Source organism: Lacerta agilis, chromosome 6 (assembly GCF_009819535.1).
Source record: "Lacerta agilis isolate rLacAgi1 chromosome 6, rLacAgi1.pri, whole genome shotgun sequence".
NCBI lineage: Eukaryota > Metazoa > Chordata > Lepidosauria > Squamata > Lacertidae > Lacerta > Lacerta agilis.
Genome location: NC_046317.1, coordinates 90,085,420 through 90,210,357, shown reverse-complemented (window position 1 = coordinate 90,210,357; position 124,938 = coordinate 90,085,420). Strand labels below are relative to the sequence as shown.

The window sequence follows — 124,938 nt, the reverse complement described above, 5'->3', positions numbered from 1 at the left end:
GAGGAGGCGTAGTTCAGGCTAAACATACCCAACTACCACAATGGTTTCCCATAAAGTTTGGTTTCCAAACCATTGATCATCTTGGTCACCCTCCTTTTCATACGCTCCAGCTTGCCAATATCCTTCTTAAATTGTGGACACAGTATTCCAGGTGTGGTCTAACCAAGGCAGAATAGAGCGGTACTATGATTCCCCTTGACAGAAATACTATATTTCTGTTGATGCATTCCAGGGGTTGGACTAGATGACCCTTAGGGCCCCTTCCAATTTTACAATTCTATGATGCTATGTTTTAAAGAGCATCCAATGCCCCTTTAAAGCACATTAAAGGTAAAGCACATTAAAGGTAAAGGTAGAGGTACCCCTAACCATTAGGTCCAGTTGCGGACGATTCTGGGGTTGCGGCATACATACTGTTAGCGGAGTATGCAGTATGTAACCTGAAGCGTATGTAACCCAAGGTACCACTGTAGTCATCTCCTTGCAGCAGCAAGGAAGCATAGGAGAATCAGATGCACCACAAGAGCATCTTGGATAGAATGGCTTTCAAAGAGGGCTAGACAATTGCATGGAGAGGCCTATCAAAAGCAACCAGCTGTAATGGCTATGCTCAGCCTCCCCAGTTGGAGGGAGCAATGCTTCTGAAAAGCACTTGCTGGAATCCACAGACTCCCCAAACGTGTTTCACAAGGACCCCTTCCTTCCCTCTGCCCCAGTACCTGAGGGTTGTCACGTTTCTCCAGGGATTTGGCCAGAACAAAGTATATGCTGGGGAAAGGCATATACCCTGCAAAGAATATGGAGGAATTAGTAGGTGCCTGGCTCCCAGCCATGCTAGCACCAGTCTGGCACATAAGGGTGAGGGACACAAGCAGGAAGCATTCCTAAGGTATAGGGCACTCAATTGGCATTTCCACCTACCTGAACTCTTTCCTCACTTGTTCTGGCCTGCCTCTCTCCTAAGGAAGATGCAAGCTCTGTCCGCTGGAAGCCACTGGTGGGGAGAGTGTTCCTATGATTCCCAAATGTTTCAGAAGCATCTTTTTGTTCCTTTAGCTGCTTGATATTGTTACGGAAATTACCGGGTCGAGGAGGCTCAGCTCCCGGTCCTACGGAGGAAGCCCGTGGTTCACTGCGGAGGTAATGGAGACCAGCCGGAGATTGGAGCAAAAGCAAAGGAGTTTATTGCGCAACAAGGTTCAGGAGGATCCGAACCCCGAACAAAGGGTGTCCTGGACTTTTAAAAGTTCCCGCGATAGCCCAGAATACACAGCGAAATACATCACAGAAACGTCAGAGATGGGGAGGGGAGAGAGGAGGTTACAGTAAAATTTACATAGGGGAAAAACAAGTTTTGCATATCAGGAAGGATGGCAGGAACCGGTGAATGGATCTAGGGTGGGTGTAATACACATTGAAGGTTTCCTCTGCGTCAGGACAATAGAACGCTCCTAGGAGGATGTCTGCTGCCATGGTAACTGATGGACGGGTGCTTGACTGGATTATCGGGAGGGGTGCATTTCCTCCTGCAGCTGGATGAGGACGTGACTCGCCGCCTAAGGGATTATGAAAGCTGCTGAGTTGAGAGTCCAAAAATAGTGCAATATCGAAATAATATACTTCCGATGATCGGAGGATGGCGGGAACCGAGGAGTTAGAAAGGTTATTTTATAAGGAGCAGATAGACACTTGAACCAGGCAAATCGGACACTGCGTTCAGGAGTTGTGGATTTTTACAATAATAAACATTTCGAGCTGTCAAAAACGGGCCACCCAGCGTCTAAATTGTCCATTTGATACATTGTTGCAAGTTATAATTAATAGTTTCCCCAACTGGTTACATTTTGGTTTCGATTCCATTGTTCTCCCAGCAGGGAGCCTGTCAAAACCCACTTAGCGTGCACTGAAGCGTGAAGGTGATGATTGAATCATAGTAGCTGAGCTGAACGTTCCATTTTGCAGGCTGAGCTGAATGCATGCTCCTGATTGGTGGGTTTGCCGTTCATTGAGAAAATGGAGCGTGTACGGAGAGCTGTTTGACAGGAGCGCTTTTCCGGAGGCTTTTCGGGGCGCAGATCGGGACATTTAGGGGAAACCCTTTATCGCGAGGGTTTTATGTGGTGCTTGTGTGACTTGTGTGGTGAAGGGGTACCCGCTCATCGTCGGGGGGGGGGGCAAAGAGAAGAAAGAGGCTTCCAGGTCCCGCATTTGGCAGCGCGGGAGTCCCGCGAGGAGGCTGCGCGGTGGGGGAAGGTGGCGGCTGGAATTTTCCTTATCAGTCCCGCATTTGGAGATAAGATTTGTATCTGGTTCGCAGAACCACAAATCCTTTTCTCCACACCTACACCTTCAAGACTTGGTACTCACCTTCCCCACGCGCCTCGGCTGATCGTATTCAGGGAGAGCGGGCCGGTCATGGTTGGATGCCAACATCGGGTGCAGGCACGGTGGGCTGTCAAAAGCCAGCTGATCGGAGAGTATGATGAGCTGTCACACGGCTGTCAAAGTGGCAGGTAGTCACACCGGCGAGCTGCCAAAGGTGGCCAACGGGGAGACAGGGTGCGCTGTCAAATAGCTGTCAAAGCGGTAAGTCCGAAAATGTGGAGAACTGTGAAACAGCTGTCAAACGGCAAGCAGTCAGAATAAGGCAAGCTGTCAAAGCAGTGAGTCCGAAAATGTGGAGAACTGTCAAACAGCTGTCAAACGGCAGGCAGTCAGAATAAGGCAAGCTGTCAAAGCGGTGAGTCCGAAAATGTGGAGAACTGTCAAACAGCTGTCAAACGGCAAGCAGTCAGAATAAGGCAAGCTGTCAAAGCGGTGAGTCCGAAAATGTGGAGAACTGTCAAACAGCTGTCAAGAGTTGTCAATAGCGGCAAGTCTGAAAATGGTCGGTGGGAACGATGTACGGAGACTCGGGAATGGTGAAGCAGGAACTGGGGTGCGATGGACAGGAGCTGGGGTGCGATGCTGGGGTACGATGCTGGGGTGCGACGAACTGGGGTGCGATGCTGGGGTGCGGTGCTGGGGTACGATGATCAGGAACTGGGGTACGATGCTGGGGTACGATGATCAGGAACTGGGGTACGATGCTGGGGTACGATGATCAGGAACTGGGGTGCGATGCTGGGGTGCGGTGCTGGGGTACGAGGAACAGGAACTGGGGTGCGGTGCTGGGGTGCGGTGCTGGGGTACGAGGAACAGGAACTGGGGCGCGATGCTGGTGTACCGTGGGCTGTACCCCCGGGTATACGAGGAATGGGAATTGAGCGCAGTCCAAAGGGGAAGGGCTGCAAGGTCCTGTTGGGGCTCTCCTTATGTTCTCGAGTCGGAAGGAGGGGCTTGAACGAATTGCGGGTCAGTTTGAGCTGGCAGAGGGGCACGGAAAGGATTTGGAGGGTGTGACTCTGCGGTTGGTTGGGCCACTGAGACCTGGGTGCCTTGGGGTGGCCAATTCCCTTGGGGATGAGGTGGCACCATTTGCGGGTTCTCATAACCCTGGGCCCAAGGAGGGTGCGAAGGAAAGGTCGTGTATGGTGGGTTTCCTCCGGGGAATGGGTAAGAGTTAGCTTCAACCCATGGGCTCCCCGGGTATAAATATGGGCAGTTTCGTCTTAGGTGCCCTGGTTGAAAACACAGGTGACAAAGGCCAGTGGATGGGCCCCAGGGTCGTGGCATGGATGGGCTTGCATTCAATCCTCCCCCTCTTCCTCGCCCCCTGCCTCCTCCCCTGGCCGGGAACCCTGGAGCTGGGAAGTAAGGGGTTTCCATACTGAGGGCAAGCACTGCCTCTTCCTCTGCCCTGGTGTCCGTCCTTTTCTTTTCGTCCCGGTTGTTAAAGACGGACTTGGCGATGGACAGAATTTCGCTAAAAGTTTTCCCATCGTAGCCAACTAGGAGATTTAAGGCTTTCCTTATATCTGGCGTTGCCTGGTCTTTAAAGAAGCCTTTTACTATTATATCATGGTGCGGATTCTCGGGGTCTATTCCGCCCCAGGTTTTAATAGCCGCCACCAACCTAGAATAATAGTCCGACGGGTGTTCATTGGGACCCTGGATTACAGTCTGAACCTTAGTCCAGTTTATGGAGCGCTGTCCTGAAGCTTTAATGCCATCTAGGATGGCCCTTTTAAACAAGTTCAGGCACCAGATGCCATTAGGGGTATTGTAGTCCCAGGCAGGGTTGGGTTCAATACGGAGATCTCTAGGTGTCAGGGCCCCCACCCCTTGAGGTCTTCCTTCCTGGTAGTTTTCTTGGTTTAAGGCTTCTTCAGCCTTACTGAGGATGTCAGCCTTCTCAGCCTCATTGAATAGGGCATTTAAGAGTACGTGGACATCCGTCCAAGAAGGGTGATGGGAAGAGAAGATTGTAGCAATTTGCCGGTGGCACTTGTCAGGGTCATCTCTCAAAGAGGGCATCACGTTTGCCCAGTTTACTAAATCTGCAGTCCGGAAGGGCTGGTGAGTGTAAATCATCCGTGGGGCCCCATCCGGAGTTGCAGGAGGGATGGGAAAGGCACGTAGGGGCATCTGGTAGGAGGCCGCCTGGTGATTGATTCCCCCACTCCCTTTAGCCTTTCCTTTTACTGGCTGCCGGGAAGCAGATGGCGAGAAAGCACCCTGGATGCGGATGGCAAAGTCCTTAGCAGTCTGCACCATAGAGCGGGTGGTCATGCCCTCCACGTTTTCAAGAAGATTGGAGTGGGGCGACAAAGTATAGGCAGCGTGGTCACTGACTGGCGTTAAGACCGGGTCAGGTTCCATTTGGTCGTTGGATACTGTGGCTATTTCTCCCTGGTCCATGGGTTGGACTATTAGCTGCCCGCCTTGAGCTCCTGCCTGATTGTTCGGGTCTGCATCATTTTCGGGTCCCGGGAGATTATTTTGCCCAGGGACATCATTCTGTGCAGGGGGAGCTGTAGGGGCTTGTCTGGGTCTATTATAGTATAGCGCCATGGCCTGATCCATAGAATCATCGTCCGATGGATCCTCATAAGGGGGCGGTGCAGGACCTCCCTTGGGTTTCCTAGAGGCTTTCTTAGGAGGCTTTATCATAGGCATCTGGAGAGCCGGGGAATCCTTCAGAGTAGTGAGGATTTGATATACGACCTCGAAAGCTTTTAGGTAGTCCAACTGGCGGGGTCTTTCTTCTAGTAAGTGCTTCTTTAGAGCATTTAAGCGATCCTGGTTGAAGGATCCCTCCGGTGGCCAGCGGAGTTCAGATGACATTTTATTAGTAAAAGATGGCCAGGTGTTTTCGCAGAGGTCTTGCAACTTCTGCCTGGATAACATTTCTGAACCCGGAATCTCTTTCCAGTGATCCAGTACAAACTCGAGGGGGGAGTCGGGTTCCGGCTGGGTAAAAGAAGGCTTGCGAGAAGCCTTCTTCCCAGCGGAAGTACGACTGGGCTTCGAAGCCTTGGCGCCCATTGTTCCTTGGGTTTTAAGAGGAACCTGGGTTTTTTTGGGAAAAGAGGAACGGGAAAGGTATCTTAGTAAGTCAGGGTTTCTCACTAAGGGAGTGGGACAGGGGGGTTTCTTAACATAAGCAAAGTACAGTACACAACGTTCCAATAATCTAGCCTGGTCCCTTGCGTTCACTAGTTCGGCTAGCGGGGCGGCTGACCAGGGGGATCTACTCTAAACTACCTCTTCCTTTCCTTTTTCTGGAGCTCCCTTTTCCTCTTCCTTTCTCTTCCGTTTCTTCTCATCTATTCCTATTTCTCAACCCCCATTTCCACCCATTACAGGGTACCCCCACCTGGCAACCTCCTGCCTATCGTTAACAGCTAAGGAAGGGAGCCCTACTGGACGCCTGCCACTGCAGTGCCAGATCGGGCAGCCCTTTAAATAGAGTTAAACGGTCCGGAAAAACCTCCCTTGCGTTCGGAAGCGGGCTCACGCACGACCAGCGTGTTTTACATGGCCCGACCGGGGCGGCTGAGGTTTGGGATAGTGCAGAGAAGTCCTTTGCCCCTTGGCAGCTGGCAAAGTAGAAAAAGAGCCCAGTCCCTTGCGTTCGTTAGACCAGCTAACGGGGCGGCTGACTGGGTATTGGAGAAAAGAGATAGAGCTCAGGACTCCCCTTTCGAGTTGAGCAGCAGTCCACGGGACAGACTGAGAGACAGGCAAGAAATGATACGCAAGAGAGCAGTAGATTGCGGTTGCCAGGCTTACCTCCCCCCTCCCCCCAATCACCAGTGCACTGGATTTATACTTACGCGTCTTCCACCGCGATCCGCTGGATCGTTGGAGACGAAGCCGGCTGAACTTTGCCTTTGCTCCCCGGTTGGCTCCCCTTGAGACCTGCAATTACCGCCCGGAGGATGGCCAGGGATCCGTCGAGTCTCCACGGGAGAAAAGGGTCCCGTTGCCGGCTGAAGGCTCGGTGGGGTTCCCCAGCCACCACGGGAGAACGCAGGTCCCGGGTTTCGGCGCCAAGACTGTTACGGAAATTACCGGGTCGAGGAGGCTCAGCTCCCGGTCCTACGGAGGAAGCCCGTGGTTCACTGCGGAGGTAATGGAGACCAGCCGGAGATTGGAGCAAAAGCAAAGGAGTTTATTGCGCAACAAGGTTCAGGAGGATCCGAACCCCGAACAAAGGGTGTCCTGGACTTTTAAAAGTTCCCGCGATAGCCCAGAATACACAGCGAAATACATCACAGAAACGTCAGAGATGGGGAGGGGAGAGAGGAGGTTACAGTAAAATTTACATAGGGGAAAAACAAGTTTTGCATATCAGGAAGGATGGCAGGAACCGGTGAATGGATCTAGGGTGGGTGTAATACACATTGAAGGTTTCCTCTGCGTCAGGACAATAGAACGCTCCTAGGAGGATGTCTGCTGCCATGGTAACTGATGGACGGGTGCTTGACTGGATTATCGGGAGGGGTGCATTTCCTCCTGCAGCTGGATGAGGACGTGACTCGCCGCCTAAGGGATTATGAAAGCTGCTGAGTTGAGAGTCCAAAAATAGTGCAATATCGAAATAATATACTTCCGATGATCGGAGGATGGCGGGAACCGAGGGGTTAGAAAGGTTATTTTATAAGGAGCAGATAGACACTTGAACCAGGCAAATCGGACACTGCGTTCAGGAGTTGTGGATTTTTACAATAATAAACATTTCGAGCTGTCAAAAACGGGCCACCCAGCGTCTAAATTGTCCATTTGATACATTGTTGCAAGTTATAATTAATAGTTTCCCCAACTGGTTACATTTTGGTTTCGATTCCATTGTTCTCCCAGCAGGGAGCCTGTCAAAACCCACTTAGCGTGCACTGAAGCGTGAAGGTGATGATTGAATCATAGTAGCTGAGCTGAACGTTCCATTTTGCAGGCTGAGCTGAATGCATGCTCCTGATTGGTGGGTTTGCCGTTCATTGAGAAAATGGAGCGTGTACGGAGAGCTGTTTGACAGGAGCGCTTTTCCGGAGGCTTTTCGGGGCGCAGATCGGGACATTTAGGGGAAACCCTTTATCGCGAGGGTTTTATGTGGTGCTTGTGTGACTTGTGTGGTGAAGGGGTACCCGCTCATCGTCGGGGGGGGGGGCAAAGAGAAGAAAGAGGCTTCCAGGTCCCGCATTTGGCAGCGCGGGAGTCCCGCGAGGAGGCTGCGCGGTGGGGGAAGGTGGCGGCTGGAATTTTCCTTATCAATATAATCATAGCATGGCAGAGGTGGAAGGGATCCCAAGGGTCATCTAGTCAAACCCCCAGCAATGCAAGGATCCTGCCGACAGCCAGCCCTGGCTGGGCTCCAAACTCCAGCCTTCTGGTTACCATTGCAATTCTGCATGGCGTGGAGAAAGGGGAGAGAGAAATGTGTTGCTTACAGTGATATGAGATCCACACCATGCAGCCCTTTCAATAACTTTCTGTTTTCTCCTGCTCCAGAGGCCCTTAGAGCCTGAAGCAGCACCTCTCCTTCCTTGAAGGTTTTTAAGCAGCACTTGGATGGCTATCAGCCATGGATCATCTAGCTGAGATTCCTGCATTGCAGGGGGTTGGACTAGATGACCCTCAGGGTCCCTTCCAATTTTACAATTCTATGATGCTATGTTTTAAAGAGCATCCAATGCCCCTTTAAAGCACATTAAAGGTAAATCACATTAAAGGTAAAGGTAGAGGTACCCCTGACCATTAGGTCCAGTCACGGACGATTCTGGGGTTGCGGCGCTCATCTTGCTTTACTGGCTGAGGGAGCCGGTGTACAGCTTCCAGGTCATGTGGCCAGCATGACTAGGCTGCTTCTGGCGAACCAGAGCAGCACACGGAAACACCGTTTACCTTCCCACCGGAGCAGTACCTATTTATCTACTTGCACTTTGATGTGCTTTCGAACTGCTAGGTTGGCAGAAGTAAAGCACATTACTTCCCCCAAAATGATTCGTGCCATTGTGGCTTCTCTCTCACAGACTTACAATCCCCAGAACCCCTAACAAGCTAAAATTCCCAGGATCATTTGAGGGAAGACATCTGGTTTTTAGAACAGGGATGGAGAACCTGTAGTTTCCACACCCCCATTTCCTAGGAACCAAGAATGGGAAGCTCAAGTGCTTCTAACAGTATGTTTATAGGGAGCAGTGTGTATAAAATATTGAATGTAATATGGTTATTAAGGTACAGTGGACGCTCGGGTTACGGACATAATACATGACGGAGGCACGTCCGCAACCCGCAGCATTTGTATCCCGCAGCGCTGCGTCTGCGCACGTGCGTGATGTAATTTGGCACTTCTGCGCATGCTCGAAGCGTGATTTAGTGCTTCTGCACATACGTGAGCGCCAAAACCCGGAAGTAACCCATTCCGGTACTTTTGGGTTCGGCGCAGAGTGCAACTCGAAAAACATAATCCGCAGTGTTTGCAACCTGTGGTATGACTGTAATTGCATCAGAATTATTATGGGAATGTTAAGGAGGGAGGGGGCAAGAGAGATTGTGGAATTCTGGTGGTGAGTGATGATTGGATGAGGATTTGAAAGGGAGTTTGAATGCGAGGCAGTTGAGAATCAGTTGAGAGCAGTGGGTTCTGGAGGGGGTGGTTGGGCAACTAACTATTCAGTTTAGGATCAGTAGTCTAGTCATTTTTATAGTAAAGCAGCATATCAGATAAATATAATTAGAGGCCATAAGCTCAGATACACACGTCATCATTTAGTGAATCATTCATAAAATCTCCTTTAGTGAGGGTATAGTACCTAGATTCTGGACCAAACATTGATATTTTTTGCTTTTTTATAGGAAGGATGTGGGTGGGGAGAATTCTGGGATTCATCTCCACAGAAGCATTCCCAACCAGGGTGAACATTGGGCTCTCAAATTTAAAGGGTGCCCTGTGCAATGCTAAAATTCAGCACCCCTCCCTCTTGTTCTTCAGCATTGTTTTGGCACCTTCTGCAGCGTGATGCCCAGTGTAAGCATACCAGTTGTGCCATCCTAAAACAGCCCGGGCCCAACCTTGGGATGTGGTGTTGGCATGGAAGAGAATCATGTTCCTTGTCCTGTCCAGGTGGACCACAGATAAACACTTCCCATCTTCTTTATGGTCCAGCTCTCACTTCCATACATTACTACTGGGGAAACCATAGCTTTAACTATACTGACCTTTGTTGGCAAGGTGATGTCTCTGCTTTTTAAGATGCTGTCTAGGTTTCTCATTGCTTTTCTCCCAAGAAGCAGGTGTCTTCTAATTTTGTGACTGCTGTCACCATCTGCAGTGATCATGGAACCCAAGAAAGTAAAATCTCTCCCATAAAACTATAGGAATATCTAAATCAGGCCTCCTCCAGCTGGCAAGATGACTGGGAAACACTTCCCCTGCCACAGAAGGTCACAGCATACCTGCAAATTCTGGGTTTCCCCATGGCACCGCTGGGCTGCTGCTGCTGATTGGCCGGAGCCTTTCCCAAATCATGGCCCTGTGAAGAAAAGACATTGTATTCTCTTGGCATAGGCATCAACTCTAGGGGTCAGGGGTCCTGTGGGCCCTTCCCAGTGGTTTTCTTCTGGGGCACAGCCCCCTTAATATTCCTCCCATCTGCCTTCCCAGCTCCCTCCCTTCCTTAGTCTGCTGCCTCCCCCCAGCCACATCCCTCCTTCTCCTGTGTGTCACAGAGCAGCACAGCAGCAGCACAGGGAAGGCGAGCCAGCAGAGGCACGGCCCTCCTGCAGTGGGGACATAGGCCCCTATACTGCAAGGACAGCCTGAGCACCGGCGAGGGTGCCTACCAGCGGACTCAGGGAAGGAGGGAGGCAGAACAAGCAGCCCTGCCATGCTGCCCATGCCCACGTCACCACTGGCTGCCAACGCTCCGCTGCTCCTGCCTGGGTACACAATGGCCCAACCCCTTGCTTTGAAGGAGTGGGGTGAGGGGCTGGGGTCGAGACGAGCCTGCTTCCCACCCCACCTCAGCTGTTTTGCTCAGGTTGATGCCACAAGCTCCTGGCACATGTGAGGAATGGATTCCCCATGGAATTAACATACCACGACTTCCAAGTTGCAGTTTTTATACATGGCAGCTTCCCCTTATTTCAATTGCTCACAAAGCCACAATAGCCTCCGAGGCCTATTCATTATCACTTTTCTCACAAGTATCTCACCATCATCTGACAGGCATCCCTCTTGCAGGGCACTATAAGGCTTGCTTGCAAAGCAGCACTTTGTGACATCAGCTGGCAAACAGGGGCCAGGCTGCTGGGTTGCCAGGCAGCTGAACTAATAGAAATAAAATGGGGGGGGGGGGATTTCCAAAGTGTGCTGGGATGAGGCCACCTTGGGACAGGCCAGAGTGTGCTGTTGGGGTGTGGCTGTGCCTCCTCTTGTTCTGCATCTTGCTCCCCCGCCCGTTCCTTTAGCTGCTCGATAGAATCATAGCATGGTAGAGCTGGAAGGGATCCCAACGGTCATCTAGTTCAACCCCTGACAATGCCAGGATCCTGCCCACCCACCATCTTCTTACCATCCAGATGCACTGACCCCTTGCAATTCTGCATGGGGTGGAGAAAGGGGAGCAAGAAATGTTTTGCACTCTTGTCTCAGGACATTGATATGAGTGTGCCTTTGGGGGGGGGGGGAGTGAAGCCAAACAGTTGGAGAGTTAGTCCCTATTGAAATTCGTGTTGTTACAGTTCTCCAGGCTGTTATGGTTAGAAGGTTAGGAAAGGCCTCATCCTGAAACCTTAGGGGAACGCCTGTCATCTGAATAAGACCAAGGCTTGGCAGAAGGCAGTCCACTGGTGCCTAACTTCCCCTGGTTGCCGGCCTTTTAACAATGAGCACAGGAGGTAGCAGTGCTTCTGAATACCAGTTGCTGGAAACCTTAAAGTGCTCCTCTGCTCAAATCCTGCTTACAAGTTCCCCGCATGCATCTGGTCAGCCACGTTGAGAACAGGATGCTGGACTAGATGGGCCACTGACCAGATCGAGCCGATGCTCTTCTTATGATCTTAACAAAGCGCATTCATTGTGTGGAAGCAAACCGAGTGACCCCGGGTGCCAACTTCAGCTGTCAGGCTAGCCTCCCTCGCGGGGCTGTTGTGCAAGGATGGAAAGGAGGAGCCTTCTGGGGAGGGATCCCCGAGCTCCGCTACATGTTGTTGTGGTTATCCGTCTGTCTGGGGAGACAATGGAAGAGGGCGCCTAATTCAAGGCAAACTTAGGCGTTACCCTTTTAGTTCCTCTGAAACGGGCGCGCGAATAATCCGTTGGGAAAACACCGTCCTGCCTTAAAGCGGAGAGGCGCTTTAAGCCCCCCTCAAAGCGCTATAATAGGGGAGGGCAATGCTTTTCTGTGGGGTGGGGAGCGCTGAGAGGGGGTCGAGTCCCCCCCCCCTCATATCCATTTCTGACTGGGGCGGCTGAGGGGCCAAAAGCAGACCGCCGACCGCGGAAAACCAGCAGCCCCTTCAACTTCTATGGCAACCAGGCCTTCCTCCTGCCGTTGCCGCGGCAACGCCTCGGGGAAGCCTCGCGAGATCTTGGGGAGCCGGCTGCTCACTCTCTCTCGCGAGCGGGAACAGGGGGAGAGCCGCTTGGCGAATGGGGTTGCGGAGGAGGCGTCACGTGGCCCGGCGCGCGCGGGCTACAAGGGCAAAGGGGAGGGGGCTGACTTCGAGGTGCGTGAGGGGCTTTTGTTACCGGCGGGTGGCGGGAGGGCTTTGAGGCCTACTCGCGTCCGCCTCGCCTCAGCGGGCCGCCTTCTCCGTACCCTCCGGTCCTTTGCCTGAGGAGCGGCGAAAGGGGCCCGGAGGTGGAGGTGGCGGAGGGAAATAGCCCCGTCCCATGATAATTAGGGTGAATGTATGGAGGAGGAAGGAGGTGGTTGTGTTGTAGGGCCAGAGGTGGCGGGGACCGGTGGCCCCCTCAGGATGTTAAATCCAGCCCAATTGGGGCGGTGTAAGTCGTTGGTTAGCAGAGTGTGAAGGACCGCGAGTTCTTGCATTGTAGGGGGTTGGACTAGATGACCCTTGGTGGTCCCTCGCAGCTCCATAGTTCTGAGATTCCCCCTGCCGCCGCCATCCGCAGTCCTGGCGGTGATGGCTGGGCTTTGCCATGCCTGGCCGGAGGCGGCGATGCTTCTGAATATTAAGAAGCAATTCACTCTAATTTGATTTACATGCCGCCCTTCGAGGTCCGCAGGGCTGTTTGCAGGACACCAGGAAGGGGAGAGTGCTGCCCCGAGAGTCAAACTCTGGCTCAAACTCTTCCTTTCTGCTGGGAGTTCCGAGCCCAAATACCTTGTATCCATCTAGCCTCATTGTCTCCTACTCTGACTCAGTAGATGCCTTTCCCAGCCTTACTAAGTGAGATGCCAAGGAAGGACACAGGAACCTTTTATATGATAAGCGTGTGTTCCCTCGCTGCAAGAAGCCAAGTTACAGGGAACCAGGCAGAGGGCCTTCTCGGCAGTGGCACCCGCCCTGTGTTGTAGGGACAGGGGTGGCAGGGACCGGTGGCCCCCTCAGGATGTTAAATCCACCCCAATTGGATGTCACCAGATGTCAAAGAGAAAAACAACTACCAGACTTTTAGAAGACATCTGAAAGCAGCCCTGTTTAGGGAAGCTTTTAATGTTTAATAGATTATGTTATTTTAACATTCTGTTGGAAACCGCCCAGAGTGGCTGGGGAAACCCAGTCAGATGGGCGGGGTATAAATAATAAGTTGTTGTTGTTGTTGTTATTATTATTATTATTATTATTATGCCACTGAGCTGTGCTTCCTGTTTAAATGTAAGCTCATGAAGCTTCATCATATTAGATCAAACCCATCAGTTCATCTAGCACAATGGCTCCAACTGTGAGTTCCTTTCCAAGGTCTTGCTGATTAAAATCCTGTTATCGGGAAATGTCAGGGATTACACGTGGGTGGTGCTCTACCACAGCACTGTGATCAGACTCTGCATTTATTGAACACATATAGAACAGCCTTGCCAAAGTTAAGCAAGGCTGGGACTGAAGATCCAGGGGGCAGCAACACAAGAATGGTCCCTTTTTGTAGTGGCTACCCGCTGGTGGGATGAGCTCCCGTTGTTCGGTCCAAGCTCCTGCCGACCTAGCAGTTCAAAAGCATATCAAAGTGAAAGTAGATAAATAGGTACTGCTCTGGTGGGAAGGTAAACGGCATTTCTGTGTGCTGCTCTGGTTCGCCAGAAGCAGCTTAGTCATGCTGACCGCATGACCTGGAAGCCGTACACCAGCTCCCTCGGCCAGTAAAGCGAGAGTCCTTCGCAGAGTCCTTCGCAGCTGGACTTAATGGTCAGGGGTCCCTTTACCTTTACCCGCTGGTGGAATGCTCTCCCCAGGGAGGCTTGCCTGGTACCTTCATTACAAATCTTCAGGCACCAGGCAAAAACATTCTCTTCTTGAAGGCCTTTGGCTAATTAAACAATTTATGGCAATTTAAACTTGTGGTTTTTATATTGTAAACTTCCCTGTGATCCTTGGATGAACTCCTATGGCTTGAGGTCTCTTCAGCTCACCCCCCCCCCCCTTAAAACATTTGAGGAGGCCTGGCATTGCCATTCAAATGGAGTGTGTGTGCTGTGTCTTGTGATTGTTAATATGAGGCGGGGCTAACCTCCCCCCCCCCCAGTATTTTATTCAAGTTGGCACCCCTGAAGGGCTATACAGAAATATAATAAACATGTCTGGGCAACTGCATTTCTTAAGCTCCATGGAGGAAAGATGAAATATAAATAAAATAAAATTGACCAGATTTACACACCTTCAGGCAATACTGTAGCATTAAGTGGGCCCAGACCATTCATTTGGCATAAGTCACAGTTTTTCAAAGTTAAATCTTGCCAGTTGTTTCTGGAATGCTCAAAATAACCAGCTGCTATGCATAAAGAGATAATCTGCTTTAAAGGTGAAGCGACAGGCTGAAATTCAAACCCCTTTTGCACTGGGTGGATTGGGCAATGAAGAACTTCATCATTCTGCCCATCAAACATATGGGTCGATAGAAGTATTGCCAGTGGAATCCCCACTGGAAAGCCTCAGAATCGGCAGTTCTTGGGAACTGGGAGGGGCTGGCCTGGGATCCACTGGATCCTGCGCCAGCCCCTCTACTATATTGTTGGATAGCATTGGCAACATGTCCAATGCAGGGCTTTCTGCCCTGGTTGGTGTGAGTGGCGGGGCAAAGATGGTAGCGGCCCGATTGGGATTGCAGTTATACACCCCAATTCTATGTTCTCTGCTTGTAAGCGTCTCATTGGGTTCTCTGGGGTTTGTTTCCAGGGAAACGTCCAGAAGGTTGCAGACTTTGGGCCATAATCTTATGCATGCTTATTTGGGAGTAAATCCCATTGGATTCAGTGGTACCTCTGAACAATTGTGCATAGAATTGGACTATGCCAAGACTAAATTGCACCTAGTCAGTTGACAACATTATTTGACCATGGTCAAATACACTTGTACCTTGGTTTTTGAACAGCTTAGTTCACGAACAACTTGGAACTTGAACACTGCAAACCTGGAAGTAGGTGTTCTGGTTTGTGAACTTTGCCTCGGAAGCTGAACATCCAGTGTGGCTTCCGCAGCTTCTGATTGGCTGCAGGACCTTCCTGCAGCCAATCGGAAGCCACGCCTTGGTTTCCGAATGTTTCTGAAGTTGGACAGATTCTGTTCATAAGCCAAGGTACGATTGTACTGCAAAGTGCTCCAGAAATGATATTTTGTAAATGGCAGATGATCTTTTTGTTTCATGATTTTGTTGTTTGTTAGCAAGTCTAACTTGTATTATTCCTGATTAAATGCGTAGACTGCAAAGCAAAATGTATGTTCTTTTATCATTTGGTGAAGGAAGGATCTAAAGTAAGCCTAAGAAACTAATCTTATCCCATTATGTTGCTGATTGGCTGGGGTTAGGATTGTGAAGGTATCCCAGTGCAAAGACCCTCCACCACACCTGCAGAGAGCTTGGTGGACAAAAAACTGCTGCCACCACCAATTAATAGCAAGCAAATGGTCACAAAATGGACTGTTGCAGGGGCAGGGGCAGGGGCAGGGGCAGAGGCAGAAGCAACTGTGGGTTTGCTGGATCCAAACTGGTTCTGTTCCTCGAGGGGCTTAGATTTACAGGATTGATCTGCCCGCCTCCAAAATAGGAATTGGGAAAGGGGGTTTGAAAACATTGTCCTTGTTAATACTGTATTTTAGCAAAATGACACCTTGTACTTAAGGAAGTATGCTGTTGATTTCAGACTCAGATCCTGACATGTCTGATGAAATATGCCCCAATTAAAATTAAATGGCATCACTGTGGACTTCCCATTTCAACCCTACAAATGTCAGGAAGAATACATGTCTAAAGTGCTGGAATGCCTTCAAAAGGTAAGTAATCTGAGAAATCACAGCTAGAGACCTCTGGAGGGCACTTCTTAAACAATGTTTAGTAATGTGTGTCAAGAGTAGGAAATTTAGAGATTTGTCATGCTAACATCTGTGAAATAACGTAAGGTCCAGCATTTGGGATGTTTTGTTGGGAAAGAATAGAATACTCCTGGTTACCATTAGTTTGCTCTCGGACGTGGCTGTAGTATTACACAATACATAATATATACAGGGTGTGTTTGTGCATATATTATGCATAACACCATGAGATGGCTGACCAAGCCATTGTTTTAAAAGTTTTGAATGTTTCAAATAGATGCAAAAGTACACTGGTTCAAAATGTCTTCTTGAAGTGAGTTTTATTCTATATATGTGTTCAGTTTTGGCTCCCATGGAATGAAATGCAGATTTGGCATGGTGAATGACACAGTTGTTTGTTTTATAAGTGTCTTTGGGAGGATTCAGAAACAGCACAACATATATACTTGTGGCCTGCTTGACCGTGAATATCATGGACAAAATTATTATTTTTAATTGGATAACCTATTTTGGGATTTTCATGTTATATTGCATTTTTGAACCAAATTTGAACCAAACGTATCTGCCTAATAATCACGGTTGTAAGTGGTAGTATAATGTTCTGATTAAGTAAATGAAGTATTATGAGCTTGGAAGTAACTGGGTCATTTCTCAACTCATTCATGAAAATGGACAATGCAGTATAATGCTAAAAAAAAAATAGCCATGTTGTAAAGATTACTGTTGTTATAAAATCTGAAGTGCTGAGAGCATTCAGGAAAAATGCTATTTAAATAATGAGTGTTAAATTTTTTAGACTGCAATCCTTTGCGTGCTTACTCCAGTGTAACCTGCTGAACTTAGTAGGACTTCGTTTCAAGTAAATGTGCATGACACTGTTGATTTAATTGATTTATTAAATTTTCACAAATCTGCAAGGGATAGAAACCAATAGTTCCTAAAGGAAAAAAATCATGCATTCTTGATTTTAGATGCACACATGTCACAGTAAGCATCTTAGAGGATGTTGCTTTCCATCTGCAATTGTAAAATTTCAGGAGGGTGTCAGTCACCATGCTTCTATTAATAATAAAAAAACTGCAATCCTAACCATTCTATTTAGAAGTAAGTCCTAAGGCAGCAAATCATATACTCATATACTGTTGTCAGTTTCCTGGGAGTAAGTGCCATGGAACTCAGTGGAACTGAATTTTGGATTAGGATTGTGTTTAGGATTGTATCTAAAGCTATGATCACGTGAAAGTGGAATGGACTTCTGCTTGTGCCACAGGGTCTTGCCTTCCCCCACCCCCATAAAGGTAAAGGTACCCCTGACCGTTAGGTCCAGTCGTGGACGACTCTGGGGTTGCGGCGCTCATCTCGCTTTATTGGCCGAGGGAGCCGCCATACAGCTTCCAGGTCATGTGGCCAGCATGACTAAGCTGCTTCTGGCAAACCAGACCAGCACACGGAAACGCCGTTTACCTTCCCGCCGGAGCGCTACCTATTTATCTACTTACACTTTGATGTGCTTTCGAACTGCTAGGTTGGTAGGTAGGAGCAGGGACCGTCACGAGGATTTGAACCACCGACCTTCTGATCGGCAAGCCCTAGCTCTCAAAATAATTTTCTGGAGGGTAGGTGAACCCTCTGGAGCACCTTCTGGGGAAATGTGAAAGTTTGTAGTGGGGAGGAGAGGAAATTGAAGTCCCAATGCATAAGGAGAAATGCACTTGTGCAATGTTCAGTTTCACTCCCAAATAAGTTTTCTTTGTAACTTAAAATCTTGCATAAATTCCCATTAGTTGAAATTGGCCAAATTCAAGATATTGACTTCCATTTCTTGTTTTTGAGATATATTTTTATACTGTTCAGAACAGATGCATTTTGAACATATGAAACCTGCTTAACACTTCCTGAAAAGAGGCTATTTTGTAAACCCTTCTCTTGTTAGTGCCAGACGTATCACATTAGATCTGTTTGTAGAGAAGTGGGTAGGTGGGATTTCTCTTACACTTGCAGATGAGGGGAAAGAAGCAAATAAGTAGACCTTATGTTCATACAATCTGTTCTTAAGGCTTGAGAACTGAGACCATGCATTCCATTATTTCCTTTGCACGTCTGCAAGAAAATCTCTTAAGGAACCATTGTGCTAAGACGCCATTTTGTAAATCTTTATTATTATCCGTGTCCTACACAAGTGCCCTAACATCTGTTGGAGAAGCAAGAGGATTTGTTTACAAAGTGACAAGCAGGCCTTGCCATTGCTGTAATGCTGTACATGGGTTTCAGGGACACTGCTCTGTAAAAAGTGTGCATAATTTCAAATGCAATTTATCGACAGAGGTTTTTTTCTATCCAAGAATTCCAAATCACAGAGTTCCTGTTGTCAGACTTGGAGCAATTGTTTAATTCTGCCTCAACACCAGTTTGAAGTGCCAGCTAATTTAAACAGATCTATTAAAACTTGTAATCATAATATTAGTGTGTAAGAACTTTGGCATATTTGCCCTAAAACTGAGTCTGTCAACTTTCCGACCCTCTCACTGTCACCAACAATGTACTGTCACATGCCTGCCTGCTCCTTTTTTAAGCATTTCAATCAGAGATGGCTCTAGAATAACCTTTGGAGCTCTATCTGTCTTGCTACATTTCCTTTTCCCAGTCTGGTAAAACAACAAGCCAGAAAGAGAGCTTTGGTTGAAGTTTCTAATGTCATAGAATCAGAGTTGGAAGATACTTCTAGAACAGGCTGCTCACAGCAGGGTATTAAATTACTCTGGGCCTATAAATTCTCCAGTAAATGCTGAGTCAAATGATTTATGCAGATTAAGTCATACAGTGACAGCTAGAGAGAACATTGTTCTTGGTCAATTTAACTCAGGGGTCCCCAAACTTACCTGGCCTTGGGCCGGTTCCGCCAATCATGCAGAGGGTGGGGGAGCGCACGCCCATACGCACGTGCACTCGCTTTTTCTGGTGCACTTCTGGTGCAGCGCCGGAAATAGCTTGTGCGGATGCTCAAGCGTCATTTATGGTGCACTTGCGGTGCGGTGCCGGAAATAGCTTGTGTGCACGGGCCTCCGCAGACCCGAAAGTGCGCCGGAGATGGGCAACCGCACTGCACCACGCCGGTAAGAGTGGGCGGCGGGGGTTGGCGGGGGCCGCACAATTGGCTCATACGGGCCGCATCCGGCTTGCGGGCCTTAGTTTGGAGATGTCTGATTTAACTAAACCATACAGTCCAGATGATATGTGTGCATCATCCTGTTTACAGGGTAACTTCCAGAGAAGACCATGTGGCCACCTGTGAGCCTCATTACTAGTTTGGTTCTCTCCTTAAGAGTTAGGTTCTAACTGAGCAGCTAGAGGAAGCTGCCCTAGCTTTCCCAGTTACAGCTCACCCTGCCTAATGTGCTACCTAGTCCTTCCTAGCAACCTATCTTCCATCCAGGTTGCCAGCATTTGTCAGCCCCTTTTTTGTTTTAATACAGACTCATGGGGAAAATGCTTGACAGTTAGCTGGCACTTAAAGTGAATGTCCAGTTTTCTAACTGTTTCTTTTCTCTACTTGTTACCATTATTCAAGCAAGTGAATGGGATTTTAGAGAGTCCCACAGGCACGGGGAAGACACTATGCCTCCTTTGTGCAGCTCTGGCTTGGCGGGACCACTTCAAAGATGCCATCTCTGCACAGAAGATCGCCCAGCGACTGAATGGAGCAGAACTCTTCACTGACCGGCCAATGTCATCCTGGGGCAATGCTACCACAGGTGCTGATATCCCAGGTAAGTCATGTGTCTTGTGGTTCTGTAAGTAATGTCGTGTTCATTTGGGAGCCACAAGGTGGAATTACCAGGGTTCTTAGACTGGAGTGTTTGACCTTATAGAAGAAGTAGAAAATGAGATGTGACAAGCTGACAAACATTGCATTTGCCCAGCATCAATAGAGTCTCACACTCTAGTTTTGGAAATTCAGGTGCATGGAAGGTGGGGAACATGTGAACTTATGCAAACATTGCTGAGTGTTATGATTTAGTTTCTTTTCTTTATCAGAAGCAAGAGAAAAACTTGGAGACTCTGTTAATTTGATTATTTCATCAGTGTTGGAATTTGCTCATTAGCAACCCAGTGGGACAAAGAATAAAGTATAATCAGTGATAAAAGACCACAGACTCAAGATCGTCTTTGAAACAAATCAGTTTATTGATGTACAGTGCTTCATTCAAATCGTATTATCTTCATATGGAAGTTAATGATATTCTAAACTTTGAATTATAACATAAAAATAAAGTAATGTAAGAGAGCGAGTTAACACTTAGAAAATAATATAGAGTAAGAGTAGACTAAGATTATCATTGTAATTGCATTGATAAAGGAGCCAATCAGGGTTTGCTTTTTCCCATTCTAACCAGGGTGGATTTGATTTAAATCACTAGTCAGTAAGGCTCAGGGTGGATATAAATAAATAAATAATCGGATTTTTAAAAATTTAAATCAGATTTTTTTTAAAAAATCCACCCTGAGCCTTACTGACTGATTAAATCAGTTTGATTTAAATCAAATCCACCCTGATTCTAATTGAAATTTTGGCGTTCTAACATCCTCCAGCTCATGTAGTTGCTAAAGTTTCATAGCATATCTAGATTTCTAGGTTTTCTACCATACTTAACATTTTGGAATAAAAGTCCTAGTTACTCAACCAGTGCAGGGAGGAAGCATATAAAAAAGAGGGGGAGGGGTGGCAGAAGCAAGGAAAGAAGGAAGGGAGTGAGAATCAATTCTCTGAACACTTTTTATAGGGATTAGAAACTGGGCCAGGAAGATTAGACTTCCCATCTTTTATGTCAGTTTGATTACTTGCGTAGGTGATCTCACATACTGTAAGATGTAGACCAGGGGTAGTCAACCTGGACCCTACCGCCCACTAGTGGGCGTTTCAGGATTCTAGGTGGGTGGTAGGGCTTCCAAGGCACAAGCTGAATCCTCCTTCCATCGAGCACTGGTGGGCGGTAAGGAAATTTTACCATCAAGAAAGATGCATTAGTGGGTGGTAGGTATAAAAAGGTTGACTACCCCTGATGTAGACTCTGGATATCCATAATCTATCGGTGAACATTTTTTCCCACCAAGGTCAGGTACACCCTGACACATTCTAGCAATTCCTTTGAAACATTCTAGCAGTATCTATAATTCCACTTCAGGAGCAATCCCATTCCTCCTCTCTTTAGGATCTTATTATGGTGGTGTGGTGTTGTATTTAACATTATCATTAGGTTTTCGTCACCCAAGATGCCATGATCTCACATGACTGTCTCTGAAATTCAGTAAAAAAAATTCAAGGAGCCTGCACAAAGTGGCACAGTGTTGAAATCCATTTCATCCATGTTGATCCATCATGGTTGCTCTACTGTAGTTGTTCATTCCTCAGGTCTGGCAGGGCCCAGATTTGCACTCTTGCTTACATTTTGATATCTTGGGGGCCTCTTTTGCTTACTAACTTCAATCTGTATAAATCATGGCATCAGTTTTCACTGTCATGTGCAGATGCTTATCCTACAGGTGCTTCATAGAACGACTCTTAGCTAAAGTGATTAAAAATATGCACTCTTGTTCCTTATAGGTGAGTGGTTGAGTTGCAAAATCCGCCACTGCCTCCGCAGGCTGAGTTGTTACCATAGCACCAGAAGGGGAAAAGCAGACTGATGATATATTTAGCACTAAACAAGAACTAATTTTTTCCCCTTTCTGCTTCCTCCCCCCAATCCCCTTCTCGCCTTCCCTACTTGACAGCTTATTACACTGACGTTCCTAAAATAATTTATGCCTCCAGAACTCATTCTCAGCTTACTCAGGCCATCAATGAATTAAAGAACACAGTTTACAGGTAAAGAAACTTAAGATATTGATGCTCACTCCAGGTGTGAAACAACTTGGGATATATGTGTCTGGCCATTTTAGTTTTAATTGTATTGTTGTTGATAGAAATGTTTTTGAAAACACTGGTTATATAAGCTGTTGCTGAGACATTTTGCAGCCATAGTAAAGGAGCTCTCCCTCAACACAGAGGGAATATAGCCTTTGCAAAATATACTGCCCTTTATTGCTGAAAAGCTTATGCATTATGCCCTGCTTCATTTCCATGTTTGAAATGCTTGCCACAACCCAGCCATGTATATCTTCAATGTCTTGCCTTGATTGGTATGTGCATATAAAATGTCAGTGCTTGTCTCCCCCCCCCCACACAATTTAATAGGCCAAAGGTATGTGTATTGGGTTCCAGAGAGCAGCTCTGCATCCACCCTGAAGTTAAAAGACAGGAAAGTAACCATACGCAGGTAAGAACATAAAAGTAAAACAGCACTGACCCTTGTTCATCCAGTGAGTGTTGTGGGCAGTGAGAATTTGAATCCAGGTCTCTGTCACTAATACTTTACCTATCCAGGCGATTTCTGGGCCCATTCCAAAGTTCTGGTCTTTGCATTTGAAGCCCTCCACTGCTTAGGTAGATGGCCTTTTTTGAGTGTCCACTCATGGCATCTCTGTGGTGGCACCCCAATTATTGAATGATCTCACCTGAAAGGTCCACCTGAAAGAGAGGTCCTCCTGAAACCTACTTTGTCCTTTTGGTGCCAGACAAAGACCTTTATATATTCTCAGGCCTTTCAGTCATAGGTTTAAGTCCTGCTGGTTGTTTTTGTTTCGCTACCTTTAAACTCTTTCTATTTTGGTGACTATTTGGACATTTTGGTTCGTTTAAAGTAAACCAAAAACATTTTTTCTTTGGGGGAGGGGGCAAAAGCAGGTTGTGATTGGAGAATCAGTAATGGATATGAAATTGATCGCTATGGAGCAGTCAAGTTACATGGCTCTTGTTATATAAATTACAGTATACTCCCTGCTGCTTAGTAAGGATGGATGTTTTTCCCTGTTCATTGTCCAGCAAAGCTTTTCTGGAAATTGCCAAGTAACGGCACTGTTTACTTGAACATTGTAGGAGAGCTTGCAGAACCATTTTTCTCAAATCCAGTTATCATATGTTGCCCTCTATTGAGAACTACTTGTGGTAGTGATTTACATTGTGCTAGTAATGTACATGGTATTTTAGAGAGTTGCATAAATTAAGTAGATGGGTCCCTGCTGCAAGGAACTTGCAATCTAAATTCCAAGGGAAATAAGGGGTGAATAGGAGCAAGTGCAATTATACACTTATTTGGGCTTCATTATGTTATGGACTGAACTGGAATTTATATTGTTTTGCAGATCCACATGTGCCGTATGAAGGTAACAACTCGCACATGTCATTTCTATAACAATGTGGAAGGTATGAATATACGTTTGTGAAAGTAATTCTCAGTTTGGGAGTCTGGTGATTGATGTTGGGCCGGTTTTATATCAGCCTTTCTGTTGAATACTTGCATGTAACTGTTTCTTCCAGGCAAAACTGCCAGCCCCTGCTGTTCATTTTTGTTAGGTTTGTAAGCATCATTAACTAGTTTAGATTATACAACCCATATTTGTCTGTGCGCTTGTGAATGAATGCTTTGCTTTCAGGTAGATATTGGCTAATTTAGCTCTCAAATTGCTGGCTGTGGAAACTGGATTCCCACCTAAGAAATTGACTTAAGAGTTTCAGATGTGGCAATTTCCTGTGTTCAGTAGGCTACATTCCAACTAGGAAAAATGTAAAGGTTTCTAAATATACCCCCATGCACACTTCTCCTTTACCCATTTAAGCAGGCAGTAGGTATAATTGTAGCCAGGTAAAAGCACACAAGGAGAGTGCAGACCAGCACTAATGAGTGAATTAACTTGGTGAGGACATGTGGGAAAAGTCCCAAGGGTGAATAGAATCACTTACAGAAGGCTGCATTTCAGCCCTGGGTCTGAGGTTCCCCATCCTTACATTGAGGAAGGAACACTACTGAAAAGCACTCACCATGCCACCATAGCGCTAGTCCACAAGAATTCAGTTATGCAGGTGCTGCAGTATCTAAAGCGAGTCTTCTCAAACATAGTACTGTTTTAATATAGGATGCAGAAGGGCTGAAGCTCAGTGGGAAAGTACATCATTTACATGCGGAAGGTCCAAAGTTTAATTCCTAGCAATTCCAAGGAGATGGGGCTGGGAAAGTCTCCTCTGAAACCCTGTGAGCCACTGCCAGTCAATGTGGATGATACTGAAATAGATGAACCAAAGATCTGACTCCGTATAAGGCAGCATGCTATATTACTAAAAAGTAGCTGTGCAATGAGGTACCATTATCCCAAAGGTTTTTGAAGTTCTGATCCTGTCAGAAAGTCTCACATTCAATTCTTATTCAGTATATAACCTTCACTTGAAAGATAGCTTCCAAGAAGTAAAGCTGGGGGAACCAGGCAAAGGGCCTTCTTGGTGATGGCGCCCATCTCCCATCAGATGTCAAGGAGATGAGTAACTATATTATGTTCATGAGACATCTGAAGGCAGCCCTGTATAGGGAAGCTTTTTAAGATTTAATGTTTTACTATGTTTTTATATATGCTGGAAGCTCTAGGTAGTCAACTGGTTTTAGAAAGCCACTGACTATTATACCACGCACATTCAGCTATATGTGAAGTGACCTGCTTGCACAGTCAGAGGCAATAAGGCCAAGAAAGGTAAAAGGCTGCCTCCCTGTATAAGGAATACTAAGAGTCCAGAATTTGGGGACCATAGAAAGTGGCAATAATTTCAGGTTAAAGTAAAACACTCTCCCCCCTCTCTCTTTCACACACACACACACACACACAATTGGGGGGAGAGGTATGGTGCCATCCATGAGCATAGCTTGCAAAGTGTGTCATCTGCATGTAATGTGGTGTCTTATGAGAAACATAATTAAGAACTAAATCAACAGATGTTCAGATGTTTTTGGAACCTTTCCTGGAATGTGGAAGCAGCAGGCTCTTATGTTCATATAATCATGTAAGTTAAAGATAGAAGGAGCAATCCATCAAGTGCTGTTGACTCGCAACCTGCATTGATTTTAAATGTGATCTGTGCGGAAAATGGGCAGAGGTTGCTTAGCAGCAGTGTTGGGTGGTTGCACCCAGAAAATGATAATTAAGGGTGCACATGAAAGTATATAATTTAAGCAGCAGGGTCATCGTGGAATCATACTCACTACATTTTGTTCACAAGTAGAGCTCAGGGGAAATGCTTCTGCTTTTTGCCAGGTTGCAGCAGAAGCCAGCTGTGCACTACACAAATTAGCTGGTGCCTCTGATGTCATGAATCCATGTTTTGTCCCATCACAGGCAGGTTTTTTTAAATTAAAAGGGGGGGAAGGACTTGCAGGTTTGCTTGTTTTAGGGCTGCAGTATTAATTGATTCATCAAATGAATAAATTAAAATGGTAGAACTCAATTAAAATTTTAGGCCTGATTAATTGGGCATTGCCGCTATGTCATCTAATCTTCTATTCAACCCCCAAGGGCACCACCCTTTCTCTTCTGCTCAGCTAGGCACTGCTTCTAGTGGAAAATAGGATATCATTCCAGAGCCCCCCTGCGATGATGAAGGGGCCTCCAGGATGACATAGCATTCCTCACTGAGAAGAGTGTTTGGTGTAGGAGGAGTCTTTCAGACTTTCTTAATAGGACCTGCTTTCCATAACCCTGACCACCTAAGGCTACAATCTGGGGGATTGGGCAGGGGTGTCTGGGAATTGGGAATTGGGCAGAGGTGTCCTTTGCCCAGCCCTTCTGGCCACCCAGCTGTGGAGTGATGCTAGTGTGGAACTCGGCATGCTACCTGCTGAATGGGTGGGCAGGCCCAAAATGGGATGTTCAAGGAGCCGGGAATAGATGAGCCAGCCTGGGATCTGCTGGAATATGCTAACTCCTCTTTTCTTTTCTATAGAGAAGAGCACTGAAAAAGACCTGATCAGCACCATCTTGGATATTGAAGACCTGGTTAAAAGTGGGAACAAGCACAGGTCACAATTCCTCTGCACTTTCTCTTACTTTATGCCTCTCCCCATATGAACCAACACGGACCCTATCTATGTTCATCATCTGAGGCCCGTGTTCATGTGCTTCCTTCATGAGAAATCCAGAGGGTGGCAACATGAGAAGGAGCCTTTTCTGCAGTGGCTCCCCTTTTGTTGAATTCTCTCCCCAGGAAAGTTGCCTGCAGCCTTCATTGCATATTTTAGGTGCCAGGCAAAACTGTTTCTCTATAACCCGGTCCTTGGCTGATTAACATTCTATGGCCTTTTAAATGAGTTTGTGGGAGGGGGGTTATTGGTTTATTTTTGTTTTATGAATTTTGTGTTCTTTTAATGTATCCTAATATCTGTTGGAAGCCGCCCAGAGTGGCTGGGGAAACCCAGCCAGATGGGTAGGGTACAAATAAATTATTATTATTATTATTATTATTATTATTTTGTATTTTTATGTTCTGAACCACCCTGAGACCTTCAGATGAAGGACAGTATAGAAATGTCATTAATAAGCAATTATTAATAATAGTAGTGGCATATTCTCAATAGATAATTGCATTAGTGCTGAACTGAAATGAGGAAAGGATTCAGTTTTGACAGTCTTTTTCAAAATTCAGTCGTTGTGCACAATAAATAGGTGCATGTATTTGTATATAGGAAATGTATATGTGCATGTATATAGGGAAATATAGGAATTTATTTCTAGTATATTAGGAAAATGCTCTTTAAATATGAAGTGCTCAGACAATTTCATATATTCTGTGTTGGTAATCCATACAACAAACCTGTGAACATGGGGATAGGCTTAGACTCAGATGTAGTGGTTTGATTTAATAACGCCCAATGAGTTCATGACTAGGCTGAGATTTGAATTGGGGACATTGTCATTTGTTGCTCACACCTTCCAGCACCATGCCATGCAAGTTGTTGTATGATATTTCTATTAATAGAAAGAGCTGGCTGCATTCACTTATATCTACATACTTGACTCTCTATTGCACAAAGAGTCAACCCAAATGTTTTATTTGTTGGTGAAATTTATATCTTGCCCTACCTCCCAAAGGAGCATTAATCAATCATAAATACAACCTGTATTTTGCAGAATTTAGAAATTTATTAAAGAATGGCATGGAAAAAGAAAAACCCACTGTTATATGAAATTACTGCTTCATTTAGTCATAGAAAGATTAGAGACTGAATTGCATTCCTTTGGCTAGGGAATTCAAAATCTCCAGTGCAAGTTTATGTAAATACCAAGACATCTATGACTAATTATCAAACGAGTGCTGTTGGATCTATACCACTGTAGCTGATGTTCATACAGTGATAAGCTCATCAGGTGGGAGATAATTCCAAATCCCCCTTTTCTATACTTTCTAAATCATGAACAATCCATCTTTTTAAACATAAGCCCCATGACACATCTAATTAAGTAAACAGATATTTGCTTAATGGGCTATAAAGCTGTGATTGAAAATGACTACATGATAAGCACCCCCCTTTGTGTAATGCTTTATCAAGGTTCCTTCTTTCTTTTACAGTTTATTTCCTTGGTTGAAGCCCTGGTTAATAATAATAATAATAATAATAATAATAATAATAATAATAATAATAATAAATTATTTATTATTTATACCCCAGCCACTCTGGGCAGCTCCCAACAGAATTAAAAGCACAATAAAACACCAAACATTAAAAACCTCCCTGAACATGGCTGCCTTCAGATGTCTTCTAAAAGCCAGATAGTTGTTTATTTCCTTGACATCTGATGGGAGGGTGTTCCACAGGGTGGGCGCCACTACCGAGAAGTTCCTCTGCCTGGTTCTCTGTAACCTCCCTTCTCGCAGGAAGGGAACCACCAGAAGGCCCATGGAGCTGGACTATGTCACTGAAAAAAGTTGAATGCCTTAAATCAGGCATAGGCAAACTTGGCCCTCCAGATGTTTTGGGACTGCAACTCCCATCATCCTTAGCTAACAGGACCAGTGGTCAGGGATGATGGGAATTGTAGTCCCAAAACATCTGGAGGGCCGAGTTTGCCTATGCCTGCCTTAAATGCTAAGCTTACTAGCAGCCTCTACACCACCACCTTCTTTTATCTCACTGCATTTGCAGGGTCAAGGATTTATTCCCAGCATTCACTTTTATCAAATGAGAGAGGAGATGGGCCCATGTACTGTATATTCTGGCGTATAAGACTACTTTTTAATCCAGGAAAATCTACTCAAAAGTCAGGGGTCGTCTTATACGCCGGGTGGAGAATCTGCGGTTGAGTATATCTCAAACTCTGTATTTTAACTGGAAATTTCAAGGTCGTCTTATATGCCCAGTTGTCTTATACGCCGGAAAATACGGTAAACCCACTAGACCATCTGCCTTTAAGACTAGCCCATTAAGACGCTGACAAGAAACCCCTGAGAATCACAATAAATGACTGCGGAAAGCATGTTGGTCGTCTTGTAGCACTGTGTACATTTCCCTCCCTCTCTCTTTAAACAGAGTTTGCCCTTACTATCTTTCTCGGAGTTTGAAGCAGCAGGCAGACATCATTTTTATGCCTTATAACTATTTACTGGACCCAAAGGTATGTGGGGTATTATTTTTAAATTGAAGTCAGTTTTACTGAATATTTTAAGAGGATTTTAGTGGATATGCCAGTAAATTGCTTAATGAACTCATAACAGATGCTAAATGCTTATCACATAAGGCAGAAATATATATCTATACATGATGATTAAATCCAAAACATTAATTTGCGTTTCTTTTATTTTAACATATTTCCTTCTTAGAAAGGGGGATAGTTTTGTTGGAGGTCATCATGTAGCATTTCTCACTTTCTTCCATCCTTCCAAATATGCTGAATATTGTTTGGTTTGTTGAGCTTCCCTGCTGGGCTAGGCATACAAGGGAGAACTTCAGTTGCTTTTCTTTATTTCCGTCATAGAAACTTTCCCGGCGAAATTTCTCCCTTCTGTATAACTAATTCAAGTCACAGGAGCCTTTTAAGATCGTCTTTGCATATCTCCCTGTACTGACTAACAAGGCTTGTTTCGTGGTGGTGCAACATGCAAGTTAGAGCCACATGGTCTTTGATCCACCTTGAATATGGTACCATCTACTGAGTATTAGAAGCCTCTCTGAGCTCTGCTTTTAGAAAAAAAAACTGCTTCTGTAGCTTTTATTCTCCCCTACCCCCTTCTTTTGAAAGCTAAAACCCTTTTCTTTAATCATTACTGCAGGTTACCAGGATTCGAGTGACCTGTGCTGGGATCTCATGGTGAAGTGTGGATAATAATGAAATCCCAGTACAGGTCACCATTTTGGGATTGTAGCAATGCAGATTTATGGATCATTTTCTAGTTATGAGGTTGATTGAATAATAGAGGTTTCTGATGTGCTGACAAAGCTGTTTTCTTCTTGAATTGTGCACTGAAGAAACAAAATGACATGTTGCTTTGGTTTATTGGCATTAACTGTTCCTCAAACACGTGTGTGCAACAGATACACCCACACACAACTTTCTGCTTGTTGTGGGGTTTTAAAGGATATTTATATGGATTGCCTTACTGTATTTTACTGGTTTTGATTGTACTTGCTGTAATGTTTTTTTGATGTTGTGCACCACCTTTAGATGCCTGCAAAACAGGCATCATATAAAATATTTAATAAATAATAGGTTCGCATGGAGCACCTGTGTGAGTGCCATTGAAATGGACTTTTACAGCAGGGGTAGTCAACCTTTTTATACCTACCGCCCACTAATGCATCTTTCTTCATAGTAAAATTTCCTTACTGCCCACCAGTGCTCAATGGAAGGAGGATTCAGCTTGTGCCTTGGAACCCCTACTGCCCACCTAGAATCCTGAAACGCCCACTAGTGGGTGGTAGGGAGCAGGTTGACAACCCCTGTTTTACAGGATCAGGTTGCACGGCTTTCATTGGGCCATGTGCAGCTGCCATGCCTTGATAGATTGCTTTGTGATGGCAGACGCTTAAGGGTGGTTGCAAATAGTTGTAAACAAGTTGTCCCTGCCATCCTGCCTCACATATTCCCCCCTCTCTTTTTAAAAAAAATAGAGTCGAAGAGCTCACAACTTGGACTTGAAGGGGGCTGTAGTGATACTTGATGAAGCTCACAATGTGGTAAGAAAAGATGCACCTGGCTTCTCTCCATTTTTAACAGGCAAAGAGCCTTGTAGGTATGTTTTCATATAAGAATTCAAGTAATCTGTGACTAAGGAGCGTCTCCACCCCCATCGTTCTGCCCGGACACTGAGGTCCAGCTCCCAAGGGCCTTCTGGCAGTTCCCTTGCTGCGAGAAGCCAAGTTACAGGGAACCAGGCAGAGGGCCTTCTTGGTAGTGGCACCTGCCCTGCGGAACGCCCTCCCATCAGATGTCAAAAGAGAAAAACAACTACCAGACTTTTAGAAGACATCTGAAGGCAGCCCTGTTTAGGGAAGCTTTTAATGTTTGACGGACTGTTGTATTTTAATATTTTGTTGGAAGCCACCCAGAGTGGCTGGGGAAACACAGCCAGATGGGCAGGGTATGTATAAATAAATAAATAAATAAATAAATAAATAAATAAATAAATATAATAATTTCCCTCAATAAGTATTGAGCAACTGAGATGGTAGGTCAATGGTGTTATTTTTAAAAGAACTACTCTCTTCATTTGGTCCTTCGATAATGTTGTCTTCCTAGAGCAGGAATTGTCCTGTCAGAAAGACAGAAAGTGTGTGCGTAGCTGATGTGGTTAATAGTTTACACTACAAGTGTAGTTTTTTTGTCTACACCTGTAGGAGAAGATATGTGAAGAGTTGGCATCGTTTGACTTGACACCCTATGACTTAGCTTCAGCTGTGGATGCCATTAACATAGTTCTGGAGGAACAAGTGAAAAATGTTCAGCAGAATGAAATCAACTCTGAATTCAATGTGGAGCCTGCCAGTTCAGGTAGATTGCCTGTATAGGGCAGTGATTTCTAAAATGCATCAAGAACTTCATTGGGCTGAATGCTTTCAGAAATTACTCTTGAGTTCTGCAAAATCAGTCTTCATAATGTGGACTTTGGTTGCTAGGCAGTTGATGTATTAGGATTATTGCTGGCAACTCTTCTGTGAAAACCCCACTGAAAGAAAGATACTTGTGCAAGAACATGAAAATCTTTTGTGCAGCTGTGTATTAATGCCAGTGAGGCTTCTGCAAGAGTTTTTTCAGTGCATTCATTGAGCTTGTTTAAACGGGTGTATGTTTTCCATGCCAAAGCAAATACAGTATAATTTGGGTTAAAAGCAAATTGTTTAAATGGCGCTTTTGATATTTGTGCTTTGGATTTCTGGATTTTGGTTTGGAGAATTGGTCAAGGAGGGAAATGGGAAGAGCACATAAAGCCTGCAGGATAGCCATCAGAATACTTTGCAGCCTTCCTGGCCTCCTCTCTTCCACTCATACACAATCACTGATCTGGTGCAAAGTCCAATAAGCATTTAACAGGCAATGCATGTACATTGCACTTGGAAAGGTACATTAGTGTACAATCTAAATATTGAGATTTATACAGGATGGACGGGGGGGAAGAGACATTGATATTGTTCTGGAAACTGCCTGAATAAGAATTCTTTCTGAAACAGGATTAAACATGGAGCTTGAAGACATCGCAAAGATAAAGCGTAAGTACAATTATTAGATTCGTATTTTGTCTATAGAGAAGTTTAAAAAAATATATATTTTGGCAATGGGTGGCTTTCAGTTTAGCCAAAAGGATCATGAAGCTGATTACTCTCTCTATTGCATAGATAATCCAAATTTTGTACTTTATGCACCACTTTGGTGCAATAAATGAAAGAGCTGTCAACGTATGTAGCATGTGAAAAACTGAATGCCTTGAGCAATATCCAAAGAGACCAAAGGAACATTTATTAAGGGTTGTGTGTGTGAGGGGAATGCACAATATCGTTTGTGGAAGCAAATTCCTAATCACTTTGGCTTGAGAGAAACATACATGGTGGATGAGAAATACTAGCTAATTTGCTGACAACTTGTTGAATATGGAAGGATTTTTCATGTTTATGCATTTGGCTGGCAAGCTACTGCTCATTTGCATATTTTAATTGCCTGTAAACAATGTAATTTGCCTGTCATTTTTATGATATTGGCATATGGCAGATCATTGGTTGACTGGATTCTACTTATCTTACTCAGAAAGTATTACCCCCAAATGTGAAAATCTTGCTTCAGCCCTAGAAAAAGTCCTTCGCTTTAGTTCTTTTTAAAAGTTGTGTCCTGCTTTTCAGCAACAAGCCCACTGAGGTGGCCTGTCGTGTAAATGTGGCATTGCAACCTCCCCACCCTAAGGGAGTGTGCCACTTAGAAGGAGCCCTTTTCTTGTTGGGAAGGCAGTGAGAGAGTGCCCGTGTTGCAGTCTCATCCTAGGAGGAAGAGCAGGATAATTTGGTTATATGCCAGCTGCATAACATTCCTCTTCCTCCTTTGTTTGCGTTCAAGAGATTCTTCTTCAGCTAGAAAACGTTATAGATGCTGTCGAGCTGCCACCAAGTGGAAGTGGACTCACTAAGGATGGAAGGTATGTTTCAGGAGATACAAAGCATGTGCCAAGTTGGCATTACTTATTTTCGTGTGCTTGCCCGTAAAGTCATAAAATTGCTGTCTTGCTTGTTTTATGGTGTAGGGTGTGTCCTTGAGAATCTTGGGCCTGAGTCACCCAGGTTTTCTGGAGCTCAGTTGTGGCTGCTGAAAATTCTAGCAGCAAAGAGGTTGCTTGATGAAGCAGGACGAAGGGTCAGACTGGGACACTCTGTTCAAACCCTTGCTTGACTGTGAAGCTCACTGGGTGACCCGTCAGGTCAAGTAGTACATATAATGGCTAGACAGTAAGCATTGAAGCTCATTTGGAGGCCTTGGGGTACCTCCTATCTCTCTGCTTAACGTATTCTACGAGGTTGTTAAAATTATAGGGAATGAACGAGCCATTTATGCCACCTTGAATGATAGGTGGGATATAAATATAATAAATTAATGAAATATTGCTTAGCCTGCTCTATCTCGCAGGTTGGTTTGGGAGGATAAAAGGTCCAGAGGATACACTGTTGGGGGAGGGGTTGATTACAAATACCAAATAAAACAAATCTCTCGACTTCCATCAAACCACTGCATTTCACATTTTCAAAAACAGACATTATTTTTTTAAAAAAGGTTTCTAGCCCTCATGTTTATGGAGGTTCCTGCTAGGTGGGCAGGAGGAGGGACCAAGCAATGGGAGCTCACCCCATTGCGGGGATTCGAACTACTGTTAAGTAAAACATATTTGATTACCACTCTCTGTTACGGAATAGGTTCTCCATACTTACTGGGAGGAATTCAACATGGCATTAAGCAGATTGTTCTTTCAGTGCAAGCTTTCCTGCTTGTCTGATGGAATGATCTGCCTTTTCCTTCCCCCACCTGCTGTCCTGGGGGTTCTCCCACTCTCCCCAGAGCTTGTACCGTCAGGGCTCATTAGCTGAATCTCATCCACATTATTTTTGCACATCCTTTGCAATAATTCTCCTTCTAGCTGTTCCTTTTTATTGATTCAGATCTAGGATTAAATATTCTTAAGGCTTGATCCTAGTTCCTTTAGAATTTATCTGAAATCTAGGGTTGATTCTGAGTAGTTCTAACTCTATATACATAATGTTTATATGTGCTGAGAACCCTAGAATACCTTAATGAGAAATGGAACGAGACTGTCTTGTATTTTGTACTTTGGTTAGCTACTAGAATAAGACTCAGTAATTTGTTTGTTTCTTCTTGAATTACAGCTATATATTTGACCTGTTTGAAAAGGTACAAATCACATCCCAAACCCAAGCATCTCTCCTTGAGTCACTGGAACAAATCTTGCAGTATTTAGCAGGCCGTAAGTGTACACATTATACTTTGGAAAAATAGGGGGTGGGGAGGAAGTTTGAAAGTAGAGTATAATATTGTGAGGGTGCACAGCATTGCATGAGCCCAGGAAGCAGACCTGAAAATAGTTACATCTAGAGAAAAGGAAACAAGGTGGGAGACAACTAGAATACAGGTGAGAGATTCTTGGTGAATATGATTGAACACAAGAACTTATGAAACCTATTCTGTATGGTCGGGGTGGTGAATATGCAACAGAGGTCCGTGGAGAGAGATCCCAGAATCTTCAGAGGCATCTTATGATAAGTTTGCTAAACATTTTGAGTGTACAATTTTTTTTGTCAATTGTTTTGAGTTTACTTTTGTGAAAAAGGAAAAAAGTGACTAATAAATGTAATAAATAAGAATAATAAAATTGGTTATATCCTCTCTGACCTTGATGCCTAATTTGTAACAGTGTTTGGGGCTATTACCAGAATACCATCATGTCCAAGTTCGTGGGATGAGTTTCAGTTGATGTGTCCTGAGGATGTAGGCAGGGTGCTCTGTGGCTGATCTTTTGTGTCATTCACCCTTGCCCATGATGGCTAATTATTTCTAGTAAAAGGAGATTGAGTCCATGAAGTAATTAATGCCTAATTTGTCCCTATTGGAATTCATTTTATTAGTTTTGGCCAGGGCACTGTAGCAGATGCCAGAATCTTTGCCCAGTGCCTCCATGCTTACAACGCAGTGTTCATGAATGGATTTTTGATGATTGTGAGAAAAGTCATGTAAAAATGTTAAAATATTCTGCCCTGCTTTTAGGTACTGGCATATTCATCAATACAGCTGGGTTGCATAAATTTACAGACATAATTCAGGTAAATATATGTTGCCTCCTCTTTTGTAGTTTCAAAGACTGAAAGGCACCATGGAGAGAGTTATAAATTCAGTAATAACATTCCAAGTGAGCTTTTCATGTCATTCTGTGAATATCTTCATAATGCACATTATGTAAACCTGGGGCAAGTTGGTAATTAGAGAACAGGATGGTTAAAATCACTTTACAGAATTCTGCTGCGCTCTCATGTTCAACCTGCTCAGGTCCGAAGCTGTGATAAGGTAGGGTGGTTGGTTGTGTCTGTGTAAGTTTATTATGATAAAGGAGAAAGAAATTCTGCTTGATGGTGGCAGCAATCAAGGCTGTGGTCATTTCCACTTGGTATTCTTTGTCTTTGAAGAGAGGCTTTGAATGCCAATTTGTTGTGCACAATGGAATGAGAGTTCCAAGGGATGTGGTCTGAAACTGTAGCATATTTGTGATTCACTAGAATATAATTGGGAGAGATTTAAGGAGACCAGATTGAGCTGGTGCAGTGTAAATCAGGCATAGGCAAACTCGGCCCCCCAGATGTTTTGGGACTACAACTCCCATCATCCCTGACCACTGGTCCTATTAGCTAGGGATGATGGGAGTTGTAGTCCCAAAACATCTGGAGGGCCGAGTTTGCCTATGCCTGGTGTAAACCTTTCCTGCAGATCAAGAACAAATCCTATGGGAATCCTATCCTTTAGACACAGTAACCTCTATGTTTGCTTTGAGCACTGGATGGGTTCTTGACAGAAAATGCTGGTGAGGGTGACCAGGATGATGAGAGTCTGGAGAAAAAAAGCAGTAGAAAAATCTGGGTATATTTAGGCTGGAGAAGAGGAGGAGGATGACCAGGAAACCAAGAGGTTGGGTATGTTTAGTCTGCAGAAGAAAAGATTAAAGGGAGATGCATTCGCGTGTGGTATTTCCACATAAGTTTTCAATTCAAATCTTGCAGATTCCAGACAAGTGATTATCCATTGCAATTATAGGAAATGAACTAAGACTTTTTAAACCTGTTCATAAACTTAATGCAAAGGAGTTAATTTTTTTGTACATGGATTAAGTTTTGATAGCTTTAATTTTGCTCTATCCACAGTGCCATGAAGTATATTTAAGAGTACTGAGAAACCTTTTGCTCCTCAGGGTACCATCCTTTCAGATTGCTTAAACTTGTTTTAATACCTTATGATATAGAAGATGTAAATCTATCCAAACTTTTATCCAAAATATTAGCAGTGATTCTTGGCCATTTCCCCTACCACAGAACATTCAACAGTATCTCCTGCCCAGCTACCAGTAATCATGAAATTAGATGGGGTTTTTTAGAAACAGAATTGTAGTAGGCCATTCATTTTTATTAACTTCTTGAGCTGTCTAATGTAGTTGTTTTAATTTCCACTAGGGGGTGATCACTCTCCAAGCTATAATATATATATCATACTTTTCCATGTATAAGACTAGGTTTTTTAATTTTAAAATAAGTTTAAAAATCTGGGGGCGTCTTATACATGAATAGTGCATATGCCCATTTTCTAAATTTGGGGTCCCCAAAAGTTGTTGTTGTTGTTCAGCCGTTCAGTCATGTCCGACTCTTCGTGACCCCATGGACCAGAGCACGCCAGGCACGCCTATCCTTCACTGCCTCTCGCAGTTTGGCCAAACTCATGTTAGTAGCTTCGAGAACACTGTCCAACCATCTCATCCTCTGAAAAATCTTCAATACAGTACTTTTTAAAGATATTTGGATAGTAGGGCAGCAATAGTTATTCTAATAAAACACATCACATTATCATTGAATCTCTTTATATGTTTATTGGTGTTTACACAGCTTAGGGCTTGCCGATCGGAAGGTCGGTGGTTCGAATCCCCGTGATGGGGTGAGCTCCCATTGTTCGGTCCCTGCTCCTGCCCACCTAGCATTTCGAAAGCACGTCAAAGTGCAAGTAGATAAATAGGTACCGCTCCAGCGGAAGGTAAACGGCATTTCCATGCGCTGCTCTGGTTCGCCAGAAGCGGCTTAGTCATGCTGGCCACATGACCGAGAAGCTGTACGCCGGCTCCCTCAGCCAGTAATGCGAGATGAGCGCCGCAACCCCAGAGTCGTCCGCGACTGGACCTAATAGTCAGGGGTACCTTTACCTTTAAAGTGCATTTTTTGATGAATTAGGCATGATTATATGCCAGTTAAATTATATACGAGTGAGGCGGTTTGGCAAGGTTGGGCAGGGCAGAGTGAGTGGGGGGGCATGCCCCCCTAGTAATACTATAAGAAGGCAAAAAGAGCCTGGCTGCTGGATCAGGCCTACGGCGCATCTAATCCAGCATAATGTTTTCACAGTGGCCAACCAGATGCCTCAATGGGAAACCAGCAAGCAGGACCCAGGCACAAGAGCCCTCTTGTCTCCTGTGGTTTCCAGGAACTGATATTCAGAAGCATTAAGCCTCCAGCCGTGGAGACAGAGCATAGCCACCGTGGCTAGAAGCCATTGATAGCCCTCTCCATGAATTTGTCTAATTCTCTCTTAAAGCCAACTAAGTTGATGACCAACAACACTGCTTCCCGCGAGAGCAAGTTACATGGTTTTACTCCCCCCCCCCCCGAGTGCTGTATAAGATACACAATTCATCTCTTATACACCAATATCATGTTCCCCCTTAGCCGCCTTTTTTCCTAAACTGAAAATTGGCTATTTATGTCTACTCAGAAGTAACCCTGTGGAACCCTAGGAGTAATCGTTGGCAAAATGAGAACTAAAATGCCCACAGATCTGCACGCTGTTACCCTTTCCTGTGCTTTCAGCCTGGTGATAAGAGTTGGAAGCCTTGCAAAGGTGTTGGGGATAACCAGCAAAAATCCTTTTTTATTTTGAAATTATTTTGTTATGATGAAGCCATTCAGAAGCATGCTGAATCTTATTTACCTTGTTTGAAAGGCATGGTGGGTTTTCCCTCCCCATCTTACATTTTCTCCCGTCTTGTTTCCTAGACTGTTTTTAACTTCCGTCCATCAGAAGGCACATCTAGTTGGGTTCCAGTTTCAAAGTATTATAAGGTAAGTTGTGCTGTTTTGAGGCTGATTTCCTACTTAAGCTTGCCTGTGGTGCTGAAAAGTCAAAAGATTTTAGTTTTTTATAGGCTTAGCAATAAAGGGTTGAATTAAGTTTGAGGAAAAAGAGGGCTGCATGAGCTGACCATACTATAATTCATGGGTAGGCAAACTAAGGCCTGGGGGCCGGATGCGGCCCAATCGCCTTCTAAAATGATCACACTTCAAAATGACCTTAACAGATTAGAGAACTGGGCCAGAGCAAACAAGATTAATTTTAACAGGGAGAAATGCAAAGTACTACACTTGGGCAAAAAAAATATGAAAGGCATAAATACAGGATGGGTGACACCCATAGCTGTCAAGTTTCGGATTTGAAAATAAGGGATCAGCAGTCTCACCTATCCCGGGGACAGTCACATGTCAGTGGTGGGCGGAGCCAGAAGCAAAAGTGGGCGGAGCAGCAATGTAAACTCCAAGCGGGCTCAGGCTCGGAGCGGAGCAAAGAGGAGGGCAGCCATGTGCTCCGCGCGATGGAGCCCCATCGTCTTCTTGTCTGATCCCATCAAAACAGGACAGGAAGCAGCAGCTGCTCAAAGGCAGCCAGGCTCCGCCTGCCAGCTAACCCTATTGGCCGGCTGAGGGGCTCGGTGGCAACAGATAGGGGCTGATGCAGGGGGAGGAATACCCCCCCCCCGTAAGCACGGGAAACGGCTCCCACTTGCTTTGAGGGCTGAGGCTTTTCTCTCCAAGTAGGCAAGGTCTTCCTGGCCAGCAGGGGAGGAGCTGCTTCCATTAAAAACGGGAAATTTAAGGGAAATAAAAAATAAGGGAGAGCAGCTGGAAACTGCTTGAAATAAGGGAGAATCCCGGGGGAAACGGGATACTTGACAGCACTGGTGGCACCTGGCTTGAGAGCAGTACATGTGAAAAGGATCTAGGAGTCTTGGTAGATCACAAACTTGACATGAGTCAACAGTGTAATGCAGCAGCTTAAAAAGCCAATGCAACTCTGGGCTGCATCCATAGGAGTATAGCATCTAGATCAAGGGAAGTAATAGTACCTGTCAGAAAACCCCCCTCCCCGAGGCTGGAAGGGTCACGGGAGCATCTACGGTACAGAGAAACCCCCAAGCTGCTTTCCAGCTCCTCCTCCCCAGTCAGCACAGGAAGTGATCATTCCTCTAGCGAGGAGGGAGGAGCAGAGGCAGGAAGGCGGTGCAGGGGCTCTTGAGAGGATAACAGAGCCTCAACACCGTGGGGAGAGCTGGGAACGGGGTCAGGTTCCCACGCTCCGAGATAGGAGGCAGGAAGGACTTGGAAGAGGGAGGCGTGGGTTTAGAATTGTGCGCCTGTTTTGCTGGACGAAGAGTCGGAAGTCCTCATTCCAGGGCTCTGCAGATGATTGAGATGGACATTTGATTTTAGCTCCACTGTATATAGCTGTGCACAATAAAGAACTTAGTTTAGAAGTTCTGCGTTTGGCTTTTACTCATGAGCAACCACTGAACGTCCTTACAGCACCACTGTATTCAGACCTCACCTGGAATACTGTGTCCAGTTCTGGGCACCACAGTTCAAGAAGGATACTGACAAGCTGGAACATGTCCAGAGGAGGGCAACCAAAATGGTCAAAGGCCTGGAAACGATGCCTTATGAGGAACGGCTTAGGGAGCTGGGTATGTTTAGCCTGGAGAAGAGAAGGTTAAGGGGTGATATGATAGCCATGTTCAAATATATAAAAGAATGCATCTCTGGGTTATTTGTGAGGCATAGCAATTTGTGCATCCCCCTCCCAAAAAAATACTCCAGCCCCCTACAAGGTCTGAGGGACAGTAGACCGGCCCCCTGCTGAAAAAGTTTGCTGACCCCTGTATAATTAGTGACTTTATACCTTTTCAGTTGTAAGATACTGTAAAAGAGTAAGTTAACACCTCCTCAGAATTTACTCAGTACCTTGTTCAAACTGCATAGGCCCACTTACAACATGTTGCCTGCTAGTAAAAGCTGGTTCTGTTCCTTGCTCCATTACAAACACAATTGTGGTGATGCAAGTAGCATAGACGTCCTGTTCTTTTACTTCATATTTATTGATTCTGCTTCTTAGGTCCACATCCATCTAGATGCAAGTAATCATAAAAAGAAGCAGAGGACAGACCTGTGGAACTCGTCAGCAACTAAAAAACAAGGTGACAATGCTGTTACGTTGCTTAGATCATGTAAATCCTTCAGCCCACTTAAATTAGAACTGGAGGCAGCTGTGTGTGCCATGACAGCAATCTATAATCTCATTTGGTCTGGACATTTTCTAGTCCGCTTTTGTGAAACCATTGCGTAGTTTTGTCATTGCACTGTGAAATTGCGCTTCCAAAATTTAATGTTGTGTTGTAAGGAATTGATGCTTTGCTGTTGATTTTGGGAAGAACTGAGGGGGCATGCACATGAAAGCTCTTACCAAGAACAAACTTAGTTGGTCTCTATGGTGCTAATGGAAGGAATTTTTTGTTTTGTTTTGACTATGGCAGACCAACACAGCTACCTACCTGTAACATGACCAAGTGGGTTAGGTAGTCAAGGACTGGGAGTTTTAGACATAGGAATTGTTATAAAAATTAGGTTCAACCCCAGAAGGGAGTCCACGAACCCGGGGGAGAGCCTTAGTAGGGCTCCCCTCCTCTCAGGAGCACTTATGAATAAATAGAGATGATACGGAATCTCCCAAAGCAAGGCGATAGCCCTTTATTAGAAACTGCTGCAGCAGGGTGTCTTGCAAGCAAAAGACCCCAACAAATTTGCGCAAGCTCCTATATAGACTTTTGAAATTGCCCCCCTCCAGCTCAAGACCACCCCTCCATACATTAGAATTACATCACAAATTGGGAGGGTCTGGTAGCAGTGATCTGAACATCTTGGACCCTGCCCCCCATGTCTCCTCTTGCCCTCCACCAAAAACCCATTAAGTGAAACAAAAGATATTTACATTTCCCTATTTCCCAGCCAAGTTAATCACACCCTTTTGTCTGGCACTCAGGTATCAGGATGCCAGAGATTATCACTCAGGCAGAGGGCTGCTGAGTAGCTGGAGGGACAACCCCCCTTTTGTTTCCTGAGACAAAGAAATACTTGGTCAGTTGGGAGTCAAAAATGGAGTGAGGCCTTTCTTCCTGTGCTGTTTTCCAGACATGTGGCCTTATTTGTTTTGGTACATTAATAACAATTATATATAAATAAAATACCTTAAAATTCTTACAACAGAATGAAGCTAGGAGGACCAGTATCTTCCATTTTCATTCCCCAGATGATATGTATCAGCCTTTTGACTGCACACACGGACTCCTTACCTCCCTCTTTGCCACAAGTTGTCATTAAATCAGGAAACCTCAGAGTAAACATATTTTCCCGTTTTGCTGCTATCTTTGGAATGAACTGACTTCAAACTGTGGCTTAATATTCTGGCTTGTTCTGAAGTTTGCAACCATGGTTCCCCTGCTTTGGACAAAATGGGAATCAATGCTTAAATGAGAGCAGGGGTGGGGAACCTGTGGCCCTCCAGATGTTGCTGGACTACAACTCCCATCATCCTTGTTCACTGGCCATATCAGCAAGGGATGGTGGGGGTTGGAGTCTAATAGCATCTGAAAGGCTACATATTTCCCATCCCTAAATTAGAATTAAGTACTGATTTGTTTGCAGCTTGAATGAAAGGAGGTGTACAGGAGCAAAGGGTGTGTGCATATCTCACATTACAATAGCCAAACTTGGTGTGTTCTAAAGAGCAAAAATGAATTCATTTGACCTTTCGCCTCTAATGATGCTGATGCCATTATAAAGGTATGTTCCCATATAAATATTTTTTCCCCACAGTTGTTGTCGTAAGTAATTTGGTAAATTGTATTTATATTACACATACCAATTCTGAGTGGGGAAAACTATTGTTTACTGTAGGTTTACTTCAAGTACTTCTTACTGTTCATAGCATGTCCTTGTTCTTTAGTGCCAGAAACTCTTGCAAACAGTCTAGGACCAGTACACATTTTCCTTGTTTAGAAATGTGGTGAATAGTACAGAAAACAAAGAAAAAATCTGAAGCGTTTATAAGACAAATTTGAGAATTGAAGGTGACAATGGCATTGCCTACAGATACAAATCTTGCAATTCCTTTGCTTGTTCCATGCTCTGTCTCTACTTTCTTTTGTGTCAGAAATGTGATACCGAGTGAAGTGCCAACCTAAATGGTCACCTTCCCAAACTTGATATCCTCTCCTCCCTTCCATGTAAAAATCATACAGAGCAAAGTGAAAGAGGTTCTCTGATTACAGGTAGGTAGCCGTGTTGGTCTGCCATAGTCAAAATTTTTTTTAAAAAAATCCTTCCAGTAGCACCTTAGAGACCAATTAAGTTTGTTCTTGGTATGAGCTTTCGTGTGCATGCACACTTCTTCATGATTTTCACCCCTGACAGCCAACTGTGTCATGCATAAAATCTGTAGGTTTGTTGAATTCATTTCTTAGAGCCCATTGTTCAACCATCTCAGCATTTCTCTATCTTCTCATGCCCTACAGCTTAGCACTTTTTGAAAGTGCTACCTGCCAGTGATAGAATACATAGCTGCATGGATTTTTTTTATTTTGTCCCAAGTCAGCCAATGGCTACTTCTAGTCAATGTGTTCATCCTTCAGAACAGTTTTTCTGGAGGCGATATGGTGAGCTGTCTGCACTCAGATCTGACTCTCCTTGTATCTATGCAGTTCTGCAATGATAAAATATTGAGGTACACTCAGATACTGCTTTCCTTCCTAAGATAGACGTGTTTTATATCAGTCAATAACTTGCTCTACCTAACTTCTCTTCTCCATTAGAAGGGAAACCAGTTCTGCACAAGACACTAGAATAAAGTTGCCTTTCTACTTGAAAACATCTTCCAAGGCTCTAGGGGCGTTTATCAGATACAGTACTGCTCTTTACAAATGACCACTCAAAGGATCTTGATTACAAGTCCTTTTAATAGTGTTTACATGTTTTAGGGAATTTTTTAAAAATTAATAACTTCTGTAAAAGTGTTTTTGAACTCACAATTTCTTAATGTTGTTCATTAAGGTTGTCTGAGAAGATGGTAATTAGTTCAAGGCCCGTGGTTGCTTACAAGTGGGCCGCTTTATCTGCTTGCAGTAACTTACGCGTCTTTGCTCAAGCCACAGTGAATACCTCTTTAACGTTTTGCCTTGGTGTTTTGTTTGATACAGGAAAGGTCTTGAGCTATTGGTGTTTCAGTCCTGGATACAGCATGCATGAGTTAGTTCGTCAGGATGTTCGAACAATCATTCTCACTAGCGGGACACTCGCTCCACTGTCATCTTTTACTATGGAAATGCAGATGTGAGTCTCTTTCTGTTGTTCCTATGACAAAAGGCAGCTTGAGTTGAGGAACAAGTACGGGATTTTCGGGTTCAAGGGCGGTGCCTTTATTTCTTATGTGTGGGATGCTTTTGACAAGGTATTTGAAGAAACATCACTGCACATTTCCTGTGATGCAAATGAGCCCTGAGCACACCAGCGATTAGCTGTTCTTGGAGGTCAGTTTCAGCACATGTGGAAATGCCATGGGAAAAGTCCTCCCTCTAAATAATTTGGAAATTGGCGCCAGTTTAAACCTGCCTCTTGAATTTATTAATTTGCCATTTAATTGTGATCTGAGGATGATGATGATGATGATAATTGATTGCTCACTCTCCACCCTATTATCCCAGGGCAGGTTACAGCAAGTAAAACACAATGTTAATCTTAAAACAACCTACAATCACAGAAATAAGGTGGGTCCTAAAAGTATGGCAGAGAGATGCCCAAAAAATTTACTGAAGAAATAAAAGTTTTTTTCTCTTTTTAGTTTACTTACTTTGAGGCAATTATTAATTATATACTGGACCGCTATTTATGTTCATATTAACAGATGTTCAGTTTTAGATGCTGTTGTGCGATAGATTAGCCCACAGTGACCAACCAGATCATAAGAGCTGGAAGGGACCCTGACTTTCTCAGTTTTTTGCTTCTTGCGTATTCTCCTGCCCACAGCTCAAACCACCAACCTTCTGGTTAACAGCCAGGCACACTGGCCCATTGCGCCACCTGAGGTGCTCAGGTGCCTGAGGCTAGAGGACTCGTTCTTTAAATTTCTGCCTGTTTGCTAAATGCACCTTTTTCCTTAGGCTTGCCTCTTCAGTGTTGTGTATTTTATGTGCACATACTCTACCTCATTATTTTGTGGCATCCCTGTTTCTACCAGTAACTTGTTTTAGCTGACTGGACTACTTTTTTCAAAGGACCTATACCAGTGGTCAGCAAACTTTTTCAGCAGGGGGCCGGTCCACTGTCCCTCAGACGTTGTGGGGGGCTGGACTATATTTTGAAGCAAATATATGAACGAATTCCTATGCCTCACAAATAACCCAGAGATGCATTTTAAATAAAAGCACACATTCTACTCATGTAAAAACACCAGGCAGGCCCCACAAATAACCCAGAGATGCATTTTAAATAAAAGGGCACATTTTACTCATGTAAAAACACGCTGATTCCCGGCCCGTCCGCGGGCCGCATTTAGAAGGTGATTGGGCCGCATCTGGCCCCCAGGCCTTAGTTTGGGGGCCCCTGACCTTTGCAGTTAGGGAGACTTTAAAATATCCTCTGGCTTGCTGACATGTGACACATCCGCAGGAAGGGTTCATTTGCCCAGGCCACACAGCGACCATGTGACTTTGATGATCAACATAACAACCTCTCTCCAGTTTTTTGTCCCTGCCTCTAACCTGTGTATGACCTCCTCTCTCTATTTCTGGATTGTGCTTCCATTTTTGACTCCACCTCTTACTCAGTTACTTGCTCCTTGAGTGTTCTCTACATATTTTTGTGTGTGTGAAAAAAATCCTTACCTTTCCCCACTTAGTTATATCCCCTCTCCTTTGCTGCTATGGTGCCTGCAGGCAAAGATACGCGTAGTTCTCAGTCTGAAAAGTGGGACGATGAAGACAAGTGCCTTCCAGATTGTCCCATAGCCAGACCGGCAAAAGCAGGACCCAGTGAGGCCCCTACTCGGTGAAAGGTTGCTATTCGGTCACCCGGTCAAAACACCTCAACCATGGGGCCTGTGTCAGAGCTGGGGTTGCAGCAGGCAGTGTTGGTAGACCCAAGTGCTTTCAGCCATGAATTCTCCCCATGTAGAATCTCTCTTGGCCACCAGGCTTGGGGTTAGAAGAGCATAGGAGGCTGCATGAGGATTTGGCAGCCAGCAGGCCCCTCACTTCACAGGCCTCCCCTGAAGTCCACTGCTCCAACCCCAGCACCCTTTCCCCCACCTCCACAGTTGGAGCAGCAGCCATATTCACTAGAGCACCAGTTTTCAACTGCTGGATCAGGACCCTCTATCAAGCCCCAGCCTGATCTAAGGCAGGTCACAACAGCAGCATTGCTGCCATAAAGTACACGGTAAAGAAATGGGTCCCCAAATGCATAGTTGGGTCCTGTCTCTGAAAAAGTCTGGCAACTACGTTTCTCAAAGAGTTAGGCTGCAGTGTTTCCTCTGACCACCAGAGGCCATCAAAGGACACGATAAGTTTAGCGCCTCCTTTTCTATTTCAGCTAACAGGGAAACTTTCCTTTCTAAACAGCAGCAGAGCCAGGTAGGCTTATCACAGCTTTACATTTCCTCTTCACGTGGCATTGCTGAGTTTTCTTCATTCTTTTGTCTTTCCTGTTATCATCTTTCAGATTTTAGAGCTTTATCACAGACCAAAAACAAAGAAAAGGAGGGAAACTGGAGGGAGGTTGTTATACTAATAATCAAAGTCGCATGATCCCTGGGGAAACCAGAACATAAAACTCCTCATAAAAGGTCATTATATCAGCCTGGAAGGTCTATGCATGGTAAGTGACCTAATGTGCAAACTGTGGATGGGAGCCTGGTTCTTCTTCCAACCGAAGAGGAATGCAGATAATGGAATTCCCCCATCATTATATGATTAACTCTGTCTGTCTGTCTCCCACCGTGTTGGGAGAGACTCTGTTCCTGGAGGCAAGAAGCCCAGAGTATCATTCTCTGAATAGGAAAATTGATTGTCAAGTGTGAAGCCTGTGTGCTTGGAGATAGGATTAAGTTGGTGTCCTCCTACCATGGATAGAATTCGTTGAACAACCAAGATGGTTCCTGACTGCTGGAAGGAATAGGAGTTAATGTGCATCTATTTAATGTAGCACAAATTGCTCCAATGTAAGTTACCAATTGCCTACAAATGGTTGACATCCTAACTGGCATCATACAATGGTCCTGTTGCTCAGGATTAAGCTAAGCTATAAAGTCTGTAGCTGACAGGTTGGTGAAGTCTGACTGTCTTTCTGTTTTCCTTTAGTCCCTTCCCAGTTTGTTTGGAAAACCCACACGTTATCGATAAACACCAGATTTGGGTGGGGGTAATCCCTAAAGGACCTGATGGTGGTTTGCTGAGCTCCACCTATGAGAAAAGGTAATCGGGTTCCTTCCTTCCAGTTTAATAATCTTGTTGTTTTGACTTGGGTACTGCATCAATTTACTGCACAAGCGCTCGGCACAAATTCTCTGCAGAAAAATTGTATTTGTGATTTTTGGGAATACAGAGCCCAAAATTCATACATAACCGAAAATGTTTTACGCATGAGAATGTTACAGGTAGGTAGCTGTGTTGGTCTGCCATAGTCAAAAAAATAAATAAATAAATAAAATAAATCCTTCCAGTAGCACCTTAGAGACCAACTAAGTTTGTTCAACTAAGTTGGTCTCTAAGGTGCTACTGGAAGGAATTTTTTTATTTCTTTTTGTTTTGAGTATGAGAATGTGTTATAGTGAGACTTGAATTTGAATCCCTCTCTTCACTCCTTCACATGCAAAGGGAAAACAGTTAATATTTTCATTTTCTGTTGTGGAACAAAGCACAGTTTTCTTTTACTCTAAAATACAATTTTTTAGATCCAGCAACTAGACCTGTGCCAGGTATTCCAAGTGTGATTGCACCAGATTTGTACAATGGCATAATGATATTGGGAGTTTTTGTTTCATTCCCTTTCCTAATAACCCCTAATATGGGGTTCACATTTTTCACAGCTGTGACACGCTGGGTCAATATTTTCATCAAGATATCCACAATGAGCCCAAGATCTCTCTTTCTGGATCAGTCACCTCTAATTCAGAGAGGAAGGTGTGGGAGGCAAAAACAAAAGAGCCAGACAGTAGAGGAAACTTGTGAGAAGTTTCTGTTTCAGAGTTAGAACTTCATCATATGACTCTCTGTGGCCAGAGATAAGAGTCCACTCCATGTAGGACAATAAGCATGATTTCTGAGGAAGGCTAAACTGGGCACTGCACTCATTTCAACCACACCCACCCCTTTTTGTTAGTTTAATGACCATGGGAAGCATGGGGGGGCGGAGCAGGGAAGGCAAGCACCCTTCTGCAAACAAAGAGATTCCCTCCCCACATTTGCTGGACTTCCATTAACATATCCTCTTAATTTTTTTCAGTGATCTTAACATGAGTGGCACAACATGCTCACCTAGAAATATACTTTGCCTCTTCTGTCCCCCCCCCCCCACTATTATTTTCTAGTGCCGACACTGTTAATGCCTCAGCTATTTAAACTTTTATAACTTCTGTAGATGATTCTTTGGCTAATATGACTAGATACATTCCAATAAATTACAGGGACCTGTTTTTTCAGTGAATCAGTCAATAAGGGAAAGGAGAGAGTGATAGTCATGTCTTAAGGGTGACAAATGGTTCGTTGTATTCCTTTGGTGATGACTGTGGGGGCACCAGGCAGTCTTTACTTTCCAACATGTAGAGGCTGGGTGTTGACAGGTAGTTGTTGTATTTGCAGATTTTCATCAGAGTGTCTGTCATCTCTTGGGAGAACAATAGGTAAGACCCAGAAGACCTTCTGCTCCAATCCACACAGCAGCCGATCCAGGTTTTAAATCAACGCTCTGCACTTAGCCAAGCAATGTAGCTGCTACACCCATCGTGTCTCCCACCATCTGAGGCGTTAAATACTTTTGGGGGGTGGAAATGTGTCCCTGACTCCACCCTTGAAGAGCTGCTGCCAATCAAATAAAATGCAAATAAAAAATTACCATATTTTTCCATCTATAAGACACCCCCATGTAGAAGACAACCCCCTTTTTTTGAGCCCAAAATTAAGAAATAAATATTTTTAAACATTCCGTGTATAAAACGACCCCCAATTTTAAAATTAAAAAAATTGGGGGGAAATATAGTCGGTAAAAAAGTACGGTAATTAAAAAAATGATACTGAAGTCAGGGTGAACTTGGTCTTAATATTTGTTTGTTTTGTTTTGGCAGGTAATCTCGTTCGAATCACACCACATGGGCTGCTTGTTTTCTTCCCTTCATATCCTGTCATGGATAAAAGCCTGGAATATTGGAGAGTAGGTTTCCATGGCCTTTTCAGTCCTATAAAGCGACATTAAGCAATATGCATTGCTCACGCTGCTAGTCATTAACGAGAACCTATACAAACAATATTAGTGTTTGAGTTGAGTGGATTTGTGCACAGTTTTGACAGATGGTAAGGAAATAATAAGGTTCCTCCGCACAGTCTTCAGCTCAGTCTTCATTAACTGCTGTCACCGCATTGTTGCCAAAAAGGAGTTGAGTGGTGACATGGCTTAACAGCTGTAACTATTGGCAGCCTGAGCATCTTCTCCATCTGATCTGAAGCTGTACGATCAGATTCTATACAGTGAGGAGTTAGGCAAAGTAACTTGTTCACCAGAGGACATTAAACACAATTGAGATGGCATTAACCTTACAAGTTCCAACAGCTATCGCTTCTCCTTCATGTTCTGGCTTGATTCAAATTAGTGCAATGATTTGCAATAATTTTAATTTAAAACTTTCTGGCTTGTGGCATTGGAATAAAGCAAGAGACTATTATTTCTTGTTTACTTTAGGAAACCTTGAGTTTCAAAAATACCCACATGTTGGAAACATGCCCCAGGGTTCTTGCTTGCTTATCCAAAGAATCAGAGCTTGTTGTCTGGTGCTAACAGTCATGAAACCTTTGTCCGGTTTTGGTGTGGAGGCGGGTGTGTGTGTGTGTGTCTTAGGTGATTGCACACCTGCTTTTATTCCCTCTATCAAGCAGGCAGGAAAATCCCACACCTTGTCTAAAGTAGTTGATTCACTTGCTTGACTCACTTGTACTCGTCCCTCTCTTTCTCTCTGTTTTCTCACAGGAGCATGATTTTGCTGGAAGAATTGAAGCAGTTAAACCAATGTTTGTGGAACCAAGAAACAAAGGAACCTTCACAGAGGTTGGCAAGACTTTACACTTGGTTCCTGACTGCTTAGTCAGACTGCTACTGAGCAACCTTGAGCCTGGTCCCTGGGAAAAGAGAATCTGGTTGTTAGTGATGCCCGATATACAGCTTGAGATTATCCTGACTTAAGTTGGGTGGGCTAACAGGAATAGTGACAGTTTCCTCCTAGCAGGATTGGTTTTATCCTGCTCATATAGCACCCCATGCACCAGAGGGAGGTTGGCTCCCGGGGCTGGATATACGCTGTCCCTCTACAGGGGCTTTTATATTGGTGTTTTCCTGAAGCTTGAGCCTTAATTGAAATCCTGACATTTGGGTTATACGCAGTAGTGGTTGGTGGAGCAGAGTTGCTCACCTGGCTTCCCAGTGCCAAGTATCACTGCCAGTTACCGAAAGGGAGATGGGGAGAGGCAAGGTGGCAGGAAGCTTGTCGCAGGGTGCCGCAGCAGTGTAACCAATCAGATGCTTCACCCGTGATGCCAAGTTCCACCCCTCACCTTCCTCTTCCCCTTTTCAGCAATTGATAGTGATACTCAGGGTTTGGAAACCAGGTGAGCAGTGCCACTCTGCCAGATGTATGACATATCACAAGTATACATTCATCACTTTGGCCTTGAAACACCATATAACTCATAATAAAAATGTACAATGAACAGCAAGTTAACATAAAAAAAATCATTCAGAAAGCTCAAGTGAGTTAAAAGCAAGTTGAACATGGGACATAATTTTGACTCCTGGCAATTTTTGATTTCCCTTGCTTCCTTTAGATTTTTATAGACTTTTATTTATTTATTTACTTTTTCAAATCGTTTTTTTGTATTTTAAATAGCTGTAAACTCCCCCCCCCCCATGCTGGGCTATGACTGTAATAAAGACTTGGTTTGATTTGATTTGACCCCTGGCAGAAGCACTTTGGAACAGTGCAATGTTTTGAATAATCTGCTAAAAATCTCTAGAACTTCATTGCATAGAACAGCCCTCCCCCTTCCTTCATCGGTGCTTTTTCTTCTTGGTGGGACTGCACATTCAACTCTTATCAAACAATCATGTTTGAATTCCACTGAAAACAAAGTGCAGTGGTGGGTTTTTTTAATAACTTTGTTTATGAACTTACATATTAAAAGCTCAGCTCAATCCATAAGTACAGTAAACCCACCGTTCTCCTAACCTTGAAATTTATCTGCCAGGTTATTCTAATTTTCTGAACATTTATGTGCATATAAAATGCTATATATTTCCTGTTTGTCTTGTCTTGAGCATAATTTGCAGGAAGATAAGGAACGGGAGTTCTGGAGGTTCTTTGTGTTGTGTTCCATAGAAGCTGCTGCCTGACACGGCCTGATAGGAGATTTGCAGGTTTCTCGTACTGAAGGGTGGCTCATTCATGGAACTAAACATCTGCTCAATTGAGCACAGTTAGCAAGATACTGTCAGTGGAAGTTGGAAAGCTGTTACGCTCCAGGGGACGGGGCCACAATCACAGAAGCTGTAAGCCTATGTAATGACAGGACTGCAGATGCATACTTTCCAAGGAAACCAATAACCAGTGGAAGGCCAAACATGATTCAGAGACAAAGTCAGGCAACAGTCTAAGCTCACAAGGTGTTCAGGCAAAGCACAGTGCAGCATGGCAGAGTGACTAGATCTGGGACCCAGAAGTTTCCAGCAAGTGGAAGGCTCGAGGGAGGCTGTAAGGTTTCTGCAGTGGCTTCTCACGAGTAAAGAGTCCTGACTCCGGATCCTCTTATTTACAGGATTTATTGTACAACTATATACATTGCAGAGCTCAAAAGTCCGTGACCGTCTTAGTCACTCTCAGATTCCGGAAGTTGCGCTTTTCGAGAGCGCCCCCAACAAAAGAACTTGGGCACCCCAAGTCTGTTCCTCTCATCCCTGCGTTTCACCCCTCTACGCAATTGGGGCGAGAGAACTGCCGTTGCCCCCTCCTCCACTGAGCCGCTTGGTCGGTGTTGGGGATCTGGAGCATCCCACAGCCCCTTCCCCACGGAGCTCTCTTCCTGCCTGTCGCTCCCACAGGATGTCTCCCTGCTGCTCCAGTGGTGTTGGGAACCTTCAGCCTCGCAGAGCCCTTCCACCACCCCACTGGGCTCTGACGGTTCCCTGACAGAGGCCTCCTAAACCAGATGGTAGCTACAGCTGCTGGCTGTGATGGAGTAGCATGGATTCCTTACTCACGAGAAGCCCCCTTACGAGTAGAGTGACAACTTTGGGTCCATAGATGCATAATGTGCCATTTCTCTTCAGCCCAGAACTGAAAGCTTTTGGTGCCAGCACTCTTGAAAACGGAGCGGCAAGGAACCTGCTCCACCTCCTCCTCTGGCAGTTTTATTTGTTTTATTTATTTCACAACATTTATATACCACTTGACTGTAATTAAACCTCAGAGCAGTTTACAAACAGAATAAAGCAATAAAACTACCTGTTAAAAACCCAGTTAAAAACACTCAGTTTAAAACCCAGTTTAGAACGTTCAAAAGATAATTAAAACCAGCAATAAACCAACAGCAGATTAAAACACGTGATAGCTTCTACATGTCTTGTTAGGTTTGCTTAAACAAGAAGGTTTTTTAGCAGGTGCCAAAAAGAGTATTTATTTATTTACCTACCTACCTACCACCCTATACCCGGAGGTCTCAGGGCGAGACAGTGAAGGCACCTGGCCGGTGTCAGTAGGCAGGGAGTTCCAAGGTGTAGGTACTATATAGGGTAATGCAATCACAAAAGTTTATGGGTCCCCAGCTCTTAAAGGTGTTATATACCGATAGCAGCACGTTTAACTTGGCCCAGTAGCAGATTTGCAGTAAGTGCAGGTCTCTGAGCAGAGGTGTCATATGCTGACAGGGTTTTAGTCCTGTCAGCATATGACACCATCAGAAGGGCCCCTCAAAGGGATCCTAAGCATTGGATTCAGGGGACCATGCCTGCTCTCAAGGTCCTGCGGAGTGTCTTGAGAATTCTGTGTCTGGTACTAAGCCAGAGCTAGGCGCGACACAAGTTTGTCCTTAAATTTTCTTTTACATTTCTCTCCCCGCCCCCCCCCCCCCAGGTCATAAATGCCTATTATGAGAAGATTGTCTGCCCCAAGTCTAATGGTGCTGTTTTCTTGGCTGTGTGCCGTGGGAAGGTATGTGTAACAGATTGCAGGTGTCTGAAAGTTAGACTCTCTGCAGAAGCCAACTTGTGCAGAGCAATAGTGGGAATTTATTTATTTAAGAATCATAAGAACTGGGGAAGAGTCGGATTCAGATCCCCACTCAGCTATGAAGCTCACTGGGAACTTTATGCTTGAAATCTCTTGGCCTAACCTATTTTACAGGGTTGTTGTAAGGATAATAGAAATCAGTTAACAGAATCTGAGCAGTTGTGTTAAGTAGTGGAAATATACTGCAACATTTTGTTGCAGTCCTACTTCTGTGAGTTGTTATTATTACTTACATTTTTATACCAACTGTCTTCCAGTTCGCTCAGGGTGGTGTATATGGTTCTCACCTGGTCATTTTTTATCTCTGCAACAGCCCCATGAGACAGTTTAGGCTGAGAGAGAGTGACCGAGAGGGTCACCGTTGAGCTGCATCACTAAGTGAGGATTTGAATCCCTGTATTTCCTGTGCTAGTTGGATGCTCTAACCACTGCACCGCGCTGCTTCTGAAGTTCATTACACAAATGGAAATAATATAAGATTTGTTGGCTGTTGGTGGCGCTGTGGTCTAAACCACAGAGCCTAGGGCTTGCCGATCAGAAGGTCGGCAGTTCGAGTCCCTGTGACGGTGTGAGCTCCCATTGTTTGGTCCCAGCTCCTGCCCACCTAGCAGTTCGGAAGTACGTCAAAGTGCAAGTAGATAAATAGGTACCGGTCTGGTGGGAAGGTAAACGGCGTTTCTGTGCACTGCTCTGCTTCGCCAGAAGCGGCTTAATCATGCTGGCCACATGACCTGGAAGCTGTCTGCGGACAAACGGCGGCTCCCTCGGCCTATAGAGCGAGATAAGCGCCATAACCCCAGAGTCATCCACGACTGGACGTAACGGTCAGGGGTACCTTTGCCTTTATCTTTACTATACCATTTCCTCACTAGTTTTCATCAGTAAGATGGAGAAACTCAAACTCATGTATTGCTATCTGTTTTTGTCTTTCACAACCCTACCTCCAGCAAAGTTTCTACTTTCAGAGGAACTTTTAACACACCAGCTTGTGTGTCAAATACCCCTTGCATGGGTGCCATGAAACTTGTTTGTGTTGTGTTGCCATACTGTTGCAACTTCTAGTCTGCATTTCCTCTGGACCATTAGCTTGTTCAGCTGTCTTGTGTGAACTAAGCACTTCCCAGCTGATGTGTCTTCTAAGGAAAGATTGGTAGGAGTGGGCCTTTCAAGGAAGCTAGTCTATCATTCCTTATCTTTCTGCTGAGAAACTCATAAGCTTCCAAGAAACCTCAGGGATATCCTGGAACCATTTGAAAACCACGTAACTAGCACAACCTAAACTTTCGAAACAACAGCATTGAAACAAAAATAAAAATAAACGAAACATGTTATCAGGATGCTTTGAGACACATGATAAAGCTGGCTTCCTGTGTTTAGGGTTGGGGTTTTTGTTTTTGTTTTTTGCTTCTTATGGAAAGGGAAAGTGAAAATGTTGGATGTGTTTCCTGACCACTGTAATACTCAGGTTACATAACAGACCTTATTTGGCACTCCCTGGGAACTTCCCTGTGACTAGGCTCTACACAGAAGAACAGTAACTTTTGTTACCTTTTCTTTTTTTATTTGTGTATCTATTCATTCATTCCTTCATTTACCATATATGATCTCTCTCTCTCTCTCTCTCTATATATATATATATATATAATTTTCCCCCAACAGTGGATCTAAGCTACAAGATGATAAAACATAAACATACGATATACTCAAGCTACAACATATGCAGTGGCAAGTTTAAAAGGTCTAGATAAATAAAATGCTGTTGGTGAAAATGAAAACAAAAGATGTTGTGAGGGAAACCTCTCTGGAAAGGGTGTTCCATAAGTAGGGTGCTATAGCTGCAAAATGCAAGTTTTTTATTGCCGCCCTCCTTACTTTACCTGGAACTCTTAGTGTGTCTCCTGGTCCAGCCTTGGAGGGCTCTCTCCACATCCCAGGACGCCACTGACTTGCTCATGTGACGCCTTCATGGAGTGCTGCTTGCAGAATTTTTGAACCTCTTGATGTGGAGATTGAATGGTCTGCTAAGAGCCAGCTAGTGTGTTCAAAGCATAAATGAGATTCTAACTCAATGCTTCCTAACCAGCAGCTTACTTTCATTGCTCCTACATTGCACTAGTATACAGTGGTGCCCCGCTAGACAATTGCCTCGCTAGATGAAAAACTCGCTAGACGAAGGCATTCGTCTAGCAGAAGGCTGCCCCGCAAGACGAAAAGGTCTATGGGGCTGCCTCGCAAGACGAAAAAAAAATTCGTTTTTTTTTCGTCTAGCGAAAACCGCGGTTTGCATTGCCGCTTCGCTAGACGAAAAAACCACTAGATGAAAAGATTCGCAGAACGAATTATTTTCGTCTAGCGGGGCACCACTGTAGTCACAAAGTGGCCTTTAGACCGGGGCATCCAGAGAATTATATCATAGGCCTTGGCACCATCAAGCGGAGAGACACAGCTCAGATCTTAAGCACCCCCTGTTTGCAACCTTAAATTCCAGCAAGTAGGCACAGCAGCCTTGCAGTGCTGTGCTTGAGGTCATGCCCCTGCCAAGTGGCTCCTCTTCCAGAGATGATCTGGAGCCCCCAGAAACTCAGGAACCAACCCAGAACAACAGCTGAAGTGGGTTCGGGACCCTCAGGGAAGACTGGAGAAGCTGGAAGCGGAGCAGGAATTTGTCTTTGCCTGTTTTAGTGACAGACATCATCTGTTTTCAGGCCAGCGAAGGTTTGGACTTCACTGATAGGAATGGTCGAGGTGTCATCATTACAGGCCTTCCTTTCCCCCCTCGCATGGACCCAAAGGTCATTTTAAAGATGCAGTTCTTGGATGAAATGAGGTCAAAAGGTGCCGCTGGTGGACAGGTAAGAAGGGAGCCCTCCCATTGATATTATGGATATTTGTCATCAAAGCGAGCCCTGCCATTAGGCAGAGTGAGGCAGCCACCTCAGGCTGAAGGTTCTAGGGGGCAGGTAGCTGTGATTAGGTGTAGGGGAGCTGAACTGTGTGCTACATAGCATGCCCTGCTGCACCCCTTAACCTAGCTTGCTGCTCTTGGGTCTGATCCATCACCAATGCTGAAATAAAGACAAACTAACAAAGATGCGGGTGGCGCTGTGGGTTAAACCACAGAGCCTAGGACTTGCTGATCAGAAGGTCGGCGGTTCGAATCCCCGCGACGGGGTGAGCTCCTGTTGCTCAGTCCCAGCTCCTGCCCACCTAGCAGATTGAACACGTCAAAGTGTAAGTAGATAAATAGGTACCACTCCAGTGGGAAGGTAAACAGCGTTTCCGTGCGCTGCTCTGGTTCGCCAGAAGCGGTTTAGTCATGCTGGCCACATGACCCAGAAGCTGTACGCCGGCTCCCTCGGCCAGTAACGCGAGATGAGCACCGCAACCCCAGAGTTGGACACGACTGGACCTAATGGTCAGGGGTCCCTTTACCTTAACAGTCCAGTTGACATGGAAAGTGAGTGGGGCATCAAGTCCTTTGCCTCAGACAGCAAAAATTCTTGGTCTGGCCCTGTTTGTCTCTGTTCTCTCATTGCAACTTTTCTCTATGGATATCAGTCCCAATTCCTTGGGCCACAGGAATATTTGTTGAAGCCTTCTAAAACTGGCTTGGTTATTTATGAGAGAATTCTCCATTGGCTGCTGTTTCTTAAGAATTTGTAGACAGTTTGCAAGTGGCCGAATTAACCTTGTATTAGTGCATATCTTTCATCCAACTAAAAGGAATGTTGCAAACGTCTGAAGCACAATGCACAGTGTGATTAATCCAGATAAATCTTCGTGGCAGGGAGGGGCCAGCTGGCTGGGCCAGTGCGGTGACCAGTTCCTCTTTCAGAAAGGAGGTGGTCCTAAGCTACAGAAACAGTGAGGAAGGGGAGAACCAAGGGACAGGGAGAAGGGCATTCTTTGCAGATGTGTTTTCAGGGCATCTCCTTAAAGGATAGTATTAATTTTGGTCTGGTGTTTGATACATTTTCTTTGACATTTAGTATTTATCCGGGAACAACTGGTACAAACAACAGGCTTCTCGTGCAGTGAACCAGGCCATTGGTAGAGTCATCCGGCATCGACAGGATTACGGCGCCATCTTCCTCTGTGACCACAGGTGACCTTCCTTCTTGCTTGGGTAGAGTTCTTGTCATGTAATATCTCCCCCTCATCTCTGTCTACTTGAATTCTGTACCACCGGTGCCATCTCATTGCTTTGCTACTGTGGAAAGTAGGAGAAAATGGACAGTTTTCCAAATGGAGGAATGTAGAATCACCCAAAGTTTCATATTGGGCCCTGTGTTTTTAAATTAGTTCATAAACAAGCTAGAGCTAGGGGGGAGTGGTTATAGTGGGGGGGGAGTATTTGATCCCCTGCTAAATTTGCCTGTTTGCCCTCTGACGAAGAAATGACCAGTCCATAATTTTAATGGTAGGTTTATTGTAGCTGTGAGAGACAGAATAACAACAGGAAAGCCCCTAGAAACCCAGAAGACAAAAGTCAGAGACTGGTGTGCATTATAATGAGTGAAATAGGTATTTGATCCCCTATCAACCAGCCAGCTGAGATTAGAAGCACCTGCTGTAAGGAAGAGGTTTTACCTGTAATCCCAGCTCGTTACAGTGCAATAATTCACAAATGGAAGAAACAAAATAACTGTCAACCTCCCTCTGTCTGGGGCTCCATGCAAGATCTCATCTCATGCAGTTGACATGAACATGACAACGGTGATGAAGCAGCCCAGAACTACCGGGGGCGGGGGGGGGGATGACTTGTCAATGATCTCAGGGCAGCTGGGACCATAGTCACCATGAAAACAGTTGATAACACACTACGCCGTGAAGGACTGAGATCTTGCAGAGCCCACAAGGTCCTCTTGCTCAAGACAGCACATGCGCAGGCCTGTCTGCAGTCTGCCAATGCACATTTGAATGACCTAGAGGAGAAGTGGGTGAAAGTGTTGTGGTCAGATGAGACCCAAATTGAGCTTGTGGTCAGATGAGACCCAAATTGAGCACCCCTATCCTCCACTGCCTCCCACAGTTTGGCCAAACTCATACCAGTCGCTTCGAGAACACTGTCCAACCACCTCATCCTCTGTCGTCCCCTTCTCCTTGTGCCCTCCATCTTTCCCAACATCAGCGTCTTTTCCAGGGAGTCTTCTCTTTTCATGAGGTGGCCAAAGTACTGGAGCCTCAACTTCAGGATCTGCCCTTCCAGTGAGCACTCAGGGCCGATTTCTTTAAGGATGGATAAGTTTGATCTTCTTGCAGTCCTTGGGACTCTCAAGAGTCTCCGCCAGCACCATAATTCAAAAGCATCAATTCTTCAGCGATCAGTCTTCTTTATGGTCCAGCTCTCACTTCCATACGTTACTACTGGGGAAACCATAGCTTTAACTATACGGAGCTTTGTCGGCAAGGTGATGTCTCTGCTTTTTAAGATGCTGTCTAGGTTTGTCATCCCAAGAAGCAGGCATCTTTTAATTTCGTGACTGCTGTCACCATCATCAAATTGAGCTATTTGGCATCAACTCAACTTACCGTGTTTGGAGGAAGAGGAATGCTGCCTACGACCCCAAGAATACCATCCCCACCGTTAAACACGGAGGGGGACATATTATACTTTGGAGGTGTTTTTCTACTAAGGGGACAGGACACCTTCACCACTTCAAAGGGACGATGGACGGGACCAGGTATCATCAAATCTTGGGTGAGCACCTCCTTCCCTCAGCCAGGGCATTGAAAATGGGTTGAGGATAGGGGATTCTGGCATGACAATGACCCAAAACAAACGGCCAAGGCAACAAAGGAGTGGCTCAGGAAGAAGCACATTAAGGTCCTGGAGTGGCCTAGCCAGTCTCTAGTCCTTAATCCCATTGAAAATCTGTGGAGGGAGCTGAAGGTTCGAGTAGCTACTACACATCAGCCTCGAAATACTACTGACTTGGAGAAGATCTGCAAAGAGGAGTGGGACAAAATACCTCCTGAGATGTGTGCAAACCTGGTGGCCACCTACCAGAAATGTCTGACCTGTAATTGCCAACAAGGGTTTTGCAACCAAGTACTAAGTCATCTTTTGCAAAGGGATCAAATACTTATTTCACTCATTATAATGCAATCTCTGACTTTTGTCTTCTGGGTTTCTAGGGGTTTTCCTGTTGTTATTCTGTCTCTCACAACTACAATAAACCTACCATTAAAATTATGGACTGGTCATTTCTTCATCAGAGGGCAAACAGGCATATTTAGCAGGGGATACTTTTTCCCCTCGCTGTAGGTGGCCATGTTTGCTGATGATACTAAATTGCTCAGGGTAGTTAAGAACAAAAAGATTGTGAAGAGCTACAAAAGGACTCTCCAAACTGAGTGAATGGGCAGCAAATTGGCTCAATTGGTGCACCTCTCTGATTTCCTTGCTTGCCTTGTTGTTGTTCAGTCGTGTCCGACTCTTTGTGACCCCATAGACCAGAGCACGCCAGGCACTCCTGTCTTCCACTGCCTCCCACAGTTAGGTCAGACTCACGTTGGTAGCTTTGAGAACACTGTCCAACCATCTTGGCCTTGTTACCGTGTAATTCCAATGTAATGGGCCACCATTGTGACCACCCTTGTGACTTCTTCTGAGCATGCTTGGTTCCCATTTTCAATCTGAGCATGGATGGAAGAATGCAAGATGGCTGTGCTGTTCAGATTTATTTGTTTCTAAGGTGTCTGTTCTTGGGGAAGGGTTGGATGTGTTGAGTTCTTTTGTTAATGTTCCCCCCCCCCTCTATTCTAGGTTTTGTGTGGATTTTTGTGTTCATATATTAAAAAAATTAATAAATTTTATATTTAAAAAATAGATGTTTAAATTACTTTAATAAAACAAAACAGCAGAATCAAAATACATACTTTACAAAAATTGTTACAGCAATAAATAATCTCGAGGCACCTCAATTACTTAAAAACATGGCAGAAGCCTTTTCTTTATTTTCGAACCAGTGTGGTGTAGTGGTGAAGAGCGGTAGACTCGTAATCTGGTGAACCAGGTTCGCGTCCCCGCTCCTCCACATGCAGCTGCTGGGTGACCTTGGGCTAGTCACACTTCTGCGAAGTCTCTCAGCCCCACTCACCTCACAGAGTGTTTGTTGTGAGGGAGGAAGGGAAAGGAGATTGTGAGCCGCTTTGAGACTCCTTCGGGTAGTGATAAAGTGGGATATCAAATCCAAACTCTTCTCTTCTTCTTCAAGAAAGACAAGTCAGAGGTGACATGATACTGTAGAAGTGTATAAAATTATGCATTGCATGCAAAAAGTGGATAGAAAAATGTTTTCCTCCTCCTTTCATGTTACTGGAACTTGTGAACATTCAACAAAGCTGAATGTTGGACGATTCAGGAGGGACAAATGGAAGTACTACTTCTTCATGCAGTGCATAGTTCAACTATGGAATTTGTTCCAACAGGAGGCAGAGATGGCCACCAACTTGGATGGCTTTGAAAGACAAACATGTGGAGGTAAAGGCTACCTGGGGCTACCAACCACAATGGCTATGCTCTGCCTCCATAGTCAGAGGCAGTATGCTCCTGAATACCAGTTGCTGAAAACTGCAGGAGGGGGAAATGGTCTTATGCTCTGGTCCTGCTTTTGGACTTGCCTCAAGGCATCTGGTTGGCCACTGTGAGAACAGGATGCTGGACTAGATGAGCCGTAGGCCTGATCCAGCAGGCTCTTGTTTTCTTAAGTGATATTTAAAAATAATAATGTGCAGCCACAAGCCTGCAGGATAGAGCTGCGCCTGTGACTAGAACTAGGCAAATTAATGGAAGCTGCTATTCAGAGAAAACTCTGAGTTGTTATTCAGGCCAGTGGAAAGGAAAACTGTTTACCCGTGTATCCCTTGGCTCAAAACCAAAAGAAAGAAAGAAATATGATCTAACCAAAATATTTCTCACAGCGGTAGTCTTAGAACAATAATCCAAGTTAAACATATGCTTTAGGGAGAAATTGCATCATCTTTTCGTGGCTTTCTTCGAAAACAGGAATGCTCTGAGAACTGGGGGATTCTATCTCACCGCTTGACCCCATATTTGCAAAATGTGGGTTTTATCCCACTGCAGTGACATCAGATGTGAAGAATGTCACTAAACTGGAGTATGTGGTCCTTATAATTGCATTCCTACCATAAACAGACAAATAAATTTATCTCTGTAGTGCACCATCTAAAATGGGGTATTAGGTTATCGGCATGGGATGCAAATAGATGGAGAATGGTTTATTCCAAACTTACCGGGTAACTTATACTGCATATTAATATCTATTCCTATATGGTGTCTAAGGGACACCTCCCAAGTTTAAAGGGGATACCCACAAGCCTGGGGTTTATGCTTGAGGGCCTAGGGAACGGTTTCAACACTAAACCCCTTAAAAGTCAGGTTGTAGTATTCTCTGCTGTGGGAGAGAGGAATCTGTTTCAGGCCAGTCCCATGTCTGCAGGGTGGTGCTAAATAATCCTCTGATAATGCACTATTTTTCTAAATGGAACTTGTAACTGGAAACTGAACGATTCCAGATGAGCTATTATCTGCCCCACCTTATTCTGTTCGTGAGAATGCAACATGCAATTGATGCTCTCTTCCTAAGAAACGAATGGTTTATGAGACCTTCTTTGGAGGTCTTTAAGCGGAGGCTTGACAGCCATCTGTCAGGAATGCTTTGATGGTGTTTCCTGCTTGGCAGGGGGTTGGACTGGATGACCCTTGTGGTCTCTTCCAACTCTATGATTCTATGATTCTATGAGACCAATCTATTCATAACATCAGCAGTAGTGAATTAAAAAGCAGATCTCATAAGCTGTATAGTTCAGTCAATCAATACTTTAGACTCTCTGTAGGAGTTGCAAAGGAGGCTGGCCTGTTCTAGACATTGTGGAGGGGAGCCTAGCAATGACTACTTTATCTCCCATAGGTGGCAACCCCCCATAATGGGTTTGGGAGCTCTTAGCTAATTCATGTGTGATTTCTGGCCAGCACTTCAACTGACTCCCTTATCCAGCACTTGTAGTCCCACAGTGTTTTGCACCTTACCGTTAAACCGTTTTGCTGTATGGAAGAGTGAGGCAAATGTAAATGTAAGGATATTGTTTATCCTATTCTGTTATTTTTGTGATGGGGATAAAATTATTACAGGGTGCTATATCCAAAGGTGTTTTCTTTTACCAATGGTTATCAGATGTTGCAGAGCACTTAGACATCCAATTCCATCTTTCTTCTGGGCTGTTTTGGTGGGAAAGTGTTACAAACATTTCTAGGCATGTCCCGAAACTGTTTTTGACAGAGCTTTGCTAGTGTTCTTTCCCACTTTCCAACAGGTTCATGAATACAGATGCGATAGCCCAATTGCCTTCCTGGGTCCGTCCTTACATCAAGATTTATGAAAAATTTGGGCATGCCGTCAGAGACGTGTCTCAGTTCTTCCGTTTTGCCCAGGAAACTGTAAGTTTTAAGCAACCACTCAATTGATGAGTTTTCCATCAAAGTACATTTATATCCCCTGAGCTAAACTTTTGAAATCTTTGCATCTCAAAGACTGCCTACTTCCCCACATCTTTCTATTAAGGCTAATCAACATAAGAGTGATCCACTTCTGACAAACTCTCAGTCCCCTGTGCCCTTTGCATTGCTCCCAAGAGTTTCAGAGCTTTCTAGAGCATGACAAAAGTCAAGCAGTGCCTGTTTGGAAGCCCCTGAGGGCAGGCCCTTGATGGACTCTTTGGACTTAGAATTGTTAAGAGGCGTGTTCTCAGCTGATCTGCTTCTGTGTCCCATTTCAAACCCAAACCCAAAACTTAAAATGATGGAGAGCTTTTAAGTTTACCCAGTGTTGGAGGTGGCATCCCAAAGTGCTATACCTTAAGATCCAAAAGCATATTTTTGAACCTGTAGAAAATAAATGCATGTTTAAATGACAAATCTAAGATACTATGGTAAAATAAAAGGACATTATTTTATTTAGATTTAGAAGCAACAGAAACAGAAGACAGCAATATTTCTGGTGAATAAAAACACAGAACTTAACATCCAAATACAGTAATGCAACTAACATAGATTATGAAGCAAAATGTTTCTCATCTTTCTCATTTTTGTATATAGTTTGATCTCTTCAAGCCATAGATTTCCCACTCCTCCAAGAAGTTGGTTTTTGCCTTACTAAGAGACAAGATGGTGCTCTTGTGAGAGTTTGAGTTGATGGTTTGAATAAAACTATGTGTGTTCAAAAAAACAAAAAAACCCAAAAGAACACACACACTGACCTGTTCAGGTAACATGAATCAGCCAGACTGTTGATTCATCTAGCTCTGCACTCCTCTGTCTACCAGAGGTTCTCTAAGGTCTCGTGCGGGGGGTTTCTCAGTCATGGTGCCTTTTGGTAGAGGTATCTTGATTTGAACCAGGGATTTTTTGTTTGCAAAACTTGTCCTCTTCTCTAAGCCACGGGCTAGGAAGTTGGTTCACAATGTGGATCCATTATAACTGTAGTGTACGTATTGAGCAACCTTTGGCACTCTTTTGTTAGGTAAAAGTAAAGGACCCCTGGATGGGTAAGTCCAGTCAAAGGCAACTATGGGGTGTGGAGCTCATCTCACTTTTTAGGCCAAGGGAACTGGCATTTGTCCGCTGATAGCTTTTCCCAGGCCATGTGGCCAGCATGACTTAAACCGCTTCTGGCGCAATGGGACTCCGTGACGAATGCCAGAGTGCATGGAAACGCCATTTACCTTCCCGCCACAGCAGTACCTATTTTTCTACTTGCACTGGTGTGCTTTCGAACTGCTAGGTTGGCAGGAGCTGGGACAGCAATGGGAGCTCGCCCTGTCACGGGGATTCGAATTATGGACCCTCCGATCGGCAAGCCCAAGAGACTCAGTTGTTTAGACCACAGTGCCACCTGCGTTCCACTGTTTCGTTACAGTGGTCTCATGCAGCTGCCATTTCCCCACACATTTTGTCCCACACGTTTTTCACCTGATATGTGGTGAAATCCTCATAACTACGTTTCAAAGGGCATTCTGCGGTATCTTCTCCTGCTCCAGCTGCCTCACGCTGAAAGAGAGCTTGCCCCCATTTTTATATGGCCACCTGCACAAATCATGGGTTGCCAAGTGAGGGGAGAAATATTTTCAGCTTACAGGTATGCAAACATGCAGCATTTCAACAGCAAAATCAAACTCAGCCAATTGTCTTTTTGCCTTTACTACTCGTGGTTCTCTATAATGTTTGTACTACAAGTCGTAAGAGGTGTAACACCCTAATGTACAAAGTAACAAAAGGCTTCCCAATGCTGGCCAAACTTTTTACAAAGGAATCTTTATACTGCAGCTTTTTTTCCTCCACATGTAGAATTGTACAGTTCCAAATATAGTGTGAACCTTGGACTGAATAAATATTGCATGTGTCTGCAGAAATCTCTTGCTTCTTGAATTTTACATATGTATGTAAAGTGGCTTAAGATCCTAATCTCTCACCAATTTCTCACCATGTGAGAGAGATCACAATTATTTCTATTTTACAGATGAAAATACGGCACAAAGGGAGTTTCCAACAGAATCCCTTTGCTGCTCAGCTGTTTTGATTTGGGGGGGGGGGGGAAGAGACCTAGTAGCAAGTACAGCTATAGCAGGCACATCCAACAAGTAGATCGTGATCTACCGGTAGATCACTGGACGTCTGTGGTAGATCACTGGCTCCCCCCAAAGAAGCCCAACAAGTTTGGCTCCCCTAAAAAAAGCTCAAAACCTTTGCCCTGAATCCCCCCAAAACAGGGCCTTCCTCCTCCTTAAAAAGAGCTCAGCAACTTTGACCTGAACCCCAAAGAAACGGGCCTTTCTCCTTCCTCAAAAAAGCTCAACAACTTTGATCTGAACCCCCAAAAAGGGGGTAGATCACTGCCAGTATTTAACTCTGTGAGTAGATCGCAGTCTCTTGGAAGTTGGCCACCCTTGAGCTATAGGATACATCACATAGTTTTCTCTTTATCAGTTATTCTCTAGTTGTTGGTTGTTTCTTTCATTTAGTTATTCTGGCATAGCAGCTCTATTATCAAATGAATCATACACTTTGATTTTAGTGCACTCCAAAAGGCATACCCCCAAATAAAGTTTTTAACTGTTCTATGGTGTTCACGCCTATCATGGCATATTATTTCCAGCCATCTAGCTTCTCATTTCACCAATGCAGAAATGTAGAAATGTTTTCTTTATTTCGTTTATACCCTCACCTTTTCCTGAAAAAAAAACTCAAGTTGACATTTGTGGTTATCTTCTTCACCTCACCCTGAGAAACAACTTCTTCGCAACAGACCTGTGAGATAGGTTAGGCGGAGAGAGAGAGTGTCAGTGAATTCCATGGCTGAGCAGGGATTTGAAATTGGGTTTTGCCAGTCCTAGCCTAGAACCATTACAGCACAATGAGGTTCAGCACCAGCAGCACTTCCTATGAGCAGTCCTAATCTGGCTGCTCAGGGCCAAGCTAGACACAATGGCATGCGCGAACGAGCAATTTGCTATTATTGTACCCTTCTCTAAAGTCCCCACAGTGCTTCTCCCTGACTCCTTTCTTCAGCATATTGGGAAGAAACAAATCAGAAGCTAACTTGTTGTTAACGTGCAAACCAGCTCTCATAGTTTGTTCATTTGCTCACGGGCCCATGATGGTTAGTCAACATCCTTGGCTTACCTCCATGGTTTGTAAAGAGGCAGACAGACACTGGTTCACACATAATGGCAAGCCAACCTCTCGTTATTTTACTCTTTGGCGAAGTGATGAAGTGTTGCTCATTCATATTAAACCATAGTTTAATTTAAACGAAGGCTTTTAAGCAGGGCTTGTGAGCACAGTGCCCATGGGTGGGATGATGCTCTAGAGATCTTCTCCTGGTGCCCACAAAGCCTCTGAGCGCCACTCACCCCACTCATTGTTCCCCTGGTCATGAGGTGTGAGGGCTGTTGCCTTTTTCTCCCTTGAAAAGTACATAGAGCTGGAGGAGGAAGATGGAAGAGTGGTGGTCTTTCTCACTTCCTCTTCCAGGTCTATGGCTCAGATTAATTCCACTGGGTATGATTTTTACCCAGATCCCATTGAAAAACAAAGGTTTTTTGTGTGCACTTCCTTTCTGTCTCCTACGGGTGAAGGGCTGGACCAAAGGAGGGAGAGGAGAAGGGAACAAGGTGGGTGGTTCCTACAGCACTTGCTGAGAAATGCAAAGGCCTAAAAAGGTTGGTGACTCCAGTTTTAAAGTGACGTGTGACTGTACAGTTCAAGTCATAATATTTTTGTTTAGGCATGTTCTTAAGATGTTGGAAGTTGAGCGTTTTCTTGCGTAATGCTTCCAGTTTCTGTGCAGGTACCCCCTCCCCCACTTCGAGACCCCTCTTGCACCACCACTGGAGAAGAAGGCACCTCTACAACTTCAGCTTCATGTGAGAAGTACCTTTCTGTGACCAAAGCCAGCAACACAGACGACCATGTTCCTAGTTTGAAAAGGAAGAGGATTGGTAAGCGGTTGCCTTTTCTTGTTGTGCAAAATAGGCACTGGAATAATTTCACCTCAGAATCTAAAAAGGCAAGGTGTGCTGAGGTCCTAAAATGTCAGCAAAATGAGCTAGGGAAAGTTGAAACACTGAATATTTGTCTGAAGGCAGTTCTGGCATGGGGGAGGGCAAACAAGCCAAGGCTTGAGAAGTGCTGCTGTTAGATAAGGCTTCTCATGTAGATAGAAGCTTGTAGCATGTATGGGTGTTTTCCAGGACTTGGTACTATCTATGGAACTGCAGTGGCTAGGAGTGCTTTTTACCATCTTCATTTTGTTCAGCAGCAGACCTGGCCTGAATTACACATGCCTTGGTTAAATCTTAGGTAGATTACAGCAACACTCTTTTCTTGGGCTGCCTCTGAAGACAGTATTTATATCTCACCTTTTAGACCAAAACCCTCACAAGGCAGCTTACAGCAGCCTCAGCAATTAATAATAGTATGACAGACAATAAAACACAGAAAACAAAATCAGTGCATCAAAAATTAAAGCAGCAACAACTAAAACATAAGGCCAGATAAAGGCATCAGTGAAAAGCAAAGTGGAATTAGAAAGTTAACTTAGGAACCTTCTTTAATGCCACCAATGAAGGACCCATAAACAACTCCTAGCAGAGGGAATTCCACAAAAGTAGGGCTACCACTGAAAAGACCCTAACCCTTGTACATGCTCAGTTGATGCTATTTAGTGATAGGCTAGAAAGAAGGCCCTTTGAGGCCAATCTCAGGACCCAGCCAGGTATAATATGGGCACAGATTTTCCTTCAGGTAGTCTATGCCAAATTAAAACAAAGTAATTTAAAACAAATGAGATATCTGGAGCCAAACATATAGGAACAGACCATACCAAAATAAAACATAATAAATTAATGTCACAAAGTATTAATATCCAAGTAACACAAATGGGTTTACATACTTCTGTATTTTATTAGCATTTGAGATCAGTTCCAGCTTAATTATTACTTCCCCCACAGCTGTGGTTTCCTTAAAGGAAGTCAGTATGAACCCACAAAAAATGTTAATCACTTGTGTTCTTACAAAAGGTGGTTTCCATTTTATTTAAGACCAGCGTCAGCATTTAGTCAAATATACTAAATGCACCAGAATGATTTGAATGGGGACAGCCTCTAGATTTACCATATTTAACAATGCTCGAAAGTCCTCTATGCAATCTATGTCATATATTATTCAGCTGTCTCTTTCGAAAACTTCTGCAGGAACATAATCTTTACCATAATAACAAAACTTTCCCTAAAACTTAATACATACATGCTTTGCTTTTAGTCCCAGATTTTTGTTTCATTTCCTTGTCCATGGGCATCCTTCTTTGTGGACTGAATCCTGCTGCCAAGTCCCTCAAACTTCTGCTTTATTGTTTGTTTGTTTGTTTGTTTGTTTAACTTTCAGAGTGCCCTTCATCCTGAAGGATCCCAGGGTGGTGCACAAATAAATACACATTAAAAATAATGACATTATAATGATGATAAACACTTTTAAATACCGCTTATCTGCCCAGTTGATCACTGCACCCTGAAAGTAAGGACTTACCATCTTATCAGGAAATCCCTTCTGCACAATTTGGGAATCTGCTCATTAGTGTTATGACATCTGCACTTTGGAATTCCCTCCCCTTGAATATTATTATTATTATTATTATTATTATTATTATTATTATTATTATTATTAATTATTTCAACTTATACACTGCCCTATACCCAAAGGTCCCAGGGCGGTTCACAACAAGACCACAACTTACAAAATCAAACCAAAAGCAGTAACCCAATAACTCCCCCCCCCCAAAAAGATCCATATTTTAAAAGGTTGTTGGATGAACATAAGCACCCTCTCTGTTGTTGTTTTCAGTGTCTACTGAAAACCTTCCTCTTTCAACAAGCTTTTTAAGTGGGGATATTTCTTAATCTGCAGCTGTATTGGAATTGTAAGATCTTTTCATTGTTCGCTTGTGGCCCACATGCTCAGAACATTTTGGCTCCAGCTGAATTTGAAAATAGACTTCTTGCTGGTCATGCTTTTAAAGTGGAGGATGCTTACCTTCCAAGGGCAGAAGTTGGTATAAATTTTAGGATTCTTCTCATTTTATTCTGAACATCTAAACTGGATATACTCTCCTCCTCCTCCTCCTCCTGTCTCAAACTGATCTAACCCTGAGCAGAGAAAAATGAGTAGGGACATTCAGAATCTAGGTACTTACAGGCTGTGTATCTTGTCTCAGATAATGGAGTGGCCAGCCTGTGTGTAGAGTATGAGCAAAGGCCGTCCACCTCACAAAGACAACCTGGTAGCCTCTTGGCTGCGCTGGAGTGCAATGAAAAGAACTGTGGAGAGGCAAGCGAGGAAGACAGCATGCCAGGAGAGGAACAGGTACGAGAGCACAGTTTGAGTTTCTAGTCCCTGATTTCTCCCCACCCTCTCCCAAAACAGGTAATAGACTAGTGTGCTTCTGTTAGGCAGAGATCTCGGGCTACAGAGGTGTCACTCAAGCGCCACTTCACACCTTTGAAGTTTTTACATGCTACAGTGAAGACTACGAGTACACCTGGGTGTACAGGTGTGTGCCTAAGATCCCCATAAGTGAGGGCTTCTCGGTTTTCTTCAAAGCCTGCATGTTTCTTGTTTATTATATCTGTTGACAAACAGTATCTGTTTTGTTTTACTGCTTTAGGCAGAGTCATATAACAGCACTATATTGCTGGAATGAGGTGTGTCAATTCAGTTTTCTCAGATTCTTGGATTCTCAGGTCAAAGCCAGCTCTTCTAGACAAGGCACTTGAAGCCCATGTATTGGCTGTCCTGTCCCTTTAATTTGTAAAGGTAAAAAAGCAGACGGGGAGATAATACACAGCAAAGTGCTGGAGGAAGGGCAGGGGTTAATCCTTTCCCCGTTTGCTGTTTTCCAGATAAAAATTGACTGTGTGATTTGACACACTGGTGAGAACTTAAGCATATCCATGTGTTTTCCCTAAAAGGGTGTTTTTTCGCTCAAGGAGTGGGGGGAGCAGGGTGTAAAAAACCAAAACACTTCCAGTATTATGGTTACAATCTGAATCTTCCTCACCACACATTCACTTATCCCTTAGTTACTTAGGACCTTCGTACCTATGGGACCACCTCTCCTGGTATGCCCCGCAGAAGACCTTAAGGTCCATAAATAACAACACTTTGTAAGTCCCAAGCCTCAAGGAGGTTAGATTGGTTTCAACTAGGGCCAGGGCCTTTTCAGCACTGGCCCCCAACGTGGTGGAACGCTCTGTCACAAGAGACTAGGGCCCTACAGGATTTGACATCTTTCCGCAGGGCCTGCAAGATGGAGCTGTTCCTCCTGGCCTTTGGCGTAGACTCACTCTGACCCCTTATATGGGATTTGGTATATAAAATTTTCCTTGGCTTTTTTGCTGGCCCATGTAGGACCAGCATGGATAGCTGGCTCGGATGAATATCTGAAGTTTCCTCCCTTTACGGTCTTGATTTATGGGCTACTACTAAAATGAGGTTGCATTTTAAGCTGTATTTTAATTAACTTTTGGTTTGTTTGTTTGTTGTTTCCATTACATTTTATTGTAATTCATATTTGGTGTTAGCTGCCCTGAGCCCGGCCCTGGCCGGGGAGGGCAGGGTATAAATAAAAATTTATTATTATTATTATTAAATCCCACTACTTGATAATATTGGCTCTGAGTTTACCTGATTTTTTTCAAATGTTAGCAGCCTATTTTTTATTTCTGTCTCTGTTGAATCCCCCCCCCGACTCACGTTGAATGTGAGGTTACTAGGAGATGCAGAAGAGATTGACCATAGCTTTGAAGTGCTAGCATTATTTTCCAGTCAGGGAAACCCCACATTTCTAAACGTTGGCTTGCTTTTCTGCCACATCTCCAGGACAATGACTTCTCTTTGTTCTCTCTCCATTAAGTGAGCGTCTTCCCAGAAATGTGTACATCCTTTCATGCACTGCAGGTCAAAGATTGCTTTTGTGTTCTTGAGCATTGCTGGGAGGGCAAGCCAGCCTTCAGTGCGGAATTCTTCTGAAAGAGAGGGAGGAGATTGCATTAACACTGTTAACATTTACAGGCAAAACGTTTGTCAACTCTCTCCCTTCGATATGAGAAGAAGCTCATGGATGAGCAGAAAGGAGGCAGGAAGAAAATCAAGATAGTCAGCAATCCGGTATGTTTCAAGGAGTCACGAGCTTTACGAGAAATCAGATAATAGGAGAAAGATGAGAGAAAGATGAAGCCAAATGCAGGTGATCTCTTTCAGTCTTCAAATGCTTCATTGTTCGAAAAGCACAGGTGCCCTCTTGAAAATGGTGGTCTCTAAAAGCCAAAATGAGTTTCTTGGGGAAACCTTCAGCATAAAGGTTTAGGTTAGTAGTAGGAAACTATTTCCATCCCATTCCTCGGCAACCTTTCAGGGGGGCCCAAGTACTAAACCAGGCACAGTGATGCATGGAGCTGTTACCTTTGCACAGTAGGTTCCTTTCCAGCCATGCAGAAGTCAGAGGTTTCCATATATATATACATACACAAACACACATCCCTCTCCATCCTCCTTCCAGGCAAACGAGTCATTCCAGGCAGGCAGGTGGGCGAAGGCACTCAAGGGGGGCATGGCATGTGGGACCAGTGGCATTAGATTTCCCTTTGTAGGACAAAGAAGAAAACTGCTTGGAGGTTTTCTATCAATTAAGTGGTATATACACTTTGTTAAATAAAACAAAAGAATTCCATCTCCCCTTGGTTGCTTCAGAGAAGGAAGACCAGTGTTTCGACTGTAGTCATCATCACCATCAGCAGCAGCAGCAGCATCACCATCCAAGATAGCAAACCTTACTCTCAAGGGAAGTTCCTGTTTCCTTCTCTTAACTTGCCTTTCCAGCCCATGTGCTAAGAAAACCTAGGAATTTCCACAACCAGACAGGCATTCTTGCAGTAAATTCCAAACAATGCCACATGGAAATCACCATTCTACTTTTGTAAACCGCTTGGCTCAATAGGCTACTTTCGTCGGTCACATTTAATCCAGAAACGACGACTGAGGCTCTGCAGTGGAGCAGAGCAGAAAAGCAAGAATCGCACCACATGAGGGATGGGATAAAAATGCCCACAACTTTTATTGGTTACAGCTAACAGATTGGTGTGACACAAGGCAAGCATTCAGATCCGAGAGCCAGGCTGGACCCAGAAGCACCAACCCAAGACCCTTTAAGGGGATCCTTACTTCCACGATCCATTCATGCATTCATCACCTTTATATACCGAGGAGCTCAAGGTGGCATACATGGTTCTCGCCTTCCCATCTTATCTTTGCAACAACCCTGTGAAGTAGGTTAGGCGGAGAGGCAGGGACTGGCCAAAGGTCACTCAGTGAGAGCCAGTGTGGTATAGTGGTTAAGAGCTGTAGACTTGTAATCTGGTGAACCGGGTTCGCGTCTCCCCTCCTCCACATGCAGCTGCTGGGTGACCTTGGGCTAGTCACACTTCTTTGAAGTCTCTCAGCCACACTCACCTCACAGAGTGTTTGTTGTGGGGGAGGAAGGGAAAGGAGAATGTTAGCCGCTTTGAGACTCCTTAGGGTAGTGATAAAGCGGGATATGAAATCCAAACTCTTCTTCTTCTTCCCTAATCATTTGTTACAAGGAAGAAATTGGGGCTGGAGAATTGTGTGCAAAAAGCGCTTGCTTGTGGATCATGCTTCCTTAAATCTCTTTTTTTTTTCCCCAGCAGGCTGGCAAAGCCCAAGACCTCTCAGAGACTAAAACTGCCAGGGCTGCAGCTTTCATTGCAACAGTGAAGCAATCTTTGAGCCAGCTGAATTTTAACACGTTCTCAAGGGCTCTGCAGCAGTACAAAACCACGAATGACTTCAGTACTATGTTGTGCCAGATGAGCGCACTTTTCATGGAAGACCAGAAAAAACATGTCCTGTTGCGAGGTATTGTGGTCCCTGGACATCTCTTCTGGGCACCTGCTGGTTTTCATGCATAAATGATTATGGTTAATGAAATGTCTTCTGCAAAGTGCAAAGCAGGAGACATCACCCATGTGCTGGTTGCACTTTTTAATTATCCTTTTATTGTTATTCCTTCTGCTGTGCAAACAGGTAATGTCGGCTGTTTTTCTTGCTGAATAAATCCATTTGGATTTGCGATTGTGTATCTCTGATACAAGAAAAACAAGCAGTTTCCTCGCTTAACCCTAACTCTTTTAGGATGCAGATGCACGTTCTTTCTGCTTGGTTATGTGGGGGAGGGGGAAATAATCCCAAGAAGTTTTATGATCTAAAGCAGACAAGGAGACATCAGAAGGGGGGAAATGGAGGTATTGGGACAACGCGGGATAGACACCTTGGAATAATAATAAATAAAAATAAAATAATCAGGCCAATGGCCTAACCCTTTTGTCCATGTGTTATTAGAAGATGTGGTTGTGGCCACTGGCTTAGATGCTTTTAAAAGGCGCTTGGACAAATTCATGGTTGGAGGAGGCTGGTCTTTCAAAAGCTAATAGTTGTGATAACTAGATGGAAGCTCCAGGTTCAGAAGCAGCATGCCTCCAGATACCAAAGCAGGGAGAGGAGGAACGATGAGGGAGCGCTTGCCTTTATGCCCTGTTTATGGGCTTCCCAGAAGCATCTGTCTGGCCACAGCTGGAAATGAAATGCTGGACAAGACAGAGTGACCTTTGGATCTAATCCAGCAGGGCTTTCCTTTTGAAGATGGTTTTGAAAGAAATTTGGTATTAGCGGTAGTTTCCATCACTTGTCAGAACATGAATAGACTGTAACATGAGCTATGGAACATTAATTGCAAGGTGGCAAGCCTTCTTTTGTCAATGTGCTACTGTTGTTCCCTGAAAATACTTTGGAACAGGCAGGCGGGGGTGACAAATTTCTAGGAACGTACTGATGCCTTCCTGAACAAAGCACCTTTTCGGAGTGTGATTCCGTGAACTTACCCTTTCTTCTTTTCTGTGCAAGAATTTTACCAGTTTGTTCGGCCGCAGCACAAAAAGCAGTTTGATGAAGCTTGCTGTTCCCTGACGGGAGTGGGCTGTGGCTACAAACCTGAGCACAGCCTGAAGCTAGAGGAGAGGCTGCGGCTGGCCAAGAACCCAGGTGAGAACAGCCTTACTTTTGAGGAGTTGGCAGCCCTCTGAGAGTTCCTGCCTCTCTGTGTGTTCTCATTCAGCATCAGGGAGGGATTCTTGTCTTTAGAATGCTTGCATCATTGCTCTGTCATCCCAAGTTGCTGCCCATCTGATCATTAAGCCCCTTAAAGATCCCAGTGACTGAAGGGAAGAGCTGGGGTCAAGGAATAACTTTTAAGCCACAGCCTCTGAGCCTTGGCCGTTACTTCCTTTGCTGCTAGAGTAGCCCAATGGCTGAAGGGGCAAATCTCTTCTTATTTAATGACCCAGAGCCAGGTCTTCATAAGTTCACTCTCATGCATACTGGAGTTGCCAGTTGGAATGCTGTTCAGTTAGGATTGCAGGAATCTGCCTTATGCCTAGTTCACCTAGCTCGGTGTTCCCTGCACTGACTGCCAGCAGTTCTCTGGGGTTTCGGGAATTGAACCCGGGACCTTTTGCAAGCAAAGCATGTGCTTTGCCAACGAGCTATGGCAGCTTCTTTGGAAGAAGTGCTAAAGACCCTCAGTGCCAGTGCCGTTGCTAGAAGAAGCTTATGCCTGCATGGTTAGTGGATGGTTAACGTAGGAACAACCTGCAGCATCGTCCTCCTTGAGTCCTAAGCATTTTGTGGAAGCTGTCAATCAGGGACAGGTAACCTGTGATCCTCCCGATCTTGTTGGATTTCCAGCTCCTAGCCAGCACAGCCAGTAGTTTACCTCCTTCCTATAAGTCCTAGCCAAGGATAAAAGCCTTCTTAGTAATAACCCTGGGCGGCACCCTACATATTCCATGTAGGGGCTGTATTCAGTTATTCCCAACCTGGTAGGACCCGACATTGCATCATGGGTTTCTTAACTCTGTGACAGTTTCTTCATTAACAAAGGATAGGTTTCTAGAGTTGCAAACACGGAAATCATCTCTCTTCACTTTCTCGGTGCCATGCATAACTTTAAAAACCTTGATTATATCCTCCTTTGCTCACTTTTTTTCAAAACTGAAAAACCCCAGATGTTGTAACCTGGCCTTTTAAGGGAGTTGCTCCAGCTTGCAAGAGGAAGAAAATCACCCCATGTCAATTTGACTTCAAATGTTTCCGTAAAAGTAATTAAAATATTGTATAAACCCATTGTCCCACTGGTTTCCTACCTGGACCCTGAACCGAGCTTTCCAGTCTCTTACTAAAGCTCCATTTGGCCCATTAGACCAAATTTCCATTGAATTTCCCTCCTAGAATATCATTCTCCACCTAGAACTACCCTCTACTGGGTGGATAGCACAGTTGGTTAGACTAGAGCAGGGGTCAGCAACCTTTTTCAGCCTTGGGCCGGTTCACCATCCCTCAGACCCTGTGATGGGCCGGACTATATTTTTTTTTGGGGGGGGGGGGGAAATAATGAACGAATTCCTATGCCCCACAAATAACCCAGAGATGCATTTTAAATAAAAGTACACATTCTACTCATGTAAAAACATGCTGATTCCCGGACATCCGTGGGCCGGATTGAGAAGGCGATTGGGTCGCATCCGGCCCACAGGCCTTAGGTTGCCTACCCCTGGACTAGAGCGTGGTGCTGATAATACCAAGGTTGCAGGTTCAATCCCCATCAGGGACAGCTGCATATTCCTGCATTGCAGGGGGTTGGACAAGATGATCCTCAGGGTCCCTTCCAACTTCATGATTTATGGTATTTTGGATATGTTTTCAGTGACTAAAATGCTCTTGTGTTTCATTCCCTAATCTAGCTTTTCTGTGGTGAATTCAGTCTTTCATAGACCTCAAGACCTCTCCTTTGCACTGATAGGAAATACTCCCACAAAAAATCTGTTGCATACTCAGTATTATATTGATAGCATATTGACTCTGCCAGACTATTTCAGCATACTAGTTATGTTTTTTGTTCTCTAAATAAGTATGTCTTGCTCAGACCTAATTGAGGAGGCTTACTGCAACCATGGCCAAGTGCCATTTGGGGGCACTGCTACCTCAGCAGCCTTGTGGCGCTGAAAAGTACCTCAAGGGTCATCTAGTCCAGCCCCCTGCAATGCAGGAATCTCAACTGAAGCATCCATGACAGATGACCACCCAACTTCGCCTGAAAGCATTCAGTGAAGAAAAGTCCACCACCTTCTAAGGGAATCCATTCCACTGTTGAACAGCTCTTACCATCAGAAAGTTCTTCCTGATGTTTCATTGAAATCTTTCTTGTAACTTGAAGCCACGGGTTCAGTTCCTACCCTCTGGAGCAAGCAAGAACAATTGAAGATGGCTGTCATGTCTCCTCTTTCCCAGGCCAAACATACACAGCTCCCTCAACCCAGTCCGATAGCCTTGCCATGCCACTGGAAAACTACCCTTCAGATAGGCACCAATTGTACTTCTTATTGTACACCACTTTGGTGTTGCTTTAACGAGATACGGTATATATGGCAAACAAATATGTGGTATATTTTAAATAAAAATGGTCAGAATTGGCCTCCCTTAGGAAGAAGTTGTTATTCTGTTCATTCTTCCTATTGTTTGGGAAAGGGATTTTCCTGTCATTTTAGGATTAAGAAATAAGGATACATTGCAATGATTTCCTTGGACTTCCTTCCTTTTGTTTTTAACGTACTCTCTCAAGACTTCCCACCTTCATTCAAGCAATTTTTTTTAAATCTTGTTCTCTTTGATATTAGAGAAGAAATGTGACGAGAAAACCACCTTTTCGGGTGGTTCAACTGGGCAGCTGAACACTGAGCAGCATTTGAATAAAGGAGGTTCCCACCTAACCTTGGGGTTGGGCATTGCAGGTATGCTTCCTGTAAAGAAGAAATGCATAAAGTATGTTAATGCCAGGAGCAATAAAACTTGATTTTAGTTCCTATATGTCAATGAAAGTATGTGCAGCTTGTGACCATTTAACAAAGTAATGAAAGAAAAGTCCCTTGAATCACACCTTCACACGTTCATTGGGCTGATGTTAAAATCACGAGATGCCCCCCCCCCCATTGAAAAACCCTGTTTTAATTTTATAATTGCAATGAGATTTTTTAATTTTATTTTTAGTTGTATTTTAATGGCTTCTAACGCAATTGTGAGCCGCTTTGGGTTTGCTGTGAAAGGCAGCAAATAAATCAGGGATGGGGAAATTGCGGTCCTCCACATGTTGTAATTCAGCAACTCCCAACGTCCCTGACCACTCGCCATGTTGGCAGGATGGATGAGAATTTGAGTCCCACAACTTCTAGAGAACCAGAGGCTCACTAACCCCAATATCTGGGTCAAGATTAAATAAATCTGAGTCACTATTGACTCATTGCGTTAATTTTGACTCACACATGATTTGCTTACCTTGTACATGTTAAATTTCATTTTTGTTATCATTTTGAAGCATTGCACATCCATCACTAAGGAGGAAACTTTTCCTGCAGCTTAACATCAGTGTGTATTAAGAGATGTTGGGGCAGTATGCAAATAAATTGCTGTGCTAGCAAAACAGGATCCCACCTCCTCCAAAAAGGGGAAAACCCCCAAAAACCCTAACAAGGAACATTCTTAATTTTGCTTCATCTGTTTCAGACGGCTACATATAGGATCCTGTCCTTATGTGCCTTGCCTTGTGCTTTTTAACAGGAGGAAACAGTGCCTGTGTGACTGCTGACCCCTCCAAAAAAATGCCCAGCTCCCTAAAGGAGAGCCGTAACCAAATAATCCGATCAGCCTACCTGAGTGACCTCAAGGTGGCTCTGGACCAAAGCAGCTTCAGCAGTTTCTTTTCAGCACTGTCAGCATACAAGAAGACTGATGACTACGATGCCATGGTGTCTGTGGTTGCAGCCCTCACCACAGAGAAGCCAGAACATTTCCATCTACTACAAAGCAAGTATCTGCCTGATTGTTTCTCAGGGTGTCTTGCTGCCTGCATAACTCTGCTCTTTCCACCCACACGTTACTAAGCCTGTTCCTCAGTGTGGTGGGGCAGTGAGTTCAGTTCCCATCCCTGACAAGCTGCACAGCAGCCATGGCTGAACTTCTTTATGGCACATCAGTATCACATACGGATGGGGGAGAAGTTTAGCCCGGTTTGCATTTTGATCCGAATTTATTTCATTTGCACTTCCTGAAACGGTTCGCGGATTGAAACACCTCTAGCCTTTGAAATTCACCTTTCCAACCAAAAGCATGCTGGAAAATGCGTATGTTAAGGGCAATAGTTCATATACAGTGAAGGCTCTTGCTTTGAATGAGAACCAGTGTGGTGTAGTGGTTAAGAGCGGTAGACTCGTAATCTGGTGAACCGGGTTCGCGTCTCCGCTCCTCCACATGCAGCTGCTGGGTGACCTTGGGCTAGTCACACTTCTCTGAAGTCTCTCAGCCCCACTCACCTCACAGAGTGCTTGTTGTGGGGGAGGAAGGGAAAGGAGAATGTTAGCCGCTTTGAGATTCCTTCGGGTAGTGAAAAGCGGGATATCAAATCCAAACTCTTCTTCTTCTTCTTCTTTGATACCAACAGGCAGGGAGTTCCAAAGTGTGGGTGCTGCCACACTAAATAATCGAGTTCTTACAAATGCAGGTATTGATTTGGATATAGACAACAGTTCCGCTAATAAGCTCATCAACCTCCAAGGAGGTAAAAGATTAAGTACCATGCGGAAAAGGCACTCTTGTCTTTTCATCTCACTAGATTACTTTAGAAGCACCTTTACACTCAGACAAGTTGACTGAACAGGCCAGCTCTGGATCTTGTACAGTCATCCTTGGCACTACACATATTTAACCAGAAAATTGCAAGGCTTCAGACTTGTCCTGGTTCCCAAGAGGATTTCCCCAGCATGTGTTTTTCGGGGGGCAGACAAGTATGCAATTATTTTTGCTGCTCTTTGTGTGAATGTGACAATGAGTCTTCCTGACTAGTAAAATGATTCAGCCACAGTAGCTGGAAACCAGAACAGGCTGGATTTAGTGACCAGGTTTTTGTTGTTGTTGTTGTTGTTGGTCTTTATCATTTTGAAGTAAAATGTTTTCCCCATTCCCCTGGAATTCCCTGGCTTATAACAAGCTGGCTCCAACTGTGTGTACACTTCATTATTTGTTTATGTTCACAGGGTTCTCCATGTTTGTGCACCCCCATCACAAAAAACAGTTCAGACAGATGTGTAAAGAGCTGACTGGAATGAGTTGCCCTGAGGAGAGTGAGGAGGCTCTGTTACCAGCACAGGAGGAGGGCTCCCTTGGCTTGAGGGACTCAAACTGCATGGTGGAAGAGAGTAAATTTCAGGATAAAGCTGTCAGCCCGACCCCAGGTTTGAGTTAATTGTTTCAGTACAGTTTCCCCTCCTCCTCAAAGAAGTCTGTTCCAGGTTTTCTTCTTTCCATCCACCAATAAGGGAACAAAAAAGAAGCTGCAGCCTTCTCCCGTTCAATGAATCAGCAGAATGTATCGGTGCACAAGTTTAAGGATAAGATACAGCAGCCCGTTTTTTTTGCAGTGAAATTTGCTGCTTAATAGGAAAAACGTGGCAGCCCCCACCCTGCTACATCAAGCAAAAAGGGGCAGCAAATGTGGACTCTTTGTTTGCTCACCAGATAAAATTAAATTATTGCTCATTTTGTGTTTACTCTTTTGTGTTTACTCAGACAACTAAGGAAGAATGAGTTAAGGATTAGCTGTAGCCACAAATCTCACCCAGATTTTTAGATTGTGAGTATACTATTATAAAACAGCCAGAGCAGGCTGACGAAAGCTGAAAGTGTCTAAAGCTGGCAGTTCACACTGCATCTGATGTGTTACATATTTTTGTTGACTCTAATGGTGCAGTGCCATAACGGATAACTTATTTTCAATGACACATCTAGGCTGAAGTGTTCTTATCCACTGCCCCCCCCCAAAGATAGTTTCCTGATTACTCATCCAGAGAATACAGATGCTTTGGTGTTGCCCCACCTACCAGAAGGAGGCAGAGCAGTTTGCAAGTTTGACTCCTCCGTAAAGATGTTTTCATCTTCCCAGACCAGTCCTATCACACTCTTCTTTCACACTACAATATAACAGCTACAACAGCTACCTAAAAGCAATTCACAGCCCCAGATCAATCCTGTCTCATGGTACAAAACAGGTTCTGTGGTGGAACCTTTTCCTTTTCTTGGAAGTGTACGGTGGGCATTCTATCCAACACTGCTTCTTCAGGTAGTATCAGTGTAAATTATATCATTTTGCTTATACAGTGATACCTTGGTTTAAGAACAGCTTAGTTTATGAACATCTTGGATTAAGAACGCTGCAAACCCGGAAGTAGGTGTTTTGGTTTGTGAACTTTGCCTTGGAATAAGAACCTGTTTCGCTTCCTGTTGAGTGTGTTCCATTTGTAAATTGAGTCCCCCGCTGCTATGGGAAAGCACGACTTGGTTTAAGAATGCTTTGGTTTAAGAGCAGACTTCCAGAACGGAATAAGTCCGTAAACCAAGGTACCACTATAGTTGCTAATAACACTGGTTTTAGTTTGTTCTTTGAACTGTGCCTTGGGTTTAGTCGTGTTGGCTTTTGTGTTCAAGGAGAAAAATGTTCCTGCTCTTCGTATTAGCATTTGTGTCCCCCTGTCTCTCTCCCAGCAGTGGTTATCCCATTGGGCAGCCAAGATACTTTCCATCCCAAATCCAAAACTGAAGCCCAGTTAAACTGGACCTAAATAAACCCAGCCAGTTGGGCAGGGTAAAAATAATAAATTATTATCATAAATTATTATTATCTGAGTTAAACTGGAGTCGATTGGCCATCCCTCTCTTGAGTGTCCAGGAAAGGAATGTTGGCCATCAGCCCTGTAGTTATTTAAATTGTGGAGCAAGTACCATGTGTCCTAATCCTGGAGGATGGGTGGTGTAAATAAGCAATAAATAAATAGAAGAAAAGAACTGCTCATACATAGTTGCGTGTGCTTTTTGAGATGTAAGATCTCCTCTGCAGGTTCCTCCAAGAGTGAGATGCTAGAGAAGATCCTAACTAATGCCACCCCTATAAGTAACTTGGAATCACAGAACTCCAAGGGAGGTCCAAGCAGTGTCCGCACACCCATGGATTCTGACAGCGTGCCCATCTCACCATTAAGGGGTATGTAAAATTGGATCAGGTAGAAGCCCTTCTTCCTTCAAAAGAAAGGATACCTCAACTGCATCAGAAATACACTATGAATGCAGTAGCTCAATGGCAGGACATATGCTTTACATGCACCAGATCCCAGTTTCAGTGTGCTGCACCATCAGCTAAAGGACCTCAAATTTGAAGGCTGGGAAATATTTGGTTACCTAAAGCCTTGAGAATGTAGAGTCAAGAGCAGACAGTATCAAATTGGATGGGTTAATGGCCTCATTAAGTAAATAGGAGCTTCATATATTCAGTTGTCTAGCTAAAGGCTTTCCAACCTTGCCACTAGCTGCTGTTGCCAAAATTTGAGAAGAAGACAATTCCATTAGTTAGTTCCTACCTGTGTTCATTCTGGCTTCTTCCCAGAAGAAGCTAGAGATCAGAGTGTGTTTTCTCTGCTGTCCTCGGGGAACTATAATATCAAACAGCAATAAATCTGACAGCTTCTGTTGTACGCATTTTATCTGTGCAAAAAATGCCATTACTATGTAGGGGGCAGTATTTCAGCTGCCAAAAGGAGTCCGTCTCTTAACAGTCACACACTTTCTCAATTTTCCAGAAGGGTTCCAGTGTGGAAAATGCAAATCTGAGCATGGTGTGCCTTTTAAATGCCAGCTGTGCGACTTCACTTGTTGCAAATTGTGCTGGGAGAGTCTCCTAAAGGTCGGTTTTGCTTGTCCAAGTTTTGCTTTCTCCTTTCCTCAAAACAAAATTGTCTGATTGGTTTCTCTGTTCACTGGTAGAGCAGCTACTTCTTAATATTATAATGGAGCCATTTTCCCAGTCATAGCTGGCAGGGTTAGTGTCAGATTGGCAGTGTGTCACAGCATCACAGCCTTGTCCCTCCTGGTAAGCCGTAGTAACAGTGTGATCCTGCTGCATCCTGCCTGCTGACCACTACTGGCCATTACTTACTTTCCCTGCCTCCAAAGATGTGTGACTTGCACATTTTAAAATCTGTTTTCAACTCTGGAGTTAGATTCAGGTAGGTAGCTGTGTTGGTCTGACACAGTAGAAATATATTTAAAAAATAAAAAAAATTGTCCAGTAGCAGCTTAGAGACCAACTAAGTTTGTTCTTACTCAGGGGTAGACAACCTAAGGCCCGTGGGCTGGATGTGGCCCAATCACCTTCTCAATCTGGCCCACGGACAGTCCAGGAATCAGCATGTTTTACATTAGTAGAATGTGTGCTTTTATTTAAAATGCATTTCTGGGTTATTTGTGGGGCATAGGAATTTGTTCATCCCCCCCCCCCAAAAAAAATAGTCCGGCCCACCATAATGGTCTGAGGGACGGTGGACCGGCCCACGGCTGAAAAAGGTTGGTGACCCCTGTTCTTACTGGAATTTTTATATATATATATATATATATATATATATATATATATATATTATATATATATATATATATTTCAACTGTGGAGTTGTTACAGTTTTCCTCTGCCAGAAAAAAATGGGTTGTTCTTGTGGTCCATTGCAGCCACAGGCGTCCTCTCTCTCGTGAGGCAGTGGCACAAACAGGAATGCACAGAGCTTGTCAGAAGGTACCAATAGCACCTGGTCATTCAGCTTTATTCAGGGGGTACATGGCAGAGAAGGACTGTGTGGTTTTCCATGTTCCTGCTTTGGAGCACATGAGTCAGTCATCTGGTTACGCATTGAAATGGTATGGGTTGCAAGCTTTAATCTCTTGATCGGTTTAAATTGTATGAAATTACAGTTGAAAAATGTTCCCCTTTCGTGGGATTTAAAGCAAATTAAGTATATGCAAATGCAATTTGAGCTATCATTGTTCCGGTGAAGCTGATTAACGAGAAAAGGATAGGATGACTGAGGGAGCAGCAAGTACAGGGAGTTAGCCGCATTTAATCATGGAATTGCAACAGTTCCAGAGAAAGAAAACCACCAGAGTTGGCAGTGATCAATTATGCTGATTTGAAACAGTGCTTGTTGAGTAGGGGCTCCTGCCAACCTCCCACCTCCCCCTTCCTGTTACATCTCACCCCAAACCCTCATCTCCTTACAGCGCTTTTATATCCAATCCCCACCCCCTCTACCTGCCACCTCCACCCTATTGCCAATCCCCATCCCTGCACAGCTCGTTCCACGCTCCCTGAAAGTTCACCCCCAAACTCCTCCATGTGCCACAGCTCACCCAGAACTTCCCCGTCCCTCAGAGTGTGAAGCCAACCCCCTTCTTACAGGAGTAATGCGTCAGGCATGATTGCAGTGTACCCTGGGTCTTGAACCAGGCAGCCCTGGCAGCCAAACTTAGCTCTTCTTGTCTCACCAAGGCATGTAGGTCATCGGGAGGTATCAAGCCAGCTCTCTGCCCTTTTGGGCACCAACAGGGTAGTAAGAGAAAGCATCTAATCATCAAAGTGAATTGAGGCCTATGTAGGTTACCAAATACATGAGCAGCATGTGGAATTATGCCTTCGAAAGTTCTCCCTGACAAGTTAAATACCTGTGAGTTGGGTCCTTGAGGCATTCATTGTCTTCCATGAAGTGCCAACAAATAACACACGTGGTCAAGCAGCATGGCCATTTGCAAAAATCGGCTAATGTTTCCCCTGATGGGAAAGAACCTGACTCAGACATCATCAGGGGGTGTGGGAGGCAATGCCAATGAAAGCAGTAAGGTCAGCAACTGTTACCCAGAACCGCAGTGAGTTTGCTTCTTTAACACCTTTGGAACGTTTTTGCTTCCTCCTCTCCTAGACCTGGGATTGCATCATTGAAGCAGGAATTTAGGAATTGAGCTCTAAAATCCAGAGTTGGGCAATGCCTTCTATTAGAACTAACCAAAATGTCACAAACGTGTGGCAGTCTTTTTGAGTTCGACCAAAACAAAGTGAAGGGGAAATGTGTGTCAGCCTTATAATTTTTTTATTAGAATAATCAATAAATAACCTGTCGGATAAATAAATGATTCAGTATAAATCCATAAGGCACCCAATCAAAGTCTAGTGTGTAAACCCCTATCTGTCCCAAACTTTAAATAAAAATTGCAGGTTCATGAGATAAACGAAGAGCAGAAGATACTTAGAAATCAAACTCTTAACTTAAAGTTAGATTATCCCCCTCAGTTGGGCCAAGCATTTCTATTCTGCAAGCTTTGCATTGCTTCTCTATTGTGGCTTATCGCTCTATGAAGTTCATTAAAAGAGTTTTTTCACCCTGTGGTAACCTTCAAGTGGAGAAGCCATTCTGCAATTCTTGCTTTAAGGAAGCGGGTTCTTAGATTTGGCTTTTAAGTACATGACTGACCCATGTGTGCTTTGCTTTTATTTACTAAACTAGGTGCTGCTGGCTCCTGCCTCTCCCGCTCACCAACCCTGCTTCCCCCCCCCCCACCTGACCAACCACCCCTCCCTTTACCCCTGACCTATCCTCTATCGCCAAACCCCTTTAAATGAGGGGGGTGCTTTAGAGAGTCATTTCCAAAACTGCTCTCTGAGTGCCTCCCTCACCCGTTTAAACCTCTCTGGGGGCGACATGTAATGGGGTGGGGTGTGAGGTGCTTCAGAGCAAACTGTTCTCTGAAGCATCTCTCCCCCTTCCGCATTAATCTTCCTTCCCAGATCCTTACCAGATCTTGGAAGCAGAATGAGTGGTGTAATTCGGGTTAATCATGTGTGAGTCAGATGTATAAGTTCTTGCAGATGGCAGAAGTCAACATCTTTATTGTTCTTAGTGGAGTGCTCATGTCAAATATAAGTGTTGGGCGCGTCCAATTTTTTTCTGTTTTCTGCTTCACCCCCACCCCACCCCTCAGGTTGCCAAGAGTGCCCGGGAATGCAAAGTGATACCAAGAAGATACATTATCTATGAATTATTGGCCAGATCCCCATGAGAGAGGTATACATTGAGGCAAAAAATAGCCCAGGGACCATGGAAAGGAAGCAAAGTGTACATTTGTTTTAAGCAAGCTGGTCTTGTTCTCTGGGCTGATGTTGCCACCTTCATGTCGCCACCCTGAAGTTCCTCCATCAGAAGAGATTTTCAATGCGGAGCAGAAGATTGGAGAAGCAGCATGGTCTTCACGATGACAAATGGCAGCAGAAGGTGAAAGGACAGAGTAATCTTAGGATTACACTTAACCCTGATTCTCTCAACATTCTAACACTTTTGGCAGTTGTTGGGCTCTCAGAATGACATTTTTACACAAAAGCATAAAATCATTTTTCTTATAACAGTCTCTTCAGTGAGGCATGATAATTATGGCTTGTCTCCCTATGGGATGGTTGTGGTTTCCATGCCTGGCTTTGTAAAAGCAATCAGTTGCAGGGGCTAAAAAAACTCTTTGATGTGTTACCAGGCCTTGTGGTATTTGCCAGCTGCCTACCAAAAGAGTTCAGAGAAACTGACCAAACGAAAACCTGAAATTGAGGTGGATTGTCTGCTCATTAGAAGGCTGTGCATATTGATAGTCAGCTGTCAATTTTGATAGTCATTGTAATTTTGGTGAGTCCTGAGCTGGTGCTCAGGCTACTTAAATAGAAAGCCTCTGAATTTCGCTACTTGTGCATCGTGTCAGAAACTTCTGCTGATAAGAAGGGATTCTGCTCTGCTTTCTGATGCTTCAGAAGGATTTCTGCAACAACCTATTGGTTCTGTTGCAGTAAATGGAATAAATTTTAAGTACATTAAGTGCTTTTATATTTTTATAAACTGCAAGTATTTTTGTGAATTGAAAAATTGCCTGTTTTCAAAAGTGGGAAATAGTATGTGTTAAACTATGTCAATAAATAAAAAAACGCATTTGCCATGTGGCTTCAATATCAGCATTCCAAAAATCGTGGACAGCGTCCAGTGATGGCCACCCACTTGCACAATGGATATATGCTTGTACAACCGGACTCCTGGTTCTCTTTTCCCCACTCCAGCCCTCCACATAACAAAATTAACAGTTTTTTGCTTATGGTGTGTCACTTGGCAAAAAGCATGTGGGTTAGTAATCATGGCTTCAGAGGTAAAGCTAAACAAATGGGGTTGCATTCACTTACTGAAAATAATGCAGGGTTTTGTGGGAGATCACTACATACGGAGGAGAAAAATGTTTATGGAGCAACTGATGAAAGGAAGCACGGAATATTTTAAGACTACTGAATTCTAGGGAAACAATTATTTGAGGAGGGTGAGCACAGCCTTCCAAGATCTTAGGCATCTCTTACACTAAAATTTAGGACTCCAGGGCATCTGTTTGGTGGGCAGGGGATCAGTGCTGGAGTTAAGGCTACAGTGAATGATAGTAGATGGGGAGCCAGTCTGTGCACCACCTCTGATTCAAAGAAGTCTCTGTGCAAATAGCTTAACCATGAGAAAGGCTAGAGCAATTAAGAGTCCTGTGCTTTCTGGCTACAGACCATCTCCACCTCTCCTGACCGAGAGCAGTGGGGTCAATTATGCAAGGGTGTCAGGCTAGAGCACGCCAGTGAACTCTTGCAGCTATCTGACTTGGACGCCAGCCCAGATCTGCAAGGGAGGACTGATAAGAGAGCTGCAGAAGAAAGCGAAGGAGGGGGTGCGCAGCTCAGAGAGACAGAAGACACATTGGAATATAGTTCTTCAGAGACTGATACCCCAACCCTCAGCCTGCAGGAGCGTCGAAGGAGTGGGTTACAAGATAGGGGGAAGTTGACGTTACTTAAGCGATGTCAGAGGGTTGGGTCCTCACGTGTTAAAGGAAGAAGAATAGTTTGGATTTGATATCCCGCTTTTCACTACCCGAAGGAGTATCAAAGCGGCTCACATTCTCCTTTCCCCCCTCCCCCACAACAAACACTCTGTGAGGTGAGTGGGGCTGAGAGACTTCAAAGAAGTGTGACTAGCCCAAGGTCACCCAGCAGCTGCATGTGGAGGAGCGCAGACACGAACCCGGTTCACCAGATTACAAGCCTACCGCTCTTAACCACTACACCACACTGGCTCTGCTGAATGACAATGCCTTCAAACCCCATAACCAACTGCAGAGATCAGAAGGACCATTCTGCTGCAAAACAATAATGAAGTTGTTGCGGGTTTAAAGCTGCTTGTGATGCATGCATTAAGAATGGGGTGTGTGTCATTTTGTTCATATTTAAAGGCCAAACTGCCTAATTCTCACAAACTGAAAGACATCCACTGCACTATTCAAACTTACAGTATTTGAATTTTGTGATGCAGTTCGGCAACCAAGTAATTGTGCAAGGATCCATATGGTGGGATATAAAGTGTGCATAAACATTTGTATGTTAGTGAAAATAATGTTGCATTAGGGGGAACTGCTTTGCAAAAATGTGCATATTGGGCAAAATTGTATATATTGGGAGAAATGTACACTACAGTGCTGGCGAATTTTCAAACTGATGTGGAGAACTGAACTTTAGATTGGAAAAATGAACAATTCCGAAACCAAAACTGGCCTATTCAGGCACACACACAACCCTCCACATAAACATAGTCTAGTCTACTGACTGACTGACCAAAAGCAACTCTTCTATGAGGAAATATTTTGGCGCTGGAGAATTAGTAGTTTCTAGTAGTGTTTGCTTTCCATATTCATGGGAGATAGCGCCAATTTACTCAACAATAACTCACTTGCTATCAGCTGCCCATTCCATTGTGCTCAAGGCTGGAAAGATGCTTCTATGAACTCTATTACAAACTGATTTTCCAAAGCCTTATTTATTGCCACATCATAGAAGTTGACCCACCAACTCAGGACTCGCTGTCCAGTGGTTTTCATGTAGCTTATTTAACAAGATGGCCACGTGGGTTGCAAGACCCAAGGCATTCTACAGTATGTATGTGTTTGCCTGGTACATTTATTTTATCTTAGACCTTATAATTCTCATAACAGAGATGAAATAAAATATTTCACAGGACCGGGCCAATGATACTAAAGGCTCAGGTTGATAGCTAATTTCCCAGCTAATGCAGAACAGCTGGGTTTGTAAAAAGTCCCTTGGTATCGGCACTCCCAGCCACTTGACTTCCTCGTCATCACCGCCAGAGTTATATATCAACTGTCTCTCTTAGGATGACAAAGCAGTATTTTAAAGGAAGTTGCTTATAAGGGCCTCCAAATCATAATGTCTCAGTCACGTATTCTAAACGGAATGCCTATGAAACCAGATAGAATCATTCTGACACGTGTGGCCCCTTTCCAGACAGACAGTGTCTCTTTATTTTTAGACCTCTGACAGGATTGTCACGATGGCCTAGTTCTCACATGATTTAATGCTCCCATTCTGATAATCTGAAAATGATCTTTAAAAATAAAACATGCTTGCCTGTAGAAAACCAGTGTGTCAGTGGGAGAAGACAAGCTAGAACCCTCCTCCTAGACATGCTAGTTTTCTATGCAAAAGGACAGGGGCAATTATGGAAGAGCATTCCACCACACGCACCATCACTACAATCTGACGTTGGAGAGCCCTGCCAAAACAGGTTGATAGGAAGAACTAGGTTCCATTCAGTCTGTCTCAACAGAAATCAGTAGAAGTCATGGACTTCTATGAGGAAGGAAGCAATAAGGCTGCAATCCAGATGATGGTGGTAGCAAACCTGCAGCTGGGAATGGTACCTCGGGTTAAGAACTTTGTTTCAGGATGAGAACAGAAATCGCATGGTGGCAGCAGCAGTGAGAGGCCCCATTAGCTAAAGTGGTACCTTAGGTTAAGAATGATTTCAGGTTAAGAACGGACCTCCGGAAAAAGGCACTTCTGCCGTGATCCAATTTGAGTCACCCCACATTTAACTAACAGTAGAAACCATCAGGAGACAGATCAATGTCACAGAGCTACGGCATCTTACCATACTTTGCCCTTCCTAATGGTTACTATATGGAAACAAAAAAGGTAATGGGACCCCTGACTGTTAGGTCCAGTCGCGGACGACTCTAGGGTTGTGGCGCTCATCTCGTGTTACTAGCCGAGGAAGCTGGCGTACAGCTTCCGGGTCATGTTGCCAGCATGACTAAGCTGCTTCTGGCGAACCAGAGCAGTGCACGGAAACGCCATTTACCTTCTCACTGGAGCGGTACCTATTTATCTACTTGCACTTTGAGGTGCTTTCGAACTGCTAGGTGGGCAGGAGCTGAGAGTGAACAGGAGCTCACCCCGTTATGGGGATTCAAACCCGCCGACTTTCCGATGGGCAAGCCCTAGGTTCAGTGGTTTAGACCACAGTGCCACCTGCAACCCCTCTATGGAAATACACGGCTTAATTGTCACGCTATTTCTATGCAATTGTTACGCTGTGGAAATGCAAAGGTTTCAGGGTGAAACAGTCTCTGCTCTCTAAAGAACTGCCTTCCAGTAGACTGAAGGGGCTTCTAGTGACAACGGTCCCAATGGAAGGGCTTCCCTTCAGCCCTGCCTAGCTAGGAGGCAGAAGGCTGCTGGCCAACTTCTGGAATCCCAGCTGTTGTGACACTGCTTGACTAACTTCAGCGGTTGGTTTCTTTTTCAAGAGAGGCGCTCTCTTGGGCAAGGACTTCATTCTGCCCCACCTCAGGCAGGGTTGTGGAGGATGACAGAGCATTCCTGCAGATACAGGTGGGTAGCCGTGCTCGTCTGCCATAGTCGAAACAAAATAGAAAATTCTTTCCAGTAGCACCTTAGAGACCAGCTGAGTTTGTTCTTGTTCAGATACGTGCATGCACACGAAAGCTCATACCAAGAACAAACTCAGCTGGTCTCTAAGGTGCTACTGGAAAGAATTTTCTATTTCATTCCTGCAGAGCCACTGCTCCCTTGCAAGATGGGAAAGCAGCCATCAAAACAAGAAGCATGTGGGCACTGGGCATGAATCTTCTAGCTGTGGGTAGGGAACTTTGTGGCAGGGCAGAGTTGGTCGGGTCAGAGGGTGGCAGGACCCAATGGTAGCATTAGGGAGAAATAACAAAATGGAGAGTTGTGGTAGCTCCTGGGCTAACCTCTCCTAAGCAGTCGCCTATGATCCCTGTTCCATGGGAAATCTGCAGCCCTGTTGCCCAGAAGCTAAGGCAAATATTGGAAATGGATCTGCACTTAAATAAATTCAAGCATGTGGGCTGTAAAGGTAAAGGACCCCTGACAGTTAAGTCCAGTCGCGAATGATTCTGGGGTTGCGGCGCTCATCTTGCTTTACTTGCCAAGGGAGCCGGTGTTTGTCCGCAGACAGTTTTTCCGGGCCATGTGGCCAGCATGACTAAGCCGCTTCTGGCAAAACCAGAGCAGCACACAGAAACGCCATTTACCTTCCCGCCGGAGCGGTACCTATTTATCTATTTGCACTTTGAGGTGCTTTCAAACTGCTAGGTTGGCATGAGCTGGGACCGAGCAATGGGAGCTCACCTTTCGCAGGGATTCGAACTGCCAACCTTCTGATCAGCAAACCCTAGGCTTGGTGCTTTAGACCACAGCTTCATGCAAAAAGGTTTCTCTGCCTTCTCAGGTTTCCAAAAGAACTGTTTGTAGGGTTTTGGTTTTTTTTGCATGCAATTAAAGAGTGAAGAGTGGGCAGTTAATCCTTCTTCCCTGACATGTTGTTGTTGTTCAATCATTCATTCGTGTCCGACTCTTCGTGACCCCATGGACCAGAGCATGCCAGGCACCCCTATCCTCCACTGCCTCCCGCAGTTTGGCCAAACTCATGCCAGTCGCTTTGAGAACACTGTCCAACCATCTCATCCTCTGTCGTCCCCTTCTCCTTGTGCCCTCCATCTTTCCCAACATCAGGGTCTTTTCCAGGGAGTCTTCTCTTCTCATGAGGTGGCCAAAGTACTGGAGCCTCAACTTCAGGGTCTGCCCTTCCAGTTAGTAGTCAGGGCTGATTTCTTTAAGGATGGATAAGTTTGATATAGGCCTTCAATAATTTACTGTACTGCGAAACGGAGGACCAGTCAGAAGCCTGGAGAATTCATGAATTTTTAGACCAAATATCGGACTGGCAAGAAAGGAAAGCTGTCATGTAATATCAAAACATTTGGCCTATTTGCCCTCAGAGAACTAGAGAATGGCAAGCTCTCCAAATCCAGAAGTTGTTCCAGATGAAACAAATTCGACGGTGCAGAGCCCTACTTGCTTTTGAATCTACCCCAGGTGAGGGTTGAAAGTTGTCTCACCACTGAATTCTCTGTGACAATACTGAATAAAGTTCTTCCCTCTCCTCCTCCTGCCTGAATATGCCTGTTCTTGGAAGGAGTTTACTTTCCTGGTTGTCAATGGGTTTTAAGCCAGAAAGAGTTCCCTCTTGCTTCCTGCTGCTTCTCCCACATTGAGGAAATACTTCACTTTCTCTACTTTTCACACCTATCCTGCTACTGCAGCTACTCTCTCTTCACAAACTTACCCTCTTCTTTGTAATTTGCAGAGGAGGTACTGGTAAATGCATCCAACACAACTGTGAGGCTCAGCCAAAAACAACAACAACAAAAATCTTCTGAAAACCACCAGGGGTCAGCTAAGGATACATACCCAGATTTCTCCAGTAAAAAACCTGAGCACACCAGCAGCACATTTTCCCTCTGCAGCATGAGGGTAGATTTGTCACAGAAATGTACATTTTGGCCACTCAGCCGAAATCAGTTCCTCAGAACAACCAGAAAACCCTTTTCGCATTTGTGGTGGATTTCCAGAAAACCAGGAACATTGTCTGGTTCCAGCAATTCCAGCCCTAAGGTTCTATTCACTTAACTCTAAATACTGTGTCAGAGGCTGTCTGCAGCTGGGAATGGTCAGAGGCTTGGCATAGCTAACCTTGTTTTTCTCAGCCTGATTACTGGTAAATGCCGAGTTGCAAGGGCACAAGTACTAAAACAAAAACCAAAAAACCATAATCCCGAAAAATAATTTCCCATGAATTTCCATTCTCAGGGTATCCAGCGTAGGTGGGAGTCTTTCTGCTCATATTTTAAAAGTGAAAACCTGATATTCAGGAGCGCATGCCTGTGGCCTGTGGTTTGTACTTTACCTGAAGATCGTAGAATCGTATAATTGTAGAGCTGGAAGGGACCCCAAGGGTCATCCAGTCCAACCCCCTTCAATGCAGGAATCTCAGCTAAAGCAGCCATGACAGATGGCCAAACAACCTCTACTTAAAAACCTCCAAGGAAGGGAGGTCCACAACCTCCCAAAGGAGACCGTTCCACTGCCAAACAGCTCTTACTGTTAGAAAGTTTTGGTGATGGGTGATATTCCCCATGAGGATGACATGAGGAAGGAAGAGGCAGAGGTCCACTAAAGTCTTTGGCCACGTCTCCAGGAGGAGAACTGATCCCTCTCGCTAGATCAACCCTGCCTGTGGTTGGGGATGGTTTGGTCCTTGTGTTCCTCTCATGCTAGTTTTCCTCAGTCCCAAATTTCCTTGGATTCCTTTGTCTTCTTGGTCCATCTATGTATCCTGCGTGTTTGGGATAGAAACACGCAGAAGAGCCCTGGTGGATCAGACCAATGGCCGATCTAACCCAGCACCCTGTTCTTACAGAGACCAACCAATACCTGCAGACCCTCCAAGTGTCCCTATTTTCCAGGGACAGTCCTGGATATACAGAGGCCGTCCTGGTTTCTGATTTGATCCCGGAATGTCCCAGTTTTCCTTTTTCCTCCCCTCCATGTCTCTGAGAACAAGGAGATTAGTAACTATACAACCTCTTCTGTTTCAGTGTATCTGAAGAAGTGTGCATGCACACGAAAGCTCATACCAGGAACAAACTCAGTTGGTCTCTAAGGTGCTACTAGAAAGAATTTTCGATTTTTTTGACTATGGCAGACCAACACGGCTACCCACCTGTAACTATACAACCTTTAGAAGACATCTGAAGGCAGCCTTGTAGGGGGAATTTTCTTAATGTTTTATTCTGTTTATATATATGTTGGAAGCCACCCAGAGTGCCTGGAGCAACCCAGTAAGATGGGTGAGGTATAAATAATATAATAATAATGGAATAGGACACCCCTGTTTTCATAGGATAAATGTTGGAGGGTATCTGCTTGTGGGAAACCCGAAGCACAAGAGCACTCTCATCTTCTTTTGTCTTCCAGCAACTGGTATTCAGAAGCGTAGCTACCTCTGACCATGAAGGCAGAACAGAACCATCACGGCTGGTAGCCATCGACAGCAACATCCTCCATAAATTTATCTAATCTTCTTTTAAGGCCATCCAAGTTCCATGGGAGGGAGTTCCATAATTTAACTATGTGCCACATGAAGAAGTGCTTTCTTTTCTCTGTCCTGAACCTTCCAACGCTCTGCTTCATTGGATGCTGCCCATGTGTCCAGGAGCGCTGTTTTATATATTGCCCATCCTCAAATGGCGCCAGCCTTTCGTTTCACGCAGAAACTGGCGCTTGAGCGCTTACCTCCCTAGGCCCTTATTCCCCCTTCCCTTCCCAATTCAGAGGAGGTTTCAGTTGGTGCTCAGTGCTTCTTATGTTACCTAACCCACTGAGAATGCAAGCATGTGGCGGTTGAGAGAAGTCCTGACAGAAGGGAGGGCACTTGGTGAGTTCCCGCTGTTTCCCGCTCTTTTTCACTGTTCAGGGGAGAGCTCCATTTTTAATTCATGGCTTCTTCGTCCATCACCATTGCCTCTCACCAAGATGGTAGCCTTGAAGGGAAACTTGCTAGGTTCCTTGCCTATGGTTAGGAGCAGGATGAGTTCATCTAGCTCAGGAATCCGCAACCTTTTTCAGCTGTGGGCCCGTCCACCGTCCCTCAGACCATGTGGGGTGGGGCGGACTATTTTTTTTGGGGGGGGAGGGATGAACAAATTCCTATGCCCCACAAATAACCCAGAGATGCATTTTAAATAAAAGGACACATTCTACTCATGTAAAAACATGCTGATTCCCGGACCTTCTGCGGGCCGAATTGAGAAGGCGATTGGGCTGCATCTGGCCCCCGGGCCTTAGGTTGCCCATAGTGTAGCTCTCTTTATAGGCTTGTCTTCTGTGATCCCTCACATCCTCTTATTCTGACCATTCTGATTCTGCGTTTTGAATTTTCCCACACATTATATGCCGCCATGTTTTTCTGCCTGTGTCTGCCTGCCTGTCTCTCTGTGTGTATTTGTCCTTTTTCTAGGAAGCTGTTTGAATGCTTGCGGCATCTCTTTCTTCAGGGTGGCTTTGAAAGTCACAGTTTAGGTGTGGAGCTGTGTCAGGTCCAGTCAATACACTTGCTAATCAGGAATGCCATGGGCATAGCCAAGGGAAGTAGCAGGGGGGTGGTTGCCCCCCTAAATCAATACAAATCAACAAAAATCTGAGGTTCTGCCCCCTAACGAAAACCTGTCCCCCTTTCCAACAAAAATCCTGGCTACGCCCATGAGAAATGCCGTTTTGGCTTGGCCAGTGAGGCGCATGACTCATGGTGTTTTCCTTCTGCCCCTGAGCTCCATTTTGCACTGGTGGGTCCAGCATGCCTGATCTCCCCTGCTCTGCGGCAAGAGCTGCAAGGAGGGGCTGTTTGAGCAATGGAGGGTTTGTGCTGCATCTTACCAATAAACTGGCTCAGCAGGAGCATCATGTAACATGCACTGCTGGTGTCTAGAGTTTTGCTCAGGTCAAGAGTGATCTTGCCTTCTCTGCTCCATTTATTTTGGCAGTTCCACGCGAATAACCCTGTGGGATCACCTATTTCCCCTCTCACTGTTGTGTGAGAGACACTTCCTAATGTGCCAGTCTCCTTCCTGGGAGAAGGTGGTTTTCCTAAGTTTCTATTCTGGCTTGGAAGCTTTATTTCCCAGAAGGTTATTTCCTCCTCATTCATTTAAGTCTGTGACTGAGGCGTGCATTAGATTCGCGTAAATACAGTAACTCCTGGAGGAAATTAAAAGAAGAGAATCCACATAACTTGAAGGCGATCTGTGCCTTTTGGATCTAAGTTTCCTTTTGCCTTGTGCATAGAAAATCTCCCCTGTTTTCAAAACTTTGAAAACCAAAAAGTATTTGCTATGTCAGCGGTGTTTTTCAACAATCGAAACTAACACGCTATCAAATCTAATGCACACCCTAATTTCCATGACATAATTCGGCCAAAACAGGTGTGCATTACATTCAAGTAAATAAGGTATCTTCCAATTTATGGGGAACCAACTAATAAGGCTGTTTGGGCTGCTTCTGCTTTGAGCTTACAGAGAAGCAGTTGGAATCTGCTCTTTCTCAAGGCAGACTTTCACCTTAATTTTTTTCCTGGCTCTCTGGCAAAGGCCAGATGGATTCTGCAGCCTGTGGTGCCTGAGCTCACATCATAATCCCTGGCTACACATCTAAAAGTTTTCCCCTTCTGCTCCCACCTAGCCACCTACAGTGTTTTCCCCACAAAACATCAGTAATGTTTTGGAAGGCTGAGTGGACTCTTTCCAACACATCTAAGTGGTCTTGTTTTGCTTTGTTCTTGCCTTGATGACCGTTGTTAGGGGGTTTTTGCTCAGAGTTTCTCTGCCAGGGCAAAGGGAGATTATGCATGAAGGATATTCATGAAGGGATTAATATAAAGTCAGAATGTACTGACAAAGTATCCCCTTGCTCTTTGTTTTTAGGGTTGCCAGGTCTGCTTCCAAAGAATAGCGGACAAGCGGGGGGTGGGTGGGTTTAAAATTAAATTAAATTATATTTTTCTTACAAACATTTTAACACATATTAAAATACCATTTCATCATAAAGCTTTTGAATAAAAAAGTCCACTATTTTGTGAAAAAAAATAGTGAACATAATGTGAAAAATGTGGACTGTCCACTCAAATAGTGGACACCTGGCAACCCTATTGTTTTCCACCAGGGGGACAGGTTCAAGGAGGGGGACTATGGCATAGCTGTCAACTTTTCCCTTTTTGCAAAGAATCCTATTCGGAATAAGGGAATTTCCCTTAAAAAGGGGGGAAAGTTGACAGCTATGGACTATGGATTTATGTGGAATAATCACATAATGAGGAAAGGCCACATGGTATGTGTTATATTGCTGCTATATGGATTTCCAGTGTGTTCTCTCAGTGTCAAGGGGTTACAAGGAGATGCCCTCAAAACTTGTCGGCCTTTAAGTCAGGGGTGCCCAAACTTTTTCAAAGAGGGCCAGATTTGATGAAGTGAACATGCGTGAGGGCTGACCAAAGTTGTGCTTTTTTTAGGATTGAAGTTGTTGAGCTTTTTTTTAGGATTTGACCTCAATAAATAAACTGCCACAGGGGCCAGATAAAACCTGCCCCCTGAACGGACTTTGGACATGCCTGCTTTAAGTGATCTGTGTCACTTATCGCCCACCTCAGAAAAGCATGAGACGTTTGGTGAGGAATCTCCTTGAAGTGGCAGTTCTGTGGGATCTCCTCTGGAGTTCCATGTTTATTTCTGCAGAGAAAACTGAGACACTTTTCTCCTCAGAACAGAAAAGGATGTGAGCAATCATGTGGGCAGAGACATGGGAGTTGCCCTCCAGCTGAGGAGTTTCCCGCTCTTTTTCTCCCTGAAGGTGCCAGTATATAAGGATTAAATTGCCTCCCTTTCAAGATCCGACTCTCTTTCTTTCTCCCCACAAGTCCTGAAAGGGTCAGAAGAGAATTTCCAAGGGCAGTACTCCTCAGAGGGCCACAGTCCAACAAACAAACAAACAGACAAATATTCCCTCAGGATTTCCCCCTGAGGATTCAAAAGGGCTTTGTTCCAAGGGAAGACCCCGTAATATATCAATGTGGAAGCATTTACAAAAGCAGTTAACTCTTCTACATAGCTAAAGTTTAAAATATATAGAATTATGTCATGAGTCTGTGAGGAGTTTGAAGAGTTACTGGGTGGATGAAACTGAAATATGGGCTTATCCCCTTTCAATTTTCACGAGGCTTTGACCTTAGCCTCTTAAGAAGACATATCTGCCTGTGTTTTATCAGGTTTTCAATTAATTGGCATTAGGAACTCCTGAATTATGCAGCTTCAGCAGAGTTAAGTTTTCTGTAGAAAAGTGTAACTTGGCTAAGGCTTGCAGAAGACATTAGATAAACGTTTAGGTGCTAACCTGTTTTTCTGCCTACATCTCACCAGTCCAGAATTACATGACATGTTTACAGATGTTTACTTCTTGTAAGCGGCCCTGTGGTCTTTTGATGAAGGGTGGTATATAAATTTAACTAATAATAATAATTTCTACATTGCCTGATTAAGAGGAACAGACACTCCCAAACCTTCTAGTAGTGCATTCTGTCCCCTTTTAAACATTAGTTTAAGTGTGATGATGGCTGGAATATATCTTACAATAAATTTCTGTTTACTGGGGATTATGGATGGCATTCTGCCTAGCTCTCCTTCTAGCTTTGGGTTATAAAACTTATAAAGGATTTGCATACATTTTTTTGTGAAGATAGAATCCAATGTGTTGACTTAGCATGATTCTGTGGGTCAAATACCAGAATTCAGTTAAGTTCCTGGTAGACCTGGCCATAGCACTCCCTATACGTGACTTCTGATCAGGTGGACGTGTCTTGGTGCAATATAATGTTTTACTCGGAAGGGGTATTCGGGCAGAGAAATGTTGGAGCGGTTCTGCTTTGTGGCAGGAATGACAGCTGAATTTCCCCAGCCAAGTCCCTCAGGGAGGACTTTCACACACAACTTTTGGTCTTTTGAGGTTTGTGCATGGACAGAAACAAAGGATTCTGGCATGGAAACTCCCAAGCTTAATGACTGCGATGGAGAACTAGAAGTCTTTGTCTTCCTCTTCTGCATCCCTGTTGACCCAAGTGGAACAAGAACAGGCAAAATAATAAATCCATCGAGTCTTGCTGGGAAATATGCAAATGAACCAAACTGCCGGGAACTGACTAATTTCAAAAGCTGCACCCTTGATTTCTGCAGTGACCTCGTTATGCAGCAAAGGCCTCATACCTCAGTGGCAAATCGAATGTTTTGCATACAGTGCACGTCCCAGGTTCAACTCCACCATCTCCAATCAAATGGCTCTGAAGTAGCAAGGGTCAAAGAGACTCTTCTGCCCAAGAGCTGTAAGAAATAAAGCCAGTCGGAGGACACATTGCAGGGCTAGGTGAGCTAATGGTTTGACTCAGGGACGTCTTAGTCATTGAGGCTACTGGCGCAAGGTGCCACAGTGCCATGGCCTGAGAAGGGCGCCTACGCCTTCCAGCCCCGCCGGCAGCACCGCTCTCGCCCACCTCTTCTCGGGCTGCGGACACGGGAGGCCGTTGGTGAGCCTCCCATGGGCGCTGCAGCCAGGGCTCCTTGGACACCAGCGCCACGCTCCCGCTTCGGCCAAGCAGGTGGAGGCAGAGGTGGAGCACACCTGGCAGCATCCCCACCTGCCCCTCTGCACCCCTGGCTGCCTGCTGCACCTGGCCCTGCCAGGCGGAGCACGAGGGGCGCCGGAGGGATCTTCGCGCCAGGGCGCCAGATTTACTTAAGACTGCCCTGAGCGTGCTAAACAGCTTTCTACTGTGTGTCATTCCCATTTTGCAATACCCATCTTACAAAGGGATTAGAGTTCTTTACAATTCTGTGAGGGAGGGATAATTTGAGAGTGACTCACAAGGAAAAGGAAGAATGTAGCAGAGGTTTAAATCAAAAAGAGTTTGGGTGAATCCCAAAACTTGCTATTGTGCCTCTTTCATTTTTCAAGAACTTCCTACACCTGACAAGTTCCTGTTGCAATGTGCAGCTCTTCATCAGAAGAGATGGCAGGCCATATGTAAAAGAATGTTATTATAGTGCTATTTTTCTAGGAAAAGAGGTGCCAGAACTCACCATGAATGCATCACTTGTTCTCTTATAATGGCAATGGTGCCCACCTGAGAGGTGCTGGAACTGAGTTCTGGTTGAAAAAAACCAAAACCACTGGTTATTATTATGAAAACAATAACCATAAGATAACTGCGGAGCCTGGAGGCAATCAGTTAGGTCACATATCCATAGCAGTGACCAGAGAAGGAATGACCGCTGGGAGGAGCGCAGAGAGAAGAAAGGCCATGTTGCAGGCGTCTTCAGCTGCCCAGCTGCAACAAAACATGTCTCTCTGCATTTCTCTCTACAGCCCCAGCAGGCACTGTAACTTTCCGACAGTTTGACTTCACCCCAAAGGCGCACTCTTCCATTGTCTCCTGAGACAGATGAATGCCAACCAAACCTAAGATTAAGCTGTTGGGAGATCCATTTCCCCGTGTGCAGTCATGGGTTTATTGTTTATCACATGACTGGGTATGTGGTTTGATTCCACAAAGTGGGAAGTGACGGAAGACAGGATGTTTTGTCTTACTGCGTTCCCTTAAGTGGAACTATTGTCCTTTGTTCTTTCTCTTTGCTGTGTGATGCTAGAGAGAGAGGGACCCATGTTGAAGTGCTCTGACTGTGTACCGTGTTTCTCCTAAAATAAGACACCGTCTTATATATTTTTTTCGCTCAACAAAACACAGTATGGCTTATTTTCAGGGGATGTCTTATTTTAACCGCGTCGCATCGGTACGCTGCATAGCCACACCTCTCCAGGCTGTTTTAATGGGAGGTACCACATCACTATGGCTTATTTTCGGGGTATGGCTTATTTTTGGGGAACGGCTTATATTTCGCAAATGCATAGAAATCTTGCTATGGCTTATTTTATGGCTATGTTTATTTTAGGAGAAACAGGGTATATGTAATAAAGTAGGTTAGCCAACATGCTGAGTTGCTGTGGTCCATTACACAACTGGGCAAACCTCTGCGCATGCCTAAGAGTGTGTTGATGTACTCTCACATCAATCACTATGCTGTCTGGGGGCTGAAGAATCTGAGAAGCTCCCGAATGATCGCCCAGGAAGGAGGGAACATGCCAGTCAGGCATGTGTCTCTGCCAGGGTCCTACGTGTGTGTAGGCTGTTTCCTGACATAAGCCCCCTGGAGATCATCGTATGCCACCCAGCTCTCAAGCAGCTTCGGAGGCAAGTCCTAGAAGTATCCCTTCTAAAGTCACCTGGCAACTGCCATTCCGCTCCTCCTTTCCATGACTATCCAAGTGGCACAGCTTTCTTCTGGAGAGCCGAACCTCCAGCAGGCAAGAAGAACCGCAGCAGTGAGACCAGTCATAGTCTGATTCAGTCTTGGAAACTGGGACAAGTTATCCCTTCCAAAACAAAAGACAGGTCGTAGTATGCATTTGGAGGCTCAAGTCAAGGGGCTGTTCCTCATTTTAAAAGCTCTGAAGCAAGGGTTGTGAACCTTTCTTGGACTCATGGGCATATTTACAAACCAGAGAAACAGGGCAGGATCTTTTCACTTGTGGCACCAACCTTGTAGAACGTTCCCCTGCCTCCCGTGGCCCCATCCTTCACTGTATTCTTTTCAGCCCCGCTGAAGACATTCTTATTTAGACAAGCCTACCCAGATGTTCAGGAAGCTTGTAGGAGTTTTAATTGGTTTTGGTCTGTTCTACTGTGGTTTTAACTGCAGCTCTAATTTTTTTTTAGTGGTAATTTTATTGTTTTATCTTTTTTGTAAACTGCCTTGAGGTTCCCCCCCCCTACAACCAAGCAGTGTATTAATTTTATGGAACGAATATAAATCAATAAATAAAAGTCACTTGAGCTTGATACTTCTCTATTGCCACCAGTTTACATGAGAGCAAATGTAAATTCCTTGCCCAGAGAATCGTACAACCTAAACTGGAAACATGTGAATGAAAGCTCAGAGTAAAGTAGGGGAGGGGGGAATCAATGATATAAATGAATGGATAAATTATCAACAGTGCTATGAGCTGAAAAGGTACGGGAGATGCAAGGATTTCAAATGGAGAGAGGAAGGATGAGCTGTAAGGGATAAATGTGAACAAAACTTGGGTACTTGTCACAGGGGTTGGACTAGCTAAGAACACAAACTGAGGATTTTTGATAAAGGGTTTATCCAAAACTGAAACACCAGAACAAGACTGCAAACTAACAATATATTTAGCCTGATGTGTTCTTAATTTGCAACCTCTGGGTGCAATTCTACGCCACGATCTTCCAATTCTTCGTCTTCCTGTGCAAGCATTTCAGCTTGCCAGATGGAAGGAGCCCCACTCCCTGCCTGGGACTGGCTAAATACTGAGGAGTGGTGGCCGGATACAGACGGGTAGGCACCTGGAGAAAGGAGGGTTGGAGACTTGGAAGAAGAAGCCAGTAATCTGGGGAAGCCTGTAACAGCCGGAGAAGAGACTCAGAGGCAAGAGAAGCTGCAGGATTGGAGAGTGAAGAACAGGTGCAGGAGGAAGGAGAGATAGGTCAGGCTGGTGTCGAGTCAAGGGCTTCTACACCTCCTCCTTCAGCCCCCAAATATCCTCTTCCTCTGTATCCCAGGACCAAGAGAGGATGGAAGGAGGAGGAGCAGAAACAGGTTTCACGCAGGCATAGTCTTCAGCTGCTTGCACACAGTTCAGGTGGGGGAGATACATAGCTGTCTCATCAGGTGCTCACCTGGGAGTAACTAAGAGATGTGTGACTGATGGGCATGCCTTTCCCTAAGTATAAAGGTAAAGGTAAAGGGACCCCTGACAATTAAGTCCAGTCGCAAACGACTATGGGGTTGTGGTGCTCATCTCGCTTTACAGGCTGAGGGAGCCGGCATTTGTCTGCTTCCGCAGAGTTTTTTCCAGGTCATGTGGCCAGCATAACTAAGCCGCTTCTGGCGAAACCAGAGCAGCGCACGGAAACGCCGTTTACCTTCCTGTTGGAGCGGTACCTATTTATCTACTTGCACTGCGTGCTTTCGAACTGCTAGAAGAAGAAGAAGAAGAGTTTGGATTTGATATCCCGCTTTTCACTACCCGAAGGAGTCTCAAAGCGGCTCACATTCTCCTTTCCCTTCCTCCCCCACAACAATCACTCTGTGAGGTGAGTGGGGCTGAGAGACTTCAAAGAAGTGTGACTAGCCCAAGGTCACCCAGCAGCTGCATGTGGAGGAGTGGAGACGCGAACCCGGTTCCCCAGATTACGAGTCTACCACTCTTAACCACTACACCACACTGGCTCTCTAGGTTGGCAGGAGCTGGGACCGAGCAACGGGAGCTCACCCCTTCGAGGGGATTTGAACCGCCGACCTTCTGATCGGCAAGCCCAAGAGGCTCAGTGGTTTAGACCACAGCGCCACCCACGTCCCTTCCCTAAGTATACTTTCGGCAGTTAATAGCTAATTCCTCACTCTGGACACTTTTTTGTATGACAGTGACATGCACTATTCTGAGAGTTCTGGCAGAGCCACTCATAATGGGGCACAGGGGAAGGAAGGGGGGAAGCACCACTGTGTAAGCAGCAGTCCTTGTGCAGGGGGGCATAAGAACATAAGAGGGCCCTGCTGGATCAGGCCAATGGTGCATGTAGCCCAGCATCCTGTTCTCACAGTGGAGTGGCCAGCCAGATAGAATCATAGAATCATAGAGTTGGAAGAGACCACAAGGGCCATCCAGTCCAACCCCCTGCCAAGCAGGAAACACCATCAAAGCATTCCTGACAGATGGCTGTCAAGCCTCCGCTTAAAGACCTCCAAAGAAGGAGACTCCACCACACTCCTTGGCAGCAAATTCCACGGTCGGACAGCTCTTACTGTCAGGAAGTTCTTCCTAATGTTTAGGTGGAATCTTCTTTCTTGTAGTTTGAATCCATTGCCCCGTGTCCGCTTCTCTGGAGCAGCAGAAAACAACCTTTCTCCCTCCTCTATATGACATCCTTTGATATATTTGAACATGGCTATCATATCACCCCCTAACCTTCTCTTCTCCAGGCTAAACATACCCAGCTCCCTAAGCCGTTCCTCATAAGGCATCGTTTCCAGGTCTTTGACCATTTTGGTTGCCCTCGTCTGGACACGTTCCAGCTTGTCAGTATCCTTCTTGAACTGTGGGATACCTGTGGGAAACCCACAAGCAGGATTCGAGCACAAGATCACTCTTGCTTCCTGCGATTTCTAGCAACTGGTATTCCAAAGCATTAATGCCTCCAAACTGTGGTGGCATAGCACAGCAGTCGTGATTAATAGCCATCTCATCCATGAATTTGTCTAATCCTCTTTACAAGTCGTCCAAGTTGATGATCGTCATTGAGTCCTGGGAGAGCGAGCTCCCTAGATAAACGATGCACTCTGTGAATAAGTATCTGCCCTGAATCTTCCATCAAGCAGTTTCACTGGATGTCCAGGAGTTCCAGTATTCCGAAGGAAAATACTCTCCCCCCCCATCCACTTTCTTCATGCTATGCATAATTTTATAAACTTCTATCGTGTCGCCTCTTACTCCCCTTTCCTCCAAAGCATCTCAAACGCTGCAACCATTCTTCATAGGGGAATTGCTCCATTATAATTTTTTGAGGTCTGGCTGCCAGAACTGTACACAGTATTAGAAACACAGTCACAACATGATAGGTTTTTGCAACAGCATTGGTGGTTTTATTTGCAATTCTTTAATGCTGGTGGGGCTTCTTAGGTGAATCCCAGCCTCTGAAGTTACAATTTGGCCAGGCCAGTAAAAAACGAGTTAGCTAACTAAAGCTGTAAACCAACTGAAAGTTTTCAGGTGAGGTTAATTTGCATATTTTGCTTTTATATTACCAAATAAGACAGAGGATGTTTTAAGGGGAAACCACCACTCTTTAAAATGATTATTATTTTTTGCGGGGGTGGGGTGGGGAACTGCTGAAATTCTCTAGCACCACAAAATAAAGAGGGAGTGGGAAATAAATTCCACCCCAGGAAGAAAGCACCCCTACAGATTCCTGAATATATTTACACCCTTTCCCAACCCGCCTGCACCCAAAGCTGACTCAGTTTTATTTACATGCTGTGACTGTGTCTCAAATACACTGCTGAGGGCAAGTAATTTGAACACTTTTACAACCAAAGAAAGTTCCCCCAAGTTCCCCTAATCCATCCCTAGCAATAAACAGAACATCTGCCAGCATTTGCAACAACAAAAAGCACAGGATGATGTTCCATTGGATCTCCTCCAGGTGAGCAGCCAATGTTTCGAGATAGGTATGCCAACTTAATGCTGATCTAGTAAGTTACCTGCTTTTGTATTTCTCAACGGCACATTCTGGAGGTCATGCAGTAAGGCTCGGTGACCATGGAATGCCCCCTTATAAAAGTACAGTGTGGTGTTATCTCTGGAGCAGCAGTGGCCGTTCAGACATGGGGAAGTGAGCATTTCCCATCATTGTCCTCTGAACAGTCACAACCGCGTCGGATTTTTTAAAAAACTATTATGTGCTTGAATTTACTTGGGTTTCCTGCTTCTCCAAAACAATCTTTCATTGTGGACAGTCCCTATTAAATTGGGGAGCTGGGCTTGGGTTTTGTTTTTCTTCAGCCCAAGGTCCACGTTCTCTTGTGGGCAACCTTCCGGATGTCCAGCCATGGGCATGACCAGAAGGGAAAGTGAGCACTCCAAGGAGGCGACCTTCTAACAAAACGTAAGCCAGAGGTTTCTGCAAACACACACAGATGCAACGTTCCCACCTGGGAAGCCAGAGACATTCTGACAGTTCAAGTACATGGTCCAGCCAGGCTAGTGCACTCAAGGACGGCTCAGAAGAGGGCTGGCAATGGGGGTGTGTGTGTGTGTGTGTGTGTGTGACCTGGGGAATGTACCCTGGACTGGACAGAGAGGACTAGAAGAAGAAGAAGAGTTTGGATTTGATATCCCGCTTTTCACTACCCGAAGGAGTCTCAAAGCGGCTAACATTCTCCTTTCCCTTCCTCCCCCACAACAAACACTCTGTGAGGTGAGTGGGGCTGAGAGACTTCAGAGAAGTGTGACTAGCCCAAGGTCACCCAGCAGCTGCATGTGGAGGAGTGGAGACACGAACCCGGTTCCCCAGATAACGAGTCTACCGCTCTTAACCACTACACCACACTGGCTCCCACCTCTGGGTCTCAGGTTTCCCACTCCTACACAGCACCAGCACAAGAGATTGCACCACCTGAGCTGTCGCCCTCACTTCTCCTCTCTCCCACCCCCCCCACTCCTGTCCACTTTCCCCTCTTTTGCTGCCAGATCAGGACTAACAATAGTACTGCATCTCTGCCTCCCTGCCTATTCTTAGAAAGGGCCAAGTGGGTCCTTCCTCAGTTAGGTGACCAGGAGTGTACCTGCACTGCCACGAGTAGAAATGTGTTTTCAACATAGAAGAAAAGCTTAAAAGTAACAAGTAACAGGCGAGGTTGGTAACAGGCGAGCGGGTAGCAGAGGGTCTTGCTGGGTGTGCAGCTGGGAGCAGCAGCAGGAACAGGGCAGGGAGAAAATGAAGCAAGTAAACCAGAGTCTCGGGATGGTGGCCTTGCCAATTTTCTGTTGCCCGAGGGAATAGTCTCCACATGCTTCATGGAAGAGATGGTTCCGTTCTGGTATTAAATTCAAAGCCTGCATGGAACGGCTGCGTTGTTTAGTCTTTGCTCATAGCTGCTAGAAAACTTTACAGATGCTTATTAAATGTACATGCATTACAAAGAGCCAGTGTGACATTGGAGTTGGACAAGGGAGCCGGGCACCTGGCTTCAAGTTGTCACCCTTACGGAACACGCCTACTCAGAAGTTTCATTGGAAGTGAAGTAATCCAGTGTTTGTATAATGGTAATGTTGGAAGATCCAGCAATAGAACTAATTTGACCCGGCTACACCAGATGGAAGGACCGTCTCGTTTAGCATCCTGCTTTCCAACTGTTTACATTGTTGCCCAGTTCCGAGTAATTCCAAGGATCCTGTGAAACAGAGTTGGAAGAGACAGAAGTTTAGAAGATTTGGAGTACATGGCTTACTGCTACAGTCATCAAGGATTATTTAATGGTGACCGACACCCCTGAGGCAAAACAGCTAACAGCTAAAGCATGATACATGGGTACACCTATTGCTTAGGGCAGGGGTCAGCAAACTAAGGCCTGGGGGGCCAGATCAGGCCCAATTGCCTTCAGGATCCGGCCCGCAGACTGTCTGTGGATCGGCATGGGGATTCAGTTCGTTCGGGCTGCACCATTTTCCCCTGTGCCATTCCGTTCCCCCCCTCTCCCTCACACACACTGCGGTGGTGCCTCCTCCCTCCCTCCCTCCCTCCCTCCCTCCCTCCCTGGCTTCTCCCTGCCCTGCCTAGAGGAGGAAGGGGGCTGGGCTGAGCTGGCTGAGTGCCATTTTAAGTAGCCCCTCTCCAGAGCCAGCCCTTTTGTGCCGCTCACCTCCCCACCACCACCACCACTGCTGCCCTGGTGCTCCTGTGGGCCAGAGAGTGGAGCAGATGAGCTCACTCTACCTACCCACAAGAAGAAGCAGCGGCTGGGGCTGGGTGGTGGGGAGGAGGACTACTTGCCCCCCTCACATCTTCTTCCAGCTTACCCCCCGTCTGAGGGACAGTGGACTGCCCCGCAGCTAAAAAAAATTGCCGACCCCTGGCTTAGGGGCACAGCATCATGATGTCTCGTGCCACACACACACACACACACACAAGAACTATCATGGATTAATCACCATACTGTCCAATATCTCAATACTCTTTCAGGAGAGACAGTTCACACATTTGGCTTGTAGTGGAGCAGCCCGTACAAACCAAGCTTATGATACTTACTAATGGGAATTGAATGAGTAAAGCAAAATCTCTGCAAAGTGCTTTAGGTAAAGCTGAAGATGGATTTCAGCACGAGAGAATTGAGGGCATGCCTAATTTGATGTGGGCATATTTATTTATGCATATTTATTTGGGAATATGTTCCACAGTTCTGAATGAACAGGCATAGCATTGACCTGCAACTCCTACGCCTGTTTATTGACATATATGCAGGTTGTTATCTTGACCCTTTGAATTAGAGACGCTGCCACGGATTAAATCCTAGTACAGCGGTACCTCAGTTTAAGAACAGTCCTGTTTACAAACAATTCAATTTACGAACTCCGCAAAACTGGAAGTAGTGTCTAAGAATGGAATCTGAACGGTGGAAGGGCACTGGCGGCGGGAGGCCCCATTAGGGAAAGCGCGCCTCAGTTAAAGAACGGTTTCGGTTTAAGAACAGACTTCTGGAACGGATTAAGTTTGTAAACCGAGGTACCGCTGTACTTTGTTCTATCTAGCGTGAAACTTATACTCCCTCTTGTGGCTCTTTAGACAGCAAGAAACTGTTGTGGGTTGGAGCCAAATCCACCAGAAAGGAGTTCAATGTTTAATAAGCAGCCTGACTACAGGGGGAGTTGTTTTCTCAAAGGATTACTTTAGACATTGTCATTACAGTACAAACTGTACAGCAGGGTTTTGTAATAATTGACCCAGAGGCTTTGTCTTGTGTAAGCCCTAAGCCAGTGATTCCACAACTTTCACAGATCATCTGAAAATTGAAACAAAACAAAACAAAACAAAACAAATCCTTCCAGTAGCACCTTAGAGACCAACTAAGTATCTGAAGAAGTGTGCATGCACACGAAAGCTCATACCAATAACAAACTTAGTTGGTCTCTAAGGTGCTACTGGAAGGATTTTTTTTTAAAAAAATTGTTTCAACTACGGCAGACCAACACGGCTACCTACCTGCATCTGAAAATTGCTGAGGGTTTTGGCAGATCACTTAATAGTTTTTGTGCCTGTCGTAGCAATCATAAACTGCTGGGCTAGACGCTGCATGGTTGTTAATTGCAGCTTTATTGCTTTTAGAAACTTCTTATCTGTTGTATTCTTTTGCATTCAATAGAATTCAAATTGGAAACACAATAAAAACACAATGCAAGAAATAAAAGCTGCAGTTTAAATGCAATATTGATATTTAATGTGGCAGATGTGCTGCCTCTCGTCATCAATCAAGTATCCACAGATACACTGCGGAGCACTTAAACAAAGCAATGGTGGTCCATAGACCAGTTTGGGAATCCCTGCCTTTGGTAAAAATCACTCTTGCAAAAGGCTTCAATATTTCTACTTATTAAAAGGAAATTGATATCTTCCTACCCCCCCCCCACCAGCGTCACCTACCGTGAATCATAACTGAGGTTAGTAGGACTTAAGAACCTAGGATCATGTAATCAACCCCGTTGGTCCACCCAGGTCAGTACTGCCTACACTGATTGACAGCATCACTCCAGGGTTTCAGCCAGGTGCCATTCTCCGCTCTACCTGGAGAGACGCTGGCAATAGAACCCAGGAACTTCTCAATGTAAGCTACAACCTTACGTTAGCACTTGCCATCTCCCTGGGATTTATTTATTTTTAAGGTGCTTGAGCACAAGTTCAAAGATGCCTGCTCAAATACCAGAATTGAGGCGGGGAGCAGAGATCCAGCTATTTAGGGAAGGGAGAATAAGCTCCATCCAGATGAATGAATTTTGCGGACAGAGAGTGGCAGCAGATCCATGCAGATCCATGGCTGAAGAAACCGCAGAATGGGACCCGATTCTGAACACACCCCTCTAGGGGCGGGGGTCGTCAACTGCCCCTTGGGCGATCGATCACCCAATTGCCCCAGCCGCTGTTTCGAGCGGGTCGCTGGGTTTCTGGTCCTCGAACCGAATCGCCACAGGCTGCTTTCCGCATTTCTCCCCCACTTGTCCTCATCGCTTTTCCAGGAAGCGCGCAAATTTGGAAACGCTGGGGGTGAGGGGTCGTCCCTTTCGTTGCGCCGCAGGGTGCCAGGTTTTGGGATTTCCCTTGGGGTGGAGCTACCTGGAAACCATATAAGCGGCGGGGAGCAAATGCCGCGCCAAGGCGAGCCCACCATCGAAACCGCAGCAAGCCGAGGTAAAGGGCGGGCAGGGGCGGGGCGCCGGCCGAGTCGGCTCCGGCGACGGAAGAGGCGCGCGAGGCTCGGAGAGGTCCGCCAGCCCGCGTGCGCCTCGCCGTGCGCCTTGGCGCGCAGTGGCGAAGCGTTTGGTGGCATTGCCTTGAATAGAAAGCCGGGTGCGCGCGTAGATCGCCTTCCGAGGGAACGTGTGATGATGATTCGTGTCTCAGGTTTCAGTTAGGGTCATCTGCGCTGCTTTCCTAGCGGAGATGAACCGTTCCTGGGTTCGCGTGGTCGCGACGGCTGCATGTGGGTCCGTGTTCTGGTGCGAGGAGGTATGTGTGCAGATACAGGTGTTGACATGATGCTGTCAGGAGGTCAGGGGCGGACTTTGGTATAATACGGCGCCCTGAGCTAGGACAAATTTGGCGCTGCCCCTGAATATTTATTATTTCCACATTTGGGTAGCAGTTGCTTGTGTAATGGAATCTTCTCTGTAGGTACCCGCACAAACTAGTTGGTTGTTATCATCATCATCATCATCATCATCACACCAGGTCTTCTCTGCAGTGGTGCCTTCCCATCAGATGGTCAAGGTGACAAAGACCTACACAACCTTAGAAGACATCTGAAGGCAGCCCTGTATCAGGAGGTTTTTAATGTTTGATGTTCTGTTATGTTTTTATATGTGCTGGAAGCCACCCAGAGTGGCTGGGAAAACCCAGCCAGATGAGCAGGGCATAAATAATAAAATTATTATTATTATTAAATTTATTACTTATTATTATTATTATTAGCATCTTCGGCACGGTGCCCTGTGCTGAGGGAACGTAAGGGTCCGTCAGTGCTGTTTTCCTGGCGGAGATGACGATTTCCTGCGTGTTCATGTGCGACTGGTGCATGTGCATCTATGTCTGGTGGAGTTATGTGTGTGTGTGTTTGTGTGTAGCTACAGATGTGCATATGAGGCTGTCATTAACTGTCCACCAGGTATACAAAGAACAAAAGAGACTGTTCTTTGTTGAGCAGAATTCTTCCGCTATATTATAGGTTTATTTAAAGTGCTATAATACTGCAAATCCACATACATTCTGAAGCACATTCAACACGCATGGTTTCCCCAAAACTACGTCTGGGAACTGTAGTTAATGGGTGCTGGCATTGTAGCTCTGTAATGGGAGGTTACAGTTTCCAGCATCCTTTGAGAGAAGTGCTTTACATTGTGTTGAATGCGTGCCCAAAGAGGCTGATTTGAACCACTTCATCGAGTCTCTTTTTCGAAAGAATCCTGTCTTACGGATATAAATGCCTTTCCGTCTACCCAATCCTGTAACTTAATACATTTAAATTGGGAAGTATCTATAAGCTGGGAGAAAAGCAGTGTGTGTGTGGTGTGCACACAGCAGTGTTAGAAATTCCCCAGGCACATTTTGCAACCATGTGGAGTGGAGATGTCTTGATGGCAGGTTGGTGACTGACTCTCCAACTGGTTTTATGTCTCTTAGTAACCCTGTGCTGGCTGTGACTGTTGGGAGTTGTAACCCAAAACATCTGGAGGGTATCTGAGATGACTTCATTTGGGCTACTGTGATTAATTTTTTTGGTCCTAGCAGAGATGTCTTAATTGGAAAGATTTGTGTGGCTGGATGCTTCCCAGATCCTTGCGCTATTAGGATATGAGGTCTGTGTCTTGTTTCACATAAGCTAACACACTTTTCATCTTATTTCTTGCTTGGTTTAGCATCTGTTTGGAGAAGGGCTGTGGCTCAGAAGCAGAGCATTCCAGATCTTTGGCATCTCTAGGTGGAGAGCCACTGCTGGTTAGTGTAGACATTATTGGACTTGATGGACTCAAAGAATCATAGACTTGTAGAATTGGAAGGGACCTCAAGGGTCATCTAGTCCAACCCCCTGCAACGAAGAATCACAGCTAAAGCATCCATGGCAGGTGGCCATCCGACTTCTGTTTAAAAACCTCCAGTGAAGGGAGAGTCCCCACCTTCCGAGGGAGTCCATTCCACTGTTGAACTGCTCTTGCTGTCAGAATGTTCTTCCTGAAGTTTAATTGGAATCTCATTTCTTGTCATTTGAAGCCATTGGTTTGGGTCCATTGATAGATAGATGGCTGGTTCCTATTTAACATTGTGTACGAGTCGTATGTCAGCTCCAGTCTCTTTGTGCATCTTCTACTTAATGTACCTGTCTTCAAAGAAACCTCATTCTAAGATAAGCAACCTTGGCTATGATCCAAGGCTGGGTGGGGTAATCCTTAGGTAGGAAGAAGTTACACGCCTCTTGGTGCAGGGGGATGTAGACTAGGGAGTTCAGAGGGAAATGAATTGAACTGGCAGTGGACAGATTCACACCATAGATTGTTTGGATTGTGTGGAACTAGTTGATGGTTGCTTGAAAGTCCCCAATAAAACCCAGCCATGCCATAATCTTGAAATGCCCAAATGTATTGTCAGAAAAAAGGGACCCAGGTGGCGCTGTGGGTTAAACCACAGAGTCTAGGGCTTGCTGATCAGAAGGTTCGAATCCCTGTGACAGGGTGAGCTCCCGTTGCTCAGTCCCTGCTCCTGCCCACCTAGCAGTTCGAAAGCACATCAAAGTGCAAGTAGATAAATACTCCTGCTCCGGCGGGAAGGTAAACGGCGTTTCCCGTGCGCTGCTCTGGTTCGCCAGAAGTGGCTTTGTCATGCTGGCCACATGACCCGGAAGCTGTCTGTGGACAAACGCCGGCTCCCTTGGCCTATGGTATAGAGCGAGATGAGCGCCACAACCCCAGAGTCGGACACGACTGGACCTAATGGTCAGGGGCCCCTTTACATTTACCTATCGTCAGAAAAAGCAGATAAACAGTTGTCTTGACAGCTTGTACGTGCATGTGTTCATCTTTTTAGCAAATGCTGTAAGTGGGGCTATAGCTGTTGTCAGGATAAGCGTGTCTGGTCCAATTAAAGACCCCTCCTGGTAGTAGTGCCACCTCCATTGCTTTTGCCAGATACTGGGAACAAAATGCAAGCTCCCTGGGAATCTCAGAGATTTGTGCATCCCCAAGCAAGGGCTCTATGCCTGAGGCTTCACCAGCTAGCACAAAATGGAAGAACTTCTTCTTCCCCAGCCTACTCAGTGGCCAAAAGTCTGGGCACTGGACTTAGAATTGGACCTCCTTCTCAAGAACTTATGCCAATGCTTTTAATAGCAACAAACTTTTATTTGGAACAAGAACACGGAGAGGATCCTAAGACCCAGTGGGATATAAACTGACTATTAAATCAACACAAAATAAAATAAAAAATTCCTTCCAGTAGCACTTTAGAGACCAACTAAGTTTGTTCTTGGTATGAGCTTGGTATGGGGTATCTGAAGAAGTGTGCATGCACACGAAGCTCATACCAAGAACAAACTTAGAATCATAGAATCATAGAGTTGGAAGAGACCACAAGGGCCATCTAGTCCAACCCCCTGCCAAGCAGGAAACACATCAAAGCATTCCTGACAGATGGCTGTCAAGCCTCTGCTTAAAGACCTCCAGTTGGTCTCTAAGGTGCTACTGGAAGGAATTTTTTATTTTATTTTGTTTTGACTATGGCAGACCAACACGGCTACCTACCTGTAATAAATCAACAGTTTAAGAGTACAGTATTGGGAGTGCAGGACGTGAAAATAAAAAGGACTATCTTAGCCTTGCCAGATACCTGCTCACGAACCTGGACAGGTGTTGTCCAACAGGCAAAAGCTGGTTCATGTGCCTTCATTGTAAAAAAAAAAAGGGGGGGGGAGCCTAAAGTGAACAAGAGGGATAGGACATAGGAGAAAAGAAGGGGAGGTGCTGGGAGCATGAGGTAGATGCTATTTATACCCTTGCTCTCATGCCAGAGACAGTATCCACCAACCAAGACTCAGGGGCTGAATTCCTCCCTCCCTCCCACTTACAGGTCAGTTGATGATGATGTGACACTCCAGCTGTGAGTCATTACACTAATCATGGCTGGATTAAGACCTTTAGAGGCATTTAAGAGATTTTGATGCAAAATAAAAACAACAATAATAAACCATAAATAACATTTTATTTTTTGAAATGAAACGAAACCTACAGCAAGGGGGAAAATAATGTTTATTTCTGTGTGCTTCCGCTTCATTTATATTTGAAAGATGTTCTCCTACTGTTTTTCTAATTGCAAAGCCTTTGATCAGATCCTCAAAACTAATCTTACGTAACACATCTGCTTCTATGCTTAGCTGAGGTAAGGCATTGTTGCATAGTTGTTCTGTTGGGATTTTTAATATACTTCAACTGAGAAAATGAATGCTCAACTGAGCAATTTGTGACCATTCATGTTAAAAATCCAGCGATGGGAAATTTATGTGGTGCCCCCCTTCCCTTGATGCCCTAAGTATGTGCCTGTTTTGCTTAATGGATAATCCAGCCCTGACACAAATTACATTGTGGATAATTATTATTATTATTTATACCCCGCCCATCTGGCTGGGCTTCCCCAGCCACTCTGGGTGGCTTCCAACAAAATATTAAAATACAACAATCCATCAAACATTAAAAGCTTCCCTAAACAGGGCTGCCTTCAGATATCTTCTAAGAGTCTGGTAGTTGTTGTTCTCTTTGACATCTGATGGGAGGGCGTTCCACAGGGCGGGTGCCACTACCGAGAAGGCCCTCTGCCTGGTTCCCTGTAACTTGGCTTCTCGCAATGAGGGAACGTTCAGGTGGATGGGATGCTGCTAGGCCTGAGACAAGGACTCTAAGATAGTCAGGCTTCAATTTCCTTAAATGAGGGAGTAACATTCCCAGGGGATCAGCTCACCCTCCCAGATCACACAACCCTCCAGGTACTCAACCAGCCCAACACAAGACATGGATAGCATCTCTTCACATGACCCTCCACTTGTCTAATCCTGCCACCTGTCTGTGGTTTTGAGGAAGGGTCATGGCAGCTCTGAAAACTAGCCTCCTGTCCTGTATATTCCCACCCCCCCAAAAAAGGGAAACAGCCAATATTGGACAAATTAAGAGGGTGCATTCTACTCTCCAAAGAACAGAACATTCTGTCCCTCCGCATCGCCGCACATTGTGTTCTTTACGGTCTCTTAACAGAAATCTTTTGGCTCCGCGTTTGGGTGTGATTTGTAACAAATGGCACTCTGTTTCTATTAAGTAGTGGGTGGACATAGGAGACGACACAGGGATTCTCCAAGCAGCTCTCTTTATTCTCAGGCTGGAACAGAACTGAACTGAAGGGCTCAGCCAGCCTGCTTATATAGAACTCAGTAACATGCAACAGTGACAACTCTCGCTAACTACCCATTCCGTGAACGGCACTCTCAATCCTTCATTTGTATGTGGACCTGAGTGAGAACTGCAGTCACGGTGGGCAGAGTGAAACTATATACACAACACCCCTAGTGGCCTAGGGGGAGAACTTCAATACATAACAGTTTCCTTTCACTTTTTCTTTCCCAGAACTACACTGCAGCAGACCCCACTTGATTCCAAGAGAGCCAGCAGGACTGTCAGGATCCTCTGTAGTAGTATGCAACTCTACAGCAAGCAGAACCCTTTCAGGACGCTCTCGGAGGTAGAGTTCCCGGCTCCCTTTTGCTTTCGGAGGTCTAGGTTTGCAAGCATAAATACGCTTGAACAGGGTAGAGCTGGAGTGCCCAACGTGGGAGTTGTAGTCCAAATCACCTGGAAGGCACCACACTGTCTACCCTTGGTGTAGAGCAGGTTTGCCAAACGTGGGCCTCCAGCTGTTGTTGGACTACAATTCCCATCATCCCTGACCACTGGTCCTGCTAGCTAGGGATGATGGGACTTGTAGTCCAACAACAGCTGGAGACCCAGGTTTGGAAAACCCTGGTGCAGAGAGAATGGAAGAAGTCTCTCTCTCTCTCTCTCTCTCTCTCTCTCTCTCTCTCATGACTCTAGGGCTTGGCCAAGGGTGGGGGCATCAAGGCCTATTAGCCATGGCAGCTAATGTTCAGAAGCAGCCTGCCTTTGCCTGCTGGGGAGGGTGCAGGGGGGGGTGTGAACTGCAAGGAAGGAGGGCTGTCTTCCTACTCATCGTATGGACTTCCTGGAAGCAGTTGAAATGGGATGCTGCCAAATCCAGCAGAATTCTGCATATGTTAAAGAGAAGCAAGGAACACAGGAGGTGGCAGAGGACAGGTGACTCAATATTCTAAGTGAGGGTTGCATGCATTTCTTTAAGGAAATGTAGCCTTTAAGGAAAGGACGCGGGTGGCGCTGTGGGTTAAATCACAGAGCCTAGGGCTTGCCGATCAGAAAGTCAGCGGTTTGAATCCCCGCGACGGGGTGAGCTCCCGTTGCTTGGTTCCAGCTCCTGCCCACCTAGCAGTTCGAAAGAGCATCAAAGTGCAAGTAGATTAATAGGTACCACTCCGGCAGGAAGGTAAATGGCGTTTCCGTGCACTGCTCCGGTTTCGCCAGAAGCGGCTTATTCATGCTGGCCACATGACCTGGAAAAACTGTCTGCGGACAAACGCTGGCTCCCTCGGCCAGTAAAGCGAGATGAGCGCCACAACCCCAGAGTCGTTCGCGACTGGACTTAACTGTCAGGGATCCCTTTACCTTTATCTTTTTTAAGAAGAGCCTGGTGGATCAGGCCAGTGGCCCATCTAATCCTGCATCCCATTCAGGGACGTCTTAGCCATTGAGGCTACTGGCACAAGGCACCACGGCCTGAGGAGGCCACCTGTGCCCTCCAGCCCCACCTGCAGCACCGCTCTCGCCCACCTGTTCTTGGGCTGCGGATGCAGGGAGGCCGTCTGCGAGCCTCCTGTTGGTGCTGCAGCCAGGGCTCCCTGGACCGCAGTGTTGCGCCGCTGCTTCGGCCAAGCAGGCAGAGGTGGAGGTGGAGGCGGAGCACAGCTGGCAGCGTCCCCACCCGCCCCTCTGCGCCCTCCAGCTGCCCGCTGTGCCTGGCCCTGCCCGGCGGAGCGCAAGTTTGGCGTCCCTGCCCGCCCCGCCGCGCCCTCCGGCTGCCTCCTGCGCCTGGCCCTGCCCAGCGGAGTGCAAGGGGCGCCAGAGGGATCTTTGCACCAGGTGCTGGATTTACTTAAGGCAGCCCTGATCCCAGTCTCACAGTGGCCAACCAGATGCCTGGGAGAAAACCCTCAAGCAGGAACTGACCACGAGCCTACTAGCAAAATGTTAGAAATTTCACCCAATGGCAGAAACCTTTGCCAAGGACAGTTACTGGGAAAGGAACACGGTTGCTGCATCTAGCTCACTTGCTCTTTCCCTTTGCCCTCTAGTGGGTGGTGCTCTACGTCCTGCTCCTGGCCCCCCCATGTTCCAGCAGCTACCCCACCTACAGCAGGCGAGATCGCCAGACCAATGAGGTGTTTGTGTGCAAGCAGTGCCCGCCAGGGACGTACGTGGCCGAAGAGTGCACCAATGATAAGGACACCGTTTGCCAGCCGTGCCCCGCTCTCCACTACACGCAATACTGGAACTACCTCAAGAAGTGCCTGTACTGCAACGTCTTCTGCAACAGCCTGGAAGAAGAGGTGCGGCCGTGCAACGGCACACACAACCGGGCATGCCAGTGCAAGGCAGGCTACCACTCGGATTTGGATTTCTGCATAAAGCACTCCAGCTGCCCCATGGGATCCGGAGTTGCTCGGCCTGGTACGTACTGCAAGTGGCACCTTCACTCTTGATCCCAACAGGCACCGCTTTACTGGGGACAGCCCTTGGTTTTGGCTGGCTGCCCCTGGTAAATCACAGAGGTTAGAATCATAGAATTGTAGAGTCACCAGGGATCATCTAGTCCAGGCACAGGCAAACTCGGCCCCCCAGATGTTTTGAGACTACAATTCCCATCATCCCTGAGCACTGGTCCTGTTAGCTATGGATGATGGGAGTTGTAGTCAAAAAAAAAAAACCTGGAGGGCTGTTTGCCTATGCCTGATCTAGTCCAACCCCCTGCAAAGCAGGAATCGCAGCTAAAGCCTCCCTGACAGATGGCCATCCAACCTCTGCGTAAAAGCACCCACTCAGGGAGAGTCCTCCACCTTCTGAGTGAGTCCATTCCGCTGCCAAAGAGCCCTTCTCATCAGAAAGTTCTTCCTGATGCTTAGTCGGAATCTCCTTTCCTGTCATTTGAATCCATTGGTCAGAGTCCTACCCTCCGGATCAGTGGAAAACAAGCTTGCTCCCTCTTCCATGTGACAGACATCTGACATCCCTCTTCAGACATCTGAAGATGGCTACCATACCTCCTCTCAGTCTGCAATTTTCCAGGCTAAACATACTCAGCTCCTTCAACCGTTCCTCATAAGGCCTGGATTCCAGACCCTTGATCATCCTGGTCGCCTGCCTCTGCACACATTCCAGCTTGTCAATACCTTTCATATATTGTGGGAATCCAGTGCTGGGCTGCTGTGAAGAACGGGCTTCTTCTGAGATGGGAATGCTGTGAAATCTCTCTCCGTTGAAAGCTTCCAATTTTAATATGTGTAAATAAATCATATTTACATATATGTAAAGCTTGGTTTCCAGCTTAGTTTTGCATTTTGATGTTGTCTTGTTATAACGTTATTTTTAAATTTGCACCCCTCCCGGAGGAGCCTGTGCAACTCGTTGGTGTTGCCATTTCCCTCAGGGTGCAGCTGTAGAACCACATTCGCCAACCTGGTTGGCGCAGCCCGTCCTCTCACTCTCTAACGAGGCTCGTTTTGAGCCGTGGTGGTGCCTAATGAATCGTAGGACGATGCTGGGATTTCCCTCGTAGCATAAAGAGCATACTCTATTCTTGGCTTTTGAACCAGGATGGGAGAGAGTTGGGCAGTTGCTGGAAACTGCAAGAAGGGAGAGAGTTCTTGTGCTCAGGTCCTACTTTTGGACTTACCATAAGGGGCATCTGGTTTGGTCACTGTGAGAAGAGGATGCTGGGCTAGATGGGCCATTGGCTGGATCCAGCAGGCTATTCTTATGTTCTTACATGTGCTGCGATTGTACCACTAATAGTACCACTATATTCTGCTCTGGTCAGACCTCACCTGGAATACTGTGTCCAGTTCTGGGCACCACAGTTCAAGAAGGATACTGACAAGCTGGAACGTGTCCAGGGGAGGGCAACCAAAATAGTCAAAGGCCTGGAAACGATGCCTTATGAGGAACGGCTTAGGGAGCTGGAGAAGAGAAGATTAAGGGGTGATATGATAGCCAAGTTCAAATATATAAAAGGATGTCATATAGAGGAGGGTGAAAGTTTGTTTTCTGCTGCTCCAGAGAAGCGGACATGGAGCAATGGATTCAAACTACAAGAAAGAAGATTCCACCTAAACATTAGGAAGAACTTCCTGACAGTGAGAGCTGTTCGGCAGTGGGATTTGCTGCCAAGGAGTGTGGTGGAGTCTCCTTCTTTGGAGGTCTTTAAGCAGAGGCTTGACAACCATCTGTCAGGAATGCTTTGATCGTGTTTCCTGCTTGGCAGGGGGTTGGACTGGATGGCCCTTGTGGTCTCTTCCAACTCTAGGATTCTATGATTCTATTTATTATACTATGCTCTGTAGGGAGGGAGAAATGGGAGTGTCCCCAGAGTCCCCTCTTACAGCTGCTTTTGGTTTTGCAGGGCTAAGCCTCTGCGTTCCAAACAGGTTCCCATCCCAGGCGGAGCTCTCTGCATTGCTAACAGCAAGTGCCCCTGGCCATGATCTAAGTGGTGTCTGAGGTCATGTCTGTCCTCGGATCACCAAGTGACTTGGCAGGAGACCAGCGCTGTTTCCACTTTCACTTTTCTTTCTTAGCCAGGGGGATTCCCTGGAATTATATTTCAGTGAAGGTGATAGTTGCATATCTTGGAAAGGCAGCCTGGTTTTCATAGACGCAGGGGCTGGGCTCAACTTTCACAGACAGCTCATTTCCCCTCTTCCTTGGTTCCCACTCAAGTGACTTTCCAGGGGGAATTAAGACTGATAATACGTGACGCTCTGTGCTCCATGAACAGTGGCGAATTCCGGGAAGGCTCTGCAAAATAGACAGTTGCCACCAGGGCTTTGAATGGGTTTGAAACCAGGTGTGAGCCACTATGGAGGTGCAGAAGCAAGCGTACCGGCCAGAAATGCTCCCTGCAATGCGACATCAGTTTGGCAGCCTTAATTCATTTGCCTTCCTCTAGCCAGTGCCTCTAGCAAGCACCTATGTTTTGTGGAGTATAGTTCTGGTCACAGACCACATGGCTCAAGTCCTCTGTTCTGCCCAATGGGAGATGGCATCAAGTCACAAGTGTGGGCGAGGCCTTTGTCTCTGCCTTGGGCTGGGTGTGCTCAATGGGTGGACTCAGTTCAGAGAAGGTTTGTGGTTTAGTGGTATTTTGCTGAGATTCTTTTCTATATGTTCTGTAATAAACTGGATTTTGGACTTTGAACAAGTTATATTATTCATATACTTTGTGGAAACCTATACCTGACCTATATCTGCCTTTTACTGAATCAGGCTAGCGTAGTGGATTTTTTTTTTTCAATTAACCCCTCCAGTTGTGAAGTTTAAGGCTGCTTTTGTTTTGGTCGGAACAACTGCGGCCACTGGGGAACACACAAAAGTGAAGTCCAGCTGATTATAAGTTACACAGGTTCACCTTAGCTTTACACATGTGTAGAAATTGTGGGAGGAAATGAAACCTTGTGGACCCTCGTGTGTGGGTGAGCAACACAAAGAAATGGCTAGGTGCCTGGATTCAAAATGTGGGGCTTGCACACAGAGAGCCCCAGTAGCAGAGTATTAAACTCGTGAAAGTAAGCACCGCAGATTAAGAACAGATCTAGTCGAGCCATTGCAATATATGTATTAGACCAGGGAGTTCCGAAACTGTGGTCCCTGAGAATTATTCAGGTGGTCTGTAGCGTATTTGTGGTTTAAGGTGGGAGACTGTGCATTCAACACATTGAAGATTCATATTGCTTTTAACTGTATTTTTAATTGCACCTCTATTACAATTTGAACTGCAATATAAAAGAGAGAAAAAACAGCAACGAAAAGCATGCAATTAAAAATCTAGCACGGTGCATTACAATTGCTATGAAATCATTAAGTTGCTGCTTCTCAAACTTTCACTCCACACCGAAATTTTTATTGATAAGAAATACATCGGAAAACAAAAATAATCAACAATGAGCAGTGCTTGGTTTATAACACAGAACACAACTGCTTTATAATATGATCACAGGAAAGATACCTATCCATATTCTGCAAATTAGATAGGTAGATGATAAATATAGATTAGATAGAGATAGATAGATAGATAGATAGATAGATAGATAGATAGATAGATAGATAGATACAGATAGATGATGATAGATGATAGATATAGATAGATGATAGAGATAGATAGATAGATAGATAGATAGATAGATAGATAGATAGATATGATCAATAATAGATAGAGAGATAGATAGATAGATAGATAGATAGATAGATAGATAGATAGATATAGATGATAGATACTGTGCTATGCTACACTGAAACGTTTAAATATTTGATTGTCCTTGAATCTTCCTGCTACACTTGCCATCCTCTCCTGCCACACCAGTGTGGCATGCCACCACACCCTTAGAGAACCCAGCACCAAGTGGTCCTCCAAGACCCTCAGCAATTTTTAAAGTGGTACAGGGGTGGGGGGCGTTACAACATTTGGGAGCCACTGTTCTTAGAGAGTGCCCAGCTCCATTTGGAATTTGAATGCAGTGTTTGCTCACAGGTTTTCTTTGCCATGGCTGTATCTTACAGGCAACCCGCAGGAGGACACTACATGTACCCCATGTCCTCAGGGGACCTTTTCTGACTCCGTTTCCAGCACTGAGGTGTGCCAACCCCACCGGGACTGTTCTAAGCAAGGCCTGGAAGTCAACGTCCCTGGGAACCAGTTCCATGACACCCTCTGCACCTCTTGCAAGAGGAGCAAAGCCAACAGCACCAAGGACAAAGCAGATGAAGCACCAGGTGAGAAGCTGCATGAGGGCACAGGTATCCCCCCTACCCATTTCAAATGGGCATCAAGCACTTGTAACTTACCTTCAGTGAAATTCTGAGCCCTGAAATTTAAGAGTTATTTTGTGCCCTTTCCAGAACTCCCATTGTTGCCGGCTTATGGTCTACCCACCCCATGATCTTATTCCACTTAAATGATCATGGAGAATCCTGAGAACTGTAGTTTGCTAAGGGTGCTGAGAACTGTAGCTCTGTGAAGTCAGCACCCTTAACGAACTGCAGTTCCCAGAATACTCCTTGACTGCTGTAACATATGGTGTGTGGCAGCCCCGTTCTGGATCAGTTGCAGTTTCTGAGTCACACACATAGAGCACGTTGCAGTAGTCATGGCAAGTTTCATACAGTGGTACCTCTGGTTACGTACTTAATTCGTTCTGGAGGTCCATTCTTAACCTGAAACTGTTCTTAACCTGAAGCACCACTTTAGCTAATGGGACCTCCCGCTACCGCTGCACCTCCAGAGCACAATTTCTGTTCTTATCCTGAAGCAAAATTCTTAACCTGAAGCATTATTTCTGGGTTAGCGGATTCTGTAACCTGAAGCGTATGTAACCTGAAGCATATGTAACCCAAGGTGGTACCACTGTACTCAACCCTTTAAAGCTGGGTCAGAGAGCCTGGGAATTTCAAAAACATCACTCTAATGCTGGTCTGTTGAGTTGCCAGTGGATTCTTAAACTATTTTCTGCCCTTGTAACCTACTCCACAAATCCCTTTTTGGATTGAAGCAGGGCTTATCAGGTGCCTAAAAATGACATGTAGAAGTCTACTGAAGAGTACACTACCTAATACCGAGACCTGTTTTGTTCCCCACCCTGCCTTCTCCAGGAAGCGGGGGTGATTGTCAAGACGCCATAATAGACTTTGTGCCTTACCAAGTCGGGTCGCAGAGACGGCTGGAGAGACTGCTGCACAGACTCAACGGAAGCGCACCTGCCGCAGGTTGTGACGAGAAGAGCCCATCAGTGCTGCAGGTGGAACTCCATGCCTTCCTCATCCAGCTCAAGGACACTCTTGGGAAAAAGGTCGTGGTGCAGAAGCTCTGGAAAGCCCTGGACCACATGAAATTGCAGAATATACAAAATAAGATCCAAAAGCTTTTCTTGAGTTCATGAGATTGGACTTGGGTTCAAGTTATAAAAAGGATACACACAAGCAACTCTGAGAAAGATAACCAATACCACATTGGTCTGCAACCGGGACTTTATCTAAGAGGATATTGCCTTCCCTTGGGCTTTGTTTATATATAAAAAAATTCTCCTCTTTAAAAAAATCAAAAATTAAGGGACACAATTTTTAACAAATCTGATTTCCCCCAAGCAGGTGGGGTTGAGCACACGCTGCAATGTATTCCCTGATGAAATTGTGCATCCTGGGGGTCCTGAACATCCAAGGATTTTTTTTAAAAAAGCATTTAACTCAGTATTAGGTCCCCCCCCCCGGCCGTGTGCTACTTATTCTCCCCTGCCACCCAAATGGAACACGCAAAACGAGCATAAATATATCAATAATAACTGATTTATCCTTGCTACAATCCTATCACTGCAGCCCATTTGTTCCAGGAAAGAGTTGGTTTGTGTTGGATTTGTTACACTTGCATATTGTTTTTTTATATATATTTTAATTTATCTTGCCGTTCATAACTCTGGTTTTCTTAGTTGTTGTCGTTTTTATACTGCCCCAACAAACAAGAGGTTGGTGACCAGACAGGATTATCAAGAGGCTAAAATCTGTTTGGAAGGCCAGTGTGTGCAGTTAGGTTTCTGAAATATATAAGCCTAATATTGCCGGATATATCAACAGCATGTTCCACATGAATGAAACATGGGGAAGGGAGAAACAAGGAGCAGTCCATGCAGACAAACTTTCGCCAGCCAAAATTAGTTGAAAGCTTTACCCTGGCATGGAGCCCAGGAGATGTTCCCACAACGAGCTAAGAGCCCAAATTGCTGGAAAGCTTGTTCTTCAAACAACAGCTGAGATTCTCAGGAAGTTCAACATGACCTCAGGATGAGACTAGATCCAACATATTTTTAAATCCAGCATCATTTTCCGATGCTTTATTCCATTTGCTAGAAACCACGGGCGGGGAGAGGGCTCTTGTGTTCTAATCCTGCTTGTGGATATGATTGGCCACTGTGAGAGCAGGATGTTAGACTAGACGGGCCACTGGCCAGATCCAGCAGATCCTCTTCTTAATATTCTTAACACCATATTTTTATTTTTATTTTATTTTTTAAAAAAATCCATTGTAATTTCATTTCAACTGGTCGAAAAGGCTCTGGAGGCCTGGGTGCGGATTGACAGCCAGTGTGGTGTAGCGGTTAGAGTGCCGGACTAAGACCTGGGAGGCCACGGTTCGAATCCCCACTCCGCCATTAAGCTCACTGAGTGACCTTTGGCCAGTCCCTGCCTCTCCGCCTAACCTACTTCACAGGGTTGTTGCAAAGATAAGATGGGAAGGCGAGAATCATGTACGCCACCTTGAGCTCCTTGGTATATAAAGGTGATGAATGCATGAATGGATCGTGGAAGTAAGGACCCCCTTAAAGGGTCTTGGGTTGGTGCTTCTGGGTCCAGCCTGGCTCTCGGATCTGAATGCTTGCCTTGTGTCACACCAATCTGTTAGCTGTAACCAATAAAAGTTGTGGGCATTTTTATCCCATCCCTCATGTGGTGCGATTCTTGCTTTTCTGCTCTGCTCCACTGCAGAGCCTCAGTCGTCGTTTCTGGATTAAATGTGACCGACGAAAGTAGCCTATTGAGCCAAGCGGTTTGCAAAAGTAGAATGGTGATTTCCACGTGGCATTGTTTGGAATTTACTGCAAGAATGCCTGTCTGGTTGCGGAAATTCCTAGGTTTTCTTAGCACATGGGCTGGAAAGGCAAGTTAAGAGAAGGAAACAGGAACTTCCCTTGAGAGTAAGGTTTGCTGTCTTGGATGGTGACGATGGTGATGATGACTACAGTCGGGGAGGGGGGGAAATTCCTTCCAGTAGCACCTTAGAGACCAAGTAAGTTTGTTCCTGGTATGAGCTTTCGTGTGCATGCACACTTCTTCAGATAAAACTACAGTATTATTGATTTATTAATTCCTCCTAGATAAAGGTCTCAACACAATGTATGACAGAGACAATTAAAAACCTGATACTTGTGAAACAAAACTGAAATCCCAGGAAGTGGACACTCATCACAATAACCCACTTAACCAGCCGGGAAAGCCCATTGGAGCAAAAATGCCTCCTGTTGTTTCTGGAAAGTGCAGATAGTGAACTCCTGTCATATCCCAGCATAACAAGGTCAGCCACACAAATGCAATCTCCATTGTTTATAAACCACATGACACAAAATGAATTGTGTGCATTTCCTCCTTTTGACTGGTGCAGGAGATTTCAGATAGACTGGAATCTCAGATTGTTAAAAGTCTCAGTGGGTTAAAAGATTGGTGTTCTTGCTGGTCCCAGCATGGAAAGTGCCAGTGATTTTATGCCAAGGCACATTTCGCTACCTCTTCATAGAGCTTGTAGTGCCCCAGATTCCTCCATCAGATGGCCCAGAGTTTTGAAGTCTTTTGTGTTTTCTTTGCTGGACAGAAATAGCAGGAAAGAAGTGTGTGTGTGGGGGGGGGGGTTCCTCCTCTTTTGCAGCAGCATAGAAAGCAAGCATAGGAATTCTTAGAAAAAAAACAAAGAAAAATAAAATGACGTCCGGTGGATTAAAAACAAAAAACAAAATAAAATTTTACTGTGTCCATGCTTATACTAAGACTGCAAAAAGGAGTGTAAGACAAGAAGGGTTGCAATTCACAAACCTGTGGGCAAAGACAGAATAGCAAATCTGGAGCAAGCATTGGCATTTGTCCCTTTGCAAAACTTTGTGGGGAAGAATCCTAGAGACTGACAGCCGCCTACCGCAGTGTTTTTGACTTCCTGCTGGTGCGTCAGGTGGTGAAGTGGCAGGATGGGCAGTGGCTATTTAGGGGTCTTTCTAAGCTTTACCTGGGGGTATTGTAGACCTGCATGCACAGTAGAGGTACACACACACACACACACACACTTTCCTGACTCCACCTCTTTGAAAATTCACAATTGATTTCTGAGACTCAGCCAGCGCTTATGTGCCATTGGCATCGGTAGGCTTGCTGCGCCAGCACCCTTGGCTGAGAGATGATGATGTCTCTGAAGGTCAGACTACACCTGATGGCTATTAAATGTCTTTGCACCTAACTGGCAGGTTTGTTTACATGCAGGTGGGATCAGCTACGGAGAAGGTGGGGACTGATTGTGAAGGAGATCAGACCAGGCATGGAGAGGGGATTTGATCCTTACCTACTGCATGTCTTGGGGGGAAATCCTTCCTTTGAAGCTAGTATTTCCGTTAAGAAAAGTCCTCCGCTGGTACCACTAGGAGGGTTTTATTCCAAAGCAAGTAGACTATGTTGGTATTGCAGCTGAAATGTGCCTTCGGGTGAACTCGCCCCAGAGCACAGTCCAAACACAAAGTTTGCGTGTGCAAGATTTGTTTTCTTTGCAAAGTCTCCTCTTTATGCATTCTCCTGCTAAATATACACATGCAGCTGTTCCATTAATTGGAGCCTGTTATTAAAGGTGTTTTGCATTTTTAGACTTAATCATTCATGCATTGCAACCCTATGGGTTTTTGAAATATTATTGATAATATTAAATCCAGTTGTAGCATTTCTGGATCGGTTCAGAGTTAAAATGTACTGCTCAGAAATATACTGCTCAATCAACAATAGCCTCCAAGCAGTTCACATCTGAAAATATAACATATTCATTCAAAGTATCAACCATATCAAACATTGAATGCATGCAATTTGCCAAGCCATAAAGAAAACCAGCACTTTATGAACAAATATGCATAATAAAACTGCATGTTAAACTTATTTGTCAGGGTCGATTTGCCAAAACAAAATGTTTTTAACCAAAAACAATTCAGCAAAGAACCTGAGTGGGCAGGAATTTCCAGAGAGTAGGCACTGCAGCACTGAAGGTCTGGTTATTTACAAGGAGGGTATGGTTTTATGGGATTATTTCCATATGCATGTAGCACATTGTTTTGGTATCAAAATTACTACGTCGTTTGCTGGCTGGATTTCCAGGCAACGCGCCCACAGAAACACACGCTTTGGGATCTTGCTTTCAAGACTTCACACATCTCCCTCTGAGCTGCCTTTGTGTACATTTCAACCGCAG

General features: G+C 45.1%; 2 protein-coding genes across 2 annotated transcripts; both read left to right on the top strand.

Moving 5' to 3' along the window:
- The first annotated feature begins 15,704 nt into the window (after window positions 1-15,704).
- RTEL1 (regulator of telomere elongation helicase 1) lies at window positions 15,705-83,921 on the top strand. The gene is given in 37 exon segments (XM_033153805.1): window positions 15,705-15,834; window positions 19,442-19,640; window positions 21,646-21,739; window positions 22,109-22,190; window positions 23,116-23,176; window positions 25,736-25,811; window positions 28,317-28,401; window positions 29,895-29,960; window positions 30,621-30,774; window positions 31,452-31,490; window positions 32,326-32,404; window positions 33,642-33,739; window positions 34,537-34,592; window positions 37,572-37,637; window positions 39,739-39,820; window positions 42,875-43,007; window positions 46,031-46,144; window positions 47,531-47,571; window positions 48,013-48,098; window positions 48,909-48,986; window positions 52,060-52,137; window positions 54,921-55,067; window positions 56,205-56,320; window positions 61,555-61,678; window positions 65,586-65,736; window positions 68,007-68,155; window positions 69,863-69,958; window positions 71,515-71,725; window positions 72,770-72,907; window positions 75,598-75,711; window positions 76,535-76,780; window positions 78,007-78,204; window positions 79,863-80,006; window positions 80,599-80,702; window positions 83,198-83,209; window positions 83,830-83,863; window positions 83,866-83,921. Coding segments are annotated over 37 exon segments (3,900 nt in total). The 5' UTR covers window positions 15,705-15,732; the 3' UTR covers window positions 83,913-83,921.
- Window positions 83,922-113,179: 29,258 nt separating this feature from the next.
- TNFRSF6B (TNF receptor superfamily member 6b) lies at window positions 113,180-120,881 on the top strand. The gene is made up of 4 exons (XM_033153798.1): window positions 113,180-113,286; window positions 114,986-115,361; window positions 119,463-119,675; window positions 120,552-120,881. Exons 1-4 carry the CDS (start codon window positions 113,242-113,244, stop codon window positions 120,836-120,838), a joined length of 921 nt encoding a protein of 306 aa, XP_033009689.1. The 5' UTR covers window positions 113,180-113,241; the 3' UTR covers window positions 120,839-120,881.
- Window positions 120,882-124,938: the final 4,057 nt, after the last annotated feature.

What these genes read in the sequence shown, in the direction of transcription:
- TNFRSF6B (XM_033153798.1), top strand. Translation starts at nt 113,242, where the DNA reads ATGCAACTCTACAGCAAGCAGAACCCTTTCAGGACGCTCTCGGAG. An exon ending in CTTTCAGGACGCTCTCGGAG is followed by an intron (nt 113,287 to 114,985) that starts GTAGAGTTCCCG and finishes TTTGCCCTCTAG; the next exon opens with TGGGTGGTGCTCTACGTCCT. An exon ending in CAAAGCAGATGAAGCACCAG is followed by an intron (nt 119,676 to 120,551) that starts GTGAGAAGCTGC and finishes TGCCTTCTCCAG; the next exon opens with GAAGCGGGGGTGATTGTCAA.